This window comes from Abramis brama (genome assembly GCF_963993115.1).
Source record: "Abramis brama genome assembly, chromosome: 18".
NCBI lineage: Eukaryota > Metazoa > Chordata > Actinopteri > Cypriniformes > Leuciscidae > Abramis > Abramis brama.
The window spans coordinates 3,086,437-3,188,401 of record NC_139980.1 but is presented as its reverse complement, the minus strand read 5'-3'; the positions used below and the strand labels follow the sequence as shown (position 1 = coordinate 3,188,401).

General features: G+C 38.9%; 5 protein-coding genes across 6 annotated transcripts; 1 reads left to right on the top strand and 4 right to left on the bottom strand.

The window, feature by feature from the left end:
* Positions 1-1,548: 1,548 nt before the first annotated feature.
* ube2j1 (ubiquitin-conjugating enzyme E2, J1) lies at positions 1,549-17,553 on the bottom strand. Its single transcript, XM_084091714.1, has 8 exons — positions 17,300-17,553; positions 16,169-16,242; positions 13,975-14,106; positions 11,763-11,847; positions 11,382-11,487; positions 6,253-6,382; positions 4,278-4,382; positions 1,549-3,406 (listed from the first exon to the last, which is right to left on the bottom strand). Exons 1-8 carry the CDS (start codon positions 17,328-17,330, stop codon positions 3,137-3,139), a joined length of 933 nt encoding a protein of 310 aa, XP_083947840.1. The 5' UTR covers positions 17,331-17,553; the 3' UTR covers positions 1,549-3,136.
* A 5,312-nt stretch (positions 17,554-22,865) lies between these two features.
* Positions 22,866-65,276, top strand: ankrd6b (ankyrin repeat domain 6b). The gene is made up of 16 exons (XM_084090660.1): positions 22,866-23,001; positions 32,466-32,727; positions 42,945-43,043; positions 45,955-46,053; positions 47,443-47,541; positions 49,008-49,106; positions 49,211-49,309; positions 50,503-50,601; positions 52,037-52,114; positions 53,452-53,550; positions 57,293-57,415; positions 57,565-57,759; positions 59,059-59,211; positions 59,416-59,529; positions 61,363-61,663; positions 64,650-65,276. Exons 2-16 carry the CDS (start codon positions 32,602-32,604, stop codon positions 65,141-65,143), a joined length of 2,277 nt encoding a protein of 758 aa, XP_083946786.1. The 5' UTR covers positions 22,866-23,001; positions 32,466-32,601; the 3' UTR covers positions 65,144-65,276.
* Positions 65,277-69,975: 4,699 nt separating this feature from the next.
* lyrm2 (LYR motif containing 2) lies at positions 69,976-73,209 on the bottom strand. The gene is made up of 3 exons (XM_084091406.1): positions 73,092-73,209; positions 71,889-72,029; positions 69,976-70,334 (listed from the first exon to the last, which is right to left on the bottom strand). Exons 1-3 carry the CDS (start codon positions 73,134-73,136, stop codon positions 70,254-70,256), a joined length of 267 nt encoding a protein of 88 aa, XP_083947532.1. The 5' UTR covers positions 73,137-73,209; the 3' UTR covers positions 69,976-70,253.
* Positions 73,210-74,128: 919 nt separating this feature from the next.
* LOC311068778 (uncharacterized protein) lies at positions 74,129-77,807 on the bottom strand. The gene is made up of 5 exons (XM_084091405.1): positions 77,494-77,807; positions 77,313-77,418; positions 76,300-76,525; positions 75,935-76,050; positions 74,129-75,714 (listed from the first exon to the last, which is right to left on the bottom strand). Exons 1-4 carry the CDS (start codon positions 77,758-77,760, stop codon positions 75,993-75,995), a joined length of 657 nt encoding a protein of 218 aa, XP_083947531.1. The 5' UTR covers positions 77,761-77,807; the 3' UTR covers positions 74,129-75,714; positions 75,935-75,992.
* Positions 77,808-81,349: 3,542 nt separating this feature from the next.
* On the bottom strand, positions 81,350-98,547 carry lats1 (large tumor suppressor kinase 1). Of its 2 annotated transcripts, none has more exons than XM_084091318.1 (8): positions 98,360-98,547; positions 96,576-97,024; positions 94,309-94,456; positions 90,533-91,875; positions 87,283-87,865; positions 85,537-85,719; positions 84,418-84,524; positions 81,350-83,076 (listed from the first exon to the last, which is right to left on the bottom strand). In XM_084091318.1, exons 2-8 carry the CDS (start codon positions 96,930-96,932, stop codon positions 82,594-82,596), a joined length of 3,204 nt encoding a protein of 1,067 aa, XP_083947444.1. In that variant the 5' UTR covers positions 96,933-97,024; positions 98,360-98,547; the 3' UTR covers positions 81,350-82,593. The 2 variants fall into 2 exon arrangements, with proteins under 2 accessions (XP_083947444.1, XP_083947445.1); XM_084091319.1 differs by having other exon boundaries at positions 96,576-97,017; positions 98,360-98,494.
* Between the last annotated feature and the right edge of the window lie 3,418 nt (positions 98,548-101,965).

Sequence of the window (101,965 nt, the reverse complement as noted above, 5' to 3'; positions counted from 1 at the left end):
CCGTGAATACTAAATTAATGTTCAACATTATTCGCTTTTGTTAAGTGCTACCGAGTAGCTGTGGTGTGCCAAAACACATTAGACCTTATTCACAGCAGCGCCATCCTTGATTTTTAATCGGAATGAAAGCGAGGCTGTGAGGGGCAGACATGCATCTCTTCAATGGTCTGTACTGTTATTTAATGTGTTTTTGGATTGTTCTGCTCATGAAACACTGTAAAAAATATCTTTCCAAGAAATTTCAGTTGACAAAAAACTCCCGACAATATAAACTGTGGAAAATTGTAAGTAAATCTAGGAGCTTTATACAGCTTTTTACAGCGGATGCCATTGGAAACACGGTCTATCCCTCACAGCCTCACTTTTACACCTGTCATGGCGCTGCTCTGAATAAGGTCTATTGTGCCCGATTCTGACACTTTACAATCAGTGTCCATTGCTTTGGAGCATTGTGAGGAAACAGAGATATTAGAGAAGAGACGGACTCTGTCCTGCTCGTGTCCCACAGTCCTCTCAAACCTCAGAGCACGATATACCACCAAACATCTTTGTGGGGAAATATAATTCAAATTTCATGTAATTTCTATTGCTTTGCATGTTGGCCAATGACTTGGCCTATTGTTTGTATTTTTAATGCACTAAAAGTCGAATCGCATTGAAAGTGTAATTAGCATTGTTCATTTCTGCATAAACTTCGGTGGTTGGCCCTTTAACGTGAAGAAGAAGAAGAAAACGTCACCATTTTGTTGCAAAACATTGAACATTGAAATGTTGTTCAACATTTCTGAAGTTGTTTTGTGTCATGAATTTTCTGTGGGGGCCCATAAGTGAAGCACCCTATAGGGGCCTCGTGCTGAAAAAAGAGAAATAAACACACATGAAGGGGTTGAGGTGTTTAGGACAGTCGACCACATATGGCAGCAATGAAATAAGTACATTGTACTTGCGGATTAAAATTAAAATTTGAAAAACAATAATTTTCCATCTTAATTTTATGTGATGGGATAAAGTTGAGCTTGACAGCACACTCCCTGATCATAATACGCCTCAAAATTATGAATTCAAAATCTTCTAATTTTTCCACAAGAAAATATAACAAATAAATGCTTACAATATTGCCATAAATTACAGACACAGCACATTTTGTTAAATATTCAAGTACAAGTACAAATTCAGTAAAGTGCCTCAGGGAAATGACAAAATGCTTCGTGTACGATTAGAAATAAGGCATTATTTTATGATAAAAATTATTATTTTATTATTATAATGGACATACCAAAGTATTGTGAAAAGCTTTTAAAATTTAATTTTGGTGACTTTACTTTAAAAAAGTCTGGGGGACTGAAATATGACCAAATCCCAGGAATAATTACTAAAATTTGTATAATTTCATAGTTTTGATGACTTTACTGTTATTCTAATAAAATGTGTAAAGCATTACAGAAAATGAAGTAAACTTCTGCTAGTGTGACACTATTCGCTCATCAGAACGCCAGTACTCGAAATAAATGCATTACTCAAGGAATAGAGGACAAATGGATCTGAATCTCTGATTAATTTAAATGTTTTAATGATCATCTGTGCTTAACAGTAGTAGACATCAATCACAATGCCCCACATTAAATCAAAGCCTTAATACAGTGTGTTGATATAATATACAAATGCTGTAATACAATCTCACACTTAAAATCAAACTATTTTGCACATAATTGATATATGGAGTAAATAGAAACATGAAAATAATAATTAAAATGCTAGATTGAGTTCTTGTGCCGCCACAGTTCTAGTGTGTTCCTGGCAGAACGCCAACCAGCTGAAAGTCTGCGAAGTAACAACTAAGACACACAATCTTATCCTTCATGTCAATAACATTAATGCTGCAGGTTGACCGCCTACTTTAATATTAACACTTCAATGCTGCGAAGTACTTTAAAACCTACGAGACAGAGTGAGAAGAGCAGACAGTTATGGATCAGTCAGGTTTATTGGTTGTTGCTAAAGGAAGTGAACAACAGATGATGTTTCAGATGTCTATCAACATAAGGGCAGCGTAGCTTTTGTCTACACCATTAATCCATGTACTATATATAAACTCATTTACGGAGTTATAGATATATCAGTAAAAAATAAAAACATCATTTTGACTGCTTGAATGAGCAGCCAGAGAGGCTCATCTATCCAAGTGCAAACGTTGTGTTTTTACACCGTTTAAAAGCAAAATGTACAATATTACAACCATGCCTACATTATTATAGTGCGTAAATGTTCGATTCCGAGACAGAAGCACATCAGAAGCTGTCTGCAAATGCTCAAGTGTTTGGTTTCTTCCAGTCTAAGACCAAATTTTGTACCTTGGTACTTTTGAAATGCATTATTTAGGAAACAGCTCAAACCCTCAAAATATTGAAAACGGCATATTTCACCCCAAAAAATGATTTTTTATTAATTATATTGAGGAAAACAGGAATAGTACCCAGTTCTTATTACATCATGTGATAATGTAATGTACAGTAATGTGTCCAGATGTACACATTGATATTTTTTAAATAAAATGTTCCCAATTTAAAAGGCAGTACAATAATTACCATCATGACGCATAAATACTTTACAGTTAAAATAGTTCGGGGATAATTGTAACATCAGAAATCATATATTTGTAATTTTTAGGGGTGAAATCAATGCAAGCTTGTTTCTGCCACTGAATGACATTCATAAAGCTAATTGTGACTTTTAATCTCACAGAATTGCAAGTTATAAAGTGACAATTGCAGGATTGCAGCTCACAATTCTGACTTTTTTCTCACAAGTGCGAGTTATATCTCACAATTCTGAGAAATAAAGTTAATGTTGAGTTTATATCTCGCAATTCTGACCTTCTTGTTTAGAATTGCGAGATATTAACTAGCAATTCCTAGAAAAAAACATGATATTTTGAGATCGCAATCATATTTTTTGCAATCATCTGTGGCGAAAACAAGCTTCCATTGACATGTTCTTGACAAGCTTACTGAGATTCGCCTCTTTAGGTTTTGTTCTAATACACCCAGAAGTCTTGGTGCTGGGCAGCGTCCAGGAAGAGGACACACACACACACACACCCCGTCTGCTGGATCTGGACGAGGACGACAGAAAGAGTTCACAGCTCGTAATCAAACTTGTACTCGTGGGCCAAGTAGATTCTGCGGAAGATGAGCGCGGCGAGCGCGAGTGTGAGGAGCACTATGAGGACGGCGCAGCCCGTGTGACTGGGGTCCTGCTGCGGGTGCGGGGGGGCGGGGGAGGCCGTGAACGTGGGGTATCTCGGGCTCTGGTTCTGGTTCTGCGAGCGCCGCTGACGTGGACTCGGAGCCGCTGAAACGGATGGACCCTCGCTTGATGTCTGAGCAGCCACGAATGAGGATTCAGTCTAGAACACAAGACAGAGAGCAGAGATCATTACACACACACTGGGAGCCGATGCTGCTGAACACAGGATACACACTCATTGTGTGTTCACACTACAGCTTGAGGGTGTGTTCACACCTGTAGTTCGGCTCACTTGGTTCATTTTGGTTTGGACCAAAAATAAACAAAAACATTTAGTCTTGGTCCGCTTGGCGTTCACATTGTCACTTTAACACACCGAACCTAAAGAAATATAGGGATATGTTCACAACTTGATTGGTGGGCTTTTATTACTTCTATTTCTTGATGTAAGTTACCAAACATCAAAAACAGTGCAGTTCTGGGATAAATGTGCGTAGCTACATATTATGGTATTCTGACCAGCTGAGAACTCTAGAAGAGCTTATAAAATGTGTAAAGAACTCAAACCAGTGTCAGGAATCCCACACACACACACACACACACACACACACACACACACACACACACACACGCGGTTCTGACGCCTGTACTGAACTGTGATGGGCAACATCACGACTATGGTGAGAAAAAACAGGTGTGCTTGAGCATTCTGCCCTTTTAGGGTCACATCTTATGACATCATGTCCCGTTTTTGGTTCGTTTACATGTCTTTGGTCTGTGTTGTGTTCATACTCCATTCGAACCGCACCAGAGGTCGTTTGGACCAAGACCCGTCCTTTCAGCGTCTCGGTCCGCTTGTTTGGTTCAGACGGCAGCGTTCACACTTACTCAAATGAACCGCACTAACAGAGCCATCGCACCAGGGTTCGGTTTAATCCAACCAAACATGCCAAGTGTGAACACACCCCGAGTCAATGTCCCCAGCAGCAGAATGAGCCGTAAATGATGCGGTGCACGAGTGTGTCCTGCACCTGCTCAGCTGAAGACGTGTCTTCTGTGTCTCTCTCTGGTGTAGACGCACTCTCACTGTCACTGGAAGCCGCCGCCGCCGCCGCCGCCGATGAGCTCGACTCCGCCTGACGACACAATAAACCAGTGAAAAACCCTCAATGCTCTTAGTGTTTAAAAGTGATTATTTCATCAAATTCAAATTGGCTTTATTGGCATGAATGTACATAATACAATATTGCCAAAGCTTGGAAAACATAGAATAATAATAAAGACATAAAAATAATAAAATACTATAACATAACTTAAATTTAAATTTACAAATTAAATAATTGTACAAATTAACAGTGTAACAAATTAGAATATGTGTGAACATGTTATTATTAAAACTTATTTTATCACTGTCTGTAGATTTCAATTAGTCATCACCTTTATTCCTGTAGCGCTTTATACACAACTGTTTTAAAGCAGCTTCACAGTGATAAACAGGAGCATCACAATTAATGATGCAAACTTCCAAAATCTGCTGTGAAGCAGCTCTAAGACGACAAGTGTCATTATTCAGGTCAGTGTTGATTCAGTTCAGTTCAATAACAGTGTCAGCTATAAAGCAGCTCTGCAGAAAACAGTGATGTCATTGTCCTCAATTCAGTTCAAGATTTCTTCCCCTTCAACAGAGTCAGTGCAGTCAAATCAATAATATTACTGAATATTACGTATTTTTTAAACTCCTAATTACACATACACATCTTTTAAGGCGAGACACGGCAAGCAAAAACATCGGTAGCAGTGCTCAGTTTCGAGATTTTGGGCTAGTTTACTCCTTCAGTATGTGTTCTTTCAAGCTGCTATAAAGAAAACGTTGAGAATATACATTAAGATGTTTAGTTTATTACATTTTGTTTACTTGCGGCAGTTTCTCCCGAATTTACCAAGAAGTTAGCATTCCAACACGACACGCCGAGATCTGTCTGTTCACTGAAGTCTGTCATGACCGGGGTCGTTGTAAAGCTCTGAGTCTCCTGCACAACGCTATCCCAAATATGGGCATTTCCTTTCTATCAGTAACCAATCGTGAATGTCAAAAGGGGGATTTAAAGCTAACGACGAAATCTCATTTAGAGCTGTTTAACTCTTCAAATGCCGTTTTCTCAAAATGAGTTTTTTGTCATTCTCCAGTACACACATCTCAGCCTATGTACACCAAACTTTCCAGTTATACACTTAGCAGTATTCTGAAGATATTTTCAGAGGGATTTGTTAATAAATAATTCCTGGCCTGATTTATGTGATATTTTAATTAAAAAAATATGGCGAAAATTGATTTTTTAAGGCTATGGACAGTATATTTTGATTTCCTAGGTAATGAAAGCATATATCCTGAAATCCCTCTGAATTTTTCTCTTCATCTTGTGTGTAAACAAAATGAAAAAAGAATTTTGCACTTGGCTTTATCATATGTTCAGATCTATCTACCGAAAATATATGCAAAATTGCACATATTTAATGAGATAATTCCTAATTTGCATAATTAAACATACCAATTTCTAAAACTTGTAATACATTTTTTATATACTTGTGTAAGTAATCAACTGAGGAAGTTTCATGGTGATATCTATTATTTTAATATTTTACCCTATTATGTCTCGCCTTAAAGGGCAGTTTCTCAAAATGTGTTTCAAATCTCCCCTTCAGCTGCACTTGTTTTATACTACATTTTATTCCTACAAATATTGGGGGGTTTTCTCTCTCTCTCTGTTTACAGTGTTTTCAGATTCATGGAGCGTACTCTAATATGTCAACAAAATGAAACAAGAATTTTGAACCTGTTCAGATTTCTATTCTGGAAATTGATGCAAATTAGCACATATTTAATTAGATAATGCCTTAATTGCATGTCTAAACTTTTTACGCTATTCACCCGAGGTGTCTTGCTGTAATAATCTTGATGAGAATACACTATGCTGGATGTTGAGAGTGATGAACAGTGAGGGTCACCTTGAAGCTGATCTGCTGGGCCAGTCTGTGTGCCTGAGGGTCGACAGGTCGAAGGTCACCGTCAGGAGAGAGCGCTAGCAGAGCGGAGCGCATACAGCTGCCACAACCTTCACAGCAGAAGTCCTGAGACCTGACAAACAAAACACACATTTACGGAATATTGCGGAATATATTCGAAATTATTTATTTGTACATATTTATTTTTTAAATTAAAAACATGCGCTCGTAATCTTTAATCAAAATATGTTCCCCTCCCTCTTGTAGCATCTCTTTTCTGATGATGAGGGCGGGGCGACCTGTCAATCACATATGATCCACCAATAGCAAACCACAACCATCCAATCAATTCCACTCATTTGTTCTTGTTCCAGAAGCGGTTTCACTCTGATATCCGACACAATCCAGAAGATTTCCTTTTTATGCTGACTTTAAACTAAGCTCAAACAACTCCCCTTGTACACTACAGTCTACAGGCTCAAGTATTTTAACGATTCCTAAAAAAATAATCACTGTCTAAAAGCATGCCATTCTGCCATGTAGACCGTTAGATCAGGATATTTCCGGTAGTATTACAGCACAACATGAGTGTATATTAGCACTGCTGGTGACACTTTACAATAAGGTTCTAAAAAATACTTTTAAAGCATTTATTAATCTTAGTTACTGTTACTTTCATCAAAAATCAAAAGTTGCATGTTAATATTTAAAGGCACAATATGTAACTTTTTTGCTTTAAAAATAGCAAAAAATCACTATATCTATGTTATATATTTTTTTTAGTTGTGTACTTACATTATCCCGACTGTTTCCAACAACTTTCAAACCAGGAGAAATTTGTAATTTAATTCGAAGACACGTCACGTTTCTTTATTTCCGTTTTGTCGCCGTCAATGGCGTCATATCCGCGTTGTCCCTGGTTTCCGCTCGTACTGCCATGGCAACCAGAGCTATGAACCAGAGCCCTCTGATAGTAACCAAGGCGACAGACGTGGACAACTGTGTAGTTCGCAATGTCTATTTGCACACTGTTGTTGTTTCGTTCAAACATTATGGACCATGGCAAGCAGACTTTGGATAAAAAAGGAGAACTAAAACGAGGATCAATATCAGCGCGGTGTTTTCGAGATGCCGAGAGCTCCCATAGACAGTATATAAACGAGAGCTCCACGTCCGAGACTTCGACCGCTCCTACATGTACTTTATTAAACAGGTGAGCACATTTACATAAAACTAATCAATGTTATATAGTTCAACAATGATAAAATGTCAGAATATGATCTGTATGTTATTCTAATGTTGATCTAGTTTACTGCTAGTCTCATACAGACAGACTAACACATAACGTTACATTTCAACACATTCAAATGCAGTTTAGTGTGCTAGTGTAATGTTAGACCAAGTGAAACAGCGCTGCGTTACCTCACAAGTGTGTCTAATAAACTGACCTGTGAGTAGTAATTCTGTGTGTAGTTCGGTAGAATGAAATGTCCATATTCCTTTTATATCCGCGGGATCGGGTCGCGTGTGGAGCTGATAGCTGTCTCTTAGCAATCCCGAACTGCTTCATATCACAGTCATGATAAAAGCATCGATGTATTCAGTCATCCATAAACATTATTAGATCGGTCGGCTTGACGTTGACGACAAGATCCATAATTCTTAGCAAATGTTGCGTCATCAAACTACGCCTTTGTTATTGCAAATAGGTTAGCGACCCCTAGTGGCGAAAAATTCCATACTGTACGTTTAAAGGACCTGAGCCAACTTGAACTAACATTAACAAAGATTAATAAATACTGTAATAAATGTATTGTAAGTCGATGTTAGTTAATACATTAACTAACGTTAACTAATAAGACTTTATTGTAATGTTACCACACTGTTTGTTGTTTGCTTTTGTCATCGGATAGAGCGTTTGGACCTGAAAATGCTAATGCTAAAATACACAATATAGTAACAACCAGTGTTGGGGAAAGTTACTTTTAAAAGTAATCTGTTACAATATTGCATTACTCCCCAAGTTACTTTTATGGAATGTAATAATGCCTTATGTTACTTTTGCTGGGCTTGCTTGTTTTTGTTTTTTAAATAACAAAAAAACTAATTGGCAAATGCAAAGGCTCTTTTACACCACACAGGTGAAGTGAATAAGCCTCAGGCTGAAGGAAATGCAAACGCACGCCTGTACAGTAAACACACCTGTCCGCTGTACAGTCATTCTGGACCGCAACAGAACAGGAGGAGGAGGAGAACGTTCAACACTCTTCAGCAATACAATGTGATGTATAACAGAAGTTATAATTGCTTATTAGTATGGTTGAATTGGATCAAAGACATTGCTTAATAAAGTGAGATTAAATACATAAAGTATATGTGCGTTATAACAATTAATCATTGCATGTTTGTGTAAGGAAAATATTGATGCACCTCTTGATGGACATTAATGTTGTGATGCTATGTCCATCAAGAGGTGCATCAGTCTTTGGTGAAGATCTTGTGTTGTCAGTGCAAGAGTCCAGCTCTCTGTAAAGTCTCCTCCAGAACATCCTGAAGACTTTCACTGAGTTTAAGATCTGGACTCAGAGGAGCATCAACTCATGTGTGAAAATGACTCTTCATCTTCAAGCTCCTCACAACCATTCTTTCACAATCTGAGCCGGAAGAATCTTGACACTGTCATCCTGGAATATGATCATGATGTGTTTCATACATGGTTGTTTAAGAAATGAAAAGCTACACACTCCATCAATTAGTGTTAGAAGAACTGATAGACAATAGAAACATAATAATCACTGCAATAATGATCCAGTCATACACTCTTAAGCACTTACGCATTTAAATTCAAAGTGACTTTTTTTGTATTTTACAATATTAGCATTTTTACAGTATTTTGAGACTCTTCATGATTCCAAACGTTTGACCGGTATTGCATTAGTCCATGAGGATGGTGGGCAGCCGATGGTTTGAAGGCAGACTGAACAACACTAGAGCCCACAGATGTTGTGTGTTATTTTCATGTGTGTGACGGGGGTGGACGTTTAATCAGCACGTGTTGATTAGAGAAACGTCGCTGAGAACAACAGTCTGTCACTTCTTCAGATGTATTTGTGCGTTTATAAAGGACACAGCATGTCCATACACGCTGAAAGAGGCCTCAGCTGGACATGATGATGATGATAATGACTTCTGCTCGCTGTTTTTAGTGGAACAACCATTTTGTTGTTGTATTTTTTGGTGCGTGTTATTCACTTGGCTTTGTATTGTCAAATCAAAGTTTACATTGTTGATTTGTTTGTTTCGTGACGTGTTTTTTTAACCTTCATCTGAAATGTCATTGCCAGTTTTCTCAGACCCAGTGAGTTAATATTCCACAAGACCTCCATTACACGACACAGAGTTTGAGGTTGTATTAATACCAGAGTTTCCGCTAGAAAAAAATGGTGCCGGTCAAAGTGACCGGCAGAGGTTTCGTTTTCCGGACATTTTGATGATATGCCGGTCTTTTTTGAAGTGAATTTCGTTTTGTATAAATTGTATCTTAATTTTAATAATTTTTTAATCAACTAATTGCCTGGATTTAATAAACAAGAAGTAGTAGAAATATAGTAGACGATAGGCCTAATCATGCAGGCGCCCGCGCGGTCACTTGCATTGCTCGTGAACTGGAGCGCATCTCATCCTAATTTAACGAAACTCAGCGTAGGCCTGAAATATGACATGAAATATATCTTAAGAAAGCTTGAAATGTCTTTTTAACAATTTAAAACGAAAAGAAATAGGCTACTCTCTGATTATGTAGCCTAATCCATGATATGCATTTCTCTCTATAGGCGCGTTCACTACGGAGATGGCGATCGTCAACTTCATCTTTACAGCTGTTGTTGCCATTAATAAACTAAAAATAATAGGCCTATAATTTTATTAAACAATAAATTAAATGAAATTGTAATTGTATTAAAAAAGCAACAAAAAAATCCCGTTTTTATTTATTTTTTGGCTTATTTTAACTGGCCCATCCAGTTTTCTGGAGGCCCACCTACAATCAAAATCCTGGCGCCGCCAGTGCTTCGCAGCGTCTGATATCAAGAAATAACAGACCGCATTCCACATTGGAATTCAACCAAGCCATGTAATAATGTTTAATAACTTTCAAACAGTAGAGCCTGTTCCTTTATAACATAGCCAAAGGTCGGTGTATTTTTGCTTTATACATTTTAGGCTTATTCTCAAATTCAGATTGTGTTAGGGGGGCCGGATTATTAGGCAATTTTAATCGGACAATTTGACCGGAGAGATTTAATTTTGTCGGACATTTCATTTTTTTTCCGCCCAATGTCCGGCAATTACCGGACAACGGAAACCCTGATTGATACATCATGTGTGACTCTTGTGTTTGTGCTTTTTTTACTTGGTGTAGTTTAGTTGTGCATCCTGACACTGAAGATTGTTTATTTTCATTGTTCTGTTTTTTCTTTATTAGATAAGACTTTATGAGAAGGCGGAAGGGTTTTTCGTTTAATTGTTTTCTTTGATTTAAAACCGCTCATTGCCCCTCTCATGTGTTTTTCATATATTGCAAATGATATTTACAAGATTAATTACAAGAATGCAAGAATCTATAATAATCGCCTCTGTTTGATTTATTTACACACACAAGTGTTTGGCAACTTTAGCTTATTTAGCTTTAGCTCAACCTTTCTTTAGCTCATTTAATTTCAATTCAACTTCAATGTTTTTATCCTTATGTTACATCCTCTAATAGCCCTAGACATTTAAAAAGTGGGCATAACACTGTTAATCGGGTAACTGTAATTTACCATATATGGTGAAAAACTGTAAATGGTTTAACATGGAATTATATGGCATTTTACTGTACTGTACAGTCAAATGTAGGTTTTGCTTTTTGCAAGTAAAACCTATGAATTACCATATAATTTATGGTGAAAAAAGCAAAAAGACCTTCCTTCCCAGAAGTCCCTGCCTGACGTGTCACGTATGATTATGCACTTTGCATCAAGTATTGTGTGTGTTTCCCTGATGGTGTGTATGACCCTGTGCACCGTCTACACACGAGGACTGACCATGTTTTTCTCAGATGAAAATGAAGAAGTAGAGGACCGACGTCTTACTTTTTAGCGAGAGCTCTTCTCTCCTCAGGAGTGTAATCCAGAGATCCTATCGCTCCTTCCCCTTTAGTCGGCATGAATCCAATGATCGCTATTAAAGCTGTCCGAACTGACACAAAGAGAAAAACATACAGCTTAGTGTTGGATACAAAGGCAACTGAAGGATGAAGGTTGGAGCAGATGTGCTGTAAACCTGCTGTGTACAGATGTGTCACACAGCAGCAAGTGGATTCATTTCATGTCTGGGTCATTTTATATTTTGTATAGAAAATGAAGGCTGTTTTAATTCAATAATAAATTAATGTAAAAAATATATACATATATATAGCAATGGCTATTCAGTTTTTTAGAGGTGGTATAAACGCAATTCATGAAGACACTCACTGCTCCATGACGGCTGCCACGTCTCTGGATGGTGACCGGAAATACTCAGACAGATCTTCTTCCCAACCTCAAACCTTCCATTGGGCTGAGGATGAGAGGAACGTTTTTATTCATTACAAGAGAAAGAGAGAAGCACAACAGAAGAATGGTTAGGGGAAGAGCAAATCAGTAGATCACAAGGAGGATGAGCCTTACACTGTAAGATGACAAATTAATTTATCCAATTATTAATATGTTCTCGTTCATAGAGATTTTTAGATGGACACAAGGCTTTTTAGGTTGGGTAGAATCTGCGATCTCTGACCCAGTTTGTTTGCTGGCTGCAATACAGTGTGTTTTCCACATCCCGGGGTGTATTGGGTGAACTGGAAGTGGGCGGAGTCACACAGACCAAAACAAAGACAGACATTCTGACACTGAACGCACATTTCTAAGTGGCTGTAGAAGAGTTTTACAGAGAAACGAGTATGTGAACTCAGCATGTTTCCTAAATATCTGCAAACATTATGGTATACATAATTGCATACAGCACCTTTAAGTGATAAAAAGCAGGTGGAAACATTTTACAAAAGACAAATACTCATGCAACGCTTTAAGTTTTACTATCAAATTATATGTAATATTATCTAATTAATCTTATACTGAAAAAAATTTCTTCGCAATCTTGCAATCTATAGATATACAAAGCCGGTTCACTCCTATATCACTTATGAATAAATAGAAGAAACTGCAATGACCAATATAGCAGAATTCATCCAGCCTAACTAAGAAAAAGAGCCAATCACTGAATGGTCAAGTCACTGCCGCTGCGATTCCCAGAGACCGGAGACTCACGCTTAGGACTGCACATGTGCACTGGCTGGTCTAGCCTGAAACATACGCCTTTTTTGTGATATTTATGCGACAGACAGGTTACGTCAGATTTTGAGAGTAAGTAAATATCTGTCTATATACAACAACTATTCACAGATAGGGTTGAGGGTTATAACTTGAGAGGGGATTTAAATTTGAGACAACATAGGACTCGGACAACGCTCAAAAGTATGTGCATTTCTATTTGTGGGGTGCTTTTGTGGAATGGTCTGAGCAATTCGATCAAACAAAGTGTTAACGTTGCAATTTAAAAAAAGGTACAAAAGTTTTATTTTTGATAAGTACAGAAGTGGCGAGGGTGAATGATAACTCTTAACTTGTAAAGCATGCTTGATGTGGTTTTTGTTTATGCTTCTTTACCTTTAACTTAATATTAAGATAAAGCATTATTTAATTTAGTTGGTTTTTCTGTATTATCTTAAACGTTATGTTAGATTATCTTGTTCGATGTGATTTGGTTTGGGTAGTTACTGGTAGGTCCTGATAAGCCTAGGGCTTCTACCTATCCCTTTTCTAACAGTTTGATTATTATGCAAAAAAAAAATTTTTTTTGTTTTTCTTGTTTTTGTTTTATTTTATTGATGGATATTTCATGTGTTGCTGTCTTTTGTTTAATTTATTTTTTTAATTGTTCGAAATAAAGATTTAATTCATTCATTCATTCATTCTATATCAGCCGGCATCAATAGTCTGTAATCTTCCTTCAAAAAGAGAAACCGAAACTAGGACTGCAGAAAGAAACTGTAAACAAAGCAGCGCTTGCTTATTATTCTGAATATCAATCACGCAGATCAAGTTCTTCTTTCCAGGCGGCTCATGTTATTATGAAAATATTTGTGCACTGGAATGCTCAGGCAAGATGATATAAAATGATAACCTCCTTCTGTCTGTGCCGTCTTGACTTCTTTATTCATCACTTTCGCTTTTATTCTTATGCATTGACTCATTCACTAAAACTAAAAACTAGCCTGACAGGCTTGGTGTGTCACGGCCCTTAAGAACCGACTCATGAGTGACTTTTGCTCACGAATGACAGCGCACCGGTCCCAATGCATGTGAGAGGACTACACAATAGAAATTAGTGGTGTCTGTTTTAGTGTCACATAGTGATTTCGTTCTAAAAGCTAAAACATTTCTGTCAAGGAACCTGTAGATGCAATAGCATAGCAGAAGACATGATAATTCATGAAAACGAGAGTCATGCAAAATCATTGGGTTCCAGTATTTTTATGCAACATGAACCGCTTCTCGGTTCTCAACCCCAGGTAAGATGTGTGAAGGACTGTGTGGGATTAAAATAGAGGCATTAGGTTTAAGAAGTAGACAACGCTCGTCTTACGGTGAGCAGGATGATGCTGGGGGGCTTCATGGGGTATTCAGGGGGCAGAACGATCCGACCGTGATAAACTCCTCCATCGAAATCAGAGTCTGGAGGTCCTCGAACGGAGAAGTGCCACTCAAACAGGTTATCCTGATCAACACACGAGAGTCACATCAGACAGCGTGATGATTCAACATGAAGAGTTGACCTCTCTGATGCCAGAGAGCACGAACTCACCCTTCTTTAACCGTAATGTCTACATGGTGTAATAACTTAATCTTGGGTTCATGTAAAGCCTCAGATAAAACCAAAGCTCCTGATATTTCTTAAAGGGGTCCTATTATGCTTTTTTTTCCCCATGTTCATCTTTCTTTAGTGTGTAATGTTGTCGTTTGCTCATGAAAAAGGTCTGTAAAGTTACAAAGCCACTCCGAAAGGAGTTATTCACTATATCAGTGGCAGTGCGCACTAGAGCTGCACGATTAACCCTTAAAAGACTGCGATCTTGATTGAGACCCAGTGCGAAGTTACTCATAAATGACAAAGACCCGCCTGTGTCTGTTAAACCTTTGACAAAACCACCGCGAACATAAAGATCTGTGTTTAAATCCGCAGTCGTCATTGTATAGGTATGAAACAGCTTCACAAACAGTCTTTTCAACCACACAATATTGTTATTTCTTTGTTGCAAATATTCATAGTGTCACAGAAGTGCTGAGATAAAAGTTTATAGTTTGAGTATAAACACTGATGTCTACGGAAGCGATCAAAAGTGAGTAAATCAACGTTTGAAAGTAACTTGGCACTTCAAATCAAGATTGTATCAATTACATAATTACGCCAGTAGGTGGCGACAAGTGACTGTTAAAAATGTGTTCATCATTGAATCATTCAACAAACTCGTTCCAAAACAGTAATGACTGAATCTAATTAATTGAATCATTCATTCAAACCGATTTTTGAAATAATTCAAACATTTTCAAAAGACAGCAGGAATCCATATTTTGTCAGAACCTGTCGAATATCTCACAATATTCCACATTTAAGTCATTCCTGCTAGAGAATCACGCTTTTTTTTTTTTTTTGGTGTAAAACGTAGGCTAGATCGCGAATCTGAAGGAGAAAAAAAACATTAGACAACTAAACAAAATAACATACAAACTAGAGGTTCTGACAAAATGTGCATTGCTTAAGTCAATTTAAAAAATATATATTCATTTGAACTAAATTATTTAAAAAAAAATTTAACGCAGTCAATGTCTCATTGATAGAGGCATGTTTCGTTATTGGATGAATCAGCATTTGTGAATAAATCTTTTAAATGAATGATTCAATGACAAACACTCACTTGTCGTAACGATAAGAAATTCAATACATGTGTCAAAATACTTTCAAAAGATGAATTTCAGATTTTGATCTCTACTGTAGACATCGTAGCGATCATTTTCAATTCATTCCTATAGAAGTTGCCCTTCGCGCCGGTGGACACACACCGTAATAGAAAGAGGAATCGCTGTCATTTAGGAATAAGATAGCGTGGGTGTTTGAATCGAGATCTCGATCTTTTAATGATTTAAGGCGCAGCTGTAACTCCCGCCCGAGGCATGTCTACAGTGATGCTCGCTGTAAGGGGCGTTACATTTCCAACACATGCTCTAATCCGTCGACCAATCACAACAGACTGAGGCTGGCTGGCCAATCAGAGCCGGCCGCGCTTTTTGGAAGGCGGGTGTTAAAGAAACAAAACTAAAACAGAGCGTTCAGACAGAGGGTGAAACAGGTGCTGCAACAAAGGAAAAAAAAATTTTTTTTTCTTCTTTCTTCTCCTTATAAGTTACATTTAGTAACTTGAAGAAAGAAAAAAAAAAAAGAAAAAAAAATATTTTGAACATTAAATGATGTAAACATTCCAGTAGACCCTAAAAACTAACAGGACCCCTTTAAGGATGTTCTTTGACAGGCAGACGTATACACAACGGCTAGTTCTGCTATTAGATGCTGACTGGTCATTAACATTTACATTTAATAATTTAGCAGACGCTTTTATACAAAGCGACTTACAAATGAGGAAATGAGGAGGTCATTAACTCTAACAAACTAGCAGTTTGCAATTAGACACACAAACTAAGATAATAATAACAATCTTAAATAATAATAATATTAATAAAAAATATAAATGTAATTAATAATGTAGACATTAGTGGCGTCTGACCTCCAGTGGCTGAGCATGATAGTGCTGGGTCGGGTCCCGGAGTTCAGCTGCCTCCTTCATCAGCCTCTTCACAGCTAATACACAGAAGAACACACACATCTGTCAATATCTGCAACAAATATTCAATATAATGACTGGCCCAAAAAATAAGGCTAGTAATATAAAGAATATATTGGCTCTGCATTACAGTCGACCTGTACTAGATTGGTTGTTGTATTAGTCTCTCTCAAAAACATGTGGGGTCAAAACTGAATCCTTTTATTATATTCATTAGAAACAATTTAATAAGTTGTGTATACAAAGACAAACATAATTTCATTACAGTATTTCATACTGAAACATGTTTCATCGGTTTCCTGCATAAGCCATAAAGTCTGACTTGATGGTGAACCCTTTGACCTGAGACAGAACGGAAACACCCAGCAACCTCACCGCGTCCCAGGAGATCCAACCCATAATAATTAGCAAGACAAAGCATGTAAAAACAAAAAAGTGTAGCAATTTGGCTATAGTGAAATTATTGCAGGACAAAGCGTTTGTGTGAGTGTGTGTGTGTGTGTGTGTGTGCACAATAAAACAATAAAAAATAAAAATAGTAGTAAGCACATGCAGTTCATTAATATTACTCAGTACTTAAATGTATAATTACACTGTAACATGGACACCTTAAAATAAAGTGAAACCAATAAAAATGTGTGATTTGATTATTACAAATAGTACTCGCTTAACACAATAATCACATATTACTGCAGTGCCAAACTGAACAAATATTTTACAATTACTGTATTTATGTTAGCTGGTTGCTTCCCAATATATTGTATTATATATTATATACAGTATACTGTGGTGGTAGTGCCCTGGTACTATGGATATATATCATTACATTGCACTATAAACATATTTATGTGACGTTACATGGCTGGTAGTTGTTGATGTTTGCTCGACGCATTCCAGCACAGACTGAGATGAACTATATTGACACACATGAACGAGCTGAGCTAAGGCTAATAATCCAGCTAGCGTTAGCTAATGACATTTAAGGGCTGAATGTATGTATAACGCCTTTTCAAAGCAGATAACTCATGCCATTAAATGTAATATCGATGATGTATTAAAGGTGTGGTGACATACCTGGACTCTTCAAGTTGTATTTGCTCTCCATGACGGAACAAACCTCGCGCTGGGCTGGTGTTTTCCGTTCAGGTTATTCGGTGTGTGTGTGTGTGTGTGTGTGTGTCTCTTGGGATTTCGGCCAGGTGTTTATCTAGGGCTGTAATCCTGACGTGGCAGAACTGAAGTTTTTTGCTACTTTCGAGATGAATTTTCTCAGATGTCACAGGACATGTAAAAAAAATGAAAACAGGAAGTAAATTCAGCGTTTGAATGGCGGAACTTTATTGATGCGCTTCACGCGAACAGCGCTGTGTGACGCCAGCCACTGAAAACCTGTGTTAATGTTATAGCGAGTTGTATGTTTTATTTGGGTCTTTACTTTTTGAGAAGCAATATGAGAATATATTTTTTCTTTGCAACTTAATTATTTTGTTTGCAAAAATTTTTATCCACAAGTGTAAAACTATGAAAGTAACCCCCAATTTTTCTCACTTTCAAGAAGATGTTAAGATTTATATCAAATCCTTATCTACCTCTTGTAACAAAAAGGCAACTAAAACTTTGAATGTATGCTCATTTTTTGGCGTTTTTGTGTAAATCTTTTATTATTTTTATTATTATTTTTATTCTATTATTATTATTTTATGTTTTGTTTGGAGAATATTTATTTATTTATTTAAATTTTAATTGATACTTCCTCATTTTGTAATTTAATTTTATTTATTTTCTTGTATTTATTTATTTTGTTTTTCTTTCTTTCTTTTTCTGAATTCAAATGTGATGTAATATTTATCAGTCCCTGAACCTCTGGCTTTTTTCTCTGGTTTATGACTTTTCACTTTTGTATTTTGTAAGTAAATGTTTAATTAAAAATAATAAAAAAAAAAAAAAAAAATCTAAACACATTCATACAAAAAAAATACAAAAAAACAATTATAGCGAGTTGTGGTTTTTCAAAGAGTATGTTTGACACCATACATCAGCAAATTATACATTTTGTAAGAGGAAGTGATACTTCTGATGCAATATGTGTTACACGTTTACTGGAGATATGAGACACAATTGTAGTCTAGAAATATAACGGGTGAAACAAACCAATGCGGGATATAACTATATCATACAATCTTGTTGTGAATAAATGTATAAAATATAAACTGAACTAAAACGTGGAGAATTTGTGAAAAATACTGTTAAAAATAATAAAGTAAAAGAGGATACATTTGAAATGTTATGGTAGACACAGCTAAATGTTTGTTAGAGAGATTTGATTGTTCCTTTTATTTCTGTTCCATTGAAAAATAATATGTATATCTTTTTGTAATGTATTATTTTTGTAATTAATCACCACTACTTTTAATTAATTAAAGTAATTAAAATACTACTATTACTACTAATATAATAATAATATTATTATTCAATTGTATTTTTCTTGTATAGCTTTTCATTATTTGGGGAAAATTCCACAAGAAGAAATGGCCAGGGTCTGGTCAAGCTAAATTTCATTAATTTCCTCCACGAGACCAAAATTAGTGTCATATTATGAATATTTAGTGATTGTTATAAACACTCTGGCATTTTTGTGTATAAATGTGTAGGCTATATTTTTGTAAACGGCTGCATACTTTTTTTCTTAGAAAAAGTGCTTAACATTTATTCATTTACAATCTGGTTGTAAAGTTAATGTTAAAAAAGTTTCATTTGGGATGTCTGGGGTCTGTGGAGAACAGACATAGGAATAAATGGAATTTACAAAAACATTGTTTGTTTGTTTTTGTCAGATAAAATCAATAAATCTGTCAGAACACACACAAATGAAGTGGCAACACTATAACACATCCACAATGTGCTCTCAGACACAAAGTTGCACAAGAATTCAAAAGATCTGTTATCTACAACATATACAGATTTGCACAACCAACATATTCCAACACTCTCACCATCAGAAAACAACACTTGATGATTGTGGGGGTGATGAGGAGACCGAGGACTGGGATGATTTAGCAGAGGAAGATATAACCTTCAGAGAGGCATGCTTCCTTGCAAAGCTTAAAGCCCAATCAAATCAAACCTATTCTGCAATTAATTACATGGTGAAGCAAACCTCTTATTTGATCACTGATATTGTAGGTAACTTGCAGACCAAGACAATGGCTCTTTTGCATCGACTTGGTCACTCAGATCACCCTGATGTCAGTACCTTAAATAATCACTTTGAGAGAGCCGCTGAACCATTACTGGACCTGGTTTCAGACTTTAAACAGATGAAATATTTTTCATTAAGCCAGAGACTAAGCACTGCACTGACTGGCAGTGTGAGACAGATAGCAGTCCAGGACACCTTTCAATATGTTCCTTTGCAGCCTGTCTTTAAAGGGGTGACTGATTATGATTTCACTTTTCTAACTTTAGTTAGTGTGTAATGTTGCTGTTTGAGCATAAACAACATCTGCAAAGTTACAACGCTCAAAGTTCAAAGCAAAGGGAGATATTTACTTTTAAAGAAATCATTTTTTAAGGACTACAACAAACGGCTGGTAGAGACTACACCACATTCCTCCCGGGTTAGTGACATCACCAACCCTAGAATTTACATAAACCCCGCCCCCTGAACACGATTTATAGATTATCAAGACAGAATATGCTAATCAATGATGAAGATAACTACACATAAGCTACATAAATTAATCAACTAACCATTCAGAAATGTCCTGTTGCTTCTACATGTTGTCACTTCTTCTTGAGTCTCTCCATCATTGTCTGACTCCGGTTTGAACATAAAAGGCTAAAAGTTTGTGAAATTTCCAGTGCATGTCTGTCTGTGTGAGTGCAAACTGTTGAAGCTCCGCCCCCTGTGCCGGGAGCAGCAGCTCATTTGCATTTAAAGGGACAGACACAAAAACGGTGTGTTTTTGCTCACCCTCAAAAAGTGACAACTTTAACATGCGATATAAAAATATCTGTGGGGTATTTTGAGCTAAAACTTCACACACACACTCTGGGGACATCAGAGACTTATTTTAGATCTTGTGAAAAGGGCATTATACCACCCCTTTAAAAAAATAATAGAAAGTCCAGGTACCATGGGAAAAAAAATCCTTTCTCAGAAGCAAAATAAAGATGGTGCCCTCATTGATTGCATTGATGGTGAGCAGTACAAAACCAGCCACTTGTTTTCAAAAGATCTCTCCATTCCACTCAAATTGTAAATCCCATCGGTTCCAGACTTCAATTCACAAACTGAGGCTAATTTACTTCCAAATGAGATGTCTACCACCTGAGCTGCTGTCTTCATTGTCAGCATGCTTTCTGTTGGCGGTGTACAAGTCAGATGACGTGCATAGATGCAGTTCTTGAATGCATAAAGATTTGAGGGATTTAGAACAAAATGGCATTCAAATTGAGACTGAACAATTCAGTGGTGACATAAAGGTTAATGTTGCACAAGTGTGTGGGCACAACTGAATTCTCTTCTTGGTTTTTCAGAGAGTTTATGTTTTTCAGAGAGAGGTGGTTCATGGCCACAGCGAATGCAAGAAAAGTCGTAGCTATATCTGGTCTTTGCACAGAAAAGAAAAATTGCTTTCCTCAGGGTGTTGGAGGAAGAATGTCCTCCATTATTGACAGAAGTCGCCCAATGGCTGTGTTTGTCTTCAAAGTGTAGTAATAATAAAAAACCTTAAAATCAATTTGACATGCTGTACATATGAATTACAAATAACATTTTCTTACCTTTAGGGCAGATGTCATCATTGCACAAAGACGGGTTGTCAAATTAATACTGTTATTGAAATTATGAAAACCTGAAGTGTATTCCTGAAACCTGACAGGTGTCTTGCTGATCAGGCAGATCTTAACACACACTGCAACACCTTTATTAGGAGAGAGAACAAAAAAGACATGCTTTACTGTGGCATTATCACACATATACTTTTACTATTTTTAAATGTAATGCACAAACCTTTCTTCACTGAATCTATGGCGTAGACCGATGCGTTCTTTGTGGCAAACACTGGTTCTGTGAGTCCTGGTGGGCTTGGCCCAGGGCAATAAAGACATGTTTCCTCTGTGGGATCAAACCTTATCGGGACCTGACTTGCCTGAGTCCTTCATTTCTGTGGAAAGATGTCTGGCATTCTTTTGTTTTGCCAGAGATAGTTGGTCATTGCAAACAGTTGGTGCTTCTTTAGTCCTTCCCCTACAACACCAAGTTCAATCTCTTCATTTTCAGAGGGGTCCTATGACAAGTCACTGTCTCAATTAATAAATCTTCTCTTTCTTGGAAGAGCCACCACATTGCCATTTAGATATGGAGGCATCTATACTGTTTCTTTGTGCTTTTACAAAGGCAATACCAGTGGGTGCCTCAACAATTTGTCAAAGGACACTCTTGTCCGCCCCAAGAGGCACCATCTTTCCTTCTTTCCTGAATAAATGGAAAAGTAAACAAAACTGCCAGAATATCAATGTTCCTCAAAGAAAATTGGAAACACTGAGCAGATTCCCTCTTCTGATGCTGAATTGTTCAATCCTGCGTCGTCTTTAAGGGTTCTTCTCTCAGAGAGGAGGAATGTGTGGTGAGCAGAAGAAACTCTGATTAAATGCTCACACTCTGCACGAGGCTTTCCACTAAGTTTGGCCAGAGTCATGAACACTCTGCTACTTCGCAGGCCATTACTTGAGAGGTGGTGCTTTTCTGTACATGTATCGGGACTCTTTGGCCTCTACTATTTTTTGCTGTGAGAAAGACACTTTGCTGAACATCAACACAGAACACAGGGTCTGATTTCACATGAAACTCCTTTTCATGTCTTCGAAGACTCCCTGCTGAGGCAAAAGAGGACCAACAGGAGCACCTAAAAATGTAAATAAATTACAGTAGCAGTTTCAGAATTAGCGAGTGAGTTTGATTAGTATGTAATATACGTTGTTATGTACCAGGCTTAATTAATAGCTATGGACCACATTATGTACACACACAGACCAAGACCTAATGCCATATCTGTTACAACAATCAGTTTCCAATTTGAGTATTATGAAATGACTGAAAACATTAAGTGAGTTAGGCTTGAAATATCAACAAAAAATTATAACTATGCAAATATAATTTAATCTCTAATAGATCATGATATCTACTCTAATTTTTTTTACACAAACGCTTCGCTTCAGAAGGCCTTTATTATTAACCCCCTGGAGTCGTATGGATTATTTTTATGATGAATGGATGGCTTCAAAATCTTCCCCCCCATTCACTCCTATTGAGGGGGAAGTGACTCCGTTAAACCCAGGTTTCTTGGTTGTTGGGTCACAAAATTAGAAATCATTTTAAAGGCGAGAGATTGATTCATTAATATTAATAAAGTTATGTGATTGGACGCTCCATCAGTTACCACCCACCGTCAGTGTCGTCTGATTAATAATCATATTATCCTTCGCCATAGTATTGTAAATGCGCTGCATGGTTGAGGTGAAGTCTGTCTCTTCACCGCTGGATGGCACATGCATACTAGTACTACCCTCTCCTCCTCCTCCTCCTCCTCCTCCTCCTCCTCCTCCTCCTCCTCCTCCTCCTCCTCCTCCTCACTTCATTGCGCAGTTTGGATCATGTTTATCAAGCGCTCCACTTTTCCCACGCGCCAGTTTGTGGGATTTTACGCGCTTCGTGAGAAATCGGTATAACACTGTACAAGGAAGAGTTCAAGTGACCATCCTCTGTGTGTGAGGTAGGTTTGAATGAATATTAACATAGTTTTGCTTTGTTTGCTGCGTTTTTTGTGTGTGTCTGTGCTCATCTGTGTTCACTGCTGTTTTAAACCGAGGTTTCCACACAATAATAAGTTCGGGATGTTAGGAGATGTTACGAGAGTTGTTTGTTAGGAGGATATCTCTAGTGAATAACAATCAGGCTGACGTGCTGTGGTTGCTGGGACAATCCTTCACAAGAATGTGCTGGACAGGGCACTAACACACACACATACACACACAGTTGATTTTATACAGCTATTGATATTATAACCTCACCCATACCCTAATCCTGACAGAAAACGTCGTGGATTTTTAATTTGAAGAAAGAAAAAAAAAGAAAAAAAAACATTATTTACTTACTTTTTTTTTTTTAAACAAATGATGACGAATGAAATTTGTGTGTGTGTGTGTGTGTGTGTGTGTGTGTGTGTCAGATTTTGCTCACTTTTATGTACAAATATGCCCCCAAAATGTAGTTAAGTATTTACACCCACAACTTCTGACCTCTATTGTTTTTAAATGACGTTAATGATGAATGCAGCTAATCCAGGACAAATTTTGGCATCTAAAAAACATTATTAACTATTTATAATGAAGCATTTTCTTTTTGAGCACAAACTACACAAAAATCTGGTTGTATCCTTCATGATACAACCATGACATTCCCTTCCCCATTTACCATTTACCATGGTAACCAACACCATGGAGCCACTGCTAAAAATACAGTACTTGCTGTACCAAAATAATATCATAATATACTATAATGTACTATATTAATATATTTCACTGCTTGGTATGGTATCAGCCACCAAGTTTATTTATAAATGTAATTTATTATGATTTTACATTAAGAACGATGATTACGGTCTTTAAACGGAGGGTTCTTTATTGGCATCGATGGTTCCATGAAGAAACTTTAACATCCACAAAAGGTTCTTTATAGTGGAAAAAGATTCTTTAGAGTTTTAAAATGTTCTTCACACAAAGAAAAAACTTGTGGTTATCATGTAAGAGTTTTCAGCAAATGTGCCCAATGTCTGGCTAAGGTCAGAAACACATTATTTTAAAGTAAACTGGTCATCCACACCCTTATTCAGTTATGTCTGCATGAATGTATTTCTGATGAACACAGCTGAGCTCAGTTTTCCACAGTCCAACCATGTTGATCAGTATTAAGAGTTGAGACATTTAGTGACTTTAGTGTCTGAAATGGTTTGGAATACCCGACATTGCTTTCATAAATAGCCTACGTCTTTATCATTATCATTTCCCCCTGATATTGTTTGTCTTAAACCCTTTGTGTGATGGAGGGGTTTGTGTCTCAAATAAAGGGTGTGGTGATATCATTCAGACTCTCTATGTCTAGATTGTTTCTGGGATTGGTCTTCTAAAGTGCATATCTTATAACCCATTTGAAACCCATCAAGTGTTTCATAAATTACCCTCATCATCATCATCATTATTATTATTTGCTGTAAAATATTTCATTAAGTTTCATTAAGTCATTCAATATTTCATTAAGTTTCATGTTGTTTATAGAGATACTATATATTTCACCCAAAAAAATGATTGATGGATGGATGGACAGATAGAAATAAAAAAGTAAATCATATTTTGCATAACTTTAAATTATATGGAACTGAGCTTAATTGACATGAAAAAAGTCAGAAAATTATAATGGTCTTAAAGATAGTTTTATTTTGAAAATGAAATATGAGATGAACATGTTCTTGACAGGTTTCGTGAGATTCACCTTTTTTTTTTTTTTTTGGATAAAACTTAGTATAATTTAATAGATCTACTCTCTGCCTCTGAGCGACACAAACTCCAGACATTTCCTGGCAGGAACATCTGGGTTCCTCCTCCAGTCCTCTGAATAGAGCTGAAAAACGAAACTCTTGCTGTACGTCGCCACGAGGAGAAAGCTTTATGACTAACCATCACAGGGATAAGGTTTCAAACGGGGAAATAATCAAGACCTCTTAGGAAAAGCTGTCTAGAATAGCAGTCCCCACATATATAAAGACAGAATAATTGGGGGTTTGAAACAGTATTTTTAATATGATAATATGGCATTCTTTAGAGTTAAATGGTTTTCAGGGCTTTTAGCTGTTGCTTGCAGAGAATGATGCCATGAAGATTAAATTTGATAAGTGCACTTTTACGCTCTGAACCTTTCTCTAGTCTACATCATACTCGTGTTTCTCTCTCACAGGCCATAACAAGATTAACTGGTGTTCAGACGCATGTGTGTGATGTTTCTGAAGAGGAATCTGATTAGCAGTATTGACGAGTGAAGATGACGGAGGGCTTTGCGATTGTTAATGGACAAGCTGAGCGCAGATGCTGAAGAGATCTTTGCATTAGGGGCGAGCGGGGCTAGTTGTAACACACTTGTTTTAAATACTTCCTCACACGATTGCTTTAGGAAAATTAAGTGAATAAGCTTCACTCCAATTATAGAAAAAATTGTTGGGTATATAAACAGACTTTTCCATTCAAACTTCAATCACAACTCTCAGGATGCGGGAGCCCCGTTGCCCATGCAGACATCCAGTATGCATCCAGTATACTGACTGGTTTATGTGCTGTGGTAGATTTTTAATAGATAAAATAGTAAACTGTATATTAAACTAACAATGTCTCTAACATCTAACCTTACTTCTCTTTTCAGGCCTAACATGATAACACTTTGAAACACAATGTACTAAAACGTTCTGTCCTGTGTTTTTGGATGTTGTATTTTTGCCATACCCCTTTGACTTTGGTTGTGTGAGTGTATAAATAACAAGTTTGGGAACTGAAACTAGACAGATGACTAAATTTGAACCTTGTGATTAACAATAAAGTAATCATTAAAGCAAAATTTGCTTTACCTAGTAACAGAAGGGTTTGTCTATGAAAACCAATCAAATTGTGGGGAAATTATGTAATGCAGCGTGACATTTTTGCTGTACCTCCTTATTCTATAAAAACTGTTGTATTCGTGTTAGCTGGTGGGATTCTCAATGGAATTTGTCTGAGATCCTCCGGCCTTGCTTCTTCTTGGGGGAGATTCCCTGAGAACTGCTCGAGAGATCCTCCGGCCGTGATTAAAGCATTTAAAGGACATTTGCTAAGGTCTGTTTGTCGATCATTCCTGCGCAGGAAGAAAGCTAGTTAGGGAAGCAAGTTAGTTAGGTAGACTTAGAACTGAAAGGGATCGTCGATTAAGCATCGATTGGAGACGTTAGGGATCGTCGATTGGAGACGGCCCCGGTAGATGAGATAGGACTTAGTTAGGTTTAGGGGAAAATCTACAACATTGCTCTTGAGTCTGTTGTCACTTTTAGTAAATAGTTTTGTTACTAAAAGTGTTCTTTGTGTTTGGAACACACATTTCAGCTGCGAACCATGCTGGAGATCGCATGAACCATTCCCCGCACCGTTTGAAGAGTTCATAAAACAACGTTCACATCATCCAAACGAACCTCGATGCGCTTCAGAAGTGCTAGTGTGAATGAACCCTGAATCATCATCAACACATACTCGGACTAGAGCCTCATTCCTCCACAGAAGTCAAACGACCAAATTCAGTGGCTAGTTGCATAAATTGCTTAGACTAGTCTTAAAAGTTAGTCATCTCATTTTTTTCTTCAAGACTGGTCCTGACTTTTTAAAGTCTAATTTGACTTGGAAAAAGTAAGACTGATTACCTTTTATCTAACTGCTAGTTGGTCAAACTAAAAAATTAAAACATGTCAATTTACACAAGTTATTTTAAAAGTCTTAACCCTTGTGCTGTGTTAAAAACACCTTTTGTGTTCCTGGTCTTTTAAAAATGGCTTGAAAATCGCTCGTTAAGCCATAGTATCACCAAATATTGGATTACATTTTTCTGTCAACTTGTTTTCTTTCAATTTGCACAGGTTTTGTATTAATTTTTGGAACTGATTAATCATAGGCCTCATTTATCTGCGCATATGCATCTCTTTTGAGTGAAAAAAGCATTATTTCTGGATAAATTTGTCAATATACAACAAAATAAACACTGTTTATCACAGTAGTGTTCTTTGATGTTTAACCAGGAAGTTTGTTTTGTTTTGAACAAAATGGCACAAAGTCACACATGTAGTGTCTGGACCAATCAGACACACAATTATTCATCATATTTAATGAATAAGCCTGAATACGCCTGAGGACCGTAACAAGCAAAGGTCCCAGTTGGCCCAAGCGAGCTCTGAGATGCTCTCCCGCTGATCAGTATCAGCCGACACTATAGTCCAGATACTTGAGGACCTCAGACACATTCCAGGAGGGGGAAGGAGACCTCAGGCCAGAGGAACGACTCCTTAATGGCCGTAAAAAAGGACTCTTCTCCATTCATTCATCGAAATCCAGTTACATGCTCAAGACAAAGGATCGTAAAACATTCCCTCTGAAAGCTTAAGGCACGCTGGCTCACGAGAAGAGAAAGGCCACTGTCGGAGCGACCTCCCTCTCGGTGTTCTTTTTCTTCTTGCTTCTTCCCCTGGTTGCTGTTCGTATGTTCGACATCCAGTCCGACTGACCTTTCCTCTGGTGTTAATTTCCTAGATCATAAGGCTAACATCGCAAGTTCATCATAATTTCTTCATTCAACACTGAAGAAATTGATTGCAACTCCAACACTATCGACTCACAGAACCATCAAGACTTTCTCCTGAGACTGCATCTAGACGCAAGATACGACCGGATACGGCAAGAGTGTAATCTACCAGTTAGCTCCGCTGGTAGCTAAGCGTATGAGGCTTTTTTTAATTGTTGTGATTGGTCGTATGTTATCCAATTGCGTGCAGTGAGATTTTCAAATGCATGCTTGGTGCCGCCCCTCGAGCTGGCCGATTTTCATTACTCAATGCCAGACCCTTAATCTTTCAGATTTGGGTCTGGATTTCCAGGCTACTGTTGTGGTATATTATCACCAAATATTGGATTCAATCTTTTTTATCAACTTGTTTTCTTCCAATTAGGACTGGTTTTATATTTATTTTTGGAATTGATTGATCGTAGGCCTCGTTGATCTGAAGATGATGTTCATCTCTGTGAAAAAGAAAGCCTGTAATAGTTTGTTTGTGTACATGAATGTGTGTGTGTGTGTGTGTGTGTGTGTGTGTCCACACATGCACAGGTCTGAGGCCTTTATTTTTGCAAGCACACATGTATGTGAACATGAACATGATGAACATGCTCCTGAACACTAAATGTTTCTCTTATTTTCGATCTCCCCCATTCATATTCAATGGATAGTCATATTTGACTAATATAAGCTCAGATCAATATAAGGCTTAAAATAAGTCAGTTTCAAAAATAAATACACACCTGTCGTGAAGTTTACAAAAAGATTGAATCCTATATTTGGTGATAATATAAAGTAATGAGAGATTTATAAGCACTTTTTGGCAGGCTGGTCATTCTTGACCGGGAACAGGCCGGTCAAAGCTGGATTAAAACTTACTTACTCAGTAGCCTAAGTTTTAATCCAATGTGATAATGTTAACTAGCATTTTCAGGGAAAAGAAAATCCACTCCGGATCAAAATGACCCGAACACAACATGAGTGTTTTAAAATAGTGGCTAAGTTAATGCAACTAGCCTCAGAATTTTTTTTTTTTTTTTTTAAATAAATGGCAATATGAGTAATGTCGAAAACAAATGAAGTCAAATAATTTTTTTAGTTATTTAATTATTATTTAAGTTACTAATTGGTTAACAGTGAGGACAGCATGTCTGATAATGTCATTAAAAAAATTAAAATACTGATACAGTTTAAAGATAATGTGTGACTACATTATGTGGACCATATGTCCCCTCAAAGATAGTAATACCAGTAATTTCTGACCTTGTGGGGACATGTTGAAGAAAACAGCTTATAAATAACACAGAGTGATGTTTTTTTAAAATGTAAAAATGCAGAAAGTTTTCTGTGATGGGTAGTTTTAGGGGTCGGGTTAGTGTGTGTGTGTGATGGGTAGTTTTAGGGGTCGGGTTAGTGTGTGTGTGATGGGTAGTTTTAGGGGTCGGGTTAGTGTGTGTGTGATGGGTAGTTTTAGGGGTCGGGTTAGTGTGTGTGTGATGGGTAGTTTTAGGGGTCGGGTTAGTGTGTGTGTGATGGGTAGTTTTAGGGGTCGGGTTAGTGTGTGTGTGTGATGGGTAGTTTTAGGGGTCGGGTTAGTGTGTGTGTGTGTGATTGGTAGATTTAGGGGTCGGGTTAGTGTGTGTGTGATGGGTAATTTTAGGGGTCGGGTTAGTGTGTGTGGGTCGGGTTAGTGTGTGTGTGTGATGGGTAATTTTAGGGGTCGGGTTAGTGTGTGTGTGATGGGTAGTTTTAGGGGTCGGGTTAGTGTGTGTGTGTGATGGGTAATTTTAGGGGTCGGGTTAGTGTGTGTGTGTGATGGGTAGTTTTAGGGGTCGGGTTAGTGTGTGTGTGTGATGGGTAGTTTTAGGGGTCGGGTTAGTGTGTATGGGTCGGGTTAGTGTGTGTGTGTGATAGGTAATTTTAGGGGTCGGGTTAGTGTGTGTGGGTCGGGTTAGTGTGTGTGGGTCGGGTTAGTGTGTGTGTGTGATGGGTAGTTTTAGGGGTCGGGTTAGTGTGTGTGTGTGATGGGTAGTTTTAGGGGTCGGGTTAGTGTGTGTGTGTGTGATTGGTAGATTTAGGGGTCGGGTTAGTGTGTGTGTGATGGGTAATTTTAGGGGTCGGGTTAGTGTGTGTGGGTCGGGTTAGTGTGTGTGTGTGATGGGTAATTTTAGGGGTCGGGTTAGTGTGTGTGTGATGGGTAGTTTTAGGGGTCGGGTTAGTGTGTGTGTGTGTAATGGGTAATTTTAGGGGTCGGGTTAGTGTGTGTGTGTGTGATTGGTAGATTTAGGGGTCGGGTTAGTGTGTGTGTGATGGGTGATTTTAGGGGTCGGGTTAGTGTGTGTGGGTCGGGTTAGTGTGTGTGTGTGATGGGTAGTTTTAGGGGTCGGGTTAGTGTGTGTGGGTCGGGTTAGTGTGTGTGTGTGATGGGTAGTTTTAGGGGTCGGGTTAGTGTGTGTGTGTGATGGGTAGTTTTAGGGGTCGGGTTAGTGTGTGTGTGATGGGTAGTTTTAGGGGTCGGGTTAGTGTGTATGGGTCGGGTTAGTGTGTGTGTGTGATAGGTAATTTTAGGGGTCGGGTTAGTGTGTGTGGGTCGGGTTAGTGTGTGTGGGTCGGGTTAGTGTGTGTGTGTGATGGGTAGTTTTAGGGGTCGGGTTAGTGTGTGTGTGTGATGGGTAGTTTTAGGGGTCGGGTTAGTGTGTGTTGGTTGGGTTAGTGTGTGTGATGGGTAGTTTTAGGGGTCGGGTTAGTGTGTGTGGGTCGGGTTAGTGTGTGTGATGGGTAGTTTTAGGGGTCGGGTTAGTGTGTGTGTGTGTGTGTGTGTGTGTGATGGGTAGTTTTAGGGGTCGGGTTAGTGTGTGTTGGTCGGGTTAGTGTGTGTGATGGGTAGTTTTAGGGGTCGGGTTAGTGTGTGTGTGTGTGATGGGTAATTTTAGGGGTAGGGTTAGTGTGTGTGGGTCGGGTTAGTGTGTGTGTGATGGGTAGTTTTAGGGGTCGGGTTAGTGTGTGTGTGTGTGTGATGGGTAATTTTAGGGGTAGGGTTAGTGTGTGTGTGTGTGTGATGGGTAGTTTTAGGGGTCGGGTTAGTGTGTGTGTGTGTGATGGGTAATTTTAGGGGTAGGGTTAGTGTAGGGGGAGAGAATGTATAGTTTGTACAGTATAAAAACCATTACATCTATAGAGAGTATACATTACTCTATTGTGCTGCATAAAAATCATGATGTCTATGGAAAGTCCCCATAAAACATGGAGACCCAATATGTGTGTGAGTGTGTGTGCGTTTTGATAAAAGTTAAGAAAGGTATACATCATTTTATGGTGTTGTCTTGGCCAGTAACAAGCTGAATGTATTATTTTGTAAGTTTTTGGCAGTTAAACAAACGGCTCATTTCACAATGCCCAATGTGCTTTTCTGTTGTTTGAGCATTAAGCTTTTCAAATACATTTTTTGTCTAACATTCTCCTAAAAAGTTGAGAATGTTTTTCCCTTTTCCTTTTGGGGAAAGCATGATACAGCTGTATTTATGAGCTATGTCTCAGGTATATCTATGAGTAATGTTTCAGGTTGTGAACAGGCCATTGTTTAGGGTTTGCCATTGTCTGGGACTGTATATAACATGAGAAGTCCTCCTATATAACATGAAAGGTCCTCGTCCTGGGAACCCGTCAAAAACGCGGATGTCTGTAGGAGCAAGTGTGGCTGTGGTGTTGAGGATCTGTCTACACTTGCTCATGTCAGCTCTCTGAATGAATTATTACCATAGACCATCTTTCAGTGGTCATCAATACATGTAATAAATCTCTCTACTGACTTTGAAGTTTTTGACTTGAAGGACTGGGGGTTTAGACTGTAGCTAAAGCACTTATTTAATCAGGTTTGTGGAATCAGTTACAGCTGTTGATGCCGAATTTAAGGAACTAATGTTAATGCTGCATTAAATGTTGCATCTTTTACCGCATAAACATTATATAGAACATTAATCGACTCGTTATCCCTAGGTGCTGTGCTTTGGTGTGAAATGCATTGCATGTTATTTAGTTAATTTTAAGGAATAAGTTCCTTAATCTGTATTGATTTATTGTTTTATTTGCACACCATATATGTTAAGTTGAAGCTGTATAACTGTTGTCATTTGCTGACCTTGGGGTGTTACCCTGTGTGAATCAAGGGAAAGTGTCAAGAAAATTCATGCACACAGGAAACGAAGCATGTCAAACACAACAGGATCAAATGACATTTCTCAAGTCTTTGCCAAAACCAGGTGTAATCAGTGTCAGCGTGAAACGAGTCTGTCAAAGCTTGTGCTGCCATTCTGCAGATCATTCTGAAGATATTAATGTAGAAACACATATGTTTTTTATTATTATTATTTAGCTGCAAAATGTCTAGTATGTCCAACTTTATCTGCATACATGCAGTACTCGTGTGGGGCGATTTATATTCTGTGTTGCAAATTATATTAGTTAACATGAATTAACAATATTTCTATAGTATATATCTTAATGTTAATTTCAACATTTACAAATTTTTTAAATCAAAAGTTGCATTTGTTAGCATTAGTTAATGCACATGCACAAAGAATGAACAGCTGTATTTTTATAGATTTTATAGATTAATAAATGTTGTACAAATAAATTACTCTGTTCATGTTAATTAATACATTAATACCTAATGTTAACAAATTAGACCTTTTGTACGAGCATTACTGACATGTCTGTTGATATAGGGCTGACAACCCCACACACCTTCCTCTTCTTCTTTCACATTGCCTGTGGTCACATCCGCTCTTACTCTGGAAAAATATTTCTGCTTTTGTGACAGTTGTGTCATTTCCTGTTTCCCTACAGGCTTTCTCCAAAGGACATGAGGGTTAGATCCCTCCAGGAGCTGGACATCTATGGTTCCTCTCTCCTCTCATCCCACGGCAGAGGGACTCGTTCCTGATCCCCAAACCTCCCCCATCCCCGAGTCTTTCCCTAATTCATGACCCAGCAGGATGCATCATCTGTGCGAGCTCTCTCTGAGCGTCTCCTCATAGCCTCGCACAAGGGCCAAGCTGAGCATGTGGTTCAGCTCATCAACAAAGGGGCCAAGGTAGCCATTACCAAGGTCAGTTTCATGCCTTAGTAATCTTAGTTATATAGTGAGGTTCAGAAGTCATTGTATTGTCATTCAAACATCTATGTGGGATGAGCATAATGCACTTCTATACAGGTCTTGGTGTTAATCTGCATAAGAATATTGCATTTGAAGACCTTGGTCTTGTTGTAAACGGCACACTTGTGGTCAATGGCTGCCTCGTACACGTGCCTGTGAAGTCCACTCATTCAAATCGCTTGTCCTACGTAGAGTCGAGGGAATGCTGGAGCCTATCCCAGCGTCGTGAGCCGAAGGAAGGGATACACCCTAGACAGATGCACACCTGTGAAGTCCCATTCGTGATATTAGGAATCAGAAGGTCGCTCGTGAGCACCCTCTTTGTGTCTGCGATGTTCCCTCGATCAGGGCTGCACGATATTGAAGAAAAATGCAATATGATGCAAGGAGGAGATCCAGTCAGATCTCAATACAAATACAAAAAGCAAAGAAACTGCTCTTGTTCCTTGCAATGCCTCAGGCGTTGCGTTCGAAGATGCAGTCTCAGATGAAAGTCTTGATGGCTTTTAATAGTTTATGGTGACGAAGTTGCAATTCTTCCGGGTTGAGTGAAAGATGTTGTAACTTCGGGGATGTTAGTCTGACTCTGAGAGTCTTCTCTCCTGACGGAGGGGTTGCACATGGCTTGATGTGTTGAGGCCTGTCGGGGCCGCTGTGCTGGCCCCAGGACCAAGTGAGGTCCCACACAGAAGAGAGGGAGCTCTTTAAGCTCCACAGACACTATTTTCGCTTGACAATCGTACCTTTCTCATTGGTCAAGCCAAACTCGAGAGGCGTGACGCCTTGGCTTGACCAATGAGAAAGGTACGATTGTCAAGCGAAAATAGTTCCTTTTGTTTGGAAGCTGACTCATTTGCATGATTGGAGTAAGCTGGCAGTTTGTGTCCCTTTAACTCTGATTAATTTAACAAGCATACAATGCATGCTGTAAGAAGGTGATATACACCAATGTGTAGTGCGTCACACGCGGATTAATTTGATAGGAAGCATGATACCCATAAGGTTACATTATCTAGTGGCTCATAAAACATAAAACATGTTTCATAAAACATGCCTAAAACAAAATACAATACAAGAGACAATATACAAAACAGCAATAATAGATACAATGTCTTGGGAATATGCATGTTCATTCATAGTTTGTCTATGAATTAATGAGGAAAAGTCTGTTTTACGGGCTTTATGTGTCTTTCCTATGGCCTGTGCTTTTGCATGTGGCCAACTTCCACATTCTTTTGAGCAATAAAACTTCATTCTTGAGTCTTATCAGATGATTTCTCGTTGCTTGCCAAGGCAAGCAGAGGCCTGGTCCTCCATCTCAGTGTAAATTGCCATTCGGGGGTCGTCCCATACAACTCTTACACACAGTTTGTTTGTTCGGTAAAGGGTTTTAAAGATTATTTGTTAAATATAACAAATGATTTGTCTCAGTCAGTACAGACAATAGACTCATAATCACATCACAGAAATGAGCATTTTTACCTGGATAAGGGCAATGTTTACATTAAATGTATGTTTCTTCTATGCCAGATTCTTACATTTAACAATTTAGTAATAAGACACTTTGTGTGACAGATTCCTGGAAAAGTGCATACAGATTCTTAAGTTCTGTGATGGCACTGAAATAAAGCATATGTCTTTATATATAAACATATGATGCAGTTATTGTGTCAGGCAGTGGAGCATTTTGGGCTGCTTAGCAGGATTTGCAGTTAATAAGCAGCCCTAGAGAGAAAAAGTGACATGTGCCAGTTTTCAATAGCTTGGCAAGCCAGACTCACATCAAGATGTTGGGTCTGGGAACACAGCATTGGCAGGCAGGGCCGTCCATAAGGGGGGATAAAGGGGAACGTTTTCTGGGGCCCAGCCGCTAGAGGGGGCCCATGCAGTCCAGCTATAATTATGTTCATCCTAAATATAAGCAAAAGTTACCATATTTTATTTTGAACCAAAATAGCACCATTAATTGTTGAAAGTGAGAAAAAAATGCATTTTATTTAATGTTGCTTGAGTAAAATGTAGCCTGTGTCATAATGAAACACCCCTTTCCTGAAAATGGTCTGAGCTATTTTTTGTTGTACTTAATATCGCGAGCGGGCGCGGGCGCCGTGAGCGCTGAGCGAGCAGCAGGTACGAGTAGTGAGTTGTCGTCAAAAAAGATGGATAAAGCAAAAAAGCTGGCGGGGGCTAAACATAGAAAAAGAAAGAGGGAAAAGGAGATGGCATGTCAATTGATGAGACAGCAGCTAAATAAGTGGATGAAAGGCAACAGGTAGGATTTAAAGTGTGACGTCCAGGCATGTAGATCCATCTGGCCATCGGGACTACCGGGAGATTCCCAGTGGGCCGACGTGCTTTTTGGGCCGATGCATCCCATACTTTTTTTCTTTTTTTGTCTAACGGCCCATAAAACTGTACATTCGTTTTGTTTTGTTTTGCTTAATCGGCGGCGCTGGGTTAGTGCCGGTGTAATGCATTGGTCAAAAAAAGTCAGCGTTAGTTTCTTTTCTGAAACACCGGCCCATGAAACAAGTAGATCAGCGGCCCATTGGTTCTTTGGAACTATACGGTTATCCGGACCAGTGACGGGTAGGTTTAGGGGCGGGGTTAGGGGTAGGCCATCGCATGGTCCAGATAACCGTATAGTACCGGTTCTTTTCTTGATGGTCACTGGGCTGGCCCAATCACATCTTTAATGTGAAGTATAGAAATATACTCTTTCAAGTATAGAAATTAGTACAAAACTAATTATGAAAGTTTCCTTTATTTTTCAGTGCATTTGTTTTACAATATATGGCTATTATATCATGGGATTAATATTATAACTATTATCATAGTGTAATGTAGACAGACACTGTAACTAAAAGAGGTTTTAATTTTTAATTTGCACACTGAATATGGGTTGGAGTTTTTAATTTTGAACTCTCAAAGTGCACCAGATTGATGAATTTAACATTAAAAAGCACAACATTTTCTTACGGGGGGTGCCCCCCAACCCCCCTACCCCCCTAGAGGTACAGAGGTCCACTCACCACAGCTTTACCAAAAATCCTGTAAGAAACACTGGTATTGCTATGGCAATGCAGTTTATATTTATTTATTTATTTGATTCATCACTGTGGAGTATAGTTCAAATGTATTAATAAATGACTTTTTTTTTCTTATTTCATCTATTAACTCTCACTCGTTCCTACTCACTCATTACATGGCACACTTATTTATTTATTTATTTGTTGTTTTTTTTGTTTTGTTTTGTCAAACAAAATTGTTGCTGCATACCCTTCTGACACTGGGTAGTTGCGCCCCTAAGTCTCTCTCAGTTAAATGTATGTGTTAATGTAGGAGAGAGAGAGAGAGAGCACATGCTTGATATGAATAGCCTATAGCAGATTTGGGGAGGGCCCATTCACTGGACCTTTTCAGGGGCCCAGTCATTTCTGTGGGCGGGCCTGTTGGCAGGGCTCAATCCAAGGGCCGGGATAAACGCTTGTCTTTCAAATTCCCTCTGCATTTAATAGGATAGCGCTACAACCAACCAGAGCGCTTTCCCACCAGCGGAGCTAGTTGAGAGATTAAACTTTTGCCGTATCCGGTCGGCAAAACTCCGAACACATCTTCCTTTTTTAAGAATGACTTCAGTGCCGTTCTTTGTTCTTTTCTCAAAGAAAAGCTTAACTCCAAGTCCTCCAGAGTCGCGGCCAAAGCCGATTCGAAAGGCCGCTGTTTGCCAGCTGCTCTTCTTTGTTTTCAAGTAGCAGGGAACCGTTGCAACTCTGCCGTCATCATGTTAAGCCCTCCCACCGACTCTATACACGGTGTGATTGGCCTGACTAGAGTTTGGTTTTTCCAGCTCGAAAGCCAATGGAGAGTTGCTAGACGACACTGGCTGCAAAATAAAATCTGCTGCCGCTAGGATGCGTCTAGATCTCTAGGCTAAGTTTTCAAGGCTCTTGACCAACATATGAGAGTACTGTGGCACTAGTGATTGGATGGATGGTGGTGGTGGTTTGCTATTCGTTGATCTCGTGAGTGACAGGCTGACATCATCAGAGAAGAGATGCTGCAAGTGGGAGGGGAAGATATTTCAGTTAAAGATTACGAAAGCACACAAATTGAAAAAAAGATTATGATGTGCATGTGCATGAATAGATAATTTAAAATAAACTATAAAAAAAAAAAAAAAAAGTGACTTTAATACTGATGTACAGTCACAATTTTGAAACAAAGCCAGGGACTGTTTCCTACAATCAGAGAGTGTTTGAACAGGACAGATTTCACACAGGAGGAAATCTGAGAGCCTGGTCCATAATTCACAGGGTTTAAGGAAAGGAACACAAGAGTTACTTCTGACAGTGATAATGCAACACATATTGTTGACTTGTGGACGTCTCATTGACATTAATGCAGCATAAAGTATTGTTATTTCTGTGACTGCAGGTTAAACTGTGGACTCTGTAATCTCTGGCGACAGCTGCTCTTTAAACGCACATGAGCGCTCAAACTGTTTCTCAACCACTCTTGTTATATCAACTAAACATTACATGCATTTGCAGTTTTGTTTTTGTGTCTGTGTAACTGGAAAATGGGAGCTTGTTAATCCTGAGATTGAGAAAACTCTCATTATAATCTGTCAGTGTATTTTCGGGCAGGTGAACATGAACAACCTCCTCTGTCGGATCTGAGGTGCAGTCTGTTCCCCGTCCTGCCGTCTGGACCTGAGCACATACCTCAGGTCTCTTCCCCCAAATCATTACATAACTCAAACTAGTTTTGAGCAGTCGAGTCCATAAGCAGTTTTATTACACGGCTCTGTGGAATACTTGATTCTGATTGGTCAATTGCGCCATCCAGCGGTGTGTTATTCCCAGATAACAACCTCTGAAAACAGAAACACAGGCTCATCCGGGTTACTGAAGTCAGCTGTGCTTTACACTTGCTAGAAACAGTTTTCTTCATGGAAGTTTTGCTTTTGGTGAGCTAATAAAATATTAAAACTCAGGTAAATCAATATTTTGTGTACAGTTATTTAATTGTCATCCAGTATCGTGGACTCGCTCTCTCTTGTTTCATACAAATGAAGCTGCTGCCATTTTGTGACTATTGTTTTGTACACTGTTGGATTATAGGATAACAAACTGGTATGATTTTAAAACAGTTTAATCTCAAATCAATATCTCTTATCCCCATAATTATTTCTGTGGTGAAATGCTGTGTAATAAGTGGTATGACTGTATACCGTATCCCTAAAATGTCCGTCTAGTTTGAACTTGCCGCGCTGCAACTCCTCTCTCCACGGAAGCTTTGCGTTAAAAGAGCTAATAAAATATTTAGTCTTAGATCAATATTTCATGTCTAATTATTTACTCATGTGTCAAGTAGCCGTTTAATAAGTGGGATAATGTACATCCAGCCGGTTGTTATCTCAGAATACCCCCCTTCAGGCTGATGAAGACCTGATCCTGATCACCCTGTCTGGGTTTATTCTGAGATAACAACCGGCTGGATGTACATTATCCATTACTGACGCTCACAGGTACAGGTATGACACAGAAGACCTGCCGTCTTTTAATCACTTCTTGTTGTTTGTTCCTACCCTCATACGTCCTGGATGATCTGGACACACTCCTCTGCCTCTTCCAGGCGCTTCGCTCTTCCTGTGAGGTGATTTTAACATTCAACTAGACTAGGGTTCCCAAACGGGGTTTGTGAGTTGATGAAAAGCTAATAAATAATTAAATCAAATGTAACATTAAAGGGCACCTATTATGCAAAATTCACCTTTACATGGTGTTTGAACATAAATGTGTGTTGGCAGTGTGTGTTCACAACCACCCTATAATGATAAAAATCCACCCAGTGCTTTTTTCTAAATCCCCATAAATCATAAGCACTGTCTCAGAACAAGCCGTTCGATGCGGCAATGTGACGCCACTTTGCACAGGCCCCTCCCACGACTGTTGATTGACACTGCAGTTTGAGCATAGACCCGCCCTGAGTGAGCTAAACACAGGCCCCTCCCACGACTGTTGATTGACACTGCAGTTTTAGCGTAGACCCGCCCTGAGTGAGCTAAACACAGGCCCCTCCCACGACTGTTGATTGACACTGCAGTTTTAGCGTAGACCCGCCCTGAGTGAGCTAAACACAGGCCCCTCCCACGACTGTTGATTGACACTGCAGTTTTAGCGTAGACCCGCCCTGAGTGAGCTGGACACAGTCCGCCATTGTTTCGACGCTGGAGCAGCTGTAGACAAGAATGTCTTAAAAACGACTGAGGTGTTTTGTTGTTGGATGTAAGAGGATGTAGCAGTCTTCATTTACTCTCGTTGTTACTCGAGGATGGATCAGTACAACTGTTCGTGATCAAGCTTACAGTCTCCAGAGCGACAGGCCTAACGTTGCTGATCACGGCAGAAATGAAAGTGCGCACTTTATCACAGCTCATCGAGTCGTTTTACGGATATAAGGTTTACCAGTTTATTAAGCACCCACTGAAAAGGTGTGTATATATTTGTTTACTGTTAGTTGTAACGAGTGTTTTGTGTACTTCACTGTGTATGTTGATGATAATGAAAGGGAGAGAGAGAGTTTTGGACATGCGCACTTCTTATACTGTGTTTATTCAGCTCTTACAGTGATTCTCTGGAGTAAAACTAACACTCATCTTTTGTGTGATGTACATTAAACTTCATTGAACTCGTCAGTATATTTTGGTCATCATTCGGACGGGGTCTACTACAGCAGGCTTGTATTAATAGTAGATAAAAGCAGATGACAAATAAGTTATAACCGTAATTAAACTAAACTATACCTGTTCTATCTCCATACAGCAAATATTCTCTGGCTCTGTGGGCATTATTGTCCGACTCCGGGTCGAAATGAACACCGCAACTGAGAGTTTCTGTTTTGATATTATCAGATGAGATTGTCCTGACTGAGCTTGAGCTCGTGAGGCTCCGCCCCCTGGGCCGCAGCAGCAACTCATTTGCATTTAAAGGGATACACACTAAAACGGCACGTTCTTCTGAGCCCCCAAAAAAACATGCTGTAAAAAATTATCTGTTGGGTATTTTGAGCTAAAACTTCACATACACACTCTGGGGACACACTCTGAGACTTATTTTACATCTTGTGAAAAGGGGCATAATAGGTGCCCTTTAAAATAACAAATGGGTATGCACAATTAAACGAAATAAAACAAGAAATAGTGACATCAAATCAAAGGCTGCGATTTAAAGCAGTCTGTTGCGTTTCAGAGTGAAGTGTGACACTGTGTTCATTTACAGTGTTTTCAGATCAGCTCGGGTCACAGTAAATGCTGTGATGTTAACACGCATTTGGGAGCTTAATGTGCACTAGGTTCACTTACAGTCACATTCACACAATTTCCCACATTTTTGTGGACAGATGTTTACAGTATTTCAGCAATGGCAAAATAAAAGCTTGATGATTTGATGATTTATTTAGATAAAAACCATCTAAATAAAACACATACTAAAAAAGATGAGCTAATTTATCTGTTTATATGTCATGTGACCATTAACCGACATCAGATAACTGTTAATATCTAGTTAAATTATTGAAAATCTTGCCTGTTAAAAAATGCGTACTTAAAGAAATAAAATCTCAGGGGGTACTTCAAGTAAATATTTGACATTTGAAGGGATTCGGCTGACAGTAGAGTTTGGGAACCCACTATTTCACCAGCACGTTTCAGTCCTCTTATATCAGTCTCCCCTTCATGTGTCTGATGCCTCTTCTTCATCTCATGCTGTTCTTCACAAGGCCTTTGGAGCCGCTCACAACCCTACTGAACCTCTTCACTGGTGTTTTAGTTTCCATCTTTTTTTTCTTTTCTTTTTTCTTTTTTTTTGCATGTCTGCAAACATTGCTGCATCTGACTTCAATTCCAGCCTGTAATCAACTCTGCCCTGGAGTCATGAAGATAGATGTCCATGTAACCAGCCTACGGGAGCCTGTTCTATAGGAAATATCTATAAGGATATACCAGATATTTCAGAAAAATGCTCTGATCAAACTTAGGCATTTAAACTTTATGCATTAAAATTTATTAATTTTTTTGCACAATAGCTATTCAATTAACATGATGATTGACTGGATAGAAATAAAGAGTTAAAATTACTCATCCTCAAACTAGTTCACAAACACATAGCAATGTCAACTTAAAAGAAAAAGAAAAGAAAAAATGATTTTTTAAATGTTTTAAAAGAAGTATCTTCTGCTCACCAAGGCTTCATTTATTTGATCCAAAATACAGCAAAAACAGTAATATTGTGAAATATTTTTACAATTTAAAATAACTGTTTTCTATTTGAATATATTTTAAAATATCAAAGATCAAATCTGAATTTTCAGAATCATTACTCCAGTGTCACATGATCCTTCAGAAATCACTCTTATATGATGATTTGATGCTCAAGTAACATTTGATTATTAATAATGTTGAAAGCAGTTGTGTACAATTTCTTTTCAGGATTCTTTGATGAATAGAAAGTTCAAAAGAACAGCATTTATCTGAAATAGAAAGCTTTTGTAACATAATAAATGTCTATACTGTCACTTTTGATCAATTTAATGCATCATTGCTGAATAAAATTATTAATTTCTTTAATTTCTTTCCAAAACAGGGAAGAATGTTTTTCTTTTTTCTTTTTCAAACGGTTGTGATAATGTTACAACAGCTTTCTATATCAGATAAATGCTGTTTTAATTAAAGGGGGCAAATAATTTTTGGAGAAAAACATTTATTTCATAATGTGATTTTCCTCCCACTTTCAATTCATTTACTTCAATGAAAGGTTAGATTTTTGCTAATTTTTTTAAATAAAATATCAAAAGGATAAACAATGCAGATTTATTTTTTACAGCCATCTTTGATCATATTTACAAAGGAGGCAAATAATTCTGGCCAGCACTGTATATATATTTTTAAGTTTAAATATAAAATCTGTCAAAATAATTCTTACTATAATTATTACTTTTGAAATATTGATATTATCAAATAGATTTCTATAATTTGATCAAACAATACTTTTTTAGAATAACAAAGCACAGAACATAACAGAATTAATCAGATTTAATACTAATAATTACTGTGCTGTTATTTTCCCACAAAAATGACATCACTTCCTGGCGAATTGATGTCATTAAGGAAGTTTTTTTTTTTTAGAAACATGATAGAAAAAGATATTTAGAACATAGTGTTTGTTTGAAATGTTTTACATAAAGGAACAAACACCTGCAATATTCTTAATAGATTTTCATATTAGAAGTTAGTGCTGCACACGACAACAATGAACATCCACTCAAACCAAAGCAGTGAAATGTATATATTTATAAATGGTGAGTTTAGTATTTTATCCATTGTATTTAGACATATGGGGACTTAAAAATGAACAACATAATAAGATTGACCTCTTTAATAATACGTGACATTTGTTTGAGAAAAAGGACAGGGACAAGTATATATTTTTAAGTTTAAATATAAAATCTGTCAAAATAATTTTTACTATAAGTATTACTTTTGAAATATTGATATTATCAAATAGATTTCTATAATTTGATCAAATCACAGAAGGCCTTCGTGCCGTAACTGAGGTCAGACACTTTACAATCTTTATCTCGTACAGTTACAGGACAGATAAGAAGATCAATAAACCCCTAAGAGCTCGCCGGCAGCCTGTGCTAACATACTAACATTACAATAATAAAACATATTATCTGATATGATCTACTTTCTATGCAATTATAAAAAACCAGCTTAGCCATGCAGATTTCTAAGAGAGGACATTTGCATCATTGTTTGTTTGCATATGATGTCTAAAATCCCATTAACTCTATACAGCAGCCAGAACACACTGTGTCTGTTACATAAGTCAGTTTCTCTTTGTGACGGTCTCCTGACCGCTGTCCTCTGGGAGATTAATCACTGCTCAAACTGTATCACATCGTTATATGCGTTATATAATGTGCATCACATTGTTATTTACTCTCACTCACTGTGATTGGAGTTGTGCAGGTTTGCTTTGCATCACGGTTAGTCACACTTCTGTTTAGTCCCACACACATTCACTGGCTTGCCCTCCATTCTGATGGACTGATAGCTGTTAAAGTCTCTGATTGTGTGTGTGTGTGTTGTTTTCTCACAGAATGGCAGAACGCCTCTGCATCTGGCTGCCTATAAAGGCCACATTGCTGTTGTGAGGATTCTGCTGGCGGCCGGATGTGACCTGGACATTCAAGATGATGTGAGTAGAAAACGTTTGCAGCATTTTCTCTTCTGAGCTCTTGTACTCTCGAACTCTTGAACTCTCTCTTCTGAAGGGGATAGAGCCTTCGCCGCTATGGCACCCAGACTATGGAATGCTTTGCCAACCAGTATTAGGTTTGCTGAGAATGTGGACAGTTTTAGGGGACAAGTGAAGACTCATTTGTTCAGGTTAGCTTTTGGGTAATCTCTGTCCTTTATATATTGATAATTTTATCTGTTTTATTTTATTTCTTTAGTCTGTTCTTTATTATGTTTTATTGTCTATTGTAAAGCGCTTTGTGACCTAGTCTGTGAAAGGCGCTTTATAAATAAATTTTACTTACTTACTTACTTGTAAAAACAAACATATCATTGATGACCAGTGGCGTCGCTGGGTTCTCTGGGCCCTCTGGACATTTTCATTGGGCAAAGTCACTGTTGAAGTCTAATCTTTCTATAAAATAAAAAAAGACTTAACTATGGCTATGTTCCAGGGTTATTATAGTTAACAAAAATGTAAAAGCTATAAAAAAGTTTTAAAAAAAAATAAAATAAAATAATTATATATATATATATATATATATATATATGTATATGTATATGTATATGTATATGTATATATATATATATATATATATATATATATATATATATATATATATATATATATATGTATATGTATATATATATGTATATATATATATATATATGTATATGTATATATGTATGTATGTTTGTTTTATTTCAGCAATATTTCACATTTTCAACTTTATTTTCTGAGATAAAAATGAATAAAATACTAAATAGACAAATAAAAATGACAAAAACACAACAAAACTACTAAAACTTTAAAATTGAAATGAAAAATATAAAACTGAATTCAAAACATTAATAAAAGCTATAATAGTATCTCACTGATAAATAACACTGCTATGTTCACACTGCCAGCTTTACTGCTCAGATCTGGCTGTTTACATTCACACGTGTGACCTGATCCCGGTCCTGAACTGATCCCGGTCCTAATCTGATCCCGGTCCTGAACTGATCCCGGTCCTGAACTGATCCCGGTCCTAATCTGATCCCGGTCCTGAACTGATCCCGGTCCTGAACTGATCCCGGTCCTAATCTGATCCCGGTCCTGAACTGATCCCGATCCTGAACTGATCCCGGTCCTGAACTGATCCCGATCCTGAACTGATCCCGGTCCTAATCTGATCCCGGTCCTGAACTGATCCCGGTCCTGAACTGATCCCGGTCCTAATCTGATCCCGGTCCTGAACTGATCCCGATCCTGAACTGATCCCGGTCCTGAACTGATCCCGGTCCTGAACTGATCCCGGTCCTGAACTGATCCCGGTCCTAATCTGATTCCGGTCCTGAACTGATGCCGGTCCTGAACTGATGCCGGTCCTGAACTGATGCCGGTCCTGAACTGATGCCGGTCCTGAACCTGATTCCGGTCCTGAACTGATCCCGGTCCTGAACCGATCCCGGTCCTGAACCGATCCCGGTCCTGAACCGATCCCAGTCCTGAACTGATCCCGGTCCTAATCTGATCCCGGTCCTGAACTGACCCGCTTACGCAGAGAAACACACTGTCATTGGAAATCAGTATTTATGTTTTCATTTATACGGTGATATGCCACGGACGCCTGCGAATTTGTGCGCTGGCGATAATGATGAGAATGAAAAAAAGAACAAATCTATCAAATAATATTAATATGACTCCTCAACTTTTGCTTGTATAGATCTTTCACCATAATTCTTGTGAGTTCAAACACACTGTCCGTCCACTGACTGCCTTCGAAGTGACGTCAGGATAGTGCCGTACTTATTTCCTGACAGGAATGAGTAAAGTGTTCAGTGGATTGTACTGTTGTCCAGCCAACAAAACATCTTTCTGAAGGAAAAAAAAATCAGTAGACAAAGACTCCATAAAATAATTAGTGAGTTGTGAAAATGACATGCTCTAGTATTTTTATTCAGTGTGTGCCATTGTAAAGACTAAGTCTATCCCTCATAGCCTTGCTTTCATCCGTGTTAAATTCAGTATGCCGAGGTCTGATCCGAGAACATCATCAGAGCTGGACCTGATTTAGATCAAGCAGAATCGAAAAGATACTGTGTGCTGTTCACACTGTTAAGAAGAAAACTGATTTGGGCCACTTTTGTCTGAAGGACTACATTAAACTAGTAATCGGGTTTTTGAAACATCATATAGTGCAACTGAAGAGTCGTAAATGTCTATGCACATTTAAAAGAATAATTCATACACCAGTTTCCCTCCAAACCCCTGTGACTTTCTTTTGTTTTGAGGAAAAGCATAAAAGCCCCATAACTCATGCATTATACTGAGGTCTGAAGACAGATGAGGAACAGCACGTTTATAGTTTCAGGATTTTTCATTCATATTTTGGACAGATGATGTTCCACAATACAAACTGACATTTGTTTTCATGAACCTTATCTGTATTTTGGCAACCATGCCATTTTTTTTTTTTTTTTTTTTTTTTTTTTGTAGTTTGTTTTGCTTTCTGCTCCAGAGAAAGAATCCTGATTTTACAGAAGATCCTCTACAGAAAACTGAAAACAGAGAAATGTTGATCTTAAACCGTGTTTCCTGCACTTCTATTGAATCTATAGCGCCACAGCAAACAAAATCATATTTATACAGCTTTTTTTTTTTTATTGAATCAAAATCTGTTGTCGTGTTATGACCAGAATCAGAAATCTGTTGGAGAGATTTGTCCAAAACAAGATTGCTAAACTGTTTTGGACCCTGCTTTAAAACGATCCCTTCACAGTCAGTGATTAACACACACCGTTGCACATTACACACACCGGTCCCATAAACAAGCCCACAGGATCAGCATGGCTTGACTGATGTTGGACGTGTTGCTCTCCCTCAGGGTGACCAGACAGCCGTGCACAGAGCCGCTGTGGTGGGAATCACTGACGTCATCTCGGCGCTCGTCCAGGAGGGATGTGCACTAGATAGACAAGACAAGGTACACACATCTCATTCTCATGTGCTGGAAAAACACTTACTATAGCAGGAGTTGCATTGTTGTTCCCATTACTTTCACTGCACATATGTCAATATGTAAAGAATAATGTTCAGTAATCTGGTCAAATAACTGGAATATTGATCTATTGAAGTATTGATTTGAGTGTAAATACTTTATGTGAGAAGGAGAACATGAGTGACATGAGAGATATGAAACTATCACAGTTATGTAGGAAATCAGCCTGGGACAACAGACAAAATGCAACATTTTCCCCGATTACAATTTTTTTATTTTTTTTTTATTCCTTAAAATAGTGGAATTCCTTAAAAAAGTGACATCATTTGGTGCCTTTCTACAACTATATATATATATATATATATATATATATATATGAATGAAGAGTTCAGATGCAAAAGCCTCTAAGTGCCATCTGAAATTTTCTTCTACAATGATCATTTTTATAAAGCTTGTATATTTAAGTCAAGTAATTTCACTTAAATGACAATTAATAGGTAATTTGCATTGCCATTTAAGTGAAATTATTGAACTTAAATATACAAGCTTGATAAAAATGATCATTCTAGAAGAAAATTTCAGATGGCACTTAGAGGCTTTTGCATCTGAACTCTTCATATACATATACATATGCATATACATATATACACACTAAGTGGCCACTTTATTAGGTACACCCTGCTAGTGCCGGGTTGAACCCTCTACTGGCTTCAGAACTGCCTTAATTCTTCATGGCACAGATTCAGCAAGGTGACATTCCTCAGAGACTTTGCTCCACATTGAATCTCCTCAGAATCAGAAGCAGCTTTTATTGCCAAGTACAACATGTACAAGGAATTTGTCCTGGTGCACAGGTGCATAAAAATAGTAAGAAAACAAGGAATAAAAATAATATTAATAAGAATAGACATCTATTATAAAATGTTTCTGTACATTAGGAACTCCTGTTCCTCCACATCCCAAAGCTGCTCTGTTGGATTGAGATCTGGTGACTGTGATTGAGTTTGAGTGGTTTGAGATTAGTTGAGCACAATACTCAGGCAGACTGTGTGATGTCTGTGTTAAATGATGTTAAATGATGCTCAGTTGGTACTAAGTGTGCCAAGAAAATATCCTCTACAGCATTACACCCCCATCAGCCTGAACCATTGACACAAGGCAGGATGGATCCAAGCTTACATGATGTTTACACCAAATCCTGACCCGACCATCTGAATGTCACCGTGGAAATCAAGACTCATGACTAAATGCATTGAGTTGCTTCCAAATGATTGGCTGAGAAGATATTTGCATTAACGAGCAGTTGAAGAAGTGTGCCTGTGGCTGGTGTGTGTGTTTAAAATGTTGAATGTGAAGTATCTGTGTGTGCCTCAGGATGGGAACACTGCTCTTCACGAGGCGGCGTGGCACGGCTTCAGTCAGTCTGTCAAACTGCTGGTGAAGGCTGGAGCCAACGTTCACGCCAAAAACAAGGTAACATCTGCGGCCACAGCAAGAACAACCAACACTCAGTTATCTGCATATAGTACAGTACTCAACATTTGAAGTGGTTTAAAGTAGTTCATCAAAGCTGTCCTAAAACAAGAACGGGAATGGTTCAAAATTCATGTATAACCGTAATCATGTATTCAGATGTTGACTACTGTAAATGATTAATCAAACAAATAGTAGTGCTAGTTTGGTTGTTTTCCGACTGATCTTGTGTTTGGGTGATGTCACTACAATGGTAAATGCATTGCACACGTGATGTTGTTTGGAGGCTTATGAACGTTTCATAGTTTCAGTCTCATGCTCTCTGCAACCCCTTCAATCATGACTAGTTATGGTTCACATTACACAGCCTCAAGTGCCTTACTGCTGTAATAAAACACTCAATACATCGTTTAAATAAATTAATGTGTATGTCAGTGTTTATTTGGTTATGATTATTTTATTCATTCATAAAGTGGCATCCTTCCATCAGAAGATCAAGCCTGCACATTTAAGATGAATATTTAATACTCCATCCATGGGTGCTTTTTTTATAGCGCTCTTGACCAATCAGCTTTCAGGACAGCGTCTGGATCCAGTAATCTGCCTTCATCCTTAGCCACACCTAAACTTTGGAACAGTTTACCGATTCATATTAGAACGGCATCAGCATTGCATATTTTTAAATTAAAAACGTGTCTCTTTTCTGTAGCCTATAACTTGTGATGCCCCTTGTTGTCTTATTTTTATTAATTGTTTGAGTTTTTAGAACATTGTTGTTACAAACTGCTCCGAGACACGAAGGTTGAGATCCAAATGCAGCTTTAATTAAGGGGCAATCCAGACACGTAATGCAATATACAGGCAATAGGTCAAAACACAGGTAGGCCGTCCAAACAAACAAACAAACAAAACAGGCAGGGGTCAGAGGCAAAAGAGTAATCCACAGAACAGGCAAAAAATCCAAAAACCAAGAGACATGAAACCAGTTAAAACGCTCGGAAATGCAGTGCAACAAAATACAAAACTTCGCAGTGAGTGATTGAGTGAACATGGTATAAATAGGCTGAGACTAACAGGGTAATGAGACACAGGTGAAAGCAATCAGTGATGATGAGTCCGGGCAGTGAGTTATGGGAAATGTAGTTTGTGAGGGAGTGATAATAGTCTGGTGTGGAGTGCCCTCTGGTGGCTCTCAAGGGCACTCCAGCTGGTGACGTTACAATTGTACAGCACATCGGTCAACTGTGGTGGTTTTTAATTGTGCTTTATAAATAAATTGAGATTGAGATTCATGTGTTATCGGAAATGTCCTGCTTCCCACTTCTGAATTACGAGCTCATCGCTTTCAAATGTTGACTTGAGAGGGTGTTCATGTCCAGTTTTTTAACTAGGACGCTAGTATATCCGCTAATTCCCGTCAGTATAGCTCTGTCGTGTTCTGGATGACGTGATGTGATGTCTCTCAGGCAGGGAACACGGCTCTTCATCTGGCGTGTCAGAACGGTCACGCTCAGAGCTCGAAGGTCCTGCTCCTGGGCGGCTCTCGGCCCGACAGCAAGAACAGCGTGAGTACTCTCCAATACATCCACACTGCTCTCTCTTCACTTCATCTGTGTGTTGGTTATTGAACCGCTATTCCAGTGATATTCAGTGGCCTTGTTTTCCTCAGGTAGGGGACACGTGTCTGCATGTGTCTGCCCGGTATAACCATGTGAGTGTGATCCGAGCGCTCCTGGGTGCGATCTGCTCGGTTACTGAGCGAAACCACGTGAGTGAGGAGTGACGACTGCTTCTGACGTGCTACACTCCTCCTAAAACTGTTTTAAACCCGTCATTCTGTGTCGGATCAAACTAACTTTAAAACTTCCCTTGCTAAAATGTTTTTTCTGAAGACAAACTTAAATAGTGATGAAGGCCAAAATATTAATGCCATAGATGTAGAGTATATTTACTTAGTAATCCACTAATTTGTAAATGGGGATCAAACTGATCATTTTTACCTGATATTGGAGTTAAATAACAGGACGAGGTAAAATGACTTTAGAAAGATGTGATTTTTATTTTATTTTTACACAGAGATTGGTTGGTCTATTAGTAAAATCTGTTGACTTTAGCAATCTTGGTGGCACTTTATTTTACAGTCCTGTTCCGCATCCACAGACCATGTACTTGTGTATGTACTTATTATAGCAATTACAATAACTGGTTAATAACTAGGTACTAACCCTGAATCTACCCCAAAACCTCACCTTAACCCATGTAGTTACCTTATATTCTAGGGGAACTACACTGTAAGCATACATACTGTGAAATAAAGTGTAACTGCAGTCTTTGTTGCAGTATATGCCAGTGATGACAGTTCAAAAATGGGAAAAAGCACTTTTTTGTCAACAACCAAATAAGAATGTTCCAAAAAAAAAAAACATTAGTTAAGAACAAACTTCTAAATGGATATTAAAAAGATGTCTTAAATAGTTTTTGAGTTACAGGCATGCTAACTTTGAAAAAAAAAAAAGAAGCCAAAACTGCTTTTTCCAATTTTGTATCTGTCACTGTTGACATATAATGCAACAAAGGTTGCTAAAGTCAACTTATTTTACTAATAGACCCACCAATCTCTGTGTAAAAAATAAAATAATGATACTGCCATCTTTCTAAAGTCATTTTCACACCTTTCACACCAAACTAGTGGATTACTCTGGAAATATTAATCCATGGCATTTAATACTTTGGTATTCTTCTTCATTTATGTCAGGGTTTCTCAAACTCGGTCCTGGAGGGCCACTGTCCTGCACAGTTTAGCTCCAACCCTGATTTATGTATTTTCCAGAAGAAAAAAAAGATCAAAATCAAACTTTTAACCCGGGGACCTCTGGTTATGTTGACACGGAATGACCCAAACAGCATCATATACTGATCTTGTGTTAGCTGTAATTATGACCATATGACTCTGATGTCCAGGCAGGGGACTCTGCGTTACACATTGCAGCGGCTCTGAACCACAGGAAGACTGTACGCATGTTACTGGAGGCTGGGGCCGACAGCCGCGTCAAAAACAATGTGAGCACCTTTAGAAATATTTCATGAGCTTAGTGAAGCCCTGAAATGCACTCTACCCAAGTGCTTGAACACAAATGCTTCTCGATATGATACACTGAGACAGTTTCACATAATGTGTCTGAGCGAAATTCATAACGCAACACAAGTAGGCGTTGCATCTTAGCTGAATCTTTGATCACCAAAATGACAAATACGTATTTTCCTTGAAAAAAATTCTTCATATCTTAAAACAGATTGAATGTAACTCTACATCCTTGCCTCATTTATTATGCACTGTTCTATGAATATGCAAATGAGCCCCGCCTCCACTCACTCACTCAGCTCAGAGATCCACTCATTGACGATCACACGTTGATCTGATTGGTGACAAGGTAGTTTGTGACGTCAAACACAAAGTGTGTTTTTGAGAAAATACTCAGCAATGCTGTCGACTTATGAATTTACACATGGTTTGTATTAATGCACATTAAAAACACCACAAAGACATATAAACTACATTAAAAACTGACGCACAGCCAGTAACTTACTGCTCATGCTCACACTCGTGCGCATACGTAACACACAAGAGAACGAGCATGGGTCAATGCCCCGATATACTCATGGTGACGTGCTTTTTAATTTCAGAAGTAAAAAGAAGTCGGAAATACTGTTAATGAACATCCACACTTCTAAGACCAACGTTTAGAGAACAAAAACCAGTTTGCAATATTAAGCAGCATAACAGACAATAAAATATAACTGGAAGCCAATGCCTCGCTCGCTCTTGCAATAAAAATAAGGGGGGTTGATACACTTGAAATGCATTTAAAATTACATTCATATCTTTGCGTTTCTGAAAAAGGCACACACACACACACACACACACACACACACTATGGCCGTGTATCGGCACTGTCCACAGTTACTGTAAACCATGTCTTAAAGCCCCCTGTGGTGAAAATCCAGCTTTTAGTGTAGTTTATATGTCTATGTGGTGTTTTAATGTGCTTTAATACAAACCATGTGTAAATTCATGAGTCGACAGCATTGCTGAGTGTTTTCTCCTTAAAACTGCAGTGAACCAAAGACAGTCTCAAAAACACGCTTTGTGTTTGACGTCACAAACTACCTTGTAACCAATCAGATCAACGTGTGATCGTCAACCAGTGGATCTCTGAGCTGAGTGAGTGAGTGGAGGCGGGGCTCATTTGCATATTCATAGAACAGTGCATACTAAATGAGGCAAGGTATTTTAAGGCATGAAGATTTTTTTTTTTTCAAGGACAAAACTTTTAAATATGTCATTGTGGTGATCAAAGACGAGTTTTAAGGGATAAAATGATTGACTACAGGGGGACTTTAAGGAACATGGTTCTCTAGGTTGGCATGCAGCAGAAATTACACATTTAACTGTGTGAATATGTGCATGATTTTTAGCTGTGTGTCTGTTTTGAAGACAGGAGAGACGGCCCTCGATCAGGCTCGTGAAAATAATAATCCTGAAGTGGCTCTGCTGCTCACCAAAGCCCCACAGGTGAGAAAACACACACACACACACACACACACACACACACACACACACATATATATATATATATATATATATATATATATATATATATATATATACACACACACACACACACACACACACACACACACACACACACACACACACACACTCAAGAGCCATTGATATGACAAGAAAAATATATCTCTTACATTTTCATTATATGCTCAACAGAAAAACAAAAAAACAACAACATTCAAATTCTGTTTTTCAATTATTTATTTATTCTTGATTTGTTATCTATTATTTATCAAGTTTCAAGTGGGATGTTTTAGGATTTAATTTAATATGAATTGCTCTTGCTCAGCTTCATGCACATCCTTCATGAATCACTAATTCACTAATGTTACATGAGCCAAAGGATGATTTCACTCCAGATTTAACCTGATGCAGAACAACACAAATATTTTTGAACTTCGAGGACAAATAGACACAAGTGTTTAGTTGTAGGTCAGATGAACAAATATCAGATCAGTGCCAAATATGTACAGATGAATACATCAGAATTGGTTTAACACTTTAAAGGGTAAGTTCATCCAAATGTGAAAGTTCTGTCATCCTTTACTCACTATTTACACATCATTTACTCACCTGAGGCCAGCGTAATTTTTTCTTTCTCAATTGTTTTCAATGGGAGCGCTGCATATTTAGAAATGCCACTGAAAGCATAGAACAGTGCTTTCTGTTTTTTTCCGGATGCCGAGAATTGAAAAATGTTCACCTTTGGGTAAAACGCAGTGCTCATCGCCATCACTTTTTACCTAGCTGTCCAATCACAGTGGAGGAGGGCGGGACAAAAACCACATTGACCAACCGCAACACGATGACAACAGACGACAACAGAATAAAACATTTAAAACGAGAGACAGAACAAATACCTTACACAGCAACCAAAGTATGTTGACTGAAAAAACTGACAAAAAATAGCCAAGAAGAGCATCTGGCGTTTTCAAATAACTAAAAACACTTTGGTGGGAAGCCTTATTTCAGTCAAAATCTGTATGACTTTCTTCTCTGGAACACACACACACACACACACACACACAAAACAATGTAATGGGGTGAAGAGCAACACCACATCCCATTAACTTCAATTAGCCTACATAAACATAAAAACCTACATAAAACTCCTTTTTGTGTTTCACTTGAAGAAAGTCAGTCATAAAGATTTTTTTTTTTTTTTTTTTTTTTTTTTTACTTTTCCTTTAACATGTAACAAATTACACTCTTCAGCTTAACATTTAGTTGTGTTAAGAATTAAGACCAGCAACATTTGCCTTAATGTGTGTATGTGCACGCAGAGCTTCACTCGAGGACGCACTGTGAGGAAGAGGAGGGACAAGATGAAGACTGAGGGTCGAGCGCAGTCGGTCCCTCGCGAGGAGATGCTGCCGAGAAAGGTAGAGGAGCAAAACTACTCTCACGATCAATACAGAACGAATTTGCAGGTTTAATTTACAGGTTTAATTTGCATTTACAGGTTTAATTTACATTACAGGTTTAATTTGCGTTTTATGGATGAAAATGAGCTGTTTTTCTGTGGCTTGTGTTGATTTAACCCCAAATTGAAAACGAAAGTAAAAGTAAACATATCAGCCATCTTTCAAAGGGTGATTAACATTATAGATTAAATGTTTAGTGTTTTTTTTAATAGTGTAGTGTAACAACATTTGTTGTTAATTCATGTTTAATTTGTCCTTTAGCGACGAAAATGAGCCATTTGATGTGGCTTCCCGAGAGAATACAAAGGGATTGCTGACATCTTACTATAGCTTCAGAAACACTGAAGAATTTTTGAGGGATGAGTCAGTCCAGGTTCCACTTTTCGCCTCAATTGTTGATGATGCTTCTGAGTCGCTGTACTACAGGTACGACTTTGATGGGATTGTGGTTCAGCTAGCAGATGTTAGCTATATCACTGCTGGGGTTCATTACCTGTTTGTCGGAAAAGTTGATGGGTCCAAAGTGTGCAACCACTGGCACCTGATGAAGAAACATCTGGACCTTACACACTACAGTGCTGACGGGGTCAGTGCTCTCTGAAAAAGTGTGGGGAATGTCTTGACCTTTGTTGATGGGGGATATTTCCTCCATCTAACCTGTGTCCCTGCTAACCAGAACAGCGCTCACCCTATGTTCAGAAGTGAGTTGGTTGTCAAGGCCCACGCCATTGGCCTGATTAATGCCCTATTCAATCACTTCTCGTTGAGACTCAGAAGTCTGTCGCCACAAGATCTGGAGCGACCTACCATAATGAAGAATCCTCTCACAAACTTGGGCAAGATGAATATTCTGCATGAGGACCAGAAATTCATCCTCCGGCTCTTCCACGAATCACTCCTGGCTGTCAATGAGGACAGTGATATGGCGATCATTCTCACAATAAGTAAATTTGGTCAAAAGGATGATCGCCCCTTTGATCTGAGCAAGTTTGTTCATCCAAATGGCATAGTCAATGTGTCATATCATGTTGCTTGCAACATTCATTCTCAGGATGCAAGTGTTGACCTCTTGTGGTCAAGGTGTGGGCTCCAGGAGGTGGTTGGAGAACGTGGCACTCTGTTCCCAGTCTACTCCATGGCTGAAAGTGCCAACTTTCAAAGTAACCTTGACCACATGCCAATGGATGTCAGCGATATCCTCGACCAGGTTGTGCGTCATGACAATTGTAAGGTAAACTTCTTACAATTGTATGCAGTGACTCCACACTGTCACCAAGCCACCCCTGCTAAGCACCCTGTGAGTCGGGTGATAACAACATGCGATCTCCATATCGAGAAGCATCGGCGGATGCTTCTCAAGGATGCCAAAACATACGTGGACCACATGGACGATCGGACAATCAAAACTAGTGCAAGGACCTTTGTGCGACTGGAGGGAGTTTTCCTTGTTTGGCCTGGCTTCCCTGAGGTTGTGGATGCTCTGTTTTTTCGACCAAATGATGCTTGACAATTTGTTTGAGACCGTGCCGATGCTCCTACCTTTTAAGGACAACGACGATGGCCTTGGTTTAAGGCATATTGTCAAGCCAATTGCTACGTACCTGAGTAGCACGCTCTACGATCTTCTGCACCACCAGAAGGGGCTCGGGGGATTCGAAAACTCGTGGAAGGCCTTCCAGCTGGAACTGGCCCTTGAGTGTTTGTTTTTCGGACGGCCCATGTGTAAAACATCGAGGCAGTATGCCTCACCGCTTGGTGTCTGCTCTACAAATTCAAATAGCTTGTCATGCATGAGAGGAGTTCTTGGCCTCAGTCCCATAGGATCAGCCAGTGTCGGTGAAGGTCCTCCTCCACTGGATACGTGGATTAAGGAGGAATTCCAGAGGCAAAGAGTTTTGCGCCTCTTTCCACTCTCAGACTGCCTTCTGGCCACAAGTAGTGGGAGAAGAGCTGGTGAAGATCCTTTTCTGTGACTTACATGAGAGGAATGACCGGGTTCCTATGGACACATGGAAAGGGCCTGACCGTCCTATCGGCCGTTTGAGTGACTGCCGGCCGGTTGGGGAGCTGTCAAGGGAGGTCTGCGAAACATGCCGTCACTGAATGCTATGTAAGCAATAATTAATGACAGAACCTTTAATAATTCAACATTTATACTCCCACAGTTATAAGACAATGTGCATAACAAAATTAAGATTGTTCCATGTGTATCTCAGAACATTTTCAGGTTTTCATCCTGAGTTTAGTGTGTAGAACTACTACAGCAATAATATAGTAACAGCCCAAGTCAACATTACTAGTTTGAAAATTTCTAAAACGTGATATAAACCTGTAGTACAGTCAACAAATCTGGTGCTATATCATCGATGTGCAGTTGTTGAAATGAATCACACTTGGATGTTGTGTCAGCCAAGTGGAGTCACAGTTCATCTCTGTTATAGTTTAGACTTGAAAAATAAAGCTTTTACACATCTGGACAAAGAAACCTCGAACCAGAGTACAAACAATTGTACACAAGACATTATTTCAGACAGTTGTTAAATAGAGACACCAAATGTGCGGTGACACACTGAGTTCTGGAAGGGAAAGGCGTTTTTCACTTCATTGCCTGACCCATGCAGAGTCTCTGACCGCAGAACAGAAAGCGCAACTAGTCTCAATAGAATTTGAACATCCATTATTCATAGTTCTACACATGCCCGCCCATTATTAAAGTCGGCCTAACTGGACCTTCCTGTGAAAATGACATGCTTCGCTCTGGTGATTTGTGCAGGACTTCATTTATACCCTGTTTACACCTGGTATTAAGATGTGTTTTGGTCAATCGGATCACAGGGATCATACAGGGACACGTTCACCTGGTGTTTAATCCGTCTCTTTTGTCCACTTTCAACCACTTCTGTCCTGATATCTTCGAGGGGAGGGTCTATGGGTGGGTAAATGTATGGGTTTTTGCAGATCTTTCAATCTAATGAACAAAATTAGCTCACACAATTACATATGAACGCACCCGGAGACGACTGGAAAAACATACGGAGAGCATCAGCTTTAGTTTCTGCTCTGACAGACGCAACACCAGCCGAACGCTGTGAGTGTGTGTTAGAAATCAGAAATGGTGAGAAGAGAACATTGTGCTTGGTATGTTTTTCCTCTTCAAACCAAACTTCGGTCTTCTGCTGACAAAGTTTAAATCCCGTCTGGCTAGAGCTCTTCCCATGTTCATGCATTAGGTCAGTAGACGGAGAGAAGACGGTCTTTTGTGGCTGTTCAAATGCATTCGACCATATGAGTGTTTACACTACGAAAGCAATCCGGTCAAATGTGTTTTCGACTACCTCTGGAAGTGTTGGAAAGTGGACGAGCTCAAAACACTTAAGACCCCGTTTACACCTGTATTTAGTGTCGTCCACTTGTGATCCGATCCACCAAAACGCATCTTAATACCAGATAAACAGTGTGCTCAAACCCGCTCCTGCATGCTCACGTTCAGCTCCGCCTCCACTTCTGAGTGCCACGCCCACATCTCAACACCCAATCAACAGCCAGTGCAAGTCCCAGCCACACATTTTTTCTTTTTCGTCACATATGGAAGAAAAGATCTGTCGCTACAATAAATGTGTAGTACTCTCAGTTGTGTTTAACACGGTTCTGTTGTCTGTAGACTTGTAAATGCTGAGCCTTTACTCGTGTGTTTGTGCAGGACAGTGTCTCTCCAGCCAATCACACTCACGGCAGTGACAGCTCTCTCCGCCACAACGACACCGGGTTCGTCACAGAGGTGACAAGAACAAACAAAACCAGCGACAAGAAGGCCAAAGAGAGGGTGTGCATTTTCTCTTTAAAGGAGTAATGTATAATCAGCTGGATTTTATATGTGAATATATTATATGTGAAGTGGAGAGTCGGGGTATGTATTGCATGCATGTAACAATCTCATATCTCATGGATTGTGCACTATGTGTTTGTTTGCAGCTGTCGCCATCAGATGCCCTCATTCGAAGACAAAATAAACACAGCGATCATAAGAAGAAGAGTAAAGCAGAGAGATCAAGCCCCTCAGCTCCTCCTCCTCCTCCTCCTCCTCCTCCTCCTCCTCCTCCTCCTCATAACTACAAGGCTTACCAGCTCTATACTCTCTACAGAGGCAAAGATGGCAAGATCATGCAGGCAAGGAACCAAAGCTGTTTCACAATCGGATTAAACTCATTCATTTCTCAGTTAGCACTCCACCGAAAACTTTAATTATTTAGACTGTCGAAGAACCTTTAGAGTATATTTGTATGCTTGGGTTACACATGACGCACATCTCTGCCTGGGCCAGTGCCACACTGTTAAAAAATGCCAGGAATTTACAGGATTAAAGAGTATTATTTTACAATAAATTACTGTAGTCATTAATGCATGCTGGGTCATTTTATTACAAACGACTGTGAATCAACAACAAAATGATGCTGACATCACAGTAATTTACTGATCTTGTTTTACTGTGATTTCACATTATAAAGTTGTCTTTAATCATGCCACTGTAAGAAATTGTATTGTTTAGTACTGTAATTGTTTTGAAGTCACCATAATGGTGATTAGTGTTTCATTACCTTGTGTATTCATATTCAAATGTATGATCTAGCCAAGTCAGAAGTGTGACAAATGAAAACATTTGTTTAAACAATGACAAATTAGAATATAAAATATTTTAGTCAAACTATTCTCTAGCACGAGTATGAAGATTTCATTTTAGCATTATTTAAGCATGAAGATTTACCAGTATCTTATTTCAAATTCATAATTGTTTGTCGATGGATATTTCACAATAGTGAAGCAGCTGCTGAGATTCATCTTTGAAAGGTCAATAAATACAAATAAACTCTGAACATTACAAAATAAACAACACAACCTGCTAAAAGCCAAGCAAAAATAAAACCAAGCACAGATAAAACCAACAAGAATCAAGAAACTCCACGGCATGAATAGATCTGACAGTCTATTCGTGCCGCACTGCATGCTGGGTACCAAGTTTTTATTTATTTTTTTACAGCACAATTGTAAAAACTTGACTAAAATTGCCAGTAAAGTACTGTAGATTTTACAAGAAATGTCTGAAAGAGCAGTTTGATACAAGAAATGTCCTACTGTGAAATTACTGTGAAAGTAATGCAATTATTAACCTGGAATACTGTAATTTCACCCTGAAATGTTTAACAGTGCAGTTTAAAGAAAATTTAGTTAATTTTAAGATTTTACATCATGGTCTGAGAATAGCATTATTAGGTGTCCTTACCACAGAAATAATCCATTTAAGTTTATTTGTAAACTAATTCAAAACTATTTTAACTGCTAGGAAGAACCAGTTTCTGTCTGCAAGTTTTCTCCAAACTGTGAAAAATGGCAAATAACTTGTGCAGTAAATGGTCAGAGAAACATTTTCATGTATTTTTGGCTCTTGAATATGTGTTATTTCCATTAAAGGCCCCACTGAATGGCTGCAGGTGTGAGCCTCTCATTAATAAACTGGAGAACCAGCTCATGGCCACGAAAGAGGAGATGCAGTCAGAGATTCACACTGTGCAAGAGCTCATGAACAGCAAGATGGGCCAACTGGACCGCAAGAACAAACACCAGGTGCATACACAATGTTGGTTTGTCAAAACATTTCCCAGACTTAAGATGGCTGTGGCCTATATTGACTTATATCGATATCTGTAAAGATAACCAATCCAACTTCAGCAGCCCATAATTTCAATTGTTAATCATTCTGCTTCCACCTATATCTATCTGTTATTTAAATGTTGATGTGGGATTGATAATTGTGTGTTGATTTTTCAGATCAGAGCTCTAGATAAGATCACTTTAGAGAGAGTGTCCGCTGAGAGGACTGAATGTTTACATCGCATTGACAAGAGAGCCGTACAGGAACGCCTGGAAGGAGAAAAAAGACAGGTACATTTCAACAGAAAATGTGCATAAACATTTTGGGCCCTATCTTGCACCCAGCGCAATTTACTTTGTACACGACGCATGTATCATTCCTATTCTGCACCCGCGCACAGCGGACTTTTCCCTCCACAGACGCACGTCGGTAAATTAGGGAATGAACTTGCGCTCCCGGGGGTGGTTCAGTGAAAAGAGGAGGCGTGTTCCGGCGCAAACGTTCCCTGGTGCTATTTTGCAGTTCCAGAAAACAATTCCGCCACAGACCAGGAAAAACCTAGTCAGTAAAGTCATGTTAATCATATGCTATTTTAAGGGCGCATGCTTGGCCATAATCAATGTAGCGTGTGCACAACGCACATACACTTTGCTTCTCTACTCTACACACAGACGCAGCAGGTTTCATTTTTGCAAATCATACATTATTACAAGGGAAAATATTACCACACGAGGGAAATCATTATGGTGTCCATGAAGATGTGAAAAAATAGGCATAAATCTAGCTTACACATTTACCCAAATTATTATACGCCTGTTTAACCGAAGCTAATTTTGGTGTGTTTCTCCATCCCCAATGTCACTTCTCTGTGTTTTACGGCCCTGACGAGAACGTCGGTCTCCTCGGCTGTGAACCGCTCCTGGCGTGCGTCTGGCAAATCCGCCGTTATAATAGCAATCCGCCATGGAACAAGCGCGCCTGCTCTTAAAGGGAATGTGAGATGACGCTCTGATTGGTTTATTTCACGTTACGCCCAAACCACACCCATGAGTAATGAAGTTACTTCAGACCAACACATTTTAGATTTGCGTCCGGCGCAAGAGTCATTTATCCCGCCGGTATAATAGCAACAGAGATCCACCCACAAAGTTACTTGCATTTCACGCTTGATACTTGCGTTTCAGATCGTTAAAATAGGGCCCTTTGTTTTACATGCTTTAAAAACAGAGACAAAGACTTTGATAAACCGAGACGGTGCGCTCATATTGACATCACAGAGCATGTTCTATATAGTATGAATGTGATCTGGAGGTAGTTAATTCGCCATGTTGTCATTATCATGTGACCTACCAGCGTCAGTTGCGTTGCTTCACCTCCATTCACAAATCCTCTCCCGTGGCCTCATGGGATATGGGCATATGGGTATGCACACTTCAGAATCTCACCGTAGGAGGTCATCCGGGTACTTTCTGCTACTCTTATAAGTTCAGTAAACTCAGACATACTTCTTTTGTCATATACTGTTTCTCTTCTGCTATATAGTAGAGGAGTATGCAGCCATAGTGTCACTGCAGCTGCCATTATAAGCCTGAGACGTGTGTTTAGTGACGCCATCAAGCGGTAATATAGACTTTGAGCAAACTTTGAGAAACAACATTTATGGGACAATTCATGTCAGATCTTGTTGCTGATTCAAAACGTTATTTAATTATGAGTTTGGCCAGCGGTTTCTGAGATTTCAGGATTCCCGTAGACAGGACTCGGTAATGAATGCCTGAAACAGCTGTCCGGAGGCGTTGAGTGAACAGACTTTCCTTGAACGGGACTTAGATAGAATGCATTTTGTCTTTGTCTAGATGTAAAAGGAACAATATCTCTGGCTTATAAGTGTTCAGGCTCATTTAGGGCATGGCGATACAGCTAATAATCTGGAGATTATTCTACCCTGTAATGATATTTGATGAATATCTCAGCTATCTGTGCAGATTAATTATAAGTGACTGAATGACACGGTCTTATAAATATCAACTCTTACATGGATTCTAGTTTTCTTGTCATTCCTAATATGAATTATCATGGGCTAATCTTTGGATTATTTATTCCATCCCTCTCTTTGTAAGCAGGCTTCAGTGGTCAACGATATCAAGAACTGGTGCCTTTCTAAGATCCAAAGTTTGGAGACGCGTCTCTCTGGCGATCGCTGCGACTCCAAGTTACGGCGCTCCTCGTCCCTCACCGACACGCTTTCGGATTGGGATCCCCATTCCCACACAGCTGTACCGGACACATCTGGGGGCAGAGCATGTTACTCTCCATCAGCAAACCAGCCCGAGCCGAAAGACGGAGGAGAGACGGCAGCGGCGAGCACGTGTCCTGAAGATGGACCTGCCAGCTACTACGTGATCGAGGTGGACGTCTCTCCGGGTAGGACACTCACTCAGGACTGCGTGGATGAATGAACATTCACACTCACACATTCAGCTGTTTCTTTTGCTCTTACAGAGGCAGACGAGCAACACAGATTTTCTGGCTCATCTCACGTAGAGAGAGCTACCTGCAGCATTAATGCTTTTCCTGTGTTTGTCCTCATTCAGTTAAAGGCTTATATAAGTGTTATATAATATCATGTGATGTAGGGTTATTATAAGTAAAATATACAACACTGACAATATTATTTACACTGAACACATATGGAAGGATAAAGCAGACAATATTATTTATTTAATGAATCATTGTATTTTTTTTCTTATACATATAAATACATCAAAAACTGTTGCAAATGAGTTCTTGCAGACGCTTCTTTCATGTCTCTCGTATCACACTGTGGACGGATGTGCTCTCTCTCAATCCATTCAAACACAGCTGCTCATTATACATATTATTTATATATTTCCTACATTACTCCACTAATATAGTCCACTTGAAGGAGTGAGTGAAAACGAGTGAATGGATTTGGACACTGAGTGCGCCGGAAGGGCTGCCGCTTTTGCGTAGTTTGTGCTTGCTGTTTAATAATTAATAATCATTTGAAATTAAGTAAACTGGCAGCTCCAGTAGTAATGAAAATATTTATCTTGAACTCTGTCATGGAAACTATGTATAAACCTTTATAATCAAGTAAAAAGGAATGTATACCCGTATGATATTACGCTGTAGCCACATTGCACCCTTCGGTTTGGAAAATGGATGGATGGATGATTCACCTGCGGCGCCACCTTCTGGTCAGATGCGGGAATTCATTTACTGTTGAGCGTACATCGGTTGTACACTCGTTATTGCAGTGCATTATGGGATTGAATGATTGCACCCGATAACGTCCACTATGGTTTCAGACACCACTACAAATGGCTGTCCCCTCAAATAATGCCATATTTACTTGTTAGTTTGTCTAGGCTTTTTTTCCTTGAGGAAGCTTTGCGATTTAAAGGAGCTAATAAAATTTTAACTTGTCAATATTTTGTTCAGTTATTTACTAATTTTGTAAGTAGCCGTGCAATAAGCAGGCTAATGTGCATCCAACCGATTGTTCTCGCAAAATAAACGCCTTTATGGTGATACGAGTCCATCCGTTTCACACGAATCAAAAACAACCGACTCGAAAAGAAACCAACGAGCCGGTTCTAAATGTCAGAGTTTTCCGAGGGTTGTTATTCGGTTCTGTTTGAGTCGGACATAACCGAAAAGCTTCCTGTAGGTTTAATTAGTTCATTTTGAATGAACCACTACTTTGGTCCAATAACCCATCTGGAATTGCTCATTTGGTGCGTCTTGGCTCATCAACCCAGAACTAACGTTGAAGAATTGAGCATCACTGCGTTTCCATTACCCTTCAAATTGCGCAAACTGAAATTGCGAATTGAAAATACGCTTAATGGAAACACGTTATTTTCGCAAAAACTCCCATTTATCTCAAAAAAGTTTTAATGCGCGCATGAGGGGGGTTTTCAAGGAAATTCGAAAAAGAAATATTTCGCAAAACTGCAATGGAAACATTTTTTGCGCATTTACAGTCACCTGACGTAGATGACGCGGTGTGTTTGGACAGAATACGAGACAGATTTCTTTATTAAATTCATAATAGACAGAAGAATTACAGCAATAATGGATTCTAAACCTCAAATAAATGCCACAATCAAAGACCTCAATGCAGAAATGAGGGAGAAACACCCAGAAACACCTCATATGTGCCGCTCACAGTATAATAAGGGTCGTTCCTCACCATTAATGCTTGGAAAACACACATACGTCCCCTTAGATTAATAATAATGGCCAGTGCAGTGGCTGTGATAAGTGCATAAACCCACCAACGTCCGTTGCCATGATCTTTGGAATGACTTTATTTATCGCGAGAGGAAAAAATGAAGTTTTAGTCGCATGACATCAGTTAATGGAAACGCCGTCATTTCGCAATATTTTTTTGTCGACATTTAGAAAAAATCGCAAAAGTTTTGCGCAAATCTGTAATGGAAACGCGCCTACTACTAGTTCACACTGGGGTCCTAATCGCCCTGTTGGGGTCATTTTGTGATAACAACTCGCCGATCTACATTTACTTCACCACAATTCCCAGACAGCAACACGTGTCGGCCCAGATCCACCATCCACCCGTACCAGATGTGGGCCGGATCTGGGCCGACACTATGGCTACGTTCACACTGTCAGTCCGAATCCGATTGGAATCTGATCTAAAATGATTGACGTCCACACTGTGTATTGCAGCTGTTCAGATCCGATTTGTGTGTCCATGCAGCTCTTTAGTTTTCCGGATTATCTGCATTGGTTTCTATGGCGTTGCGTTGGTAGGAAAACGCAACATGAAGGGGTTTGCAGTACTAATTGCAGTTGTCTTGTTTAAATTTTACAGCATGATAGTGTGTATCCGCCGCTCTGGTCTCCTAAATCTTCTGAGTCAGCAGCAGAACCGGATGAGGCTGGCGTGAGCGGCTTTATTCTGTGCTGTCGTCTCCGCCGGTCTCAAAACATGTCTCTGTTATATTGCCATTTTCTGCTTGTCCGGCACTTTGCAACAACACAGCATTGTTTCTGCAGAGACTTTCAGCACGTTTCCTATAACGACATCTCACGTTTACATTTTATGTGGCCTCAGGAAGTCACATAAACCACAAGAAACTCTATCAGATCGGTCAGATAAAACGGATTTCCAGAAATGTGATTTGAATAGGATTTCAAATTATATATGAATGTAGCTTGAAATAGATTTCATGTAATCTTTTGCTGTTCACATTAGCTAATTCTGATCTGATTTCAGTCGGATATGCACAAAAATCAGATTTGAACTGAGTCTGAACGTAGCCTGTGTTGCTGTCTGGGCTGCAGCTGGTGCTAGTGTCAATGTGCATGTAACTTATTACAGGACGAAATCTTCTCAAGCTTTTCTCTGTCTTTTCAGATAAGCAGTCGTCACAAAATCAGTCTGCGCCCCAGTCTCCTTGTATAGTCCGGCCTAAACAGCGATCTCGGGCCTGTAGTGACCCTCATCGAGTGCAAGATGAGCCTCAGGACTCGAGTCTGGAGCCGAGACGCGTCCCGGATCAGGGCTGTGAGCAGAAATGTGCGCTCGAGCACAGAAACCTCAAAAGACGCACCAAACAGAAAGCAAAGACCAAACCAAACGCACAAGCCTTGGCGAGTTCAGGAGAGCGGCGCCCCGCCGAGGCTTCCTTCGCCCAGGAGCGGGAGAACATGCACGCGCTGGAGGTCACGCAGTACTTCTTTGAGGCGGTGACCCTGCAGATGGAGCGCTGGTATGAGCGGAAGATCGAGGAAGCAAGATGGCGAGCCAACCAGAGGGCTGAAGCCGACAGAGCCGCCCTGCTGGACAGAATAAGCTACCTTGAGGATGAACTCAGACTGCTGAGGACTAGCAAACAGGAGGAGAGCTAGTGTATAGGACGCCACTGGTGTAGCAGACACTGTAACTCACGAGGTTCCCAATGGATTAGTGAAGTTCGATAGAGCAGCTAACACATGTAGATAACACTGAAGTAACAAAGCATCTGAACAGAGTTTGAGCCGAAACATACTCTACGCCTAGTGCTTGGATGCAAACGTGCTCTGAAATTTGCCCAAACACAATTCATAAAGGAGGGCAAGTAGCAGTGCTTTCTCAGTGCGGCCACAAGGAGTGCCATAGAGCGCAACAGTAAAAATCCAATTCATTTTTCTCCAATTTCTTATTAACCTTTAAAGACAGACCTACGGTGAGATACAAGGTTGTTAATTGATGTTATAATGTGAACGGATGGATTCAACAAAAGCATATTTCAACTTATTTTTAAAATACTTGTTTAACAGCTGAATTCATGGTGAAAAACGACATTTCTCATTATGCTGTCCTAAAGATTCCACCAGTAAGAGTTTGTAGGGAACGCCCACTACCATGATGCACTGCAAATGACTAATCCAGTCGGTCTCCTGATGCTGTCAATATACTTAAAAGTCGCCATGAAATCAAAATTGATAGATTTTTTACAGAATGTTGCTGTTTATTATAAATAATTTATCCCTGCACGTCATTATTTTTTAAATGCAAATGCCCTCGTCATCTTTAATCAAAAACATTAACCTCCTCGAAACGGCGTCTGCGTCTCGTAAATATCCTTCATGACTGACTGCAAACTGGCTCTCAGATCTGCCTCCGTATTTAGTTAGCAATGCCCAATTTCCTACAATCCAGGCAATTCCCAAAGGGCGAAAGTCCCGCCCTACATTTTCCTCATTCCGGAAGCTGTTTCACTCGGATAAACGTCACAATAGGGAACAAAAGACTATCGTCGGTTTCATGTTGACTTTTAATATTTGTGTGTGTGTGTGTATATGTATATATATATATATATATATATATATATATATATATATATATATATATATATATATATATATATATATATATATATACACTACCGTTCAAAAGTTTGGGGTCAGTAAGATTTTTAATGTTTTTAAAAGAAGTATCTTCTGCTCACCAAGGCTGCATTTATTTGATAAAAAACAATAAAAAAACAGTAATATTGTGAAATATTATTCCAATTTAAATCAGCTGTTTTCTATGTGAATATACAGTAAAGTGTAATTTATTCCTGTGATCAAAGCTGAATTTTCAGCATCATTACTTTAAATCATGATCCTTCAGAAATCACTCTAATATGATGATTTGATGCTCAGGAAACATTCATTATTATTATCAGTGTTGAAAACAGTTTTTTACATTATTATTTCATGATGCTATGATGAATAGAAAGTTCAAAAGAACAGCATTTATCTGAAATCTAAAGCTTCTGTAACATTAAACACTACCGTTCAAAAGTTTGGGGTCAGAAATAATTTTTATTTTATTTTTTGGGGAAAGAAATAAAATAAATCAATACTTTTATTCATCAAGGTACTTTTATTCATTTATTAATTTATTGTTTTTTATCAAATAAATGCAGCCTTGGTGAGCAGAAGAGACTTCTTTTAAAAACATTAAAAATCTTACTGACCCCAAACTTTATATGCATATTTTGCAATAAACTTTCTATAGATATTCATCAACAACTTTAAATGAGTAGTTTTTATGTCTCCATCGTTTTTTAATTCGATTTGACATTCGCAATGCTTCATGGGATTGTAGTTCGTTCACTCATTAAAGCTATACAGTCTTCTCTTTTTGTCCAATTCTCTAATCATTTTTTGTTTAAAATCAAAGTTTGTACTGTTGTGATTCACCTTGTTGCTGGATGGCTTGATTCATGGCTTATAATTCTTTAAAGACTTTTTTTTTTTTAATAATGGAAAAAATACTTGCGTAACCAACGCCACTGCTAAAGTGCACTAGTAGGCCTTAGCATAAAACTGTCCGCTCGGGTTTGTTGAATGAAAAGCAAGAACAAAGTTGCCATGCTTTCAAAGCCCTGTTCAAGACTTTGCGTCTGCATTTGTGTACTTGCATGGATTATGTGTCTGGCTTTACAGTCATCATATCATGACAAACCATCGCCACCAAAGGTCTGTTGAAACTCCAGGTTTTTACCTCTTTCATAAAGCGCTTCTGGTTTCGAAATACTCAAATTTGGTGAAAAGAAAATTACTAAATTAAATTACGCCACTATTTTAATGGAGGTTTGCCAGATCGTAAAAAATCAGTGAACAATGGAACAGTGACAAAATAAAAGAGTAACAAAATCTATCACAGCATCTGTGATAAAAACTTATTAGTTTATTTTGTAATGTCTTTGTACATCGACTTTCTTGCACAAAATGAAAGGTCTTAACCTGTGATGTTTAATTTCGATGTAGTGAAAGTCTTAAGAACACATGATGAAACAAGTGTTTGTAAACAGATTTACATGTGTGGATTTTTCATATTTCATTTGCACAATATTGGTAGATAAAAAATTTTTTAAAAAAAATTTTTTTAATCATTCATTCAACAAAATTCAGAACACATGGGTAGGGAAAAAAGAGCCCAGCGAGTGCCGTTTCATGTGGACTTTAAACATCCACAAACGCTGACTGACTCCATCAAGACACTGAAGACTGAACCGGTAACCTGTAGATCGTTGTTGTTAGTACTGTTAAAAAGAGAGAAATCATGGTCACTGACTTCAGACCGCCAGAGAAAGAGCTGTTTCTTCGTTGCCAGTGGCTATTGCTGTTGATTTTGAACTATGTAATCAATGTTTCGACTGTCTTGACAAATGCTAATAACTAATATGTAATGTACACACTTTTTGTTATTTGTTGTGATAACTATAATTGTTTACAGCTGCTTCAAAGGGAAAGACATTATTTACTATGTCATACAGCTGTATGATTTGTAAATCAAAAATTAATGTTTAATAAACTACATCCATGTAAATTTGTAGACCATAAGCAGTCGTGTGGCCATAAAGGCCGATTTTTGTGTCTAAATTATCCAGTACATGCACTTCCCACATCACAACATTAAAATTGTATTGCTTTATACATAGACTGTTTATATAATATGACTTGCCTTTGAGTAGTTTATATACAAGAAAACAATGGCTAATAGTTTGCATATTTCCACCAACAAATGCAGTTACATCATCTCTCCTCGCCGCTTCACCGTAGTATGGCAAGCCCAAGCCGTTTTAACTTTTATTAATTTCCAGAATACTAATTCTTGATATCAACAATTCAGTTTTTACTAGTTAAAATGATAGTTATTGATATCAGGAATTAGATTTCTACTATAACAATGGCAATTTTTGATATCAGAAATTACATTTCCACTAGTAACAATGCTAATTCTTGATATCCACAATTAAATTTTCACTAGTTAAAATGCTAATTCTTGATATCAACAATTTAATTTCAACTAGTAAAAACTATAATTCTTGATATCTGTAATTGTATTTTCACTAGTGAAATGTCACCATAGGCTGCCATTCAAAATCCATAGTTGATATCAAGAATTGATTTCTTACTTGTTGAAATTCCAATTTCACATATCAGAAATACAATTCTTACTAGTAAAAACCTTTATTTTTGATATCAAGAATTAAACTGTCACTAGTTGAAATGTCTATTCTTGATATCAACAATTGAATTGCTACTAGTGACAATGTTCATTTTAGATATCAATAATTCAATTTTCACTAGTGACAATGTTAATTTCTGATATCATGAATGTCATTGTTACTAGTAAGAAAGCCATTTTAGATATCTGAAATAATATTGATATCAGAAATACATTTTCAGATATCAAAAATGAAAAATTTTACTAGTAGCAATTCAATTGTTATCAAGAATAGACATTTCAACTAGTTACAATTTAATTATTAATATCAGTAATTCGCATTTTTACTAGTAACAATGTAATTATTGATATCAAAAATTATATTTATACTAGTAAGAAATCAATTCTTGATATCAATAGGCCTAATTGATTTTGAATGGCAGCCTATGGTGACATTTCACTAGTGAAAATATAATTACAGATATCAACAACAAGTAAATTGTTGATATCAAAAATGTAATTCTTGATATCAACAATTCATATCCTGGAAATGAATAAAAGTTAAAACGGCTTGCCATACCGTAGGGATCATGTTCATCACCGCTAATCGAAGGTTTTCCTCGTGTCAGTCTCTCTCCAGCTCCTCCGTTCGCGGGTTAGCTGAGGGACACGGACGATTAGCAGAGATTTACGGTTTCTTCAGCTTGTCCTGGTGGGTTTTAATCACAGCTTTGAGGGGTCGTGTCCTGACAGGTATTCTTCAGGACCGGTCTCAGATCCGCGAGGAATGTTTATTGATGCTCACGATCTAGTGTTTCTGGGATTGTAATGCAGATGTCACAGACACGGGTGTGTTTGTTCTGTTTTATGCAATATTTCAACTACACACTAATTGATTATGACTCAGAGAAGTGAATATTTTACTTAGGCTTTTATTCATATTTGGCAAATGAAAAGAAGTACTCGTGCATTATAAATATACAAGTAGATATATACATATTAAAAGGGTTTTTTCTCATTATAGTGTACTTTTTGTTAAAGGGATAGTTCACCCAAAAAAGAAAATCCAGTCATTTACTCACATTCATATTGTTCCAAATACACAAGACTCACAAATGAAGATATTTTTAATGAAACCTGATTTCTGAGATTTAATTTCAAGTCCACTCATCAATAACAGCGACACTTCAATAGATTTAATTTAGGCTTTTCTCATGTATCATGCAAGTACGGTTATTCTGTTGACCATATTTGATATGTACATTGATTGTTATATGAATAACAGCCTAAATTAAATCTGTTCATCATATAAAGCGATCATCTCTCTTCAGAAGACTTGGGTTGAGCGGCTCGTTTTTACCGTTACTTTTAAAAGCGTGAAATTTTTGGTTGTGTGGACTTGCAAAGGAAGGACAAAAAGGAAGAGAGATCTTTATTTGTGTTTGGATGATGAACAAAAGTCTTATGGGTGACAATGACAGCATTTTCTGTTTTTGGTGAACTATCCCTTTAATGGGTGGTGTAACGGATCTTCTAGCATCCAGCCAGCGCCAGGGACTTCCTCAAGTCCTCCAGATGGTTCTGAGCTTGAGTGATCATCATGCGAACGACATCCTGAGGAGGAAAACCACACAACATTTACAGTGATGTCGTAAATCAAACTTTAGCTAGCAAACTGACATCATTCATTTTCTATGAATTCTGCATGTGCGACAGTGGCTGTTGGCGATGGGACAAAGGTGAGCTCAACTTTATGGGAATAGAGAGCCTAAGTCCCTCCCCTCCGCTTCCGGCTCATGGGACCTTATTTCGGAAAAAAATATGTATGGTAGTCAATGGCGAGAGACAACTTATCTTTTTATTCCGTCTGAACTGTGCCCTGAATTACACATATGATGTTTGTCAATTTAAAAGATAATTATGAAAGTCAAGAAAGTCGCAGTTTGTCATAAAACAGAAGAGTAACATTTAGTTTTATGTGAAAATCGCTCAATGAACTACATCTCTCGTCTCGCACTATATGTACGTCACCAACATGGCTGTCACCTTAGCGCGTTATTCAGCAGTTGATTTAAATGTTGGTTTCAATAACTAAAACTGTCTTAAAGGGACAGTTCACCCAAAAATGAAAATAATGTGCTGTTAATTTCCTCATTACTAATCATGTGACAGGAAGCTTGTGCTCCAGACTGTGGTGAACGCGCTCAGGACCGTTTGCTGAGGCTATGAAGGTAATATGATGCTATAAAGAATCGCATGCGCAGGGTAAGAGTTGTGAAAGTGTACATAAGATTGCAAGCGTAAATTAAATTTGCATGTGCAAGAGAAGATTTCATAAAATGTTCAAGTGTAAGAAAAATAATAATTAAATAATAAAATTTGCAGCATTTTACTGTTATTCATAAGAGTAATTCATGTATTGTAAAGCTGGAGCTTCATGCTAACGCAACATAAGTACGATCTGTATTCTTGCAGAATTCTGACTTCCATTTTGTCCACGCTTACACAGTTTTGGCATTTTTTTCGCACAAATACGGCCAAAAGCACTGCAAGCCTGTGAACAGCGATTCACAGCCGAAAACAACAGAGTCGGGAACGATTACACGATTCTCGCACTCAGGAGGAGGGCGGGTCCATCTTCTTCATGTAGCCAATCAAATGAGCTTCTCGCTGACTCTCGTTTTACTCTTATCTGATTGGTTCAATAAACACGCCAGTCGCCAGAGCACATCTTTATCTTCTTTTGGCTCAGCATGTTCTTGTTGTCGAAATGGTACTTTTATTGCACAAATACATGTTAAATTAATTAATTAATTAATAGATTACTAAATAAATAAATCATGATTGCTCAATTTTTCCTGCTTATTCGTATATCCCGTTAATTACATTATTTATTTTTAAACACATGTGGCCAACAAAACACGAACTCCTCGCTCTCTGAGACAACTTGTTATTCCCAAGTCATATAAAAGATTTGTTCAAACTGAACGAATCGTTCACGATCGACCCGTCAGCCTTTACTCGTGGTAAAAATCCTGTAATGTATGACCTCTAGAGACTCTAGTCACTTCAAAATAAAGATTATGACTGAACAATTTGTTATGGGGCCAGAAAACTGGACTAGCGCTGTAAGACTTCGGTGAAACACAGAGGTGTGTCTGAGGTCACCTGGTCTGTTTCGCTCTTGTTCCTCTTGAACTCCTCTCTGGCCCAGTCTCTCAGGTATCTGCGATCAGACTCCTGTGGGATTTTGCGGATGTTTCGGAGCAGATCTCTGTACAAACCCAGAACCTTCTGTCTCTGCAAAAACTGACACAACAACACCACATCAACACACTTCACACCGCAGCTTTCCTACACTCCTGAGCGTCTGACTGCGTTATTTTACTACTTGACATTGTTTTTAATTGTTGGTCTATGTATTCACTTTTTTTTTTCAGCATTGAAATATTATGTGAACAGATGATACAAGGATAATTCAATAAGTATTGAGCAATTAAGTAAATTAACACTGGATAATAACTCGTTAATGGTGGGGAAAGAGTTCAAGTCATTTCATTCATTTGAGCATCTACTCATCATTTAAAAATAAAAAAGGAAGTTAAGAGACAAAAAAAACTAAATACAGTACTAAGTTAATTATAAAGAGGTCCTGACTACAATTAACAAATTGATACATTCAAAAGTTTGTCATACAATTTAAGAGTTTTGACTATTTTTAATACTTTTTTGTCATAAATAGCCAAATAAAGTCATGTAGAATTTTATTGTAAAAGATTTGTAAATTAATTATACTCCTTACATATTCAATATTATAAATACAATGAGAATTGTTTTTTTTTTCCACATAAAGTTTAAGGCAAAATCCGATTCGGTTTCTGAGGCAAATAATTTGGATAGATCAAACCAAAAATAATTGATAAGGGGACATTAAAAAAAAGATGATCGATCAACTCAAGATTTATTTATTTAACAATTTAAAAATCATTACCAAATCTAGATGTGATATCGTTAGTAACTTAGTGTACATATATTTTATGTAAAATTCTTAAGTGTGTTTCTCTAACTTTGTTTCATTGTAACTTATATGGAAAACAAAATTAGAGAAATACACTTAAGAATTTTACATAAAATATATTATTAATGGTAAGCGCTAACTAATAGATTATATTATAAAATCCGAGTGATTCGCTTTCTTGAGAGAAATACATTTCTTCTCTTATTTCTAGGTTTATGTAAGTAAATAAATGACATAAATGTCGTCGCGTCGCGTCGAGCTGTTTTTGCCCGCGTCGAACAGCACTTATGGCGGATCTTCTCGCGATGTACACAGGTGTTTCAGTGTTCAGTGACCGTGAGGAGTGAGTGTACCTGTTTGAGGCTCAGTGCAGCGGCTGGTAATCGAGACACGGCCATGTTGAAGAGCAGAAACACACACGCTGATGTTTTTGTTTTTCATTGGTCAGAATCAGTGACGTCACGATCTTCTTCTTCTTCTTCCGTGTTGTATGGCGGATTAACTGTGATCGGTGTATAGCGCCACCTACTGGAACAACATCTAACTGTTGATCACATTATCGACGCTGAAGAAGAGTCATTTAATCTGAGAGACCAAGTGCTGAACACTTCACATATTAACTGTACAAAATATATTTGGTTTTATATATTGTATTATATATTTTATATACTTATGTTATTTTTTTCTGCAGATCGCCCCACACTCACATTCTTCATCTCACTTCCCAGAAACACCTTTTCACGTTTTTGGTTTGAATGATTTTTGAATTAATTATATAATTGTTTGCTTATTATTACGCAATATATTTAAGCTTTACTCTATTTTGTCTATTCATTTTGACTTAAAGATTCATGTTACATTTATATGTGGTTCTAATAAAAATAAAATAAAATAAAATTATCCTTTTTTTCTTTTATAAATGGGTTGTGAAACTCTTGATTATCTACAGATTCTCCTGTATTCTCAAGCATGCAAGAGTCAAATACATGTCCATTTTTCTCTATCTATTACATAGAATACCTTTATTCTTTAACAAGAGATTGTAGCAAAATGTGTTCAATAATTACACACAAACATTGAGTCTAACATCCAACATTCAGAACTGGGGGAGAGCGGGGCACAGCCTAACACTTCTCCACTTTCTCAGTCTGTGTAAATACACTTAGGGTTCAGTATATTTATTTATTTCCACATTAATTTCACACGTCTAGTACAATTATGTGGTTTTGTTTCATCAATACAGTGTATACTTTTTTCTTGATTTACCCCTAAAGAATGGAAGTGAAATGTGACAACATGCCCCATAGTGGGGTACATTGTAACATGACCATGACATATTAAAATGTTATCTGATCTAATAAAAAAAATACAAGACAAACTAAAATATTTTCTCAATATAAATTTATTTATTTATTTTTTCATATAAAATAATGGCATTTTTCAATAATTCAAAATGAACTCATTTCTGAGTTTGACAACAGACACACACAGCAAACACAGCTATACAGTATAGTACAACACATAATCATATTTAATCATTTCTAAACATTGACTTCATTCACTCTTTTCTCATGGTTTCTCAGTATAATTCATAAGCGTATAGAATATCATAGTTCTAATATGGGCTCATTGTAACAGTGATATAAAGTGCTCCGCCTGCACAATGTTTCAGTAAGACATTTACTTTTGCAATGGTTGCAGTGTTATCTTCCAAATATTTCTGAATTTTGGTGCAATTTTTTCTATATATAGTGTTGATATGGCAACTAGTAAATACTGGATCTTAATTTTTCATACAAATAGTTAATGTACACGATCTCGATCACACACTCGGTTATAAGTTCTGAAGGCAGACGTGATTGTTCTCTTCATGCTCTCTAGGCCTGGAGCGATCTGCTAAATCTACTTAAACTGGAGATATTGCCACCTCTGATACTCTTAATGTGTTTTGCTGAATGTTTTAAAGGAGCCTTGTAACGTTAAGCGCTTCTCTTGTTTTCATGGTTATCTCTGAGTGAAACTCTGTGTCTCTTGACCAGAGAGACAGTGATCTCTCAGTCAGATTCACCCGGTCAAATAAAGGATAAAGAAAACGTGGAAAGTTTTAAACCAGCCCTATATATATATTTATTACATGGCTTGGCTGAATTCCAATGTAGAATGCTGTTATTTCTTGATAACAGACGCTGCGAAGTATAACACACCGTTGCCATGAAAAACAGAGCGTTGCTATGGACGCGGAACGGACTATTTTCTTTAGCGGAAGCAACACAATCGTTTTTAAATCAATAAACTCCTTTTTGAATCAATATTTTGTGTCAAATTATTTATTTATTTTGTAGGTAGCCATGTAATAAGCGTGATAATGTATAGCGAGGCGGTTGTTATAGCGAATCACGTGTGTAGTGTATTACACACTCCGCTTCGCGTCGGGGTCGCGTTCAGCCTGTCGGGGTTGTTATTCGCTATAACAACCGCCTCGCTATACATTATCCCTTACATATACACACACACACACATATATATATATAGCTGCTACAATACTTTGAAACCTTTTCTCTTCAGTAAATTTAAGTTATTCCCTGGATCATTTATTTGACCTTTAATTGTTAATTGATATGTTTGATACATTTACTCATTTATTTATCAATGTTTATAGCACTGACAAACCTGAAGCCTCTGTTACATCCTCAATGATATCTTTTTATTAAATTTGTGTTTTAATAAATTATGTGAAGATCCAATCTGCTCCACTGCGTGTTTATGTTGCTCTTTTGCAGAGCACATACCGGTATTCAGTTCTGGCTAAGACCCAATATAATAAATAAGTATTTGAGCAGAACTGTACAGTCTTCAAGGACGGTTCCGCACAGTTCCCACACACTGAACACACAGATGTTGGTGTGTGTGACGCTGCAGTGTGTACGGGCCGGAGAACATCATCATCAGATGAGCATCAGCAGGGGTCCACATCGCCTGAAAGCACAACACAGTTACTGATGCGACTCACAGGACATTTATTCAGTTATTATTCACATGATATATATTTATCATGTGAGGTCTCACACATTGGGTGTTTTTTTAAACATTTTTTAGCCTTTTAAATAATAAAAGCACAACATTCTGTCAATAGATGTGCATCCACACGTGTGCTGATTATTTAGAGTATAACAACTGAGTGTTTTGCTCAACTTACTGTATATCTGTGCCGTTTTCCTGATGGAAAGATTCACTCTTCTGAACTCTGGCCATCTTCAGCTGGCATATTCCCAATCCGCACTTCCATCATAGTAGTGAGCAGCACAGAGTGATCTACACACAACACAACACAACACAACACAACACAACACAACACAACACAACACAACACAACACAACACAACAGATTACTGGAGACGCTTGAGTGATACATGTACTGGTTCTTAACCTGTTATACATCATCAGCTGATAAAACATGAACCCAGTGGACATCTCATGCCATCCCAGCGGTTTCCCCTGAACGATAGGGGGATTTCACACACACACACACACACACACACACACACACACACACAGACTCACGTGTCGCTGTCCTCAGACTCGTAGGTGAGATCAGACGCTGCTGCTGTTGACTCCTCTGTGCAGCTCGAGCAGCTCTCCTCTACCTCTTCCTCCTCCTCACCATCTTCCTCTTCTTTCACACGCGGCCTCTTGTTGGCTGGAGAAGACGACGTATCGAGGACGGGGCCGAGATGCTCCGTGGAGCAGGACATCCCAATAGAGAGGGTGGGGGGTTTCACCTGGACCGCTGAAATTCACACACACACACACACACACACACAGTCTGGTTCGCTATCTTTGTGGGGACTCTCCATAGATGTAATGATTTTTATACTGTACAAACTGTATATTCTCTCCCCTTACACTAAACCTACCCATCTCTCACACACACACACACACTAACCATACCCCTAAACCTACCCATCTCTCTCTCACACACACACACTAACCCGACCCCTAAATCTACCCATCACACACACACACACACACTAACCTGACCCCTAAACCTACCCATCTCTCTCTCTCACACACACACACACACACACTAACCCGACCCCTAAACCTACCCATCACACACTCACACTAACCCTACCCCTAAACCAACCCATCACACACACACACACACACACACACACACACACACTAACTCCCCTAATCCTACCCATCTCTCTCTCACACACACACACACACACAAACCTTACCCCTAAACCTACCCATCACACACACACACACAAACTAACCCGACCCCTAAACCTACCCATCACACACACACACACTAACCCGACCCCTAAACCTACCCATCACACACACACACTAACCCGACCAATCTTTCAACTTTCTGCATTTTTACATTTTCAAAAAAACTCATTCTGTGTGGTTTATAAGCTTGTTTCCTCAATTTAGGTCCCCAGAGTGACACGAGTCCACATGGGTCTGTGTGCATTCAGGTCGCACACACGCACACAGATAAACCTCAAACCAGTGCAACACACACAGAGCTCACACAAGCATCAGTCAGTGGAGGACAGCCTTGCCTTTGCTGCGTCGCTTGGGCCTGGGCGTGGAGCGCGTCGCCTGCACCGCGGTGCTCTTCTTCACCGGTGTGGGGGAACACTGGCAGCCCACGTCCCGTGTGAGAGGCTGTCACACACATCAAAATACATCTCACAATCTCGAAGTAACACGTTATACGAGTGTTTGTAGTCAGTCACCGACCTTGGCGCCCGGCGACGCCCCGACCGTGTAGACGCACGGCACCGCGGTGTCCGACAGCAGCAGCAGCTTCACGAAGCCCATCTCGTGCTGGCGGAAGTTCTTGAAGCTGTCCTGCGTGAAGTGCCGCGCGCACAGACGCGTGTTATCCGTGACGCCTCCGTCGTCGAAGTGCAGAAACTGCAGCCAGCGGGCGCGCAGCCAGGGCACTTTCGGGATAGGGAAGAGGGTTTGGGGAGGGGAACAGCCTAAAATACACCGCATCACCATGATGTTGTTGTTGTTGTTGTTGTCTTTGTCGTCTTCTTCTACTACTACAGCTTAGTTGGTTGTCAAGCCATCTGTTGGTGCATTTCCGCCACCTACTGGGATGGAGTGTGAAGACTGTATTGGAATAAGACCAAAAAAAGGTCATCTACAAATATATATTTATTTTAGTTTATATAGACTTTATAAAAATGGTTCAGAATGTTGTAATGTCAAGTATTTCTGAGCATTTTTCAGTGGTCATGTCGTGTGTTCTGTATAAGTCCCCATTCAATCAAAATTTTATTTTTTTGGCTTTTAGTATGAATATGTTAGCCTTAAGGTTACCTGTAAGCTAGTGTGCTCCAAAACAATGACAACATTCGCATTTAGAAGATAATAAGCGTTCAAAACGTACAGTCTGTCACTTCCGCCAATATGAATCAGTGATTTTGATGACATCACTCTGCACTTCAGCTTCTCATCAGATTTTCTGTCCAGTCAAATGCTCTCTAGAATATGAAGCCCCGCCCCCAAATAGTGACTGAAGCTGTGGCTGAAATCGGTCACTTGTTCACACTATTACTATTTTTTACATGGTGAATGGCACATAGTGCACTATATAGTGGATAGGGAACGATTCAGAGTGTGTAAATATGCTTTCCATCGGGGCGAATGGTTGGGGGACTGGTTTCATGTTAGTGTCACGCGAAGACACGACAGCATAGAGCCAATCATGTGATCGACGCAGACCAGAAAACACATCAGACCTGTTTGAATTCTGAACAGAATGCTTTATTTTAAAGCGAGATGGTGGAGATTAGGAATAGAAATGGTTAGAGATTAGGAGGAAACTGTGGCTTTAACGAGCTCAACGGCTCTGGCTGAACTGTGATATAAACTAAATGCTATTGGCTATTTTAAAAAAGGGGAGGAGCTGTTCAATATGTCCCGCCCTGTCTTCCTGTTTCAGAGGAAATTACATCACCACACTGAATAGTGCTGCGCATTTCAAGGCACTTCAGTGGGCCTTTAACTCCTGTGAACTGCAATATCCGACTGGGTAATTATTCACTAATTGAGTTGGTTTTATTCGGCGAATCAGAAAACAAACTGGTTCACGATTCAGTTTGAATCATTTTGGCAGTTCATCAGGACAGAAAATTATTATGCTATATGAACTCAAAGCACAATAAACATTGGATAAAGAGGAATATTTACCTACAGTCCATATAAAACTAGCCTGAAATGCATCCTATTATTCACCATTGATGAAGGAGATTAGCTTGTGAACGGCTCGGGTAAAGGCATTTTCCAAAAGGGATAGTTTGCCCAAAAAATTCTGTAATTGATTCACCCTTGTGTTGTTCCAGACCCATACTTTCGTTCATCTTCGAAACACAAATGAAGGTATTTTTTATGAAATCTGAAAGATTTCTGTCCCTTTATTGACAGCTACGCAACTACCACTTGATGCTTCAAAAAGTGATCGTAAAACTAATCCATATGAATCGAGCGGTTTAGTCCAAATTTTCTGAAGACACAATCACTTTATTTGATGAACAGATTGAATTTAGGCTTTTACTTACATATAAACAACATTCATCAACCAGTGAGGTTCATTCTCGTGTTACGCAGCACGTTTGAGCATCAGCAAGAGGTTTGTTCTCGTGCGTCAAGCAGGTTTGGTTGAGCTTCTGTTTTTGTTCGCTGATTTGTTTATATGAAAATAAAAAACAAAATTAAATCTGTTCATCATATAATGCGATCGAGTTTCTTCAGAAAATTTGGACTAAAGCGCTCAATTCATATGGATTAGTTAGTTTTACGATCTCTTTAAGAAATTATTGAAGCCTAAAAGTGGTAGTTGCGTAGCTGTCAATAAAGGAACAGACATCGCTCAGATTTCATAAAAAATATCTTCATTTGTGTTTCGAAGATGAACGAAAGTCTTACAGGTTTGGAACGACATGAGGGTGAATAATCAATTACAGAATTTTAATTTTTGGGTGAACTATCCCTTTAACACAAAATAGCACACAGCACTTACCAAAAATGAACATAGCAAAAAACATTACCAGAGTATCATAATCAGTGTTGGGAACGTTACTTTTAAAAGAAAAAAAAATCCATATTTAACATGTTACAAAGTAAAATTCTAGCTTCCGTCCAAACGGCCAAACACAGTCCACTTTTGCCTAAAGCGCCACTTACGCAACTCATGACGTCAGAAGTAGCGTAGTGCGTTATGGCGTAGTGTAAATATCAGCAGTTCGTCGCATTACTCGCCTAAGTTGCGCTTTAAACTTAAGTGCAATCCGTATGTTCGTTTGACCGGAAGCTAGTTATTTTACTTTATGAAGTTTTAAATATGGATATTTTTCTTACACGAACGCACCGCTTCACTTCAGAAGGCCTTTATTAACCCCCGCAGAGCCGTGTGGATTAGTTTTATCATGGATAGATGCACTTTTATGGACTTTTAAAACAGAAACGGCCATTCACTGCCATTATGGATTTTGGAAGAGCCAGGACATTTTTTAATTTAACTCCGATTGTATTCGTCTGTAAGAAGAATATCATATACTATGGCAAGCCGTTTTAGCTTAAATTGTACCCAGCGTTACTCGTCGTAATTGCATTTTTACTAGTAAGAATTAAATTAGAGAGCGCTACAATTGAATTTTTACTAGTAAAAAAAAAACAAATTAAAGATATGTATAATTGCAGAGCTCTGTAATTGAATTAAAGAGCTCTGTAATTGCATTCTTACTAGTAACAATTCAATTGTAGAGCTCCGTAATTAAAAATGAATGGAAGTCAATGGAGACATATGACTAGTAAAAATTAATTTGTAGAGCTCTCTAATTGGAATTGTTACTAGTAAAAATGCAATTACGACGAGTAGGCTTGCCATAATATACACCTACTGTAGGATGACTTGAGGGTGATTAAATCATGGGCTAAATTTCATTTTTGGGTGAATTATCCCTTTAACTTAACTAAGGCCTAATCCTGTTTTCAAATCTTCCCTATTCATTCAATTCCTGACATATTGTGACAATGTGGTGTAATAAAATAATAAATAAATGAACTACATTTGCTTTGCATCAAAACAAAGGTTTAATTATCTGAGCTGGATTCGGTCTCTTTCACATGCCTTACTGTTTAGTTGTCCTCATTTATTACAATGCTTTCCTATTATATAAAGCGAGTCGTTTAGAGTCCAATTCTTAGCCAAGATGTTATCGTATCATCAATGCCATAAACCAGTCTTTCACAACTATCTTGTTTTTGAATGCTATAGAGATGATGCCCTTTTTTCTTTGTCTAATCTCTCTCGTCACATTGACAGCTTTAATTATTAATCATTTGATTTGTGACTAGCTAAGCAGGCTCTCAAATATTGACAAATGTACCATTTAATTAAAGTATCTTCTCATTACCCTCCACTCCAACTTAAGCAGGCAACTGAAACTGCATGTTAACTAAATATTAAAAATAATGAAATGCACTAGACATGGACACTGAAGTATGTGGTTTGTGCTTTTACTCATCACCATCCCATCCTTTCTCCCATTCAAGACAAATTTACACTCAAAGTAGCTACAAATGCTTTTCCTGGGAATAAGACCACCAGTTTAATCAAAGAAAAGGAGTTCCTTATTACATTCAGAGATGCACAGGATAGAGTTCAGAAAAAAAGACAACAATAAAATGATGTTATGCGACCATTCTTGCAGAAAAACTGAAGCCTTTGGTAGTGACACAGCAAGATCTCTTCATAACAAGGAGAGAAACCAGAGTAGTGTGTTTTCAAATGTGTTTTGCTCAGGATCTGGAGTCATATTTACCATAAAATATGTTTTGACATCATATCCTTTGGGACTAAGAAAAGCGGAAGTACAAATTTACACCGCATAACTTATATATACAAATTTTGTGTATAAATAAAAAAATAATAATACACAGAGCAACAATTTACAGTGTTTTTTTTTTCCTTGGAAACTTGTATAATGAACGGTCAGCTAAATTTTACAGGATGATCTCCCTTATAGTTTTGGTGAAAGAAAGCATAAAGTCATAGTCCCTGTGCCACTCAGAATGAGAAACAAATCCACACGATCATAAATAAAGACATCATTTGAGGAAGAAAACACTCATTTCAACTACCATTAAAAAAAGTCTTTAAATAAATTAAAGAGGAGTAAAAAACACAGAGCTCCACTGCATCATTAGATTCTCGGCTGTTTAAAAGGCACCAGACAAGTGCATCCTGAACACAACATAATAAATACAGCACAAAGTGTCAAGGCAGACTCCACCAGTCACCGCCGTAGCCAGATGAAGAGAGATCACACACACACACATAGAAAAACACCACACACACACACACACATCCTACGCGGGTCCGTCTCATGAAAATATGCCCTCACAAATCAAACAAATAAGAAATTATATTTTGCATAAAGAAAATCAAGCTTATTTTAAGAACTATTACAATTGTTGGCATTTTCATGAGAATTAAACACATTTCCCCCCCAAATTCCTGTAGTGTGTCCAAATTTGATTACATAAAAAATTACTATAATGCAAAGTCATTCATTTTTCTTTTTTAAATCAGCATATAAAAGCAGTGAAAAAAACAACAACAACCATGATGTCTAATTACTTTACAATTTAAATAATACCTATTTGTTTGCATTACAGTAATGAGAAATTGAGGTTTTAATTGTTCTTATCACAATGCTGATATGAATGGTCCTGTGTGCATTATTATGCAAAATATAATTTCTTTTGATTTCTGTGACCGGTTTAGTGAGATTCCCCCCCCCCCCCCCCACACACACACACACACTAAACATACACCAGGTCCCGGCTCTGCTTGGACGGGTCGACGGGCTCGTCCTCCTCCTCGTACTCCTCGCACTCGATGGGCTTGGGGCAGCTGTACGGGTGGCCGTTGTCGTCGAAGAAGCGGCGGAAGGTGAACTCGTAGAAGGCGTGCTCCGGGTGCTTGCCGTTCTTGAACCAGCGGTTGAGTGTGTCGTTGTGGTTGCTGTCGGCGTCGTCGCTCCAGAGTTTGTCAGGGTCCACGGGGTCAAAGTTGGAGGTGTCGGTGCAGTGTGTGATTTTAGGGATGTAAGGCGCGTGGTGTTGCTGCCGCAGATCCGTGGAGAAGTCGATGCTCTTGAAGAAAGGCTGGGCTTTAATCTCATCGGCTCCGTTCTTCCCGAGCCGGTCGTCCGGGCCGCGGCAGAGCTTCAGGATCAGGGCGGTGGCCTCGGGACTCAGCTTGGCCTGCGGCGGGATGTGGAGCGATGTCTGCCAGTTTATCACCTGAGGCGGACACACACACACACACACACTCAATCACCTGATCATTATACAAATCAACTATGTGTTCCTGAGCAAACAGGAACACTGCCTGGCCAAAAAAAAAAGAAAAAAAAGAAAAGTCACTAGGTGCGTTTCCATTACAGATTTGCGCAAAACTTTTGCGATTTTTTCTAAATGTCGACAAAAAACTATTTCGAAATGACGGCGTTTCCATTAACCGATGTTATGCGACTAAAACTTCATTTTTCCTCTCGCGATCAGTAAAATCATTCCAAAAACCATGTTAACGGACGTTGGTGGGTTTATATACTATATCCCAGCAGCCACTGCACTGGCCATTATTATTAATGGAAGGAGATGTGTGTGTGTTTTCCAGTCATTAATGGTGAGGAACGACCCTTATTATACTGTGAGCGGCACATATGAGGAGTTTCTGGGTGTTTCTCCCTCAGATCTGCTTCGAGGTCTTGATTGTGGCATTTATTTGAGGTTTAGAATCCATTATTGCTGTAATTCTTCTGTCTATTATGAATTTAATAAAGAAATCTGTCTCGTATTCTGTCCAAACACACCGCGTCATCTACGTCAGGTGACTGTAAATGCGCAAAAACTGTTTCCATTGCAGTTTTGCGAAATATTTCTTTTTCGAATTGCCTGAAAAAAACCCTCATGCGAGCGCAAAAACTTTTTTGCGATAAATGGGAGTTTTTGCGAAATTGACGTGTTTCCACTGGGCGTATTTTCAATTCGCAATGTCAATTTGCGCAATTTGAAGGGTAATGGAAACGCAGCTACTGTTTGGATTTAAATGGGTAAGTGCTTAAGAGTGTATGATTGGATCATTATTGCAGTGATTATGATGTTTCTATCATGTTATAGTATGTTTGACATCAGTTCTTCTAACACTAATTGATGGAGTGTGTAGCTTTTCATTTCTTAAACAACCATGTATGAAACACATCATGATCATATTCCAGGATGACAGTGTCAAGATTCTTCCGGCTCAGATTGTGAAAGAATGGTTGTGAGGAGCTTGAAGATGAAGAGTCATTTTCACACATGAGTTGATGCTCCTCTGAGTCCAGATCTTAAACTCAGTGAAAGTCTTCAGGATGTTCTGGAGGAGACTTTACAGAGAGCTGGACTCTTGCACTGACAACACAAGATCTTCACCAAAGACTGATGCACCTCTTGATGGACATTAATGTTGTGATGCTATGTCCATCAAGAGCCTGAGGTGCATCACATTTTGGTGAAGATCTTGTTGATTTAAATGTGAAATCTTCGAATTAAATGCCGCACATGTGCATTACAGAATTATAGAGCAAAATATATTCTCACCTTCATCTGGGTCTCGAGAGGAGTTGTTGCCAGAAAAGGAGGCTGACCGACTAACATCTCATAGAGGATAACACCCACACTCCACCAATCACAGAGCTGCGTGTAACCTAGGATTTAAAAAAAAATGTATAAAACGAAACAATCAATTCACTTTCATAAATTTAAAGGGTAATGAAATCTCAAGTTTACAGCAGTGGAAAGTTCTGAGGTTTCAAAGCACTTTCAAACACTACCGTGCGCTGATCATTGTAGCCAATCACAGACATATCCGATGAGTGCATGAACACAATGGCCAATCAGAGGCGTTTAGGATTTTGCTCAACAGCGCCACAATTTTAAAATTTCAGTACTGACTTGGTATGAAGTCGGTACTTTGTGACAACTCTAGTATATAAAGAATATCCAATGCTTTGGGAGTCGGCAGTCCTAAACCCGTCAAGGTACCAGCACAGTAAAACACTCCGCAAAACATCACCTAATTACCGTTACAGACAAAATGCCAGAAAATATCGAGATCGTTTTTTGTCAATATAGCAATAATAAGTATTATTATTATTATAATACTGAAGAACAGGTTAAGTAGAAATACAATTAATATGCAATATAGTGCATATATTTATTAAAATGCTCCATTGAAGTTAATTTTTCTAGCTGACTTAAGGAGTTTTTGGACGTTGAATGGCTTTTCTGAGGTAAATTAATTATAAACATTATGTGCCATTGTTTACAAGCTGTTTTATTGACGTCTATCTGCGGTTGAAACACGGATTTCAGTAAGTTGTACTGTATCTTTCAACATACCTTCTGATGTTCATTCATGTTAATTTCATGCTGTAACTAGTAGTAAAGCAGAAGAGATGATATATATGATCTGCCACATTAAAGGGAGCCAAAATGGTATTTATTGTTTGAATTTCAGAATAAAATTGACAGAATTTGAAAGATGAACAAGTTTCATATCAGAACAAGTAACAAAGCTTATTGTGATTTATTAGATGGGAGGGACGTAATAAAGCACAGACTGAAAGATCAATTCATGGGATCTAAGAATCAATTTCGGTTCTTCAAAATAAGAATCCATCAAAATCAAGAACTGCTGACATGTTGTGCCGTACACACCTGTGCGCAGCAGGACCTCGGGGGCGATGTAATTGGGCGTGCCCACCAGCGAGTGAGCCAAGCAGCGCTGATGCTGTCGGGCGGCTCTGCGCTCCAGCGGCTTCAGTCGGTCCCCACAGCGGCAGCTGGCAGAATCTTCCCACTCCTTACTGAAGTCCATGCTGTCCTGCCGCACATGATCACCTGACAACACACAGACACACCAAGTTCAACATCATTCATTATTCAATAGTGAACAATTCAGGGGTGCGTTTCCTGAACAACTACGTAACTCGCTGCTTAACGACCATGGTACGATGCATCGTTGAAGAAATCAACTAGCTAATCACGACTGTTTCCCGAAACTGTATTGTCGCAAAGTGGTCGTTCGTCACGCACGTGGAGGAGTGATAACTTCTTTTAATGAATCTGTTTGAGATCGAATTAATGCTAGATGTTTTGCTATAAATTACAGACATGACATCTGAGGACTATTTCTCATTTTTATCAGTTATTTTGCTTTATTTCCAGATTCAGTCATAGGCTCGTTCTTACTTAGTAAGGATTTATTAAGTCCACATGTCATGCAAACTAGAAACTCTGCTTCTAACCACAGGTGGAGAGCTGTCGTCCCAACCACACAACTCTGCGATGCTGTTTGCGAATGTTCGTTAGAACGATGGTTTCGGGAAACACAGACTCGTTGAACTATGCTGATAACGACGGAACTTGCGAACATAGTTGGCTAACGATGCTTTTGTGAAACGCACCCCAGATAGGGTCCATAAATATTGACAGAGTCACGCTGATGTGATGGTAGAAAGTGTGTGTTCTGTATCAGAATGTCAGTCAGACCTGAATGTGATTTTGCAGTGGTTTGTAGACAACTACTTCCCACTGAAACCCACTTTCCAGGAGGCTTTTGGAGGCTGAAGCACTGGTGACAGTTCTTTCAAATCTTTCATCATTTGCAATTGTAATATTTTTGTAAACATCATTACATTAAAGGCACACTATGTAATTTTTCACCGCTAGAAGACGCATATTATAAACAAAGGCATAGCTTGATGAGCAGTGGAGTGCCGCAGACGACCTCTTCCGCTTCTTCGGTCATATATGTGGGGTAACAGTTTAGATACATTTGAGAGTGTTGAAAGTTGTTATAATGCTACTCTGTGCGTTCGCTACTATATGAGAGACATGTTGCACACTGCAGTGAGCTAGACCAATATTAGCTTAAAACATGGTACTCGCGGTAAATCAAGAAAATGAGATTTAAACAATAAGACCAACAGTGTTGAGCTATATAACAATTAGTTTTCTGTCTATAAATGTATCCAAACAGTTGTTGCCTTGTCTAATAAAACACAAAATATATTAAAGCGTCTGGTGTTTCCATGGTTTCTACTAAAAACCGGAAACCGAGGGTAACGCGGGTATGATGTCATTGATAGGCGACGCACAGACATGGTTGGTGTCCTGGTTAAAATTGCTTATTTCTCTGGATTTAAACATTCTTGGAAACATTTGGGATAATGTAAGTACACAAGTAAAAAATATATATAACATTGTTCAAGTGGTTTTTGGACATTCTAATCCAAAAATCTTACATAGTGTGTCTTAAAGCATAAAGCATTAAATGACTGGCAAGGCGACATTACCTACAACAGTAGCCTAAACCACTGACAAAGTAACTTTTGGCATAAAAATAGTTATAATGGCACGAAATCATGGGGTCAAGTCATCAAAAATAAGTTTTGATCTCACCGCTTTGGTAGTATTTGGAGTCGTGAGTCCACCGGAAGCCAGTGCACAGGCCAAAGTCAGTCAGTTTGATGTGTCCATCACGATCAATCAGGATGTTGTCGGGTTTGATGTCTCGATGGATAAAACCCATTTTGTGGACGCTTTCCACAGCACAGGTGAGCTCTGCGATGTAAAACTGAGCCAAGTCCTCTTGGAAAATGCCCATTCTGATCAAAAGACTCATCATGTCCCCGCCAGGGATGTAGTCCATGACAAAATACAAGTTATCTTTATCCTGGAAGGAGTAGTACAAGCGGACGACCCACTCATTATCTGCTTCAGCGAGAATGTCCCGCTCGGCTTTCACATGGGCCACCTGGTTTCTCAACAGGACGTCTTTCTTACGGAGGGTCTTCATGGCGTACAGCGCTCCCGTGTCCACTTTCCGAGCCAAACACACTTCTCCAAACGCCCCAATTCCCAGAGTCTTGATCTTATCAAACATGGATTTGTCCATTTTGGCGCGCTTGAGGCGGATGTAGTTGGACTCCTTCTGGGACAGCATCATGCGCATCTGTTCCTGTGCGTCGCCCGAAAGCCCCACCTGAACACACAACACACGCGGTTACAACAGCCCTCACAAAACACACACTTGTACATAAACACAGGCAAATTTGCTCACACAACACACAAAGACACAGATTAGCTAAACTTCTGAAATCATTTCAGACAATATACAATATTCACCATCACAACATTGGCAGGCAGTGTCCAGCACTGAGAAACAGCAAAGCATGCAATGCACAGGGTTTCCTACAGTGATCTAAACTATTATTTACTACTGAAGTAGGGGTGTAATGTATGGAAGCTTGTTTCCGCCACTGAATAATAAATAAATAATAATAATTGCGACTTTTTATCTCACAATTCTGACTTTTTTTCTCAGAATTGCGAGATATGAAGTCAGAATTCTGAGAAATAAAGTCGCAATTGGGAGATATAAAGTCAGAATTGCACGATATAAAGTTGCAATTGGGAGATATAAAGTCAGAATTGTGAGATATAAACTATTCTGAGGTAAAAAAAAAAAAAAGTCTGTCTTTTTTTCCTTAGAATTGGACTTTATATCTCACAATTGTGAGTTTATATCTCACAATTCTAAGAAAAGACGTCAGAATTGCGAGATATAAACTCGCAATTGCGTGATATAAAGTCGCAATTGCGAGAAATAAAGTCAGAATTGCGAGATGTAAACTCGCAATTGTGAGATAAAAAGTCGCAATCATCTCTTAAAATGTTTTATTCTGTGGCTGAAACAAGCTTCCATAGTAATGATACACTCATGTCACGATTCGATACAAATCACAGTACTGAACTCACGATATGATCGCGATATTTTGAGCCAAAATAAAGAGGTTTTTTATTATTATTATTAATAATTATTTTATTATTATCAAATATTACCCCCATTGCATTATATTCATTATAGGCTAGTAGTTTAATGTAGTAATGTCACTGAAACTCTGTAAACTTGCACTCGCGCTCTCAACGCAGGCATTTGTTGGATCTCTTACACAGACAAGCCGCGCTTGTTCACTACAGTTTGCGTGTCGTTGTAAATCTGTTCATCATATCAAAGCCATCGTGTCTCTTCAGAAGACTTGGATTTGGATTAAACCACTCGATTGATTATTCTTGCGATGCCTTTAGGACATTTATTGGATCTTTTAAGTTTTAGAGGAGCGGACTTTAAATGGAGGGACATACATTTCTCAGATATCATAAAATTGTGTTTGGAAGTTAAACGAAAATCTTATTGGTTTGAAATGACATGATGGCGAGTACATGACAGAATTTAAAAAAATTAGACGAACTATACCTTTAAATACAGTAAGCTGAGTCTTGGATAATGGACTATTTTTCGTCGCATTTATCAATATCTCGATATAATGATGTATCATCATTACACCCCTATTTTAGTCATACATTGCACAACTAGGACATGCAAATGTAACCTAAATTTGCAATGTCACTTGAATTTCAACTGCAATCCACCTGGATATCCCTGCATGCTTTTTTATCAGATCACATGCATCTCATCAACTATAATTACAAGCTCTTTATTGCAAGAACCTTGCTTTCTGTTATTCAATCCATTTAGATTTCCATTCATATTTTGGGGGCAGATTTTCAACTGGTGAAATTTCTGTGCACCCCAACCGAAAAACACTTTCCATTATACATTCATGTAAATTTTGACCTGAAAATATGAAAATAAGCCTCATAGACATGTTATAAATCAACCCTGTTGAACATTTAAATAATGCTTATAATGTTGTGAATCTGTGTTGGTAAGAAAATTGGTATTTTACTGAAATGCTAGATCATAACCCTACACTGGAACACAAAACAATAGTTCAATTAAAAAAAATAACGAGCAGCCAGGTAGCAGCAATTAAAAATGCAAAGTGTGAGGTGGGTTATGAAACATGCAGATTTAGATATAGGTCTTTCATTCTACCCAATCCATCACCCACTCCATCACCCCGTACCCCTCAATCTGCGCAGAACATGTGAAAACACTGGATGGATCCCATGTGGGAGTAGATGTGAGCTTAATGCAGGAAACCATTAAGATCATAGCTCCGTTCTAAAACCCAGTGAACTGTCTAAATTGTTAGCTATCCTAGCCATCACTAAACCTCCTAAGTGGCCATCTGAAATGAGGAAGCAACTCTGTGTGTCATACAAATAGCAATCACAAAACTTTTAAGGTGACTGAATGTTGCTTTTGTGTGAATAAATATTAGGTGATTGCATTCTCTGCAACAGACACCTAGCATTTTTGCTGAAAATTTTTGCCAATAATATGTCCATTACGCTTCATGCCTTTTCAACATAAAGGCTATGATGATGAGGTGATGATGTAGGCAGCTCAGTAGAGCTTTAGACCAGAGCTCATGAAAACATATTTAAGTAAAAGACTCATACACTCATGCCGTCCAACTGACAGGGTCTTACTTTACCACACACTGAGTGACGCCTACTCCGGAAGAAACCTTTAAACTATGAAAACCAGTTGATCAGACAAAGAAAAGACGAAAGAAGGCGGCTTACAGAGGAGATCCACAAACTGAAAGATATGGAAGACAGACAGAGAAAGAGAATAAAAAGGCAGGAAATAATGAAGGGAAAAAGATGTGAAAGTTAGAGTCAACAGTAGAGTAAAGGGAGCAGAGAGCATTGTGGGGGTGAAGAAAGGCATGCTGACCCGCTGCATCTCGCTCTCCAACTGCTTCTTCCGTCGGTGTCTCTGCTGGTGGTTCTTCAGGACGTTCTCCACGTGCTGCTCCATGAAGAACTTGAAAGCCTGCGGCGAGTACATGGGAACTCTGCTTTCCCCTTTGCGCTCCTCGTCCCGCTTGAGACGGCGCACCGGCACGGGAGAGGTGGTGATGAGCTTCTTCTCGCGCTCCTCCGAGGCCTCGGGACTCTTCTCGCCGGAGCAGGTGCTGTCGGTGTCGGTGTCGTGCTCCGCCCCGTCCTCCTCTCTGCTGCTGGGTTTGGGCGTGGGGTTGGGGTCGTACCCTGGAGGCGGCGGCTGCTGCTGAAGCAGGTGTTTGGGATAGGGAGGCGGTGGGCCCTGGTAGCTGGGCACTTCTGCGCTCGGCTCCTGATACGCAGTGGGCGGCTGCTGAAGCCAGGGCGGGTGCGTAGGGGCGACGGCCGTGTGCAGCTCTGGCTTCTGCACACGCATGCTCTTCACCGGCTGCAGGACGGGCGCCTGTGTGATGGTGGTGACGGTCGTGGCGGAGGGCTGAGAGCTGGGCACAGAGGTGCACTGACGCCCGCTGGTGAAGGAGTTGGAGCGGCCCGGCGCGCTGTGGGGCCATGAAGGAGGAGCATCCTGATTGGGCGAAGTCTGAGGTCTGACCTGGGGAAGCCCTCCAAGGTTGTACATATCAAGGTTGTGGCTATTGCGGTTGGGCACCAGCATGCTTGAGGGGAGGTTGTTTCCGTTCGAGGGTGTGGAAAGCGCGCTGGATTGCATCTGCTGGGCCGTGGGACTCTGTCTGTTGGACTGGTGCATTGGATATGGAGGAGGCGGCGGCTGCCTGTTATTAATGCCCATGTATTCCCCTTGCATGGCACCATTTTGAGGCCAGGATGGGGGGAAGGTGAACTTGTTGCCACCGGAGTTTTGCATGATGATGGGCTGCCGACCCACAGGCACTGGACTGAGCCCCCGTTGATTCTGGGACGGAGGGTTTATGTAGCCGTCGGGTCGGGGCCCCTGAGGCACAGGAGAGATCCGGGGCACCAGGTAATCCAAGTTCCCAGAATACCGCTTGGTTGAGGGATTGGAGTCCCATGAGGAGGGAGGAGGAGTGATGCTGCGCACCTGTCGAGGGTTCACTCGTTGGCCGCTGGCTGCAGCAGAAAGGTTTTGAGGAAAGGTGGCGGGCCGTGAGAGGTCACTTTGAGGTCCAGGGCTGCTGGGACGGTAAATCATGCCATCGGTCATTAGAGCACTGTGTCGCTGTGGGGCCAGTGATTCCTTTGAACCCTTCCAGCTTTGGCGCCGCAACACTGTCTGTTGAATTTGGGATGGACCTAGAAAAGAAATATCCATACATTACAACAATACTATCAGGAGCCTGTGCAGAACTTTCAGAAGCCCAGTTAACAAGACTGTTTATTTACATATAAGGGCCCGAGAGAAATCAAAACCTAAGGACTCTAAACCACCTACTACTTCTATGTGGACTACAGAAGTATCATCCTATGTACCTCTTGAAAAAATGGCATTTTGTTTGAAGAAACGTCAAGATCTGTTTGTAAAACACTGGGGCAGTTTCCTTTCATATATGGGTATACAACAACAGGACAAAATACCTAAATTTCATATGACTTTAAATGCATTTTTCTTGTTTAATCTGTTTATGGTTTATTAGTGGCACTGTGGGAGGGAGGTTTGGGGTGTGATATAGGGTTGTGATATGGAAAGAATTATTCAGTTTGTATTATGTATTGTTTTGTTGTTGTTTTTTGAAGAAAAAACCCAATAAATATTATGTTCAAAAAAAAGAAAAAAAGAAATCAAAACCTGGGCATATTAAGGTGCCTTTACACTGACTGATCATCTGAGCTGCACGATATGCACACTCATCAACAGTTGGGCGAATTTTGGTGAATTACCTTAAATCAACCATTCACAATTACTTGAATGAATTGAATTACTAGGTGTGGGTAATGACACAATTCAATTCAATTCCGCATTATGAGTCAGAATCTGCTGACGGGTAATTAAATGTAATGTAGAAATGTATCATCTTTTACTGGAAAATTAAACAACATTTTAATCAAACTTTGATAATTGCCTTAAATTAGAGATGCACCGATTGATCGGCTGGTGACTGGAATTGGCCGATTTTCACGTGATCGGCCGTGACCGGCGACCGGCCGGTCAGTCTGACAAATGCCGATTCTATGCCGGTCAAATGCACTCGGGCGCCGCATGATTAACATCGCGCAACATCAGCATCACACGTGCACACGGTACACACATGTAGAAAACCTCGTGAATTACGTCCGTTCAGACCGCAAGCGCGTATTTTTTTTCGGCGTGCATGTTAATCAATGAGTGCATTCACAACGGGAGCAGGAGCAGCGCGTGAGCGTCAAGCAGGAGCGTCACGAGCAGTGAAGCGCGTGTTTCGGCGCCGAGTCCATTTGCTGCACTGCTCACGCTCAATTAAAGGGAAAGCACACTTTTGATGGACAAAATAGCCTAAATAGGGTTTCACCAAAAAAGTGCCCAGAATGCACAGACTTTGTAGCCTAGAAATCTAGACGCACCCTAGCGGCAGCAAAATGTATTTCGCAGCCAGGTGGGTCTAGCAACTCTCAATAGACCTTCTAGCTGCAAAAACCTAAATTGGGTCAGGCCAATCACGTTGTGTATAGAGTAGGCAGGGGCCGGCTTAACATATGACGACAGAGTTGCGACGGCTTCCACTTGAAAACAAAGAATGGCAGCTGCTGATGGAGAACAACGGTCTTTCGAATCGGCTTTGGCCGCGACTCTGGAGGACTTGGAGTTAAGTTTTTCTTTGAGAAAAGAGCAAAGAACGGCACTTAAGTCATTCTTTAAAAAAAGGAAGATGTGTTCGTCGTTTTGCCGGCCAGATATGGCAAAAGTTGAATCTATCAACTAAGCTCCGCTGTTGGGAAAACGCTCTGGTTGGTTTAAGCGCTGTCCTATTGCGTGCAGAGGGAATTTGAAAGACAGCCGTTTATCCCGCCCCTCGGATTAAACCGCGTCTATGGTGAGTTTACAGACCTAACATCTTGATGTAGGTGTTTTAACAAGAACTGGAGTAGGCTATGTCAGAAAAGAAAACGAAGACTAATATTTATAGAAAATGTACCCATTTAAACTTGTTTTATTATTCAGTTTGTACAAGTGATTGCAATAGGCCTGTGTGTGTGTGCTTTGAGAAATATCTTTATACTGCAAGGCTATATTAATTTAATTTTTTATTTATATATTATTTTATTGCCATTCCCTGTTTTCATACAGACGTTTAGTTTGTTAAATACATATATAAAAAAATATTGGATATTGATTGTGAAAAGGAAATGGTTCTTCCATAACACTGCACTTTAGATGTGTGTGAACTATGCAAATTGTAAAATGTTCTATTACAGAAAAGATATAAAATAAATATTTGTGTGTGCTGTAAAGTGGTTAGAAAAAATGAAATCGGAATCGGCTAAAATCGGTATCGGCAGGTCAAACTCGGAAATCGGAATCGGCCCAGAAAATTGTAATCAGTGCATCTCTACCTTAAATCTATTAGACAACTGAGAAGATAGTGATCAAACTACATTTTATAAAGATCACCTATCAAGTTTCTGAATCTTACATTAGCATATGAGTCAAATTGGACGACTACAGGGATTCATCAAGATCACTCATTTAACTGTTCATCTACTTTTGACTGATATATCAAACTGGAAGTGTGTCTTAGTGGTGTTAGGTACCGGTTTGCTTTATCCCCGTGTTCACAGGACGCGCGGCGGCTGTTATCTGCTCCCTCGCAGGCTCCTGGAAGTTCATCCTGCTGATGTACTCGATGGCTGCCTCCACACTACGACTGTTCGTCTGCTTCAGCGCACGAACCACCATCTCCTGTACACACACACAGACGATGATGATGACCACTGAGTGACATCCAGACTTACCATATACATTTATAAAGAACTGGCATTCACAATGCATCTGAAGACATGGTATTCATATTCATTATTGTTGTCCATAACACTTTGAGACTTTTATCTAAGGAAATAAGGTAGGCTATTCAAATAAAATATTCTTTTACTAATACTAATGAAAATCAGTGTAACATTGGCACTCATGAAATGCCAAAAGGGGAAACAAGTTGCACTGGTATCTCTGAGCTCACAGTTCAAAGCTGCGAACACAGATCGCTCCTGAACACTTCATTTGCATTTGTGCGATACTGTTTTATTATTTCATGGCTCTCTAGAGCACTAAATTGTGATTGGTCATGGCATTCTGCGGTCAGATATTTGTGCATATAAAGCTGTCCCAGGCAACTGCATTCCCACAGAGCTGTGCTAGTTTCACGTCACTGCACACATTCTAGTCACATAATAAACTAATTTTGTGCTCAAATCACTATTTCATGACCTTGTATTTTTAATTGTTTGGCAAGCGCAACCATGTAATAATTGTGAAGCAGCAGACTGTACGTTATCCCATTGAGTCCTGATCATCACCCTGTCGCCTTTGGCTTATATATATATATATATACATATACAGTACAGGCCAAAAGTTTGGAAACATTACTATTTTTAATGTTTTTGAAAGAAGTTTCTTCTGCTCATCAAGCCTGCATTTATTTGATCAAAAATACAGAAAAAAAATGTAATATTGTGATATATTATTACAATTTAAAATAATTGGTTTTCAATTTATTATACTTTAAATGATCATTTATATCTGTGATGCAAAGCTGAATTTTCAGCATCATTACTCCAGTCTATCACATGATCCTTCAGAAATCATTCTAATATTCTGATTTATTATGAGTGTTGGAAACAGTTCTGCTGCCTAATATATTTGATGAATAAAAGGTTAAAAAGAACTGCATTTATTCAAAATAAAAAAATATTTTCTAATAATATAAATCTTCTTTACTATCACTTTTTATCAATTTAACACATCCTTGCTGAATAAAAGTATTGATTTATTTCAAAAAAAGAAAGAAAATTACTGACCAGTAGTGTATATTGTTGTTACAAAAGATTTCTATTTTTAAAAAATTTGCTTCTTTTTTTTTTTACTTTTTATTCATCAAAGTATCCTAAAAAGTATCACAGGTTATGAAAAAATATTAAGCAGCAGAACTGTTTCCAACTTTGATAATGAATCATCATATTAGAATGATTTCTGAAGGATCATGTGATAGACTGGAGTAATGATGCTGAAAATTCAGCTTTGCATCACAGAAATAAATGACAATTTAAAGTATAATAAATTGAAAACCAATTATTTTAAATTGTAATAATATATCACAATATTACTTTTCTTTTCTTCTGTATTTTTGATCAAATAAATGCAGGCTTGATGAGCAGAAGAAACTTCTTTCAAAAACATTAAAAATAGTAATGTTTCCAAACTTTTGGCCTGTACTGTATGTATATATATATATATATATATGAACTAAATTAAGAACTCTTTTACAACACAAATGAACCATCACTAAACTTAAGCTGGACTGTGACGCTATTTTCTTCTGGAAACAAACTCTGTTGCATTATTTTCCTGTTATCTCTGTAAAGCTGCTTTGAAACAATCTGTAATGTAAAATGCACTATATAAATAAAGGTGACTTGACTTCTTGACTTGTACATTATCGTTATTAAAGTATACTGAAGCCTTTTCTGTCTGCCTGTACAACCAGACTAAGAGACCAAAATCTGTTTTCTCAATCTGTATGCATATCCATCTATTTCACGAGGAATGCAGAGCAATTCATCTTAATGGAAAACACTAAAATATGTACATCACACACCCACATTGTTGTTAGTGAGCATGAGTATGACACGTTGAGCTCGCTTCTTCCACCAGAGCTGGTATGGCAACATACCGTGACTGTCATTCCTCAAATAAGCGAAATTATAAAGTGACAGGAGAGAACATTCCTGGCACAAATGATTGAAGAGTAAACAAACTTCTCATGTCAGTACGTTCAACTCCGACCAAATCCAACAAGGAGCATTACCTCATCAAAGCCCGCGTCCTGCAGCACCTGCAACATGTGCTTGTTGATGTCTGTGGTGTGTCCACTGGAGGTAGTTTCATTAAAAGCAAAGGGCATGAGTGATTTGCGGATCTCCTGCAGGGCTCGGTGGTGGTGGGGGTTCTTGGGGTTGGTGCTGCGCCCCTGTTGTCTGGGATCGTCCAGCGGCCCCTTCCCGGCGCTCCCGTCGGCCTTGGGAGCATCCGAGGGCCGGGAGAGGTTCCTCAGGCTCTCTCGGATCTCCTGCAGCATCTGTTGACTGTTGCCACTGTAGTTGCTCGCAGGGAACGTCTTGGGTCGCATCTGTCTGTATCCCTCGGGTTTCTCGCCCCTCTTCATGTAAAAACATACGTTAAGAGCCGAGGTGGTGAAGAGGCTTCCAGGTGGAAGAGTGGAACTGTCCAGATTTCAGTGTTTGTTTCACCTAAACACTAGAGAGATGTCGGCGTATCAGTAAGCATGCATTATAAACATCAATGTCATTTCAATTGCATAATTAAAGGGTTGGTTCACCTAAAAATGTACCAAAAAAAAAGTGCATCCATCCATCATAAAAGTAATCCATACGACTCTGCAGGGGTTAATAAAGGCCAAAACGATGCGTTTGTGTAAGAAAAATATCCATATTTATAACTTTGTAAACTGTAATCACTAGCTTCCGGTAACAACCGTCCACGAGAGAGTCTAGTTTCGGCGAAAGAGTGACCTCTGACCTCTGAGTAGCGTAAGCTTAGCCTCTCGTGGTTCAAACAAACAGGGCTGGGTAACAAACTCAAGGTCCTCCGACAATTCTCTTTAGAAATTCTCGTTTTAGACTTCTAATTCGTGACCGGTGTTTTGTTTTGCTCTATCCTTAAATTCTAAAGTTTTAAATATGGATATTTTTCTTACAAAAACGCATGACTTCGCTTCAGAAGGCCTTTATTAACCCCTGGAGTCATATGGATTACTTTTATGATGGAAAACAAATGGTACCATTCACTCCCATTATAAAGCTTGAAACAGCTTTTTTATATATATTTCCGATTGTGTTTGGCTGAAAGAAGATAGTCATATACACCTAGGATGGCTTGAGAGTGAGTAAATCATGAGATCATTTTTTGGGTGAACTATCCCTTTAATGCTTGTAACAGCTACATGCTGATCCTCATTAAAAGTAAAACAAGAAAATGAAGCCTAATTTGCAAAGATGTTTTTTATAATGCTTAATATCATCATGGGTTTCTTTCTATATTTAGATTTTACTTGAAGTTTTCAGTGATAATGATAGTTCAAGATCATATGACAACATTTACTTTTGTGGTAACTTACATATCTAAAGCTCACCAGACCACAAATATGTAAGACTATAAATAAAACGCCAATAGGAACCAGTGATTGTGATGATCACACAGATAAACAGGTTTACACAAAGTATGCGTCTGAAACCTAACTACAGCCTAGACAGCATCAGTGCCCAGAAACGATGGCCAGATGCTGTCTAGGTAGGCATCTCCACAGGGTTTCAAACACAGTCGTAGTGTCCAACAGATTCACACACTGCTAACCCAGTTAGCCACTCACAGTATGTCTCACGTTCACAAGAGTGTAGACGTATTGCCACATAATGTCATTGAAAAACTTTAAACATTATTTCTACCATATAATGAGCATGTTAATGTTGATAAATCATTGATGAATCGGTACAACAGGTACCTGAGGCCTAAAGCTGAGGCGATAGCATAGCGCTATCATACACCGAATTAGAGCGAATTACATTCACTTACCGCTTACTGAGGGCGCAACACCATGTTTGTACATGTATCGACCTCTGCGCACTGTGAAATCCTCATGAGTACCCGTTCTGCTGTGTCTGACAGATACATGTATTTGTTGACGGACCGTCAAGCACTCTTTGGTATTTACTGTCGTCTTGAGTTGTTTTACAACGGCTGTCATGCGCGTTACAAGAGCCCGGATGTTGTGACACGCCCTCTCTGCAGAGCCCCGCCCTCTTCCCAGAGCCCCGCCCCCAGAGGAACTTGCACGAGACCACAGACCCTTCCTTCAGTGGGAATGATGAATGATGAATGATGAACGCAAGAGGTGCGTCAGCTGCCTTTGTGGACACAGTTTGTTACGTAATAAATTGAGCTAGCCATTGTTCATGTCCAAAATGTTTCCAGTCCCAGAGCAGGTCATCTATGGCTCTGCCCTCAATGGTAGTACATTCATTCTCAGAAAACGGTGCCATTTCTTACTGATTTATTTGTATTATTTTTTTATTTTCCATTTTTGTTGTTTCATTTTGAAAGGTTACAGTTGAGAATTCAATTTAAAAAAATCCAGCCTCAGGCCCAAATACTAACAGGACTGTAACCAACAAAAAGGAGCAGTTAAACTGTACCACCGGATGATGAATTGTACATTTTAAAGGGATTTGCTATGTGGGATAAGTTTTTCTCAAATTCTTGGGATATTTCTTATTCAACAGTTCAAAACTTTTCATAAACATAGTTAAACAGATTTTTATTTTTTAATAAAGCACAAAATGTTTCCAGACAACTTCATAAAATAACTAAAATAAGTGTAAAATAACACTAATATCAAACTAATATCAACTTTTAGGTTTGTTAAAAGCATTATTTTAAATGACCTGGCAAATCCAGTGAAACACACACCAATGAAATACACAAGAAGCTGCCTTAAAGTAGAGTTTGTTATTGATTTATTGATTTTTAGGAGGTTCATACAAAAGGCCCTAATAAAAAGAAATTAGAAAACTCTTAGAAAAGGCACCCATATAAATAAAAGAACCCAGTAGTCAGTGAAAGATTTTCTCAAGGTTATTGTTTAGGACTTAAATCATAAAGAAAACAATGTAGGCCTACTGAAAGGGAATACCCAGCTAACACATTTTTGAACATTTTCCAAATGTTCAGTTTTGGTTTAAACGTTTGTTTAAGGTTAGTATGATGTTCCTGAAACTTTCTTTCAACTTAATTTTTACTAACAACTCAACATTATCCACAGCCAAATCTTCTCTCCTCCTTCCCTGACTGAGGCAGAAGTGTCTAAACTTCTCCTACCACCTGCCCTCTAGATCCCATTCCTCGATGAAGCCCTGCGGATTGTGAAAGCTGAATCCAAATCATCAGTTTTCCTTCTCCTGGATCCATCCGGTGCCTTTGACACTGTGAATCATCCACCTCATCACTGGGCATCACAAGAACTACTTGACTGGTTTGAATCCTATCTCATAGGTCTTTCAATGTTGCCTGGAGAGGGGAGGTATCCATAAGCCCTATTCGGACTGGATTAGTTTAACATGGAGAGGTTGGGTAACGTAATTATTACCAGAGCTTCTCAGGGATTTTAGTCACTGTGCCATCTCATTAATCATTACGGACAATGTCAGTAAACATTACGGCGACTTTTACCTTCTGGAAAACTGTCCAGAAAAATTACCTCAGGTAATATTAATCCTGTGCGAATAGACCCGCTGTAAATATGTACGTAAATATTCCATCGTTTCCTGTTTAAAAGTACTTTTCCGCGTTTTTTCAAGTATGGAGGATCTTGAAAAAGCATTCAGTTGTGTTCTGTGCGGTGGAACAAGTCTGTGTCAAACCTCAAGTGTTTTCCACAGACCATTCAGATCACAAAGAAGGTCAAAAGCACTTGTTAGAGGCATGAAACATATTTTAGCTTTAGGTAAGTGCCTATTACCAACATAATCCAATATGAATTTAATTAATACCTCGTTCGACCAGACCTAACTGTTATAGGGCCCTATCATAGACCCGGGGCAATGCAGCGCCAGGCAAGTGTGTTTTACTAGTTTCAGCCTGACGCAGTTATCATTTTCACGTCCTGCGCCACGTTGTTTAAATAGCAAATGCATTTGTGCCCATCTGTGGCCCATGGGCTGCTGGTCTGAAAACGAGGTGTGTGTTCTGGCGCATTGTTGGCGCGTTGCTATTTTGAGGAACTGAAATAGACTGAGACATTGACCAACTGGAACCTGGTCTAAAGTCAATGGTGCAGAATTTTTTTTGTTATTTAAAGAGCGCGTTAGTAATGTGCGCCTATAGATGGGTCCATAACGCATGTACACTCTGCTTATTACACACACAGGGACGCGCAGCAGCACACAAACATGCCAAATATTAAAAATAAAAGGATTACAATGTAAAAGATTAATATTGTGTATATAAAGATATGGTGGAATCTGGTTTGTCCCGGACGCGTTCAGTTTTTTCGCAAATTGGTTCCAATTGTTGGTCCCTTCCCACAAAGCAACATTGTGAACAAGCCAGTTCTGGTTTGTTTCTTTGCTCTTGGTTGACATGTGGCATTGCTATGGCCTGCTTGTGGCCCAGATCTGGCAAACAGGAGTGAGCCACCCAAGGGCCGTCATTCCACATGTGCCAGATATGGGCCGGATCTGGGACGTCACAATGTTGCTATTTTGCTATTTTGATTGCCATGAGCTGCTTTTTTGAGGAAGCCCACCGCTGCGTTGTCCTATTGAAGGAACAGACATAATCATGTAACGCTAAGCAGTTTTAAAGTGATTCTTAGATATAATCTTAAAACTTACCAAGTAAATATAAGAGGTCTATGAATTGAAAAAATATGATACTCACCCCAGATTAAATTATGTTTTGAAATACAATACATTCAATTTGAAATAGAGGATATAGAAACAGTAGATTCAGTGTTTTATGTTTTGAATAAGTCTAAGTAAAATTGAGATAAAGGAGGGACTAACCAATGCTCTCTTCCTGGTAAGCTGAGAACTGGGCCGAGTTTCTCTGAGCTCTCTGGTTCAGTTGTGGGGGCTTGATGGTTCTGGCTCCTCAGTTTAAGGATCAACTTGCACCTTGTTATCAACTTCCACACATAGTTTCTTTTGTGGAGGGGGCTGACACACACACACACAGCTAGATTATACTGTTGGAGGAACAGACATAATCATGTAATGCAGGGAAGGCTAAATGAGTGCTTCCTTAGACTACATTTCTTTCTATCAGTGTGGCAATATAATATAAAAGGATTTCAAAAAGAGAATCTAGAAAATAGTAGCATAGTTTCTTTTTACAGAAGTTTCTCTGTTTTCTCTTCTCAGTCACTGTTTTCATGTGAAACTCAAATGAACATTATTCACAGAATACAAATTATTTTTTTAATAGACAAATCATCTTAAAAGTGTCTTGTCTTCTAGCCTGCTCATCCAAAGACCCAACCGTTGGAGATCGCCTTCACAATCCTGGCTAACAAGGGAACAAGCGTACCATGTATTATCAAGCTGCTGGACTGGCAGGACCATCGGGACAACTATGTGATGGTCCTCGAGTGGCCGTCGCCCTGTGAGAACTTGGTTTCTTGGA

Bases quoted from the DNA above. Each gene is read 5' to 3' on its own strand.
- ube2j1 (XM_084091714.1), bottom strand. From the start codon at position 17,330: ATGGAGAGCAAATACAACTTGAAGAGTCCAG. The intron at 14,107-16,168 runs GTCAGACGCCAC...TGTGTTGATCAG, and splicing joins ATCATGCTCAGCCACTGGAG to GATAACCTGTTTGAGTGGCA. The intron at 6,383-11,381 runs GTAAGACGTCGG...TTTGTTTGTCAG, and splicing joins AGAAGAGCTCTCGCTAAAAA to GTCTCAGGACTTCTGCTGTG.
- ankrd6b (XM_084090660.1), top strand. From the start codon at position 32,602: ATGACCCAGCAGGATGCATCATCTGTGCGAGCTCTCTCTGAGCGTCTC. The intron at 46,054-47,442 runs GTACACACATCT...TGTGTGCCTCAG, and splicing joins CACTAGATAGACAAGACAAG to GATGGGAACACTGCTCTTCA. The intron at 49,107-49,210 runs GTGAGTACTCTC...TGTTTTCCTCAG, and splicing joins GGCCCGACAGCAAGAACAGC to GTAGGGGACACGTGTCTGCA.
- lyrm2 (XM_084091406.1), bottom strand. From the start codon at position 73,136: ATGGCCGTGTCTCGATTACCAGCCGCTGCACTGAGCCTCAAACAG. The intron at 72,030-73,091 runs GTACACTCACTC...TTGTTGTGTCAG, and splicing joins CTGCACTGAGCCTCAAACAG to TTTTTGCAGAGACAGAAGGT. The intron at 70,335-71,888 runs GTGACCTCAGAC...TTTCCTCCTCAG, and splicing joins ACAAGAGCGAAACAGACCAG to GATGTCGTTCGCATGATGAT.
- LOC311068778 (XM_084091405.1), bottom strand. From the start codon at position 77,760: ATGGTGATGCGGTGTATTTTAGGCTGTTCCCCTCCCCAAACCCTCTTC. The intron at 76,526-77,312 runs GCAAGGCTGTCC...TGTGAATTTCAG, and splicing joins GCCCAAGCGACGCAGCAAAG to CGGTCCAGGTGAAACCCCCC. The intron at 76,051-76,299 runs GTGAGTCTGTGT...TGTTGTGTGTAG, and splicing joins GAGTCTGAGGACAGCGACAC to ATCACTCTGTGCTGCTCACT.
- lats1 (XM_084091318.1), bottom strand. From the start codon at position 96,932: ATGAAGAGGGGCGAGAAACCCGAGGGATACAGACAGATGCGACCCAAG. The intron at 84,525-85,536 runs GTGTGTACGGCA...TTTAAATCCTAG, and splicing joins CGAGGTCCTGCTGCGCACAG to GTTACACGCAGCTCTGTGAT. The intron at 83,077-84,417 runs GTGAGAATATAT...TGTCCGCCTCAG, and splicing joins CTCTCGAGACCCAGATGAAG to GTGATAAACTGGCAGACATC.